We start from the raw sequence: 102,248 nt of genomic DNA on the forward strand, positions 1-102,248 counted from the left end.
CTAATAGTTATTTATGATAAAAGTGCGGAAAGTAGGCAATTCCAACGAGTGGGAGAACTTGAAACACGAGCGAAGCGAGTGTTAGCCTTGGAGTTGAGGAATTTCTACTTTCGACACGTATATCATACAACGTTTTACAATGCATTAAGCGAGGAAAAAAGTCGAGGCAGTGACTACATCATTTATTTGCCACTCTTTTACTACAGTAGCAGGCAGTAGATATACATACCGACATGCACGCCAAACCAAAATCGTTAACGTATACACTTTATTAAACAACTTTCATAACAATCATTCACTCAGAAGATTAGAACAGCTACAGCTACTAATGACAGGTAAAGGAGACTTTGTTTTAGTGTCGTGATTTTTTATGATTAATTATTAGCCCTTGTTGCTTGACATTTTCCACACTTATATGGCTAGTCTTATCTCCTGCACGCTCCTATAATGCTAAATATCAGTGCAACCCGTGAATAAATGTGTATTAGTTAATTATCATCAAGTATATGTATTATGTATCTAATCTACCAGCTATTAACAAAAAGTTACAGTAAATCTGTCATTTTTTAGCTTTGGAAACTGTAAATAATCAAAATTGGTTCACTAATTCTAATTGATAAAGCAAATAAATAAGAATAAGACATACCGGTAGATGTTATAATATCCATGTGTGTAGAAGTAGATTTTCTATCAATTTAAGATGTTTATTAACTTAGTTATGTTATTAATTAGTTCACGTATTTTGGTCAGCGTTGAGTTTGTCACTGACAATATGTACTGTGTGAAGGACGTAAGGGGCGTAAAGTCAGATATCCTATATCCTATCCTATCCTACTAATATTATAAATGTGAAAGTTTGTGGAAAAACCCTGAAAACTGTTTTTAGCTGTTAGTATTACCTACTTGCATGCCAAATTTGGAGTCTCTTATATTTATAATAACGGAGTTAGGGCCACTTTTAAGCGAAAATATAAATCCCGTTTATTCCCTATCCCGTGGAATTTTGACAAAACTTGAAATATTTTTGTTAGCTGTTAGTATTACCTACTTGCATGCCAAATGTAAAGTCTCTAATAATATAGTAACTGAAAGAGGGTCATTTATTGGAAGTAAAAATACAAATCCCATTTATTCACTATCCCGTGGGAATTTCGAAAAATCCGGAAACTGTTTTTAGCTGTTAGTATTACCTACTTGCATGCCAAATGTGCAGTTTCTAATAATTATATTCACAGAAATAAGGCCACTTTGAAGTGAAAATATAAATCCCATTTATTTCCTATCACGTGGGAATTTAGAAAAATCCTTTCTTAGTGGACGTCTACATCTACTAAGGAATATATATTCCAAATTCAAGTTTCTAGGCCCAGCGTTTGGGCTGTGCATTGATCTATAAGTCAGTCAGTCAGTCAGTCAGTTTCTTCTTTTATATATATCGTCGCTCGGCAGGCAAAAGTACTAAAGCGACACTTTGGGCTAAAATGAGTTATGCATATCACCAGAATCAGCGAATTTTTCTGCATCAAACTGTCTAGGTTTCAAAGTGATTGGAGCAAAATTTAACTTTTTTTTGGCGCTTTAGTCTTTCAAAAAACGCTTAAATTTGGGAAGCAAATCACTTAATGCAGCATCACTTTCATTAATTTCATTTTAGTACTGTTACCTTTTTGCCATTTTAAGATTTACTGTCGTTCAGTCTTTTGCCATTTTTCTAGATTACAAATGTTGGACGTTTAGTGTTTTGTGCAAAAAAAAAGAAAATACCTTTGTCACTTTAGTTATTATGCCCTCCTTGAGTTGAAGTTTTATACACCTTTAGTCGTTTGGTTGTATTGATAAGAATTAATTTATAAGAATTTAGCTATTTGTTCTTAAAAACTAAAACATACGTTTGGCATTTTAGCCATTTTAACATATACAAAAGCATACAATTCAAATAGGATTAGCAAAAAAACTTCACGAAATATTATAGATTTGGTGAAATTAGTCATTACCATTGACCTTTATCGTGTATTCAAAAAGCGTTTAGTATATATACGTAGTAAAATATCATTGCAATTCGATGTTTAGTACATATAAACATCGTATTTTCTTAAGATTTATAACTTAATTTATAAATTATAATGAGTATTATTCCTTAAAACTTAAAGTTCTTTTTATGTTCCCAAAGGATAAAAGAAAATAGTATGTATGTCTGTACTCTTTATTTTACAAAAGAAAAGAAACACAACACAATTGACAAACTTTGAGATACTTGTGCAAAGGCGGACTTATCCCCTTTAAGGGATCTCTACCAGTCAACCTCAATAGTAAATCTACTTCAAAATTCAAAAATTATAATTTGATCGCTGCGGTTCTTTTTGCATCAAATGAAGATGATGTTCGGCCCTATTTGAAATTTAGAGTAAGAAGTTTTAATTTGTTTTTATTAATGTTACATAAATAGCTTAAGTTAAGTCCAGTAGGCCCCCTCGAGTTGTCCCTGGCGCAAAGGTAGCCATCAAACTGGCTGCTTTACCACGTTGAATGGCGATAGACAATCTTTGCACCAGGGTACGAACCCGCGCGGGCGTGAGACCCCCTTCCCGTAATTCGACGTCCCACTTCCCGAATGTAAACAATAGCCGAATAATTCTCCCGTTTTTTGACCGCAAAATCCACCGCGGATTGCCGCGGAGTGTTCAGCTGAGGTGCAAGGCGGCGAAAGTACTGACGCACGTAACGTCCGACAGCAAACACTTCCCGTTCTGCCATGGCACTAAAGTTAAGCCATCTGGCCTTTTGCTGTCGGTTCGACAGAGGACCGGAGGCTCCAGAACGCAGAGGATGTTGGCGGACATTAAAGCCCTCTTCAGTATGTCAAAGAGAGCGTAGCGGCGCGGAAATTTTCCTGAACACCGACGAGAACTCAACGCGTGAAATGGCCAGGGTGCGTACCGGTGGCTAGGTATAACAACTTTAGATATATTATTCTACTCTCTATCTACACATTATACTACTAAATACTTAATATTTAAAGCATAATATTGTGAAATTATGTGTTATTTGTTATACCGACCATCTTAAGTCCTGATGGCCATTTGCTTCCACCATGGAGCCGCAGATGCATTTATGAGGCACACAAACATCGCAGCCCAGGCGGAGAGCTACTGCCACCCACAATGAGCCGTTGTCCAGAAGTATTACCAAATGAGGAGCAAGCAAAGCCCATAACCACGCTCCCGCTTTGATTTTTGATACCGACTTCAGCCTGGCTAAATCCACTCTAGTGGCACACCCACCCACAAGTGCCAGAGCGTCTCTAGCCCCCCACGACATCCCAAACTCGTTATATCAGCGGAGCCCGAGGCAGCGACGCTATTAGTGCACCATGCACAGACGGAATGGTAACCCCATCTTCATTAGAATTTTTAATTTTAAGAGACAAGGCCACTATAATAACTCCATGTACTGATGTGAGGAAGACTGGCAAACCCACATTCTCCACACGCCGCAAACTGAGACCAAACTTGAACATTGGACTTGGTTGAAATTAGTAGTGACGGGCAGGCTTCCTCCAGGTCGCATTCTGTCCTTAAGACTATCGAGTCCAAAGTATATGAGGCCGGTGTGTGGGGGGCCGTTCGCGTGTTAATGTCAGATGACTCGGTAGCACCTCCGGGTCTTGAGACGCTTGTGTTCTTGCGTACGAAGCATCCTCCCGCGTCCTGCACGTTAACTTTCCCTCGAGAGCCGGATCGGTCCATTCAAGCCTTGCCGGTAAACTTGGAGGATGTGGTGCGAGCACTAGGGTCATTCCATAATGGGTCAGCCGTGAGCTTAGACGGAATTCGACCAGCTCATTTTCAGCTGGGTTTTGGCACACTGACGGGGTGTGAGGTCGCGATCCACAACACGCACTTTCGTCACGGAACCCGGAAATCCTGACTGTGTCGTCTTGAAGTAGGATCTCAAGAACGCGTTCAATACTGGCGAGAGGGATGTTCTTTTAGGTGAGGTGAAAAAATACATTCCCACCCTGTACCTTTTTTACACCAGGTCTATCATTCTCCTTCTAACCTTGTCTACGGCGATTTTTACCCTCTTGTGTTCTTCTATTTTCCAAGAGGCCATTTCTAGTGCACTAGAGACCAGGAAGCGTCTATTTTGCTCGCCCAGGAACGTTTGAAGAGTATTAATACCCATCTCATCTTGACTCTGTTACGAATGTGTTTCGCAGTTCCAAAAATAACCAATTTTTTGGAAACCACTCCAGTGGTTGTTTTCGGGTAAAACTTCTTCTTTTGACGTCACATTTGAGAGATACAAAGGAGACTGTATTGAACGTGTCCCTTGCGGATGAGCAATGAGTCCAAGCGTCCTTGCCCATATGTAACGGTGGCCTCGGTTTGCGGCGTGCGGCGGATGTGGGCTTGCCAGCGTTCCTCGGATCGGCACATGGAGTTGGAGGCCTTATCTCTTAAATTTTTAAATCTCATAAAGGTTACCATTTCGTATGTGGATGATGCACTGGCGAATGAGACTGGCGTCACTGCACGGGGCTCCGCAGATACAATGAGTTTGGGATGACGAGGGGGCTAGGGACGCTCTGGCACGGCCTATGAGTGTAACCACTGGGGTGGGTTTGGCCAGGCTGAAGTCGGCATCAAAAGTCAAAGCGCGAACGTCGTTATAGGCTTTGCCTGTTCCTTATTTGGGAACACCCTTGGACAACGACTCATTGCGGGTGGCAGTAGGTAGCTCTCCAACTGTTTTTGTTTGTATGCCTCATAAATGCAGCTGCGGCTCCATGGTGGAACCGAATGGCCATCAGGGTGTGTTATGACCAGTATAACAACTTTAGATATAATATCACATACATTATACCATCAATCAGGCCTACGCGTCTGTTCCAGACGAATTTTGGTGTGTTGCCTGTGCACAACGTCTTTGGTGGCTGACTAGACCGATGCGAGAGCGACATGTTCGTCCACATCTCTGACAAGAGAAGTCTGCGTATGTTGGTGCAGAACGGCCTTGGTTTCGTTTCTGTCTCTTGTCAGCAAGCAAGTGCATTGAGCCAGGCAAGCCTTCATCACAATACTTGCGGCCCTCCAACACACGTCTGCGCCAATCAGTGCATTTTTCCGCCAACTTTTCTCAGTCTAGGTGGTCAATTTTGAAGACGGCCATGTCTCACTTAGCGCAGTCCTTAAATCTCAGCAAAGGTCTCAGGACGTTTTATTTGATTATACCATAGTACTGTTAGTGGCTGTTTCACCATCCATTGATTAGCGTGAACCGCCGGTTAAATGTGATGCCGTCGCTGTCTATTCCTACAAAACAAATAGAGACGGCATCACACCTAACCGCCAGTTAACACTAATCAATGGATGGTGAAACAGCCCCTTAGTATATTATTAGTTTGGTATATTACAAGTCCATGATATCGGATAGTTAGATCATGAGAATATAACAAATGTTGTTGTACCAATAGTGCATTATATTTCTTAATCGTTATATAGACCAATAATATATCTAAAGTTGCTATAGCAACCATGACGCTTCAGTTTGTTACTCGGGTTTCTTACTTATTAGGTACTAATAAGTACTATAATGTTGAATGAATTAATGAATGACTTATTTGTATAAAATAGAAAAAAAATGTTCTGAAACTTTTGTTGAAATGCTAATTAAAGTTATTATCGACAAAATAAATTAAGGTATTTTACGTATTATTTCATCCTTAAACCTAAGCGTATGCTTTGTATATACACCAAAAATACTAGGACATGATAATAATAAAAATACCTCAAAAAATAATAGTGAAAAAAAAAACCTTTTGTGCATTTAGTTAGAAATTAGATGGTGTCTTTTTGATTAATAACCTTATAACATTAACAAAAGTCTAGTGTTAGTAACAGTTAACGTTAAGTTATTGAAATTTTAGCATAGATGATTAATATTTATTATTATTAATGAATATTATTTATATAATTTCTGTTCAGTAGGTACTTTGGAATATATTTTCCCTTGCGATTTGGTAAATCAGCATTACGCACAGTTTGATAAGAAAAAAAATGTGTGTAGTTAGTAAAAACATACTAAATTTATTGAGACGTAAAATCACATTAGTAAATTTGAAATATGACGTTTGAGGTAAATTTTTACGTTTAGTCTTTTTGCCTGATTGCATTTGCTCGATGACTCGGGGACAACTTACTAAAGCGACACTTATCTCCTAAACCAGTGGATTTTGCTATGAATTATTAAGACCTTATTATGGTCTATTAAATTATGTGTCATATATTCCTGGAAATTTCAAAATTGGTTGTCTGGTTCAAAAGTTATGATTTTTTTTCGTAAAAAAAAAACTTTAAATCGCTCTCCTGTAAAGTTGACGAAGTGTCGCTTTAGTACTTTTGCCTGCCGAGCGACGATATAAAGATATAGATTTTACATCTCAATTTTCAAGCGCCTTAGAAATTTATACGTTTTGATTAAAATTTTAGACAATAATAATAATAGGGCTAGGTTTTCAAATGTGAGTACTAAAGTCACTAGATATTATATTTTTGAAGACTATATTACAGTAAACTGAACTTAATTTTCCTGATATGTCTGGCATTTTAAGGTTATTATTTGTAAACAAAAATGGCGTTATTATCAGTAACTCTTAATCATTCCGATATCTCTATTGCATCGATAGTATGTATATAGCAGCGATTTTAAACACTTAAAATGATTATTAACACCTTTCAATGGAGTTTAGTTCTGTATGAGTTAAAAAAGACGTATCAAAACCTAATTTCCAACTTTTAGCTTCAAGTATAATCATGCTAAACAGCTTTTGGTCACATAATACTAGGGCCTCTTACATATGAAACATCTTAAACGGGCTTAAAGAGTAAGTAACGTTCACACAAACGTTCTTAAAGAACTTGAAGCTCTTAAAGGGCTGTACCTTCAATTTCTTTTATAGCACCTTAAACGCTAAAACAGCTACACAGTGTTTCAACGGGGTACCTTAACTCCGTTATATCGCTCTCTTATTGGGAGTTATTAGAACTACCATTATAACCTTTGTGTAGCTTTAGGATTGACCTACGGCTTAGTTAACACTATGGGCGACATTTAACACTTGAAGGTAAACATAACACTCATACAGAGCGACAGCGTTAAGACGCGTTAGTAGGTACTTAGACACTCCAAAAGAGCACTCAGTGATAAAATCACCCTAAAGCGGCAACTACAATCTATAACGTGATAACTTATAGCACCACTTTACAGCTTCGAGCTATTATATTTTTCTAATTTCTATTGAATCACTTTACTATCGTCAGTTGACGTATTTAATTAGCTCCATAGTGTCACCAAAAACTATTACTACTATTTGCTCTATATTTATCGCCAAATTGTTTGTTGGGTACGATATCGTCGACAAAACAAAGTTTAGTGATGTTTTCGCTGTTGACATTGATGATTAGCCCTTTCTATTCCAGAAGCATAAAGGCGTCTTCCAAAGTGGCAGTAAACAATTTCCGAGATATATGATTGACATCTCCCTGTTTATTCTAACGACTCTTTTCGGATTTGCTTTCGAGCTCTGTTCTTGGGGGCTACTAGGAAATTCGAAAATCGAAGTTCGTATCGGACCGTCCCTCTCACTCTCATAATAAATAATATAAGCATCAGCGGGACGGCAAGATACGAAATTCAAATTTTGCACTACGTAGTATAGGGCTACGGAATCGCTGGAGAGACTCAAGCGCCGCTCATGTTTTGACCGAATTAAAAGCTTTTCTCATCGTCCACGGTGCTAAGGTAGCGGAAGGTTATCCTCTTCCATCCTCTGTATGACTTGCCGCTATGTATGCATTCTTCTTGAAGAACAACACCACCACGCTCTAGTTCCGTGCGTTTGGCGTTGTACCTTCAAGCAAGACGGACTTGAAGAGCCTCTAATAGTTATTTATGATAAAAGTGCGGAAAGTAGGCAATTCCCAACGAGTGGCGGAGAACTTGAAACACGAGCGAAGCGAGTGTTTTGAGCCGTCACGAGTTGGGAATTTCCTACTTTCGACACGTATATCATACAACGTTTTACAATGCATTAAGCGAGGAAAAAAGTCGAGGCAGTGACTACATCATTTATTTGCCACTCCTTTTACTACAGTAGCAGGCAGTAGATATACATACCGACATGCACGCCAAACCAAAATCGTTAACGTATACACTTTATTAAACCAACTTTCATAACAATCATTCACTCAGAAGATTAGAACAGCTACAGCTACTAATGACAGGTAAAGGAGACTTTGTTTTAGTGTCGTGATTTTTTATGATTAATTATTAGCCCTTGTTGCTTGACATTTTCCACACTTATATTGGCTAGTCCTTATCTCCTGCACGCTCCTATAATGCTAAATATCAGTGCAACCCGTGAATAAATCCGTGTATTAGTTAATTATCATCAAGTATATGTATTATGTATCTAATCTACCAGCTATTAACAAAAAGTTACCGTAAATCTGTCATTTTTTAGCTTTGGAACTGTAAATAAATCAAAATTGGTTCACTAATTCTAATTGATAAAAGCAAATAAATAAGAATAAGACATACCGGTAGATGTTATAATATCCATGCGTGTAGAAGTAGATTATCAATTTACGATGTTTATTAACTTAGGTATGTATATTATAGTTCACGTATTTTGTTCAGCGTTGAGTTTGTCACTGACAATATGTACTTCGTGAAGGACGTAAGGCGGCGTAAAGTCAGATATCCTATATCCTATCCTATCCTACTAATATTATAAATGTGAAAGTTTGTGAGTGAGTGAGTGAGTGAGTATGTTTGTTACTTCTTCACGCTGAAACGGCTGGACGGATTTGGATGAAATTTAGCGAAAAGTTAGTTTATAACCTGGATTAAAACATAGGATACTTTTTATCCCGATATTCCCACGGAATAGGGATAAAATCTCGAAATAATAACCGCTGGGCTTAGAGTCTTGAAATTTGGTAACGAGGTAGTTGGACGTCTGGAATAACACATAAGCGACTAATTGACCCGATATTCCCACGGGATACCTAGGGATAAAATCTCGAAATAACAACCACTGGGCCTAGAGCCATGAAATTTAGTATGTAGGTAGCTGGACCTATGGAATAACACATAGGCTATTTTTTATTCCGATATTCCTACGGGATAGGGATAAAATCTCTAAATAATAACCGCTAAGCTTAGAGTCATGAAATTTGGTATGTAGGTAGCTGGATGTCTAGAAAAATACATAGACGATTTTTTGACACGATATTCCCACGGGATACCTAGGGATAAAATGTCGAAATAACAACCGCTGGGCTTAGAGGCATGAAATTTGGTATGTAGGTAGCCGGACGTCTGTAATAACACATACGCTACTTTTTATCCCGATATTCCCACGGGAAAGTTTTGTAACTAAGGGACCCCATACATCCCTGTACTATTATTATTATTATTTTGTATTTATTTCTTTAATTGTATACTGTAGTTTTTAAGTATTTTATTTTGAAAAAATGACTTACTGCCAAGTTTCTTGCGGCGCATTCTTCTTGGCAATGATGGTCTTTCCGAAAGCGCTGGTAGTTTAAAAATAACGTGTAAAGGTGCCTATTTACTGAATGAATGAATTTGAATTTTAAATTTGAATTTGGATTGGGATTTTTTTTTAATTTTAGCACTGGGTTTTAGGGTATTGAATTTTGTACAGAGATTCACAACACAACGTCAATGAAGACCACGATATAAATTTTGAAAATTTCCAGGGGAATTTTGTAAAATCCCGAAAATTTGAATTGCAACTACCAGACCGAAAAGTTTACGCGTGCGAAGCCGCGGGTAAAAGCTAGTATATATATATATATATATATATAAATAAAAATGAATAGTAAAATGTGTTGCTGTCGGGAACGACTGGTCCGATTTCGCTAATTCTTTTTTTATTGTGTTCATTACTGTCAGGAAAAGGTTTTTATGGGAAAAAATACAGAAACAACGGGGGCGAAGCCGCGGGCAACAGCTAGTTTATAATATTGGTAGGATTATTGATATATTTATTTGTGTAAGGAGTATCGGTGTTAAAAATCGATATTTCAATGCATTTTTCATATATTCCTGTTTCGGTAAAAAACCGGTTTTAGGTTTTTTTTACCGGTAATTAATCGGTCCATTAAACAGGCCATTTAATCGGTTAACCGGTTTGCATTCCCTAATGCTAACCGAACTGACGCGACAGGGGCGATCGTGGGTTCGCGGGAAGGCGAGCTGGGAAGCGGGCGGGATTCGGCATTCCAACAAGGTGCAAACTTAGCTTGGTTGGAATATACGTGTCTGTTGTTTATTTTCTTAGGTAAGACTAGTTCCGCGTCAACGGGAAAAAAGTGTCCCGAACGCGTAGAGACCCTTTCGACAAGTTAATGAAAGGCAAAGTGTAGGTACATCCGGCGGATGCTATCTCTGTCCGTGTCATGGGATGCAAACAGAGATAGCCCCCGCTAGATGCAAAGTTCTTATTGTGCATTGATGGGATCTAAATCTAAATACTGGGCTATGGTGGTGGTCCTCATTTTTTTATTTTTCTTTAGCCGTTTTCCAAATTTCAGTGTCATTTTTTGGCACAGTTTCGCTGGCAGGTCAGCATGAGAGCTTTTATAGGCCAAGAAAAGTTGATCTTCCTCTTGACGCCATTACCACAACCATTACAGTATGAACTCACTTTAATAACACTCACTACATCAATATGCTTCTACGTAACACGCTAACGAATACTGAAGAAAACAAAATATAGGTACAGTCGAAGAGAGGTCAAGGAAATCTTTTTGAATACCAAAAAGAACAACCTGTTGGTGGCCGAGTTGTTCCAACTTACTTGAGGCGTCCCTAATTTTATTTTTAAATCCTCTTGTACAAATTTCCACGCATATATTGTACGCATATATTTGTCATGATTTATGTGTATATATATATATATATATATATATATATATATACTATATATATATATTATATTATATATAATATATAGTTTTTTCTTTTCCCGCAATAATTACGCGTTCGGTTACGTGGGTGCACACTCACCGGGGTTCAGCTGAAAACCAGCGCTGCAGTTCTGGTTACAGGGCTACGGCATATGCTGAGCTGAGTCCTTTTGGCATCACACTACAGCACAATATCTCTTATTTTCCTCTCTTCTCCTATTTATGTTTTTACTGTGTTTTTGTTGTGATGTAGTGTGTTTTTCTTGTCAATAAATGTTGTGAGTTTGAGTTTCAGTTTGAATACCCTTAAAACATAAATTAAAAGGGTTGCCAACTTGGGAGAGCAAAATAAAATTAACGCACAATACAGTCGAGAGATTCCCGTAAAACATAATGTTATATACCTCTTTGGGCATGACTGACAAGTCTGACGTTTGACATGTAATTTTGATTTCCATTCCATTGAAATACATGATTTGATGTGTATCTAAGCAATGTTTTAATGAATATATTACAAATTGGCGACGATGGACGAACTCACACGACTACACAGAACACGTGCATCGGTACGCGGCCAGTTGACGAAGCTGGAAAACCAACTTACACAAATTGACGGAAATTTCACCGAATACGAAGCCAACATAAGGCTCGCAAACCTAGAAAACTATGAAAAGAAATTCGATCAGGTACAGTCAGACATCGAATGTCAAAACGAAACGGAATTCGAAGCTGAAATCGAACAGAGGTACAGTACACAAGAACAAATTTTACAACTGAAACTGAAACTTCAAGCTCTACGCCCCGCGCCGCCCGCCGCGGCGCCGTCGACGCTGTGCGCCACTCCGCGCAGCGAGGGCGCGCCCGACGCGACCGCCGCAACCTCAAGCTCACCCACTTAACTTTCAACCTTTTCAAGAAAAAGAAACATTTAAAATTTTTGTAAATCGGTTAGAAATGTACATACAACTACATAATTACAACGACCTGCGTACAAAAACTCTGATGCTGTTATCTTCTTTACCACCGGAACTACTTCAGAAGGCCTACGACCTCTGTTCACCTTCAGACCCACGCGATCTAGAGTACGAGGTACTTAGCAAAACTTTAACAGAGTATTTAGACCCCAAACCGAGTATTTGGGCGTGCCAGCATAAATTTATATCACGAATGCAAGAAGTTGATGAATCTGTAATGACATACACATCAGAACTGAAGCGCTTAGCACAAGATTGTGAATTTACATGCGACAACTGCAAGAAATCTATCTGCAACAACTTTTTAACATTACAGTTTATCCGAGGACTACGCGACAGTGACATAAAAACAAAGATTTTAGAGAAGCAAACCGTAACAAATTTTGTCGACCTAGTTCGTACCGCAACTGCAATAGAACTAGCAAAATCGGATAGCGAATTCATAACCCAACCATCCAAAAGCAACTATCAAGTAAATACCCGTTACAAGAATCGAACGACGAACAATAAGGCACCTCTATTTAGACGAGATTTACGAGGCAAATGCTTTCGTTGCGGAAGCACCGATCACCGCGCAAACGACTGCAAATGCATCAACGACGTCTGCAACAAATGTCAACGTAAAGGACACGTGGCACGAGTTTGTTTACAATCAGTGAAGACTAACTACCAAATTGAAACAGATAATTCACCAACGTTACAAGAAACGTACACACACGACACCGTCGATGATGATACACCATGGAACACCAATATTATCCGATCCAATAATACGGATAAATATATGATTAACGTATACATTGACGGTAAAAGCTCGCAAATGGAGGTGGACACAGGGGCTGCGCTGTCATCAATGTCATTCGAAGACTTCAAGAAAATTCAGTCGAGACAGAAAATATTCAAAACCGATGTCACAATGCGAACTTACACGGGAGAAATTATTAAACCTCTTGGTGTTGCTTATGTCACCTGTAAATACAAGAACCAAACATTTAACGGTAAGCTGTACATAATCAAACAAAACGTAGACCCTATTTTTGGTCGAGCGTGGATACGTTCAATAAAGCTAAACCTGGCAGAAATCAACATGGTCAAAGAGAACATGCTTCCTCAACTCGATGATCTTTTGGAAGAGTACGCGTGCGTATTTAACGGCACATTAGGCTGCATTCCTGACTACAGAGGCCACATCGCCTTAAAGGATAATACGACACCTATCTTCGTCAAGCCGAGGCGAATACCCTACGCACTAAAAGAAAAAGTTGACGAGGAAATTGAACGGCTCTGTCAACAAGGAGTCATTACAAAAGTAGATAACTCGGAGTGGGGCACGCCAGTGGTACCTATTGTTAAACCGAACGGCAGCATCAGACTATGCGCCGACTACAAGGTAACTTTAAACAAGTACATTAAAGATGAACAGTATCCGATACCCATCATCGAAGACATTCTAGCGGAGATGAACGGCGGCGAAGTTTTCTGTACATTAGACATCAGCCAGGCTTACCTACACATGCTTATGGACGAACAAAGCGCCATGATGCAGACACTGAGCACACACAAAGGCACCTACAGAGTCAACCGCCTTATGTTTGGCGTAAAGGTAGCACCCAACTTGTGGCAGAAGTTCATGGACAGATTACTACAGGGCATCACAGGTGTCAAGTGCTTCTTTGATGACGTTATCATACAAGGATCATCTGAAGAACAGTTATTTACTCGACTCAAACTCGTATTGCAAAAATTTAAGGAAAGCAATTTAAAGCTTAACAAAGACAAATGTCACTTCATGCAAAAATGTATCAATTACCTCGGTCATACTATTGATAAGAACGGCCTACACAAAACAAAAGAAAAAGTCAAAGCGATTCTTGACACCAACCGTCCGAACAATATTAATGAATTGCGGACATTTTTAGGTATGGCCAATTACTACAATAAGTTCATACCTAATCTGGCTTCAATCTCGAGTCCATTAAACAATTTATTAAAGAAAAATGAATATTTTGTATGGTCGCTAAATTGCGAAGAGGCTTTCAATAAGATTAAACAAGAACTCTTGAGTGAACGGGTTTTAGTCCATTTTGACCAGATGCTGCAGACGTCAATAGGGACGGGGAACTAGCAGGAATCTTCAGGATTTTAGGGCAGAGGCCTGTTATATACCTCTTTGGGCATGACTGACAAGTCTGACGTTTGACATGTAATTTTGATTTCCATTCCATTGAAATACATGATTTGATGTGTATCTAAGCAATGTTTTAATGAATATATTACACATAACAAAAAGTGTTGCTAAATAGGGATATTTTAATTCAGTTCGTTTATTTAAATAAAAAAACAACGTCACGTAACGCGTTGTCAGAACCAGCAGGGCTAATACGAAACTCGAAACTCGAAGTTCGTGTCGTGCGGTCCCTCTGGCACTTGTTGATGTTTCTTGAAAAAAAAATATGGCTATCCATTCGAGGACAATTTTGCCAGTGTCTAGTAGTTTTTGCCGTTGTACGGTAAAAAAAATCTAGAAAACGAAATATGAGAGGTAATGAATGAATTTGAATTCCCCTCTGACACTTATACTATAGCGAGAGGGACCGCACGACACGAACTTCGAGTTTCGAGTTTCGTAGTAGCCCTGCAGATTCTATGGGCGTGTACCACCGAAATAGTAAGTAGGTACTACAACTTTACGTAGTACTTACTATTTCGATGGCGTGTACACAAAAAACAGAGCCAGCGCCCTTAGTGTAATTTTTCGGTTACAAAATACGTCTCGATCGCGATCGCGTTAAAAACTCAATTTGTATGCAAACACGAACAGCGCCTCTAGCGGAACGTTTGCGATGTTCGTGTTTCCATACAAATTGAGATTTGAACGCGAACGCGATCGAGACGTATTTTGTACCGAAAACTTACACTAGGGGTACACAGTATTTCCATGTCGGTGTTATCCGGGCCGGGAAAGAGTGTCACCCGTTTCAGCACGCCGAGAATGAAATACTGAAATATATTCTAAAAAGTCATATCGTACTGTGAGATAAATATACCGGGTGTGGCCTTGTTGTAATACGAGCAAAAACAACAAACATCAAGCATTTCTTAAAATTGCTTCTTCGAATAAACTTAAGTGTAATAAAAATTAAAAAACGAATTATTTCTAAAAGTCGCTGAACGAATGTTGTTCAGTTTGACGAGTATGATCTATGTTTTAATTATTTGCTCATATTACAGGCCACACCCGGTATTGATACGACCAGCAGGGCTACTACGAAACTCGAAACTCGAAGTTCGTGTCGTGCGGTACCTTTCGCTCTCGTATTAAATAGTATAAGTGTCAGAGGGACCGCACGACAGCACGAACTTCCAGTTTCGAGTTTCGTAGTAGCCCTGCTGTTTTCGTAATGTGTTACATTTTTGTCGTATTTTGCGAGCCATAAATGAGTCAGCTGTTAAATGTATGTACATATTGTATATACCTAGGCAGTTTTGGGTACTGGATTTAAGTTATCTGTGGCCACATTTTCGAGCAGTGACGTGAAAAATAACTTAGATTTACCTAACTGCCATCAATGGGAAAACAAAAGACCTTAATATTTAAATAATTTTGTTTCAGGATACACGAATCGGCCCCCAGTCCACTTTTCTGCGACGTATCCATTCCTATATTTTGTGATGGACGCCAGTATTCACGTAGCACTAATGGCTGGAAAGATGGTAGATCCCCTCAACTCCAGAATATTATAGGTTGTATTTACCATTTAGTGACAACTGTGTTTTATTTATACTACTAGCTTTTGCCCGCGACTTCTTCTGCGTAGATTTCGCTATTTGTGCAATGCAGAATGATTAAACATCGTTCTCATACTAGTTGTCTCAGAGATTTTTACGAACTCACACTATTTTTTTGCAAATTGAAATGTATACCCAAAATAGAAATAGTGTATTTATTTTAAAGAATACAAATTTTCTTTATTTTCTTTGATACATGCTATCGATGTTAGTAAAAACATTTTTTTGTAAATTTTGAAAATTATTTTCATACAAATTTTAAAGTCTCGCGGCGGTTTGGTAACTTAATTTAAAAAAAAATACAACTTCTCTAACCTATAAGAGGATAATTTGTTAACAAGAACGTCATTTGTACTTTATTTTATGATTGAATGAAAATATTTTTCTAGGTACGTACATACATAGGTACTAGCACGATGTCGGTGCCTCAGCACGAGCCAGCAAGAGTGGAACAATAGTCGTCTACCTCACTTACTTACTATGGGTTTCAATCCCTACTGCTGGGTCGTGCTGAGTCACCGACTTCGAGCTAGTACGTACCTAGAAAAATATTTTCGAGGGTTTTGTAGTCGGTTCCATTTTTTGAACTTGAAACTACCGTGAGAGTCATTGTCTTTGTTCAGAGGAACGCAATTTTTTTTTACATGAGTGTACGACAATGCGTAGAAGTGTGCTATAAGTACATGTTTCCTCGCCCCCCGGACAATTTGGCAGAAAAATTTGCAGGTAAAGGTATTAGGTAATCCTCCCACAATTATCGGTTACCGTAATCAGGTTTTAACTCCAAATCTCTGATGAACCAAACCACCTACAATAGTTATTTGTTATGCAAGGCTGGAAAGTGACTGTTTGGCACGAGTGCTCATATTGAAACCTGAGCAAGCGAGGGATTTTAGGATTGAACCACGAGCGAAGCGAGTGGTTCAAAAGAAGAATCCTGAGCGAAGTCGAGGGTTTCAAAGGCACGAGATGCTAAACAACTTTACAGTAGAGCGGAACACACAATTTTTCACCTAACGACAACGAGAAAAATAGTAGGTAGATGAAAGAAAATAAATTGAACACTTATAAATCAGTTTCGGGTTATGCTAGCTAGCTAATGCCAGTGGCTTTTTCTAAATCTCAGAATTTTCGTCCCATGGAAATATGTCAAAATACATTCACTTTCTTGTCTCTATAAAAAGAGGGAATTTCGAAGTCCAACTAAAAGTTCAGCTTTCTAGATCCAGGGTTGGACGTTGATAAGCGATAACCAAGTAGAGTTACTATTTATATTTCATTATGCAAGTGGCTAAACCTAAGTACTCAAAGTTGACCACATATCTATCTACCTATTTGTCGTTATTTTCGTGAATAAAGATGAGAAACTTATGTAATAGAAAAATAAAAATGAAATAAAAAATAGAAATGTTAATAAATGTTATCTATTTTTTTGGTATTAATAAATAACAACAAGAATGAAAACACTAACGCATTTATATTAATGAAATAATTTATGACAAACCACGTTTCAGAAACGTGTCATTGAGCTTTTTTAACCGCCTTCAAAAAAAGAGGAGGTTCTATGTTCCAATGTTTGTATTTTTATTATGTGTTCGCCGATTACTCAGTCAATTGTGGACCGATTTTCAAAATTATTTTTCTATTTGAAAGGGTAAATTTCTGAGATGGTCCCATTACCCATTGTCACCAAATGATGGGATCCTAGGGAAATCGAGGGCTAACTTCAAATTTTATAGGCATACCTATGGCGATTTTGGCATTTTTAGCATTTAGATAAGCATTTACATTCAGAAAGTATCATTTGGTAAACTGGACCTGATGAAGAAGACCGTAGATGACCAATGGAACTCGTCAAAGCTAAGTAATGCTCGCTCGTCATGAGACAAACCGAAACGATCATTATTAATATACCTAGATAAGCGACTAAGAAGGAGCTTAAAGTTAATGATTTTTTCGAACTGATCTGATGCTGAAACCGGAAGGTAGGCAACGGAACTCTGTTATAAAACAACGAAAGTAAGCCGTGTTTGGGCTTCATGGAATTGTTGTGAGATGTACTTTGGCTACGAGTCACTAAAACGTGAGAAATAAAGATTTTTTTTAACAAAAAAGTAAAACCGACTCCAAAAAAAAAAAAAAAAACAAAACATGGAACCGACTACAAAACCCTTGAAAAGATTTTTCTAGGTAGGTACCTACCTACTAGCTCGAAGTCGGTGACTACCTTTGGGTGAGGTAGACGACTACTGTTCCATTCCTGTTGACTCGTGCTGAGCCACCGACTTCGAGCTAGTAGGTACTGTGGGGACTGTAACTTGATAAGAGCTTAGGTAATGGGGGTCTAAGCGCGTGACTTTAAACTCAGATGAAGTAAAAATGGTTATTCTTCAATTATTTAGATTTATTGTTGAACATGGTAGAACTAATCACTAATTTGCATATATAGTTCCAGCCGCTGAGGCTGTCGGGAGCAATCTATGCTACGGCATGTATATCGCTGTCAATCGTTTTAAATTCAAGTTCTAGAAACATACAATATAAAAATACTACCATTATACATAATAAAGACAATCAAGCCTTTTGTAGTAGTGTGTGTGTACATGCCTACTGACTGCAGTGACAATTTGGTGGAGTTCACGAACTGTCTGGGAGCGGTGAGTGCGATAATTGATGAGTTTGGCATAGAATCTGTGTATTTGATGGGTGATTTCAACGCTCATCCAAGTGAACGTTTTTATGCAGAGTTAATGAATCATTGCAACGAACAATCGTGGTGTTGTGTGGACGTAGATAGGCTAGGAATCATGTCAGATACCTATACTTTCTTTAGCGATGCACTTCTATGCAGCCGCTGGCTTGATCATTTTGTACTCACACAGGCTGCGATGCCCTCTGTGCGTAAAAGAAACAAAAAAAAGAAAGAATATTTATTTGCTTAAACATGGTAAGTACAATGTAGGTGGTTATTATAACAATTATAATTGTTTGTTTCACATGTTTAACCGATAGAGGCATGCAAATTATACATAATAATAATGTCAAATTGTTGTTGATTACTGCACTGCGCGCTGTACCTATCTGGAATCTTCTAGATATCTGTATACTTAAAAGTAAAAAATTGGAATTGAAATAAAAAAAATACATAGGTTTTACGGGATGACCGTAAAAGTAAAAATTTGGAATTGAAATAAAAAAATACAAAAAGATTCCAAAAAAAAAAACAATCTTAATTTGATTGCTTAGTAACGATATCTCTTGTCCGGGTGAGCGGTTAGTTCCAATGGAGTGCAGAAAAAAGTTTCTCGATGAGGGCTACGGCATAGATGTCGCTAGCGTCACTGCTTAAGTGGCTAAATAAGAAACAAACAAGCTGAGATATGAGGTGCATAGGGGAAATTCGTGTCGGTACCGTTGACCATCAGTGGTGTAGCGGTATAGCACGCGGTACGGAATACCGAGGACCTGGGTTCGATTCCCAGTGATGGTCTTATTTATCTGGTTTTTCTGTGCATCTATATTTCAGTTCGTATTTTCAATTTGTCTCTTACTCTAAGCCTTGGGTTCGATTTTAGCTGGGTGAATGAAGTAAAATTTTTCCACACATATGAAGCTACCTTAAGAATGTATAACCCAGTCAATGTTAGTAATCCTAGTTTTTGGAAGATAGGCCTGCAAGACGTTCTAGGTCCTATGCCGAAAACCGCTCTCAAACATTTTTTTTGGATTACAAAAGCCCTGTTTATGTCTGCAGAATTTCCCCATATTAAGAGGCCATACTTCAAAACTGACATTACGTAGCCATGGTATGCAAGTAGAGCAGTTTTTTCGCCTGAAACTAATCTCAATTGTTTGAGAGCGTAAACAAATCGTTCCAACTTATTATAGGTTACTTTTATATGCGGCTTCCAGGAACAGTGTTGGTCTAGTGTAATACCCAAAAATTTGGTTTCATTCACCTTGTCAAGGGCAGACCTCTTGAGGAGAGGTTTGACCTTAAAGGAGGCCTAGTAGGTTACTCTTTGAGTAAAACAATAAGACGTTTTAACAATTTTTTAATTAAAAATTGAACACAAAAAATAACAGGCCTAGTATGACAAAATTAAAAGTAACAGTATTACGAGAATCTCAGGTAGTAAGTTCAAGCGATTTTATTGAGAGGTCGGCTCTGATTATTCGGTCTCCCTGGCCTACACTTCCCTGGAGTCGGAGAGAAGAACCCGGAGCGAAGAGGGCTGGCCACAGCAGGGGGGCCTGGTCCAGCTGAGTGGTCGTCGGTGCCGAGGTCAAAAGGGGCCTTAGGGCGGCAGGACGAGCAGCCTGGACAGTGTTCCACGCCGGAACGATCAGGGTCTTGGACGAGCCAGGAAGGATATGCAGAGCTCCGGAAGTTAAGGCCGTCAGGGCTTAGTGTCAGGTTAGGGCGTAAAGGAGCTGCCTGAGCCGTGAGAGTTGTAGCCGAACGGAGCTTTGCAAACTGTAGCCGTACGGAGCTTGTGAAGGTTGAAGCCGTACGGAGCTTGTGAAGGTTGAAGCCGTACGGAGCTGCCCTGTAAATTAGGTGGTGTCAGTTGTGGTCCAGTGCTAGATTGTTTGCCAGTCACTCCTCTGCAGCGATGCACCAACTCTTAGGGTGTGCTGAATTGCAGTGTGTGGCAGAGACAATCATACGGAGTTACAGGCAGGCAAAGGAAAGTGATTCTAGTTTTATATAATTATTTTAAAAAAGCAAAAGAAAAAATAAATAGCCTAAGTGACTGTTAAAATTTGAATACAACGGTTCACTAAATAACCGTTAGAAGATTACATTTGAAATTAAACGTTACTAAGCTGAGTTTGAATTTATTTTAACACCGGTAAGCATCCGTTGCATAAAAGTAATAAGCATTAACATAGTTTCTGAGTATTATAACAACGGATGAGAGAAATTAACAAGTGTTAAAATATTAGGTATAACAAATGTTTGAAATAAAAGATTCCCTGGCCAGGGAAAGCCTTCAGTTCAATTACACAAAGTTAAATTATAAAGAAAATAATTATATTAAAATACACAGAAAAACACAAGAGTTAAATATCGGAGAACTTACCAAGTCTTGGGCGTATGGAGCTTTCGAGGGAGCTGTTTAGTGTAGTGTGAGCTGTTGAATGTGTGTTTTACAGCTGTGCTTCAGCTTTTAAGGGCGAGAATATTACAGTTAAAATTCCCCCGGTCACAGCTGATCGTCAACATCCCCCTTGGCTGGCAAAAACGGTCAAGGGTGAGTTGGTTATAGCTATATTTAGTCATACAAACTCTTGTAGTAAATGAGTGTAATAAAATACTTACTTTTATAAAATAAATAAGTAAATAATAAATACATATTAAATACATATTATTACGTAAATAAATGAGTCAAGGGAAAACTACGGTGGCGACCTCTAAAGTTCGTCCGCCATTCTGCTCAGAGATCCCTTATTGAGGAAAGCGCCATCTAGCTTACACTGAGCTAACTAAGATGTCAGCGATCGCCTGTATGCATCGTGAAAACCTGTTCAAGTATATGATGTTGACATAACAACTTGGGTCCAAAATGCATAAATTGGACCTTGGGGTCCAATTTATGCATTTTGTGGTTTAAAAATTTAATATAACACGTCTTCGTTACATTTGTTCGTAATTTTATTTATTTAGCCATGCGTTTATAGACTCTATGGTATCGTTTATTTTATGCTCATATGAAAGTGTCTTATCATTATTTGGTATAATGACGGCTATGTCATCAGCAAACAGCGACATAGGGTATGATGTCTCTTTTGGAAGGGCCCAGTACGCTCCCTTGTGGGACTCCACATTTGTTATGTCTAAAACCTGAACGATAAGTTAAGTTTTCATTATTTTTCCCTATTCTGTCAACATCCACACACTGTAGGCGATTTCTCAAGAAGCTCTCTATCCACTGCAGAGCATTTCCTCTGATGCCATATTTCTCACATTTACGGAGAAGTATGTTATGGTTAACAAAATAGAACGCCTTTGACAAATCGAAAAACGTTCCTACTACCGTGTTCTTTTTATCAATAGATTGTGTTATGCTTTGTATGAGTGAGAAGGCGGCTTGTGTAGTGGATTTTTGCTTCTGAAATCCACATTGCTCTCTTGCGATAATTTTATGTTTTTCTACGAAATGCAAGTCTCTGGTAAGAAAGGCCTTTTCAAAAACTTTTGAGAAAACCGGTACTAAAGTTATTGGACGAAAATTATGGAGGTCCTGTTTATTTCGCTTTTTAAAAAAAGGTTTTACGAGTGAACGTTTTAAACGGTCTGGAAATGTGCTACTATTTAATACCTAACTTAAAATAATTAGTACCTCGATAGACAATAAAAAAACGAGTATGAAAGTGCCGCTTTTTTTTTACACAGTTCGAGCCAACAACTAATTTATCTCTTAATAAGTATTTACTACCTTTTTAGTACCCTAACATATAATTAATTCAATTTTTTTTAGCATAGCAAAAAAGTTTTTTTGCCACGAAATTTAATTTGCTTAATTTTGTGAGAGTCACTATGGCGGGTGCATCTATACAAATATAAAAAACAATTATACTAAAAAAATGTACTCAAAATGTACTATTTAGTACCTACTTTAAAAAAAATGTACCCCTCTGTACATGAAGTTACTCGTATTACAATGTAAAGGTACACCCGCCATCCTGCCTGACTGGCAGGGCGGGCGGCGGGTGTATGCTAATTTACTATGAACCTATTGATTATTGACAAATGTTATTACAAAAAAAAAAGTACTAAATTTGTACTTTAGTATGCCGTTAAATTTTGAGCAATCAGATTTATGGTTTCTAAGTTATACACATGTATTGTTTTTCTGCTTAATTTGTAGTTAGAAATAAGTTTAAGGTACGCTTACACCTATACATTTTAAGTAAAAAAAATATACCTACACGTGTATTACTCGGAAACCATAAATCTGATTGCTCACATTTTAACGGCATATAATAAAGTACAAATTTAGTAAATTTTTTGGAGAATACTGGATCCGGTAGCTAAAGTTTTTGTGCCGAAGCTCAGAAAGACCGAAGTCAAAGAAACAAAAGAAAATTTAGAAACTACACGCATTTTATCAATAATAGAAACGTACGATAAGAAACAAGCTTAAGGTACAGTCAACTACAAAGAGATGTATCCATGTTAATCTTTCAAAGTGTTGTAACTTTTCGCATGTCATAATTAATTACCCATGGTAAGTGACATTTCTAGTAGCAACAAAACCTTACATTATCATCGACTCGTTTAAAATGTAACAATACGGTATTTGACAACTTCTGATTTTGCCATATCTTAATATTATTATGAAAATATAGATAAACAGATAGTGTTTAGCGAAGAGAAAATTTAAATTGGTTGAAAATTGGATTAATAGTAATTTTTTGAAAAATCTATATTCCTGTCTCTTTCTCAAACGCTTTTCTCTATGCAGCAAGTATGCCGTGTGACGTCACATGCCAGTATGTCTTTCTCTGTCTAATCTTGAATTTCAATCCTTTATAACTTTGTTATTTGTAAAGAACTTTGGCATCGTCGCCTAGGCCATTTGAACAGAAGGAGTATGAAGCTGTTGAAAAAAGGTATAGCAACTGGAATGTCATATAATAGTAGTGGCTTTCGTAATTGTATTTATTTTATTGAGGGAAAAAAACTACATTGCCTTTCTTAAAGAAATCTGAAAGTAGGGCCAGTGAACTTCGAGGCTTGGTGCATAGAGATCTATGTGGTCCGATGCTGTGTGCATCGTTTGGTGGATCAAAATATTTTTTGATATTTATTGATGATTTTTCTAGGAAGACGTTTGTCTTAAATGTAAAAATGAAGTTTTTGATTATTTTAAAGAATTTAAAGCCTTCGTTGAAAACCTGACCAACAAAAGGATCAAAATACTTCGTAGTGACAATGGTGGTGAATATGTTAATTCAAATTTTCTGAACTTTCTGAAGACACATAGGATTCAACACCAGACTACGGTTCGCGGAGAGAGGAAACCGCACGGCCATGGAGAAAGCACGGCACGCTGCATGCTTCAAGATGCTGGTCTGAAGAGTTTTGGGCAGAAGCTGTTAATACAGCTGTCTACCTCAAGAACCGCTCGCCCAATAGAGCAGTGATGGGGTGTACTCCTGAGAAACTCTGGTCAGATACACGGGAAAATGTATCTCATTTACGTATTTTTGGTTGTCAAGCTTATGCTTTTCAGCAAAAACGAGATAAATTAGATCCGAAAGCTAAGAAGTACATATTTGTGGGATACTGTGATCAAACAAAAGGTTACAGATTGATGGATCCAGCATGTCCAACCAAATGTTTCAAAGCAAGAAACGTGACGTTTTTAGAAAATGTTTTTTAGAACGGCGAAAATAATGTTCCTGGGTTACATTGTACTGTACACATAAATTGACGTGTAACAATGTTGAAAGTCGTGTTGAGAATTTTAATAATTCTGTCCAATTGGAAGCATCTAATGTGAGCTCTGATACGTCTGACTTTATTGAAATCCCTACAAACGCTCAGAGAATTAGTACAATCACAGTAGATGATTCTGTAAGCGAGAGTAGCAATACTCCAGATGATCTTGCCGATTTAACTTACTCCCCAGGTGATTGATTCCACGTTAGAAAACTACTCTGTAATCTCGACTGACGAGTATGAGGAAGCTGCAGAGGAGTCCTGTTTAGTTCACAATTTGCGTAGTGAAGAAAAGGATCCTGAAACTGTGCAGGAGGCATTGACTGGTGCTGAAGCTGAGAACTGGAAAGCTGCGATGGAAGATGAGTATAAATCTTTCATAAACAATAAATGCTGGACCTTGACCGACAGAAGAAACGAGCAAAGACCGGTAAAATGTACTTAAGTGGATTTTCAAGAGGAAACTCGGTCTTGACGGTGAAATACTAAGATGCAATGCTCGCTTAATCGCAAAGGGATATACGCAAAAATATGGTGTAGATTACCAAGAGACGTTTTCCCCGGTAGTCAGGTACTCTACGATCCGTACATTATTGGCGCTAGCAGCGGAATTCGATATGGACATCGAACATTTAGATGTTAAAACAGCCTTTTTAAATGGAGACCTACGAGAAACCGTTTACATGGAACAGTCAGAAGGCTTTAAAATAAAAGGAAAAGAAGATAAAGTATATAAACTGAACAAGGCAGTATACGGTCTGAAACAGCTTCAAAATCTTGGTATGAAAAGATAAATGGCGTATTAATTAATGTTCTGAAGTTTAAGCATGTACATTCTGAACCTTGTGTGTATGTAAAATCGAGTAACAATTCATTGATGATCATCGTCCTGTATGTAGATAATATAATTTTTTTCTCATCAGCTGGATGTCAAAAGTCGGAAATTAAAGAAAAACTTAATAGAGTTTGAAATAAAAGATTTAGGGCCAGCCCCGGCCAGCTAGTCATATCCTTGGCATGAGACTTCAGAGACAAGATGAGAAAATCAAGTTAGACCAATCCAATTACATCAAGAAGGTAATTGACAGGTTTAATATGTCACATTGCAAACCTGCTCGAACACCGATGGAAACTGGTGTAAAACTTGTGAGGTCTACGCAAGGAAAATGTACTAAAGACTATCGTGGCTTAATAGGCAGTTTGATGTACATTGCGGTATGTACGCGGCCTGACACCGCTCACGCTGTAAGCTCGCTGAGCCAGTTCAACGAGGCTTAGGACGAGTCACACTGGAAGGCAGCAAAAAGGATACTTCGTTACCTTAAAGGCACGATTGATTTTTGCTTAACTTTCCAAAAGACTGGGTTTACTATCAACGCATATGCGGATGCTGATTGGGCGGCGAACGAGACCGATCGTCGTTCTTACACGGGTTTTGTTTTTAAAATAGGAAGCTCTGTAGTCTCTTGGGAGAGCAGAAAACAGAAGACTGTTGCTCTTTCGAGCACTGAGGCGGAATACATGGCGCTGTCTGACGCGTGTAAGGAGGCCCTGTTTCTACGGCAATTCTTATTTCTATTTATAATGATAGTCAATCTGCACAGAAGTTGTGTTCAAATGCAATGTTCCACAGCAGAACTAAACACATCGATGTACGACATCACTTTATACGAGAAATCGTAAATAAGGGTACAGTAGTCATAAGCTCTGTCTACTGATCAGATGGTGGCTGACTTGTTAACTAAACCACTGACCAAAGATAAACATGACAAGTTTACATGTCAATTGTTTATTACTTAGTTAATAGTAGGGGAGCCCACGATGCTATATCGGGATTTACTCGAGCGTCATAGAGACCTATTGGGTTGCGAAGCTTAGATTATAAAAAGAAAAAAATGTCATATAATATATACCTTTTCATCGGTGGGAGGAGTTGTTATAGATTTTCAAAAATGTAAAAAAAACTGTTGCATGGACATACTCGAGCGCGTCAGATATTGATATCATCCATGTCCTACGTATTTTTAAAAATGTACGTATGTTATAATCTGATTGCTTCCATGATGGGGGTGGTCGTACGTAAGGGTTGAAAATGAAAAAAAAAAATTAATCGAGCGCGTCAGATTTTCTAAGGGGATGTTAAGAGATCCTAAAAAAAGGCTCTTATATAATAATCTGACGATTTGGATGTGACGCAAATTCGTGGCCATTATTAGAATGTGCATAAAAAATTCGATCTTATCTAGGTATATTCATCATGATCGTTTATAGACGGGCGAGCATTACTTAGCTTTGATGAGTTCCATTGGTCATCACGGTCTTCTTCATCAGGTATAGGTAACCAAATTTTGTTAGGGCAAAACTTTGTTAGGGCTGTCGAGGGGCATGCTTTAGACATATTAGCTATTAATGAAACTTGGCTCCGACCTGGTGACGAAGCTCTGGCCCCAGTACTTCCTAAATATCGTCTTCGTCATGCCCCTCGATCAGCAACAGTAAGATCTGGCCGTGGCGGTGGAGTGGGTTTTTATATTAGGAGTAATCTTAAGGTAAGAGTTCTCACTCACCCTCCGAGTGCCGTTGAACAGATGTGGCTGTCACTTTCTGTGAATGGTAAGCGTCTACTTATTGGTACCGCATACCGCCCCCCCTGGCAGGACACTGATGTATTTTTGGACTCAATCACTGAATCATTGTCTTCTTTTATGAAATTCGATAATGTTATTCTTCTAGGGGATTTTAATATAAATCTTCTTAACGGTAGTGAGTCGAGAACTCTAAAATTTAAAGATTTTATACAGTATACTAATCTGAACCAAATTGTGAATCAGCCAACGCATTATACTGATCATAGTCAAACATTGATTGATGTAATCTGTACTGATGCTCCTGTTCGTAATGTCAGTGTGTGTAGTGTTTCTGGGTGCGGGCATGCCTTGGTTAGGGTTGAACTTAATTTAAAAAATGATAAATATTGCCCCCGTTATGTAACTTTCCGTCCTCTAAAAGATATAGACAGGAATGATTTTGACGCTTCCTTGGAGTCGATGGATTGGAGGCTTGTGATTGATCAGCCTAACGTCAATGATATGGTTAGTCTATTTAATGCTTTCATTCTTTATCTCTTTGACATTTATGCTCCGGAGAAAACGGTTCTATTAAGGAATGCGCCAGTACCCTGGTTGACTGATAACATCAAGTTCATGATGGGTTTAAGGGACCGAGCCTTGGCAAGATATCGTTCCCTTAGATCAGATTCTCACCGCCTTTATTATAAAGAACTTAAAAATCTGGTGTCTTCATCGATGTCGAATGAAAAAAGGGCATATTTCGATAAAAACATTAACTCCAAAATAAAAAATCCGAAATCCTTGTGGAAAAACCTTAAATCAACTATTCTCCCTAGTAAGAATAACACTTGCGAACTTCCTTCCAGTATTGGTAACGCAGACCAGTTGAACCGCCATATTCTTGACGTACCAGGGCCTGGTAATGTAACAATTTCTCAATTGACATGGTTCGAATATAATCGTTTCTGTTCTGCTCAGGTTGAACCGTTTTGCCTTAAGCCTGTGGACGTTGTGGAAGTGGCCAGAATTATTTTGCAGATTAAGTCAAAGGCCAAAGGGATCGATGGCATAAGCATGGATATGCTTCTTCTTACTCTGCCAACTACACTTGAGATTGTTACAGCAATCATCAACAGATCCATCTTAGAATCGTGTTTCCCCGAAACATGGAAAATTGCTATGGTTAAACCAATTCCCAAGACAGGCAATCCATGTGACATGAGGGATCTCAGACCTATAAGCATACTGCCATGTCTTTCTAAGATTTTGGAAAAAATAGTTTATACCCAGTTATATAAATACTTGGAAAGCAATGACATCTTGCCGCAGCTGCAATCCGGTTTTCGTAAGGGACGCGGCACTGCCACAGCTCTTTTGGATGTCGTTGATAATCTCCTTGCAGAGCAGGACAAGGGTATGGGATCTTTTCTTACTCTTTTAGATTTTTCACGCGCGTTTGACTGCATTAACGTTGATCTGCTCCTATCCAAATTATCTTTCTATGGCCTCGATAGGGCATCTGTGGCTTGGTTTTGTAGTTATCTCCGCGGTCGTTCTCAGCTGGTAACAATTCATCGGGGTGATGGTGCCTGTCAGTTGTCTGAACGTTTGGCCGTAAAGCGTGGTGTTCCGCAAGGATCCATATTGGGTCCGTTGCTATTTATTATTTACAGCGCTGATATATAAACCTCCTTACTAGTGCTGGCCTAAATTATTGTCGATGCCTTTTATGTCTACTGTCAAGTTGTCATATGTATCTTTCTCAATATCGTATGTCGGATTCAAGCTAATTAAAACCAAATATCTATTGGTTTGTCTTTTACTATGCTACAATTTAATTAGCTTAAAATATGCCCGACTCAGATACGAAACTCTGCCCCAATATGGCAAGGTACTTACGACCCGAGAAGTTTGATGTGGATCCCACCGCGACTGAAGCGGACCTAAAGTGGACCCATTGGAAATACACCTTTAACAATTTCATACTCGAAGAGATCCCTGACGGTACCGATTCTTTGAAGCTTAAACTTTTAATGAATCATTTGTCAGCACACATCTTTCCACACGTTCGTGATTCTTCCACCTATGACGATGCCCTGAAAGTACTCGATAAAATGTACCTCAAGCCAAAAACATAATACTGGCTCGCCACTTACTGGCTACGCGTAAGCAGAAGGCTGACGAATCTATTTCCGATTACGGGAGATCACTTAAACTCCTGGCCCATGATTGTAACTTCGAAGCTGTCACTGCTACAACGCATGAAGATGAAGCTATAAGAGGTGCTTTTATTTCGGGAATAATGTCACTAAGAATCCGGGAAAGATTGCTTCAAGAACGTTCTCTCACTTTAGACCAAGCTCTCGATCAAGCTCTCACCTTAGAGACAGCAGAAAGAGACTCCCGGGCAATGACCAGCGGGGCAAACGATGTAAACCTAAACGCCCTGCCAGGAGCATCGCTATCAAAACGCACAACTAGAAACTCCCAAAATCTCCGAAGAGCTTCGGAAGAGCCAACTAAATGGCGTTGTTTCTATTGCGGGGGAAATACGTCACACCGAAGACTAAAATGTCCGGCTTTCAACGCCCAGTGCCAGCTTTGCTCTAGAAAAGGTCATTTTGCTAATGTATGCAGATCTATAAATGCTACCAATAACGCCGTTGCCGCTGAAGAATCTGCTGTGGACTCTGATGATTCTGAAGTGGCTGCTAATGCCATCTCAGCTGCCTCTCCATCGTCCCTATCAAAAGCCACTATACCCGTAACTCTGAACAACTATCACGCCGACGCTTTAATCGATACGGGTAGTTCGGTAAGCTTTATAGATGAGAAAATAGCGCGACTAATGCAGCTGAAACAGAAGCCTCACAAGCAGACTATCACGCTAGCATCTCAAAATAACGTATCTTTCGTAAGAAGTGTTTGTTTTGCAACTGTCACCATGAACAAATACTCGCACAAACATCGACCACTTCTCGTCGTCAGCAATCTTTGTGCCGATGTTATCATAGGCCATGACATACTTAAAGAACACTCTAGTCTCCAATTCAACTTTGGCGGACCCAAAGAACCTCTAATCTGCAATGTGATGCAAGCTTCGGTGCCTCCCGCCTCCATATTCACTAACCTATCTCCAAACATTAAACCAATCGCCGTGAAATCCAGACATTATAGCGAGCAAGACGAAAAATTCATCACCGAAGAAATCTCAAAACTGTTGGAAGATGGTGTGATAGAACCAAGCGTCTCTCCCTGGCGTGCGCAGGTCTTGGTAGCAGGAGGAGGGGCACATCGGAAAAGACTCGTAATCGACTACTCCTTGACTATAAACAAGTTTACAGAATTGGACGCATACCCCTTACCTCATATCGAAACAATCGTGTCTAAAGTTGCAAAATATAATGTTTTCAGTCAGATAGACTTGAAGAGCGCGTACCATCAGGTGCCAATTAAAAATAGCGAGAAACCGTACACGGCATTTGAAGCTGCGGGGAAACTCTATCAATTCACGAGAATCCCCTTTGGGGTTACTAACGGAGTTGCAGCATTCCAGCGTACGCTCGAATTCATTATAGAAAAAGAAAAATTAAAAGGGACATTTACTTACCTCGACGATGTCACTGTATGCGGAAAAGATAAAAGCGATCATGATCAGAATCTACTTAATTTTCAAGCTGCTGCAAAAAGTATAACCTAACATTAAATGATCAAAAATGTAAATTTTGTCAGAATACCGTAAGTTTGCTGGGCTATACTATTAAGAATAACACGATCGAGCCGGACAAAGAACGACTCCAACCGCTCCTTCAGCTACCAGTACCAACCAACACTGCTGAACTGAAACGAGCTCTAGGCTGTTTGCCCACTATGCGAAATGGGTGAAGGACTTTTCGAGTAAACTACAGCCTTTGACAAATGTAAGCAGCTTTCCGTTAACTGAAAGTGCTGTTGCCCAGTTTGAGCAATTAAAATCAGACATTAGTAAAGCTTCACTGGTAGCGATTGACGGAGATGAAATGCTGACCGTAGAAACTGACGCGTCAGAGTATGCGATAGCTGCTACACTTTCTCAAAAAGGTCGACCTGTCGCATAGGACACTATCGAATGCTGAACGTAAACACCCATCGGTCGAGAAAGAAGCATATGCCATTGTGAAAGCCTAAGAAAATGGCGCCATTTTCTGATGGAAAACATTTTATGTTATTAACTGACCAACAATCTGTGTGTTATATGTTCAATCAAAACCACTGAAGCAAAATACAAAATGAAAAATACAACACTAGCGTCTTGAGCTCTCCAGTTTTAAATATGATATCATCTATCGACCCGGCTCCCAAAATACTGCTGCAGATGCGCTATCTAGAGTTTGCGCACTAATGAATGATAACAAATTGTATGAGTTACATGCTCTACTATGTCACCCTGGTATAACGAGGATGTACCATTGGGTACGCTCAAAGAACCTACCTTACTCCATAGATGATATAAAGACTATGACGATCTCTTGTAGAGTGTGTGCTGAATTAAAACCCCGCTTCTTGGCGACAAAAGGACAGCTAATAAAAGCACTGGCCCCCTTTGAAAGGCTGAATATGGATTTTAAAGGACCCTTCCTTCAAATTCGGGAAATAAGTATTTACTCACCATAATTGACGAGTACAGCCGATTCCCATGGGCTTATCCTTGTAAAGACATGACGTCTGCGACAATCATCAAATGTTTACGAGACCTTTTTAGTACATTTGGGCAACCGCTGTACGTCCATAGCGACAGAGGGAGCTCATTTATGTCTGAGGAACTGAAAACTTTTTTAAGAGCTAACGGAATTGCCTCTTCTCGAACTACTCCTTACAATCCACGGGTAATGGCCAAGTAGAACGTTTAAATGGAACTTTATGGCGTGCAGTACAACTCAGTTTACGTTCCAACAACATGGCAGTAGAATACTGGGAACGAGTTTTGAAAAACGCCCTCCACTCTATCCGTTCGCTCATCTGCACGTCCATCAATGCTACTCCTCACGAGAGACTGTTTAATTACCCGCGGAGGTCGCCTAATGGAGAATCTATGCCTACATGGCTAGTGCCAGGACCAGTTCTCGTAAAGAACAATGTTCGCTCGAAAAACGATCCCTTAGTGGAGGAAGCTGAACTCTTGGACTATAACCCACACTATTCGATAATTCGAAGGTCGAATGGCACGGAGAGCACAGTGTCCAATAGACTTTTAGCCCCACTTCCGAATGATTCTCGCTCTTCGATCGACCTTCAAGAAGAATCATTTGAAGATGCTTCCGATTCTTTGGTAAATCCGGATAGCCCTGTTTCAGATCAACCTCAACACCTAAGTCTTCCGACTAATGCAAATGAATCAAGACAAGAAACATCTGTCCTTGAAAGACCCAAGAGGAATCGACGGCTACCTTCTCGCCTACATGACTTTCTGGTAGGAGATGAAAACATAGACGGGGAGAATGATATATAAACCTCCTTACTAGTGCTGGCCTAAATTATTGTCGATGCCTTTTATGTCTACTGTCAAGTTGTCATATGTATCTTTCTCAATATCGTATGTCGGATTCAAGCTAATTAAAACCAAATATCTATTGGTTTGTCTTTTACTATGCTACATATATGCTACATTGCGAACTGCATTTCAACCTGCTCTTACCATTTATATGCTGATGACCTACAGCTTTACGTTTCCTTTCAGCCTAGTGATACATTAAATGCCTCTGCTGCCTTAAATGCGGATCTAAGCAACATAATGAAATGGTCAACGGATAATTGTTTTGTACTTAACCCTGCAAAGTCTAAGTTTATGGTGATTGGCACTAGGAAGAGGATCAGTGAGATTAATTCGCATTTAACGGGTTTTTCAAAAGTGTTTTTGTCAACACTAGCACTTCCTCTACATCTTACACCTCCGATAATGTAAAACGTGTCGTTAGTCGGGATAATTTATCCTTTATCAATATATCATGTGACATCGTTTTAAAAGCCTTAAAGGCCCTGGATAAGTCCAAGGGGGCGGGTTGCGATGGTGTCCCTCCAATTTTCATACATTCTTGTGCGGAGTCCCTTGCATTTCCACTTACCATCCTTTTCCGCCTGTCATTAAAGAAGTGTACCTACTTTTCCTTCGATTTGGAAAAAAGCCTATATTATACCAGTTCATAAAAAAGGTTCAAAGACTATGATCGATAACCATCGTCCAATTTCAATCCTAAATACGATGGGAAAAGTGTTTGAGCAGATAGTTTTTAATATTATTTACCCTGTTGTACGTCTTGGCATTACGGATAATCAGCATGGTTTCTTTAGAGGACGATCTACAGTTTCTAACTTGGCAGGTTTCACTAATTATGTATTGAATGAAATGGAGGGTGGAGGGCAGGTTGACGTGATTTATACGGACTTTGAAAAGGCATTTGACAGGGTGGATCACGGCATCCTGCTCATGATACTTGAGATGCTAGGAATCCATGGTGATCTACTAAGATGGGTCAAATCCTACCTTACCAATCGTTGTCAGGCAGTTGTTCTCGGCGGATTTAGATCTGACTATATCAATATTCCATCTGGCGTCCCTCAGGGCTCGCATCTCGGTCCTCTTTTTTTCAATGCGTATATACATGATATAAATACACATATAATCCATGCGCGTCACTTGTTATACGCAGATGACAAGAAAGTATATATGAGAATTAAGTCCTTAAGTGACTGCGAGCTTATGCAGAAGGATCTTGATAGTCTATTTGAATATTACACATGTAACAGGATCACTCTCAGTATTAATAAATGTCAGTGTATCAGTTTTACTCGTAGTCCTACTTCTATTAAATTTTCTTACAACTTTAATGGTGTTATTGTGGAGAGAACCGAATACCGATGTTGTCCGTGACTTGGGGGTTATGCTTGATTGTAAAATGTCTTTAGAGACCACGTAGATCACATTGTAAACAGATCTTTCCGAAATCTAGGATTCGTACTAAGAACTTGCAAACCTTTCCAAAGCTTATTGAGTTTAAAAATAGTCTATTATGCATATGTAAGATGTATTCTTGAATATGCCTCCCAATATGGTCACCTTACTATGCTATACATAAGAACCGCATTGAACGAATCCAAAAGAAATTATTAGCCTATTTAAATCATAAATTTAAAATACCTCATACAACTTATTCTAATACCTGCCGCCATTACGGTCTCCTTACCCTTGAAGAGCGTCGTAAAGTGGCTGACATGACCTTGCTTTTCGATATTATTCGTGGTTCCATAGACAGCCCTGAATTACTGTCCGCTATTTACTTGCACACCCCTAAGCGCCGCACGAGACACACTACCCTGTTCCATCAACCCTTTCATTCCACTAACTATGGTTCAAATTCCGTACTATCCCGCATCCCCCGTCTGTACAACCGTGAATTCAGTACTACTGATCCTTTTTTGGGATCCAAAAATAAATTTAAATCAGATGTTCTTTCGGTCTTTTTAACTTAAAACTAACAGTTACAACACCTAGTGTGGGCACTGTGAGCTGGTTGTTGTTGTTGCGTTCAGAGCTTACCTATTGTAATTTCTATTTCTTTCTTCTTTCTATTTAATTTTTTTCATACATATGTATGTAAATTTACTCCAACTTTGTTTTGACTGTCCTGCTGATTATTGGTAGCATTACTGCATAGTCGACCAGGAAATTCCTTTACCACCCTGCGGTTCAATGTCCTTTGTAGCGTTTAAACGTCAAAGCCTATCTTCACTCACAAGTCAATATGAGAGTCACCCGTATTGGTGGAGCACTTTCTTGGTTGACTGTACTTACTAGTGGTTTATATATATATATATATATATATATATATATCAAAATGTTCTTATGTGAGTTGGGAGTATTTATGTATTGATTTTATGACCTTGAAGAACAAAAGGTACTAAATGAGGCAACTTAACAATACTAATATAAATTATTAGTAGAATAAATAAGACTATAAGCATTATACATTATGGATGGAAATTTTCTAAATAACCACCCCACTCATGTACGCTTGTTAAACTCATGTTATCTTTCTTTTTTAGTCTTTCTGACATTAGGCACTCTTGCAGTAAACAGATAGTTATAATTATAATACACAATTTCTTATAATACTTTAGAGATTGTTCATGAGCATTGTGTTTGGTGTATGGGACCCAGATTTTTAATGTTAAATTCTTTCTCTAATGTTTGCAATAGCTTGACTTTACATAAGCTATCTTTTTGATAAAACAAATAAAAATCATCAACATACAATGCTACGATAACAAAATCATTTTTTGACCTTATGTAGTACACACAAGGTTCACTTTTACTCTGAACCAAACCATTGTTACACAGAACATTGTGAATTTTTAAATTCCACATGCGACTAGATTGCTTCAGTCCATATATACTTTTTTGAAGTAAACATACCTTACTATGGTCTACATTATAACCTTTAGGTTGTTCCATATAAATGGTCTCTTCTAAATTTCCATTCAGAAATGCTGTAGTTACATCAATGTGATCTATATTTAAATCTAGTTCATTTGCCAAACTAAATAATATCCTCATGGTAGAGTGGCGTACGACAGGCGAGAATGTATCATTGTAATCAATCCCCTCCTGCTGCGTAAAGCCCCTCGCGACGAGTCGTGCTTTATGACATATAAAATTACCAGAGGCATCATTTTTAATTTTATATACCCACTTACTTTTTACCACATTGACGTTCTTAGGTCTGTCTACCAGTTTCCAAACCTTGTTCTTCATTAGCGAGTCGTATTCCTGCGTCATAGCAGCTCGCCAGTCATCAGCATCAGCGCTGGATACGGCCTCTTCATACGTAGTTGGCTCGAACGCACGACCATTCGCCATCAAAGATAAATCGTAATCGGCATACCTCTTGGGTAGAGCAGAACGCGTACTACGCACTGGACGCTCTGTAGAGGTCGAAGGTCGGGCTTCCGCCTCTGCCGTCACTTCCCCTCCAGCAGACGTGGTGCTGCCCGGTGAGCACTCTTTCACTCCCGCAGAACCATCAGATAGAGAGCCACTCTCACTTGCAGAGCAATACTCTTCATCAGCTCCATCTGAAAAATTTAATGAGTAATTATGATCACGTTTAATACTCTCTAAAATGTTGCTACTATCATTTACAACTCCTATATCAGTACTATCATTCCTGCTAATAGACTCGATGCTACTCTCATTTACATCACTAGGACTACTACTTTCGTTCCTATCACTAATTCCTATGCTACTCTCATTCACATACCTAGGACTACTCGTTTCGTTCCTACAAATTCCTATGCTACTCTCATTCACATACCTAGGACTACTCCTATTGTTTCTGCAAATTCCTATGCTACTCTCATTCACATCACTGACAATAGTACTCTCATTCCTACTGCTGGAACCAATGCTATTCTCATTAACATCACCTGACAATGACACATTGCAATTGTCCTCATTATTTATAAATCCATAAATAAAATCCAAATTAAAATTATTGCAATTATCATTATTATTCTGTCGAAAATTATAAAACCTTTTTTCTAAAAATTCTACATCTCTTGACAATACAACTTTTCTCGGGTCTAAACAGTCAGCCAACCTATAACCTTTACTTGTGTCTGAATAACCCACAAACACGTATGGTTTTGACTTTGCATCTAATTTACCACGTTTAACATCTGGTACCTTAACATATGCCATACAACCAAAGACCCGGAGTTGACCAAGGTCCACTCTAGACCCAGTCCATACCTCCTCCGGAATACGTCCACCTAATGCCACTGTTGGAGATCTATTCTTCAAATATATGGCGGCCATCACAGCCTCACCCCAAAAACGGCGGTCCAGTCCCGACTGCTGCAGCATGCACCGGACTTTATTCATTAAAGTGCGGTTGAGCCTCTCCGATACGGAATTCTGTTGTGGACAATATGGCACTGTTGTTTGATGCACTATACCCTTTCTTTTCATGAAATGAGAAAGTTGTTTGTTGCAACTGGTGTGAACATTTCCACTATGATGACATAGATTTTAAAACTTAATGGATAACTGTTATTGGCCTTTTGTGATGTAACCATGTTGTATGTTCCTTGTATTACATTTATGGCTGTTGTTATCCTGAATATAAATAAATAAAATAAATAAATCACTGTTTCAGACAGCCCTATTGAGCAGGTGGAGTCGGCTCGTAATCTCGGACTTGAGTTCGATAATCGCTTGCGCTTTGAGAAGCATTTGGTCGAAGTTGCAAAAAATTGTTTCTTTCGATTAAAAGTACTGTATCAAATTAGGCCCTTCTTGTCTGAAGAGCTGCGTGTAAAATTATGCGAAGCTCTTATTCTGTCTAAACTAAATTATGGAGATGTAGTATATGGTCCTTGTTTGTTAATTAGATCCGAAAAAATTGTGCAACGTGTCCAGAATGCCTGCGCAAGGTTCTGTTATAATGTACCGCCACGAGCCCACATTACGCCTTTTCTTAATAATGGGAATTTGCTAAATATGGCTGCTCGTAGAAAGCTTCACCTTGCCTGTCTTCTTTTTGATGTAGTGCACAGGGAGGTGCCGTTTTATTTGTTTAAGAAGCTTAAATGGTCTCAAGAGTTATAGGAATAACCAGGCTAGGTTCTGTAGCTGTGTACTTGTATGTCCACGTCTTCATTCTGCGGCCTTCCGTGGTAGTTTTCGCTATCAGGCAACTAAGTGTTGGAACAATTTGCCACCGCCCATTAGAGCTGTGTAGTCTACATTTTCTTTTAGAAAACGTTTAAAAGCGCATTTATTGTCTATTCAGCAAAATATGCCGTAGCGAAACAAAGTGGGCTGTGTAAATGGGTGAAACTTTGTTCTGTTTGTCTGTTGTGGTAAATGCATGATGATGTTTGTATCTGTTTTTTTTTTAGTTGTGTTTCTGTCATGTAATTGTCACCGGTTTTAAACTTATTTCAAATAATATGTTTAAATTCTATATTCCGATCCCTTTCTGTCCCGCATTGTTGATAAGTGTTTTAGGTTAAGTTTAGATTTAATAACCCTTAAGATTCCCTTTTTGTGTCCATTCTGCTCTTTTCGCTTTTGTTTTGTTTGTTTTTGGTATGTATTAATGTGACCAAATAAATATATTTTCTTTCTTTCTTTCAAATGATACTTTCTAATGTAAATGCTTATTTTAATGCTAAAAATGCCAAAATCGCCATAGGTGTGTCTTTAAAATTTGAGGTTTGCCCTCGATTTCCCTAGGATCCCATCATCAGATCTTGACCTGGTGACTATGGGACCACCTCAGAAGAGTACCCTTTCGAATAAAAAAAGAAATTTGAAAATCGGTCCACAATTGACTGAGTAATCGGCAAACATACATAAAAAAATACTAACATTGGCACATAGAACCTCCTCCTTTTTTGTAGTCGGTTAAAAAGTCGCCAGATTAGTCGCTAAACCATTTTTGTCGTCAAAACCTTTTTTGGTCGCTTACACTTAAGCAAAAGTCGCTAGTTCTAGCGACAAAGTCGCTAAATTGGCAACACTCGGTAGCATAGCAAATATTACCGATATGTTACTTCGGTATCTTTATAATAATGTGAATTGGGTAACGTTAACGAGCCTTACAATGTAAAGTAAATTTACCGTTAAAAATAACGTTAACTAGGTATTTTTATGATTTTACCGTTATTTAACGTTACTTATAGTGTGAATTTGGTAACGTTAACAAGCCCTGGTCATGGCAACAGAAACCAGAGTGGGGACGGAGTGAGAGAGTAATAGATAGAGAAAGAGTGAGAGAGGAATAGAAACGCGGAGAGGGGAATATAGGCATCACGTAGCTGCACGCAATAAACTTTATCGATGGATGTTTGTTATTTCGACTTGTGGAAACCGTCAGATTATATATTTTTCGTAATACGGTATTTGACTATTGTGTAGGTATATGTTGTATAAATTAAAACTACACAATGCCTGTTATCGAATAGAAAAACAATTTTTAAGCTACCTTTACAAATAACAAAGTTATAAAGGTTTGAAATTCAAGATTAGACAGAGAAAGACATACTGGCATGTGACGTCACGCCAGTACAGCCATACTTGCTGCATAGAGAAAAGCGTTTGAGAAAGAGACAGGTATATAGATTTTTCAAAAAATCACTAAATCCAATTTTTAACCGATTTAAAAAATTTCTTCGCTTATCACTATCTGTTTATCTATATTTTCATAATAATATTAAGATATAGCAAAATCAGGAATTGCCAAATACCGTATTCTTGAATTATTACCTTCAAAATAAAAAAAAAAATTAGCCACGCTCGAGAATGTCGAGATGACGTTTTTTTTTACAACTTTCTAGCCCTACCCCTTCTTTACGTCACTCTCAAATTGTCAGATTAGTAGAATATACACGTTTTAGTATGTAACTAACTCGTCCTACCTTAATCTGACGCGCTCGGAAATTTCAGATGATGAATTTTTTTTTACTAATCTGATCCTTTATACTTGACGTGCGGCCATGTATATGGGGCTCATAGTTGGTGGAAGGACTTAACCGGGTACAAGGTATCCCCCTGTATATTAATCTGTCGCGCTTTAGTAAATCCCGCAATCCCCTCTTGGGCTCCCCTACTATAATAAGCTCTCAGCTGATCAGATGGTGCCTGACTTGTTAACTAAACCACTGACCAAAGATAAACATGACAAGTTTGCATGTCAATTGTTTATTACTTAGTTAATTGTTTTGTTTATTTGATAGTGATTTGTAGTGTTTAGTTATATATGCAAGAGGGTTTGATGATTTATAATATAGTTTTAAACTAGTTTAAGGGCCAGTGTTGGAACTTTTTGGTGTTATGTAAACCCAGTTATAAAGCTTTGTTTCTTCTAGTTGTGACAAAGTCACTCATTATTCTTTTGCTTTTCGCGTAGCACGTTATTTTTGAATACATTTTCTTTTCTTCAGTTTAAAGCTTGTTTTACCTAAAACTATTCAATATCTATCAGTTAGCAAAAAAAGCTTGTGTTACAAATGTTTTTTTTAACACAAACTGACAATTAAAATCTCTGATGAATACATACATATAGATACTATTCTGTGATGTCTCAAATTTCCTGAAAAACATCGTAATGAAACAACATGAAGGTTTTAAATTTTTATTTCTACATTACACGTGTTACTTTGCCCTCTTGGATTTGATCTTCCTGAGATAAAACTCCAACTCCTTCCCTTCCAAAACATATCCGTCGGCACGCCCGCATTGGCCTGGACGGCTTGCAACACATGCTGTAAAAAAAATATCACACGTAATTGTCTTGAAGATAGAACAACGTTGTTCCGGGAACACAATTAAAAATCAGAGTAACTATGACAAGTGCATCATTTAACTACTAGACTGCTACCAAAACGGTGACGGCCTTCGAAGTAGTTTCAAAACTTCTCGATTTCATCATCTAAATTGTTTTGTTTTTTTTTATTATCTCAATCCTGTTTGTTAACCTGTAACGCATTCACTGCCATTCTCTTTGGTGGACATTCGTTAAGTGCCGCACTTAGTTGTGTTCCAGTTTAACCAACTATTCCCAGTTCCACCAAGGCCACATCGTCACTACTTAAAAAAAAACACGTATCTCAAAGTAGATAATTTTTCTGAGTGGACCTTATGAACATTACGTCAAGGTTCAATTTTGTTGTCAGATAAGAGTTTTTTTTCAAAGTAGTGGCGAAATATGAATGAATACTTGAAAGTTCATGTGTTAGCTCCTTTAACTCCTTTCGACGCATAGTACCAAATTCGCAATGTGCAAACATACTCATATGTCCAATTCCGCAAAACCCCAATTTCGTAAAGTACCAAGTTTGTGAAGTGACCAACTCGCAAAACACCAACTACGTTAGTTACCAAATCTGTAATTCGCATAGTACCAACTTTGCTAGTTACCAAAACTGTAACACGCGGAATACCAACTTCGCTAGTTACCTACCAAAAAACGAAGGCACGGGTTAAGTTGACCACCTCCTATTTATAGGCCCTCGTATCCCCAAGTAAACAGTAAAAATTTTCATAGTTTAGCAACTCATATTTTCACAAACACATTTAGGTACGCGTTATCAGTGCCCGTAGTATAAGTTTTAGGTCACAAAATAAGTCTCGATCGCGTTCGCGTTAAAATCTCAATTTGTATGGAAACATGAACATTGCAAACGTTCCGCTAGAGGCGCTGTTCGTGTTTCCATATAAATTGAGATTTTAACGCGAACGAGACTTATTTTGTAACCAAATACTTACACTAAAGGTACAGTGTCATTTGTCTTCTTTGGTTGCTCCGCTCGTGGGTTGTCAATTGGGTCGCTGACAAGTATCTAGAAGTGATGATACAACTGCAAGAAGCAGTGTAAGAATATAATAAATAATAAATATTGGGGGACAATTCACACAGATCAACCTAGTCCCAAATTAAGCAAAGCTTGTACTATGGGTAATAGGCGACGATATACTTACTTATATAGATAGATACATACTTAAATACACAGAAAAGTCCATAACTCAGAAAAAATATTCGTGTTCGTCACACAAATATTTGCATTTACCAGGATTCGAACCCGGGACCTCGTGCTTCATAGGCAGGGTCACTACCCACTAGGCTACGGAGGCCGTTAATATGCTCTAATTTTGTCTTGCTGTCATCCACTTCTATGCCGCAAGCGTGGAAGTTATTCTCAGCACATCAGATAGTCTCCATACCGTCAATACTGAGGTCCAGTTAAGGTCAGCATACTGTCAATACAAGAGTCCAGGTAAGTCTGATTTTTCGTGTCGACGTTGGATTCTAATTACGCCACCCCAGAGTTGAATGAATAATATACCCACTCATAGGTCAGATCTATACATACTTTTTCAAACTATCCTCTACCTCTACCGCAACATATGTGGCACTATGCGTATCGGCACTAAGCGTTTTTGGTATTGTGAAAATTTGGTGCTTTGCGTGTATAAAAATAACATGCCCCGAATCGCCAAATGGCGCATTGCGAATTTGGCACTATGCGTATTGGCACTAAGCGTATTTGGTATTGTGAGAATTTGGTGCTTTGCGTGTATAAAAATAACATTCCGCGAAACTCCAAATGGCACATTGCGAATTTGGTACTATGCGTCGAAAGGCTCTAGCTGTGTATCGACTTTGCGCGGCAAAGCATCTAACACTGGCTCGGGCGGTAGCCGCGCACTAAGAATACCGTGCCGCCGCGCGTGGCAAATTGAACATAAAATAACAGAGTTGCCTCTGTCGAACAATGCTCGAGCGGCAGCCGCGAGCCTCTGCTGCCTTATTAAGTATTTTTTTACAATTGCAGCAAATGCTGGCTGCCATAGGGTTCTATCTACCGAGTTCACACGTACGAGTTTGTAAAGCTCTAGTTTCGACATTGGTGTGTTCCCATTAGAACAAGGTAATATATTCTAAAAAAAGGGTGAGAGATTTTTTTTAATTAAACGTAGTAATTATAATTCTTTTTTGTTAAACCTATTGATTGTAATCAAATTATCAAATTTTTGAATGATGATGATCAAATTTTGTTTATAAAGAAGTCAAATACTTTTACCACAATATACGTAACAAACAGTAGACAGACTCGGCCGTATTCTTGAAATTTATACCTACGGCTGCACGGAGCGCTAGGGTTGGCGACTACACCTATAAGAATAATAGTTTGCGTACTTAGGTATATTACTAAAACTGTTTTATTCAACGACATATTTTACTATAAGTATTTGTCCATTCAATTCCTAAAAGGGTCGGCAACGCACCTGTGATTCACCTCGTGTTGCGGGTGTCCATGGGCGACGGCGATCGCTCTCCATCAGGTGACCCGTCTGCTCGTTTTGCTCCCTCGTTATATTAAAAAAAAAACCCCTATTTTTCGTCGGGGGTTAAAAATGAGCATACAAAAGCTACCCACATGCTTAGCCCAACTCCCCATAAATTTTGAATTACCTATGTATGTCATTTATACCGAAGAGACAAACAAGAAAACGAAAAAACAATCGAAGTTTTTAAACTTGTGAATTAGTTCAAATTCATAAATTCGTTCGGCTTTATATTTTGATACAAGATTTAATTTGTAAATAGCAATTTGCATATTTTTTTAATGTAATTTTCTATAAATAGACACATCAAAATGGTTTACATTTTATTGAGTAGGAATAGACTAGCACCTAATAGGTATTAATTTTACCTTTCAGCATCAGCAGGAAGTTGAAAAAATTACAGTGTTGGTTTTATCAGTGTTGAATTTAGGCACCCGTAAACACTGCAGTATGTACGTTGTCGTGACGCCGCCATTATCAAAGAAAATATTATAGTACCTTATAGTACTAAGCGTTAGCCACGTTACGTAATCGAAAGAGCATAAGTACTCCGGCGGACCGGACTGCGCGGCGCGCGGTGTGGCACTGCCACTGCGTAGTTTTGCCTCTCGAAGTTTACTTAGCGGCCGTGTAAATGACGCTTGGCTGTGTGCGTGCGGCGATTCGGGCGCTAGTATGAAGCCGAATTACTGCTTAGTTGTGTGTTGTGCTTTTACTGTAAATCATCCATCATAATAAAATTATGCATGAACCAACATGAAAGTTTATTCCGAGTTGAAGGCTCTGGAGTCGTTTAACGAATTCAAATGATTTTGTATCATTATATACTTAAGTCAGGTTGAGTATTTTTTTTATTTTTGTGGTTGCTTTAAGCACTATGCCTGGAAAGGGGTTAAACTGAGCAAGTATGGCCGGCCTCGTATAAGTTCGAAAAAAAATTACCGCAGCGAATGAGTTACCCAGTTTATAATGTATTCTCACTCTCACACCAATAACGCGACGCGACACATTTCATTCGAGAATAATAAATATATTACACCTATACTAATTTTGTCGTCATGAAGCCCAAGGTCGGTAAATGAGTGTGATACTGCATGGCATGCAGGAGCGCGCGCACGTCAGGCACACGCGGGGGGAGGGGGGCTAAGCTGGCAATTTTTGAAAAAATATTAGTTTTTCTTTTACAAATACACAATTTTACTCGCAAATGTGATGAAAAACATTGTATGTCGCACGGGCGGTGCTAGAATTACGAACATAAGACTCATTAAAGCCCTCATCAGTCTTCGACTTCGGGCTTCTAATACTCTCGATCGTAATTCCTTGTTTAATGTACTAAAATAGTCCATTGTGTCTTATGGGCGGTAAATAAGGAATTACGAACGAGAGTCTATTAGAAGCCCGAAGTGGAAGACTGAGGGCTTTAATGAGTCGATGTTCGTAATTCTAGTACCGCCCGTGCGACATACAATGTTTTTCATCACATTTGCGAGTATTTTTTTTATTTCTAAAAAAAAAATATAATTGTTCCAAATATTGGCGATACCTTGGGCTGCGCTCTTGGCAGCGCTACCCTCCGCCTCCCGCACCATGCGCCTGACGTGCGTGTGCATGTGGTCCTGCAGCAGCGCGCGCCGCACCATCAGTACGGGCACTGACTCATTTACCGACCTTGGGCTTCATGACAAGAAAATGTGTACGCGCAATGACTCATTTACCGACCACGGGCTTCATGACAAGCACATTAAGGTCGAGGGTTTTATTTGGGGGGTTGCAAGCAAGGTAGCCTGCATGTTACGACCCTGTTTAAGAGCAAGTGTGATGAAAAATCTATGAATGTCTTTTTTCAGTAAAATGTTCCATCTGCAATATTCAAGGTACTTACTTTCCCTCCAAGTAGCATAGCCGTGGGACGCCCTGTATATTAAAACTAGCTTTTGCCCGCGGCTTCGCTCGCGTTAAATTTGGAGTAACATACATTTACTTTCTGCGATCCTTTTTTGTGTTTTGATTAATTTTTCGGAGGATTACATGGAAATACAAATACGGACAGATTTTCTTTTAGAGAGATTGTACTAATTTTGTAATATAAAAATCAACCTACCTAGAGGTACATAATTAATTATGATTCTTACCAGCTTTGAAACCCTGCTTCGCTGATTCAGGGTTGGAATTTTAGAAAACGATAAAGTACTACGCGTTTCTTTTGCCCGCGACTTCATACACTATATAGGATTATATCCCGAGAAATTGTAAAGTTCCCGCGGGACATGAATTACTGTTATTGAAATAATTTTGAAAATCTGCCTCAAAATTTAAACTTATTTTTATTCTGCAGAAAGTTTGCATTTTTTATAAAGTAGTCTAATGTCAATCAGTGATAGTGTATCTATTAATATAATTCAGCTCAATAGTTTCACAGATTACCCCCAACAAACAAAGAAACAAAATTTTCCTATTCCATGGGATTATCTAAAAATCTCTCCCTAGTGCACCTCTGTATTACTTTCGGTCCATCTATGCCAAATTTCACACCGTAGCATGTTGAACGGTTGTGTTGCTCTGAAGATGAGGTGCAAACGGTGCGGTGAAAACGTGTAAAGTGGTGGTGGTGATAGATGGATTTGTGTGATTTGTGTGTGTTCTTACAGTGTGGAGGTGGAGGAACTGCATGAACACACATTGCATGGGCACAAAAGTAGCTATCATTAAGGTCGCGGGTGAGCAAAGCAATTGTGTCAGCTCGTTGAACGTACATGTAAAATTTCGTATCGATGCTATCAGCCCTTGAGGAGTTCCGTCATCAGCAGACGACCCTGTCTGCAGCATCAGGCGGTGTATATCATATAATCGTATTGAAATTTAACAATCATGTAAAATCTTTTGCGTGTGCCATTAACTTTTGAGGAGTTCCCTTCTACGGAGACGATCCTCGCCAGGATTAGCAGGATGTCACTGCTAAATATTTTTTACCAGATTTACATCAGTTTGCCAAATCTCCAGTCCCCAGTTTTATTGGTTTAGCTTATGCGTTTTCTGATTCAGTTGGTATATAAAATGCTCTTTATCGTTTTATCCCGTGGGATATTTGGAAAATCTTTGAAACAGTTTTTACCTATTAGTATTATCTTTATCTACCTTCATGCCAAATTTGAAGTCTCTAATATTTATAATTACCGAGTTAGAGCCACTTTGAAGCGAAAATATAAATCCCATTTTATTCCCTATCCCGTAGGAATTTTGATAAATCCTGAAAATTGTTTTTAGCTGTCAGTATTACCTAATTGTTCGCCAAATTTGAAGTCTCTAATAATTATAGTTACGGAAATAGGGTCATTAATTAAAAGTGAAAATACAAATCCCATTTATTCACTATCCCGTGGGAATTTCGTAAAATCCTGAAAAGTGTTTATAGCTGTTAGTATTACCTTCTTGCATGCCAAATTTGAAGTTTCTAATAATTATACTTACGGAAATAGGGCCATTTCGAAGTGAAAATATAAATGCCATTTATTCCCTATCCCGTGGGAATTTCAATAAATCCTTTCTTAGTGCGCGTCTACACCTATTAATAAACATATATTCCAAATTTCAAGTTTCTAGACCCAGCGGTTTGGGCTGTGCGTTGATCTATAAATCAGTCAGTCAGTCAGTTTCTTCTTTTATATATATAGATGAATTAGCCAGGTCATTATTGATAAAATAAGCAAGAAGTTACCTAGTAGTCTTCCAGTATGGAATTGCTCCTCCAGAGCAGCCTCAACCTTGGATAGGCGCTGTCTAGAAATATACTTCTTGGCCGTCTTCTTGCTGCGCTTCTTATTAATGATGGCATCTTCAGCTTCAGTCTGGATAGAAATAAAATTCTGCATTTAATATTTCTGGATAACAAAAATAAATATGAAAATAGCATGTCAGAACATCTCCAGGCTAATTAATAATAATAAATAGTATTTAAAAGTAGGTACACGACACTCCAATTGTTTATTTTTTTTAATTAATGTATCCGCGTCGGTATGGAGGGCTGTAAGTCACATCGGAGAAGTGTGGCATTACGCTACCACCTAAATCTTTTTTTATCGACTATCGGGAAATACAAGCATTTTTGTGCAACAAATCGTTCGACACTCATTTATCCGACACGTTCGATTAACGCCCACGCGATTGGGCCTCCGGTACCATCATTTTCTTTTTTGACATTCCGTAATTAGAACCCTGAAGAACCGCCATACTACCAAGCTACGCCTCCTCCGAAAAGACGGCCGACCTGCAGATTCTCCATCAGGACATCGTCCCATTGTGCTACTGGATGAGACTGGGAAGGCATTAGAGCGCATATTGGTCTGTCGCATCGCCCAGCACCTCCGTGACACCAGACCAAACCTAAGTAACCGGCAGTTCGGGTTTCGTGAGGGGCGCTCCACAACGGATGCACTGAGCTGTCTAAGGGAGTTAAGTGTTTACGCGTCGAGTAGAGGTGAGGGCGTCGTTGCAGTGTCACTAGACAGACATTGCCAATGCTTTTGGCATCCTCTCTTATACGGTCATTACGGAGGCGCTGAAATACCATAGAATCCCTTATCTGATTCGAATTGTGGAGCACTACAAACTACAACCGATAGGGTAGTATTATGTAAGTTCGGGACGGACAACGCACACGACCGTTGGCGTGTGGTGTTCCACAGGGGTCCGTCCTTGGACCCCTGCTGTGGAACATAGGCTATGACAGAGCTATTAGAGGGTCCCAGATTCCCCGCATGACCACTATTTGTTACGCAGACGACACAATGTTGGCTGTGCGGGGAAAATAACTCGAGAATACTCGAAGGAGGGCTGCGATTGCGACTGAGCACGGTCGGCCGCATCGGGCTTCTCGGGCTGAAGGTGTCCCTCTCCAAAACGGACGCTATTATCTTTGGAGGGCGGAGGTGGCAAGTGCCCGCCGGCACGACAATTATTGTTGCGGGCGAGACGGTCCAGATTAAGGATCACATCACATCAAGTATCTGGGCCTTGTTCTGGACCGCAAGTGGGACTTTAGGGAGCATTTTACACGACTTGCTCCCAGAATATTGGGTGCCGCCTCAGCTCTAGGTCGGCTGCTTCCCAATATAGGTGGGCCCCGCACACCTTGCAGACGCCTATACGCAGGCGTATTGAGGAGTATGGCACTTTATGGGGCGCCGATCTGGGCTGACCGGCTCTCGGAAAAGAATCGGGCCTTACTCCGCCAGCCGCAGTGTGGCAGCCCATAGAATAGTTAGGGCCTATCGAACTGTGTACCAAGCAGCAGCATGCGCTCTCGCCTGCACTCCCCCATGGGAGATGGATGCCCAAGTGTTAGCGGAGAGGTACGTAGTACAGTCAAAAGCCAGAACGACGGGGGAGCGTCTTGATTCCGAGGAGGCAGAGCGAACGCGTCGGCTGGCTACAGATAGGATTCGAGATCGGTGGAAGAGCAAGCTGGAGGACTCCTCCTATGGAACCCGCACCATAAGGGCACTCCTCCCGTTGCTCGACCATTGATTAGAGAGGAACCACGGAGACTTGACATACGGGCTCACGCAGAGAATGATTGGGCATGGTAGTTTCGGTCATTATTTGCAAAAGATAGGGCGAGAACCTAACCCAGGTTGCCATGAGTGCGGCGATCTGGACGATACGGCCCAACACACCTTGGAGGTGTGCAGTCGATGGGCTGTGGAACGCCAAACACTCATAAGCGTCGTGAGGGTAACAAATCTCTCGCTGCGTAGCATCGTCGAAGCAGTGCTTCACAGCGAGAGATCATGGGAGGCAGTAGGCAAGGAGGCTAGAGGAGAAGGAGGAGAACACTGTTATGCTACAAAAGGAGGCCGCGGAGCGTGATCGCGAAGAAGCTGCAGACGCGCATACGAAGAACGGCGTATACGAAGGGGGAGACGGCAAGCGCAGTTTATTGCTGCAAACCGGCTGATCCTCCAGTAGGGCTACCGGGGGTGAGAACCCACATTAACCGGTCGTACACAGCGGGCAGGAGGGCTAATACGTTTATGACCCTTCTCTCTGGCGCGGTTCCCCCAGCGCAAAGGACTGGGGCTTCCGGGGAACGTCTTGGTTGAATATCCGCGATCCCATGGCGCTCCCACGGCAGAGTGAAGAACCGCCCGATTTGTTTTTAGTGGGTATGCTTAGTAAAAAGAGTCCCACATAACTTTCCACTGAAGTATGCATTAAGCATTTTCACATTGCAAAAAAAAAAAGGTAACAAACATCCATCCATCCATCGCCATACCTAAAGAAATGTGCTTATTTTTTATTGTCCTTCTTCCCGCCATATCTCGTGAAATATTGATTTCAGAGAAAAATGTATAGAATCTTTTTAGTAGAAAATCGTATGTAGATTTTTTTATTTTTATTCAACTGGTTGGCAAACGAGCAAGTGACATGGTCGCGGGCAACAGGCTAGTAGGATCAATAAAACTTAATTATTAATAGAGAAAAGGGTATAAAAACAGATGGCAATGATTGCAATCATCAGTAATGCGTGATCATCATAATGTTTCATTCAATCGACACGCAAATCATCACCTTGCAACCATTGGTGATATACATTTTTTACTCTACTCGATATATATTATTTATTATTATTATTAATAGCCTATACTGTTTTACTACTAAGAGATAACCACACGTATCACACACGTAACACGTATATCAAAAATGGTTTACATAACACAAATCTTAATTTCCAAACCACCCACCCTGATAATATGTGTATACATTGGTGCAGGTACCAAATATGAGAAGACCAAAAGTGATGTGTGAATATATAACTTTTATATTCCTTAATAGTCTTTGTGTCAAGAACACTTGGAAAATAATGCATGGAAGGAGTTGGTGGATAACTAGCACATTTCCATGATTTCAACAAAGAACATGTTCAAGACATAGTTAACTTAATGAAACAAGTCCTTGAGCTAATAAATTTTACGGTTTCATTTTTTCTTCAATAAGTCTTAATATATTGGAAAATACATAAGTAAATATGTTGCACTTTGCACCATATCTTTTCATTTCACCAAAATTAACTCAATCATCATCGATCAGGTGAGCGTTATGGTAAGTTGGTATTTCTCGTGTATGTGACGTTTGTATTTCGCGTATATGGTATTTAGCGTGATTGTTTTTTTGCTTAATTTCATGTTGGCTTTATGCGTAGTAGGTATTTTGCGCAGTTGGTATTATGCTGAAGTGGTTTTTTGCGTTTGTGGTGTTATGCGTCGAAAGCTATAAACCACCTTGCAAAAAAATAGGGCACCTATAGTTTTTCAGATTTTTAGGCATTGAAGCTTAGAAACTAAGTTTTCATGCACATAATATACCAAAAACCATAGGTGCCCGTTTCGTTTCATCTATGTAGATGTATGTCGGCTTAATGACTGGTGAATACTCCTATTTAACCTAGTCTAATAACTAGTCTGGATAACCGGGACTTTGGAACAGACATAAACCGGTTCCAATGCCTTACTTAGGCTTGTTTCACACGAACCACAACCATACCACGTGGTCAGGCGCATATTTTGTATTGAAAATGAATAGTATAATTCACACGTACCACATTTTGCCGCCATTATCGACCGCGCGTGTGATACGAACACATCGCAACCACGTCGCGACGGCACAACGCGGCGCACGACGTGGTTCGGTGTCGTGACGTGAAAAAACGGCGCGGAGGTAGCGGAGCGGAGGCAACGGAGCGGAGGCAGTGGAGTGGAGGTAGTGGAGTAAAGCGGAGGCAACAGGGCGGAGCGGAGGCAATGAAGTGGAGAGGAGACAATGGAGCGGAAGCAGCGGAGCGGAGGTAGTGGAATAGAGAGGAGGCAGTGGAGTAAAGCGGAGGCAGCGGTGCGGAGGCAGTGGAGTAAAGCGGACAGCAGAGTACCACGGAGCAGAGGCAGCGGAATGGAGGCAGCGGAGGCTGCGGAGAGGAGGCAGCGGAGACTGCGGAGAGGAGGCAGCGGAGACTGCGGAGAGGAGGCAGCGGAGACTGCGGAGAGGAGCGGAGCGGACGCTGCTGAGCAGAATGGAGCGCAGCGGTGATAACGGAGCGGAGGCATCGGAGTGGAGGCAACGGATGGAGCGGAAAATGCATTGGAGGCAGCGGAGCTGAGGCAGTGAAGTGGAGCGGAGGCAGCCGAGTGGAAGGGACGCTGCTAAGCGGAGCGGAGTTCCGCAGAGCTGATTGATGGTGATGGGGATGATAGTGGTGCTGATTATGATGACTCGTGATGCTGATGATGATTGTCGTGATAATGATGATTGATGATGATGAAAAACAAAACATTTAGTTCATAAAATGTTTTTCAAATAATTCATTATCAATCATCATCATCATCACCACAACCATCATCATCATCACCAATCATCATAATCAGCACCACTATAATCATCAATCGCTCCGCACCCTCCGCTCCACTTCACTGCCTCCGCTCCGCTGCCTACGCTCCATTGTCTCCGCTCCACTCTGTTGCCTCCGCTTTGCTCCACTGCCTCCGCTTAACTCCCCTGCCTCCGCTCCACTCCACACCTTCACTCCGCTGCTTCCGCTCTATTGTCTCCGCTCCACTCTGTTGCCTCCGCTCCACTCTGTTGCCTCCGCTCCGCTGCTCCCGCTCCGCTGCCTCCGCTCCGCCAGCCTCCGCTGCCTCTGCTCCGTGGTACTCCACTCTGCTGTCTCCACTTTACTCCACTGCCTCCGCTCCGCTGCCTCCGCGCCGTTTTACGTTCACGTCACGACGCCGTACATCTCAACGACGCGGCACCGTACGGGTTGTTTCACACGTACTACAACCACACGACAACCACATTTTGTAGGCACTACAACGCAACGCTTGCTAGTGCTGATGAACGCTAAGCTCGTATCGATCGAGTATGTATAAGTTGGCAATGTTACAGTGCTATTTTACATTACAGTGAAGATATTCGTTAAAAACTATGTGTCGTGTTTATGATTGCAAATTTTATCGATTTTATCGTACTATATACGTACTTAATTGTCGGGTTTTACTACGGTACCGTACCTGAAAAGGAAGAAACCACCCGGGAAAGTAACGTTGGTTTATAGGGTTCCGTACTCAAATGGTAAACACGGGACCCTATTACTAAGACCCCACTGTCCGTCTCTCTCTTTGTCTGTCACCAGGCAGTATCTCATCATGGCCTACCAACCCCTACAAGCTATATTGAATACTAAAAAAGAGCACTAGATGGCACTAGTGGCACTACCATTAACATTTGTAAATTATAAAATGTAAATAAGCCGAATTAAGTAGAAACATTGAGATTAAAATAAAGACTAGCTTATTTTATAAACACAACTTTCACATCAACCTTAATACTACTCCCTAATTTGAAAATAAGAAACAAAGCATGTAACGAAAAAAAAAACTGTAAAATTCAAACGGCTGTGAGTTGTATTTCAAACAAGATGGCTACCATTTTCATGCTGTAGTATGAAGTGTCATTTTAACATTTTCTATTCCTATAGAGAGAATTTAGATATTCGCATTTATTCAGTTGCCACAATGAACAGATGACAACACCGCGAGAAAGTCGTTTCCAAACGGCGTGAAAATCCGCAACGTCCTACATGTTTCATCGCAAAGGATTTGAATTTACCCCGAAGTTCCGTTGATTTCATACTGAAAAACTATCTTAGTTCGTTGTCTCTTGAAGAGCAGCCCCGAAGTGGCAGACCTCAAGGAGCAAGAGACCCTAGGCTTGACAAAAAGATAATAAACTGTATTAGGCGAAATCGAAGCATGTCCGTTAGAGATATCGCGAAAAAATACGGCACAAACGCGACTATGGTGCAAAGAGCTAAGAGGAGAGCGGGTATGCAGACGCGTAAGAAAGTCAAGAAAGCTATAGTCGAGGCTGGGAATTTTCAGTTGAATGGAATTTTCACAATAAAACCTACAGCGAAAAAAGTTTTGAAATTTTTAGAATATATTATTTTAAGTAAGAATTCCTTGTTTTCCCTCAAAAATAATTAGACTTTTTTTTAAATGCCATTATACGACTCATAAAGTTATATCTTTAGAAAAATAATTTCTACACAGCAGACTTTTTATCCCATGACTACTTATTATTCATAAAAAATGGTTTTAAGAAATCACACCTAAAAAAGAAAAGGTTTTTTTTTATTAAGAAAATATAATTGTGATGTTTGTATTTTAGTATTGTAAAATTGTAATACACAAGACCATAAATTTTCACCTGGCTGACTTCAGCACTTTTTTTTAAATTAACGTTTGATTATTTTTCACGCCGACGCATTAATTCTACAGTCAAGATTAATTTTATCATAAACTGGCAATTATCGAATCGAGTATAAAAAAATCTCCGATGGATATTAAGAGGAAATCCTGTAATAAAATAAAAACAATAGTGATACATGGCGCGGTGGGCGGGGGGCAACAGCGTGGCGGTAGCGCGGGCAGCGAGCGCAATGAAGCGCTATCAGCGCTAAGCGGCAGCGCGTAGATAGCAAAATAAGTTGGTACGTTTAATAAGTTTAGATAGGTAAGTTAAAGGTAAGTAGGTTATCCAGTTTATCCTACTAGTCCTACTAGTATTATAAATGTGAAAGTTTGTGAGTGAGTAAGTATGTTTGTTACTTCATCACGCTGAAACGGCTGAACGGATTTGGATGAAATTTGGCGAAAAGTTAGTTTATAATCTGGATTAAAACATATAATACTTTTTATCCCGATATTCCCACGAAATAGGGATAAAATCTCGAAAAAACAACCGCTGGGTTAGTCATGAAATTTGGTATGTAGGTAGTTGGACGACTGGAATAGCACTTAGGCAACTTTTTGACCCGATATTCCCACGGGATACCTAGGGATAAAATCTTGAAATAACAACCGCTGGGCTTGGAGCCCTGAAATTTAGTATGTAGGTAGCTTGACCTCTGGAATAACACATAGGCTACTTTATATCCCGATATTCCCACGGGATAGGAATAAAATCTCGAAATAATAACCGCTTGGCTTAGTCATGAAATTTAGTATGTAGGTAGCTGGACGTCTAGAATGACACATAAGTGACTTTTTGACCCGATATTCCCACGGGATACCTAGGGATAAAATCTCAAAATAACAACAGCTGGGCTTAGAGGCATGAAATTTGGTACGTAGGTAGCCGGACGTCTGGAATAACATATACGTTACTTTTTATCCCGATATTCCCACGGGATAGTTTTGTAACTAAGGGACCCCATACATCCCTGTACTATTGTTATTATTATTTTGTTATTCTTTCTTTAATTGTATACTGTAGTTTTTAAGTATTATAACTGTAATTATTTTAGATCTCTGATTACAATTTATGTAAAAAAATTATTTATGTTTAAGCTGTGATTTATCTTGCAATTGACTTTGTCCAGGTATTATATTAATTAGGTAACTTTGTTTAAAAGTTAAGATTTGATTTTATTTGGTTTAAAATTTCATAATTTACCTCTAATTATATCTATTTTCATTAAAAATAAACGTTTTTTATTTTGTTTAACAAAAAAAGTAACTGTTCTGATATAAGAAATTCTTGCAATAACCTTTTCCTTACGATTGGTACAGTAATTTTGAATATTTTGATTCGGCTTCAAAAATGTCGGTTTCGGTTTCGGCCGAAATCAGAAAAAAACCGAATATTCGGTTTCAGTTTCGGCTAAAAATTGTGTTTCGGTCGGACACTAGTTTTTACTTCCGTTCCGTATCGTTCGCGTAATTGTAAACAACTGAGCGAAGAAAGTAAATAGATGAAAGGCCGCCGCCGGCCCGCGCGCACTTGCCGATATATTTCTATCTTCACGCGAGTTGCGCATTCAAGGTCACGCGCTTTTAATTTTTATGTAATAATTTAATTAGCGAATCATTTTATTCCTTTCAGCAAAATTTAGAGATAATTTAAGCTTTGTCGTTTCACATGTAGAAATTTATAGGTAAAATAAGATATTCGATGTACAATTTTATTCTCGGTACAAAAACAATAAAAGAAACGAACATATTTGTTATTAATTAGTTCTGCGTAAGTCACCTTGGTGAAAACTTACAGATACATTCTAAACTACTTGTTTATGTATTCCCAAGTTTTCACTATTTGTATGATATTGTAAGTACTTTTTTTTATAAATACGCTAAAATTTATTTTATGACTGGAAACTCTTATAAAAAACTGGAGAAAGTTTATTTAGAGGATAGTGATCTCTTAATAATTGAAAGTGTACACTAATCCCTACTGTAGGGTTTTTTGTGTTCGAGCAAACCCGTGAAGTTTATTTTCTCCCCTATTTCATAATTCTTCTGGAGGGGTAAGCCAACATTTTTATAAGGGTGTCTAAAACCATCAAAATATTGTTTACAAAAAGAAATCGAGACTGTAAGAATTAATCCAAAATTATTTTTTTACCGACTAGTCTACTAAGGTTACGGAAAAACAGCGTTCAGTAATAAAAACTCGGGACTCGAAAGCTATACGATTTTCTACGCACAAAAAACGCATTCGATAATAGACGATGAAACGTATAACAAAGCTGACTTTTTCACGCTACCCGATCCACAATTATAGACGGCAAGTAAAGAAAAAACTCTTTCTGACTCGGAAACCGCTGTTAGAGTTGGATAATTTGACGAAAAGTTTCTGGTATGGCAGGCAATCTGTGTATGTGGCGACAAAAGCTCAATTTTTGTCCCAAAAGGTACGGTAAACAGAGAAATGTATTTTAAAGAATGCCTGAAAAAGGGACTGCTGCCATTTGTTTAGAAAGTACAACGTTTTTGCACTGTTCTGGCCTGATCTCGCCTCAGCTCACTACGCAAAGGACACCATAAAATTCCTTAAGGATCACAACATTGATTTTGTACCAAAGGAACTAAACCCACCAAACGTCCCGCAGTGCCGTCCAATCGAGCACTACTGGGGTCAAGTCAAAGGCATCTTAAAAAAGACAGGTCAAGTTGCCAAAAACATCGACGACTTCCGTAAGAAGTGGAATGCTGCAGCCGAGAAGGTCAAAAGAAGCTCGGTAAAAGCTGATATGGAAGACGTTAGGAAGAAGCTGCATCGCGAGTACAAAAAGTACAGTAATCAAAATAGAAACTAAATATAATCCTTTTTAATGTTGCTATTTATTTTACTAAAACTATAATATATAGTTTCTTAACTATTAGATTGGATTTTTGAAATTGAATTTGTCAGTTTTATTTCGTTACACCCTTTAAATTGAGAACACGAAAGTATAGGCTACATGTGGCTGTCGGCTGTGGTTAGATTTCAGCTACGAGGCTTTCGTAGTGTTTTGCAATTGTGACGCTAGATGGCGAATAACCGGAATGCGCTTGCTGGGCTCGCCCCGCGCTTGCACACATTCGTCGAAACTATTTGAGAGAGACATGCTATTCTCTTCTAACGACGTAAATAATAAAGAGACATCATGCGTATATCTACTCGTCTAGGCTCAGTTGGTGAGCTTGTTGATTGTTGTCACTGTATCGAATCCTTAGTGTCTCACTAGATGGCAAAAAGTATCGTGTTATTTGTGTTCTCACTGGTGCCATCTAATGGAATATCGAAGGCAAAAAAATAGCCAGTTGAATAGCCAGTACTACGTGGTGTCTCTGTTATATTATCTTCTTTGTGATCTCATGAAACATGACTTCAGTTGAAATTTTCACCGTTTATGTATTTCTGTTGCCGCTATAACAACAAATACTAAAGGGGGCTTACATACGACGATTTCTCATAAAGTTGTCAATTTTAAAATTTTCAGTTGTCCACTTATTAAAAAAAAAACAATATTTCCTGACGCTATTTCACCACAAAAATAAGTAATATTGTTTATATATATACAAAACCTTGTGGTAAAAGTGATAAAAAGTCAGATAATCTTTGTTGTTGGATCCAATAAAAAGTTTTGATGTAGTTACAAAATTTCGATTTTCTCCTCACAAGATTTCGTGAAGTATTCCTAATTTCAAGAAATTTTGGATTTTTTATGTAGTTTATGTTTTATGATCTCGTCCTTAGGGTTAATAATTTCTTGACAAAATTAATTTCTTGTCAATTTCATGCCGAGACAACTTTTTGAGAAATACTCATACAACAAACGTGTTTTTCTTTTTGCCGTTTCTTGCTCGATATTAATAACGGCAACATGTAAACGCTTAAAATATGAACAGAATATTTAGTTGTATATTCACTTTAAAAATAAATATAAATATAAAAAATACCAAACCCGTAAGTACATAACAGCCAAAAGTATAGGCTATCTTCATCGTTTCATAGATTACAGGACGCTATTGTGTTCTAAATTCAAATCCTATCACAGATTATCTACTAGTGTTATCCGTGAATGTTACCTTAGCTACACGAAAAATCCAACAAAAAGCTTAAAAATTAGATGTTAAAAATAAAATAATAACAGTATTATTCTATTCTTAAAATAGATCAAGAGTAAGTAAACTCCAATTCAATAGAATCTGACAATCCTGTAGACACTTCCAGCCTACTAATATAAACACCGGGCTGCCTAAGGCTTTGTGATGTGACTATTATTCTTTTTTGATTCCTTTTAGATGATAATTGCACCAACAGGGACATATATAATCAAGTGTGCCCACGATAGGGTGTCTTAAATATGTAGAAAATTGACAGATTCTATTGAATTGTACTTTAGTACTTAGTGTTCGTATCGATAATTTTGTCGATAGTCATCTAATTATGTCACAACACTATTTTCTAGCACGGCACAAGTTCATTGCAGTCGCAACCTTGAAATAGCCAATTACAGCATGACGGAACGTCTCCCGCACTTCCCACCCTACCGCCTAATTTAGAGAACTATAATAGTAAAAATTTAACTAAAGCGGTATCTTGGTATCTGTGCAACCAATTTTGCATGATACTTGTATCTTTTGAAAGCAAATAAAGAAACTGAATATCTATCACCTGGATAGTCCAAGCGTTACAACCGCTATTGGTATCCTGTCACATTACAAAAACTAGCCACACCAAACTGAAGGTTATTATAAAGTTTACATGCCATACAATAAAAAATTATTACAATAGCGCAAAACGGAGTCACTAGCTAACAAATTACTTTTTATATTTATTTGAAACTAGCTTATGCCCGCGACTTCTTCGGCGCGGACCTAGGTTATCGCGCGGTGGCGCCCTCTATCGGAATAAAAAGTACCCTATGTTGATCCTTGGCGCTTAAGCTATCTCTGTACCAAATTTCATCAAAATTGGTTCAGCGATTTCGACTTGACAGCGTAACAGACAGACAGACAGAGTTACTTTCGCATTTATAATATTATTAGTAGGGATTGTTTTCATAAATCTGCATTTTTTTTAAATCTGAGACTGCAAATCACTGTATTGTATAGAAACCGCCTAAAGGGCAACACGCACAGAGAGCGGGCGCGGGTCGTGCGCGGGTCCGCGACGGGCGTATTTGCATGGCGGTATACGGACGCCTTCACACAGAACGAGGGCGCGGGTCGGGTCGTGCGCGGGCCCGCGCCCGTCGCCCGTCGTCACAATCAGCGCGCGGGCCGAGCGCAGAGTTACCAACTCTCAAAAATATTTACCCCTAAAGCTTAAGTTTAAAACCCCTAAAACTCAATTTTAATGAAAATTTGTACTTTAAAGTTGAATATTTCGCAAACAAATCACTGAATCGAAAAATCGTCTTAGTAACCCTCTAATGGTTTTAATTTAAAAGACCCCACACTATAGGGTTGGATGAGAAAAAATCCCTACTTTACGTCTATGAGACGTACCCAAAAACGTTTTTTTTTTTTTTAATTTTCATTGTACCATTTTGTCGGGATAGTTTTCATATATATCCGTACAACAATACAGCTTTCTAGCATTGATAGTCCCTGAGCAAAGCCGCGGACGGACAGACAGACTGACAGACATGGCGAAACTATAAGGGTTTCCGTTTTTGCCATTTTGGCTACAGAACCCTAAAAACCGTATTCATGCGCAGTAAGTAGTTCATTTTGGCGAGAATAAAATCTAAGTATTTTATTTTTTTAATTAATTGGTACTACAGAAAAATCGGATATTTTTTTCCATTGACTTATTCCTGTCGATAAAAAAAAATCAGCCACTTTTAAAAATTTCATCCATCGCCCATCATTACATAAATTGGATTTAATTAAGTAAGTAAATAAAGTTTGACCTTCGTGCGCAAGCGCGTTTGTCGTTTTCCACATATATCTCGCGGCACTGTATAATTCTGTGTAGAGTTGACAAAAATGTCGTATCTATTATTGGTTCTAGAACTGTTTTGATTTGTACTCCAAAAGTCGCCAGATAAACCATTTTATTCGTCAAAACTTTTTTGCGGTCGCTAAGATTTAAGCAAAAGTCGTCACTTCTAGGGACTAAGTCACTAAACTGGTAACATTGATAGCCGCTGCGGGCCCGCGCCCGCTCTCTGTGTGAATACAACGAACAAGGCAAATTGTTTTCCAAATCCCAATAGGGAGACAACATCAAAATAATCTAACTAAAAGCAGAGCACCCTGTAAGCAACAACATTAACATTCAGGCCGTCTTGATAAGAAGGGACAATCCAGACTATAATATACGATCGAAAAACAAAATACTCACTAGTTTGGCACCCTTCTTTCGGCCCAGCGGTAGCAAGTAATGTGACTCGAACCACTGACGGAAAGGCGTAGCATCCACCACAACAATAGCGTTCTTCACCAGTGTCTTGGTACGCACCAACTCATTATTGGAAGCGTTGTACACCACATCTATGATGCGAGTCTTGCGGGTGGAACCTGCCAACAAAAAATACAGTGAATTACCTAAACTCAACATAGGCAATATAGATTCAGTAATGAAATAAACCAGAACTACAGAACTAGTATTACACATAACAGGAAAAAGCTCTACGATTCTACAGACAATACAATACAATACAATGACTCTTTGGAGAGATTAGATCGTTTCCCCAAACTCGTTAATTCCGCGTAGCAATATTTCCATTCGCATTTTTCCCCACTCGAATTTCATCCCAAGGTATCCCGTGGGAATATCAGGTCAAAAAGTCGCCTATATGTTTGTTATTCCAGACGTCCAACTACCTACATAACAAATTTCATGACTAAGCCCAGCGGTTGTTATTTCGAGATTTTTCCTATCCCGTGGGAATGTCGGGATAGAAAGTATCCTATGTTCTAATCCAGGTTATAAACTAACTTTTCGCCAAATTTCATCCAAATCCGTCCAGCCGTTTCAGCGTGAAGAAGTAACAAACATACTCACCACTCACAAACTTTCACATTTATAATATTAGTAGGAGTAGGATTACCATGGGTGTCCTTACAATATTAGAAGAGTTCACTCGATTTCCTTAGGATCCATCCATCAGATCCTGATTTGGTGCTTATGGGACCTCCTAATTGAAAGCATTCCTAAACTATTTTTTTTTTTCATATCGATTTATAAATGGCTTCTGGAAATAAATACACAAGATTTCTATTTCCCTTATTAATTCCGTAGTTAAGAACAGATTAATGAACACGACATCATTCGCAATCAACAAACGAAATTATAAAACATTCGCAAGCACACTGAATGACAAGAGATATGGGTAAATATGATGCATATCAGTAAATAATAAAAACCAGTCAAGCATAAGTCTCTCTAACAAAAAATAAAACAATAATTTATTCATCATTTGGTTGTTAAAATGCGCGGTATAATCAACATGTTTAACCACGTACACCTAAGCCAGAAGCTGAACAAGTGCAGTAATTGATTACGGGTTGGCTTTGCGGTTTGGAAAGTATAACCGCAGCAACAATGCCGACATTGCCGACCTGCTTGCTTACTGTGCAGCAAACCTTGCAGCGTTGCAGCACAAACCCTTGATGTGCGAGTCCGACGCTAAAATGCTAGTTTTTTTTTCATTTCTCCTATTTGCTTGGAAACCAACTCGCAGCAGTAGTATATACAGACATTGGCCAAAAAAATAAGCATTTATGAATTTTAAATAAATGTTTATACAAATTTAAATTTAATATTTGAAAGGATGTTCACAAAAACAACATTTTTCAAAAAAAATTGGCGAATTTGATTTATTGGTATCATAGTGTTCGTCTAAGGAGCTACAAGTAGTGCAAATGATATTGTCTAAAAATGACATTTATCCAAAACTACATTAATTTTATAGGTAATGATACAGGAGCCGCAGATGGGAGGACTAAAAAAGTCCACATAATTAAGTAAATTAAGCCTGTATATCTTAAGTGTGTCACACACTACGCAGATACGATAATATTTTATCTGCGTATAATAACTTAATGATCTGAAACTATCACACACTACGCAGATACGATAATATTCGAAACGATACATTCAGTCTAAATCCTTCAAACTGAGTAGACTTGTTTTTTGGTGCGGATTGTTTCTACAGGATGTTTTCGTGTCTATCTCTTCTAGATTTACTCGTGTGCAGCGGGGCTATCACATCAACCTGTATCTATCTGCAGATAAAATACTATACCATATTTATATCGGCAGATATTATACACAGATCAATTAATATACGCAGATAATATCTTTGCCATCTTTCGATATATGTCGGTGCCCACAAATACTTCACGATAAAATATAAGTTATCTGCGCTGTGTGTGTTAGCTCATTGAATTGTATAGGGAGCGATATTGACAGATATGCGTTCAGGAACAGATATCATATCGTATCTGCTTAGTGTGTGACACGCTTAAAGAGCGTACAAACATTTCGTCTCAACTCGTCAGTGGCGCGATCTCCTTCCCGCGGCCCGTGTTTCACCCGCACACTACCACGGTTTGCTGTGTGCGTACGATGATTGCCGAAACATTAAACAAATCTTGATCGCTGTACAGTTTCCGCAGTAGTAAAATTAAGAAAAAAAAATTGTTGTGATATTTTTATTTCTTAACAATATAATTTATTTTACTACAAATTTTTTTTCATCACTCTTGCTCGTAAACAGTGTCATAACATGCAGGCTACCTTGGTTGCAACCCTCCAAATAAAACCCTCGACCTTAATGTGCTTGTCATGAAACCCGTGGTCGGTAAATGATTCATTGCGCGTACTGTTCTTGTCATGAAGCCCAAGGTCGGTAAATGAGTCAATGTGCGTATTGATACTGCTGCGCGCGCTCCTGCAGCAGGACTACTACATGGACCACATGCACACGCACGTTGCGGCGCATGCTGCGGGAGGGGGAGGTAGAGGGCGGCGCTACCAAGAGCACAGCCTAAGGTATCGCCAATATTTGGAACAATGAAAGTTTTTCTTTTACAAATATAAAATTTTACTCGCAAATGTGATGAAAAACATTGTATGTCGCACGGGCGGTACTAGAATTACGAACATCGACTCATTAAAGCCCTCAGTCTTCGACTTCGGGCTTCTAATAGACTCTCGTTCGTAATTCCTTATTTACCGCCCTTAAGACACAATGTACTAAACTTATCTTCCCCTGTTAGTATGTTAGTTAATTAGTAGGTATGGATACAATTTTGGAAGCTAAACTTGACTAAATATGCGTTTTCAGATTGAGTTAAAATTTTACATAAGTGTGTAAATCAGATAATAAATAAAATAAATAATAAATATCATGGGACACTTAACACTAATTGACCTAGTCCTAAACTAAGCAAAGCTTGTACTATGGATACTAGGCAACGGATAAACATACTTATATAGATAAATACATACTCAAAAACATATTAAACATCCAAGACCCGAGAACAATCATTTGTGTTATTCACACAAATATCTGCCCCGGCCGGGATTCGAACCCAGGACCTCAAGCTTCGTAGTCAGGTTCTCTAACCACTTAGCCATCCGGTCGTCGACAATGAAGTACTGACAATGAAGATGACAATGAAGTACTATTATGATTTTGATTTATGAAGCTGATCTGATGATGGAGCTGGAAAGTGACCGTAGGAACTCTGTAATAAATCTATATAACCACATCGATCGACTTTGGACTCGTTTGATTTGTCTTGACGAGTACTTTGGCCCTAGATGGTAACAACGGGTAAAAATAGTAAAAAAAGCTGGCAATAAAAATTTAATTTTTCAGTGCGCGCAAAACGTTAAGGGGCAGTTTCACCATCCATTGATTAGCGTTAACCGACGGTTAAATGTGATGCCTTCTCCGTCTATTCGAATAAAACAAATAGAGACGGCATCACACCTAACCACCAGTTAACACTAATCAATGGATGGTGAAGCAGCCCCTTAGTTTCAATGTTTCTCACACATATGACGGTATACTGTGTGAGGGCACGTAGTACTTAGTAAATAACTGAATCTATCATCAAATTTGCTCATACTTTCATCTAATACCTTTAAACGAGCAATTAATTCCGAGATCCCCGAAATATGTATATTATTTCGGCTAGCAGGGATCTCGGAAACAGCTCCAACGGTTTCGATGAAATTTGGTATGTAGGGGTGTTTGGGGGTGAAAAATCGATCTAGCTTGGTCTTATCTTTCGGGAAAAGCTTGTTATCGAGTTGTAGCTCGAGCAAAGCTCGGTCGCCCAGCTACTAATAATATATAAGACATGGCAAATTCAGGAGTTGTCAAATAAGCGTAATTCAATAGCATTGTGAGTCATGAAATTTGGTATGTAGGTAGCCGGACGTCTGGACTGGAATAACACATCGCTACTTTTTATCCCGATATTCCCACGGGATAGTTTTGGAACTAAGGGACCACATACATCCCTGTATTATTATTATTATTATTTTGTATTTTTTTAATTTAATTGTATACTGTCGTTTTTAAGTATTTTATTTGTAAATATTTTATTTTGAACAAATGACTTTCTGCCAAGTTTCTTGCGGCGCATTCTTCTTGGCAATGATGGTCTTTCCGAAAGCGCTGGTAGTTTAAAAAAAGACGTGTAAAAGTGCCCATTAAGGCCTATTAGCTGAATAAATGAAATTTGGATAGGGAAAAATTTTGACTGGGTTTAGAATCTTGAATTTTGTACAGTTATTCACAGCACAACCTCAATGAAGACCACGATATAAATTTTGGAAATTTCCAAGGGAATTTTGTAAAATCCCGAAAATTTCAATTTCAACTACCAGACCGAATAGTTTACGCGTGCGAAGCCGCGGGTAAAAGCTAGTTTTCTATATAGGTATCATAATAATATGCGGGTATCAACTTTTGGAATACTTACTATTTTTTTACAACATAATTTTATTTATCTACACACACATTGTAATAAATAGGTAGCTCTCAGTGTGTTCAAAAACCGCAGATAAAGATCAGATATTGTTTTTGTGCCTTTTAATTGCAGTGATAAATATTAATTGTATAATTACAAGCTTTTATTTAACTTGCCCTGTTTATTTATTAGGCTCAAATCTTGCAAGTGAAATTTGACCTACTTTCAGTAGTCCAATGGACTTAAAATTTAATAAACTTATGTAAATCTGGTAACAATACAGTAATCTGATAGTCACATCCTGGTAGTCCGGCCAGGATCGTCTCCACAGGATGGAACTCTTCAGTGGTTAATGGCATTGACTTTAAATTTGGTACTTACTTTATCAGTACTGTTTTTTTCATCCCAAATGATTTTCGTTTATTGCCCATATCTGAGACTATAAGATTTTTACTGTACAACAAGATTTTATTTACTTTTATATAATAACTCACTATCATACTAACATATATCAATATCAATTATACTGTGCTTGTACTATGGATACTAGGCAACGGATAAACATACTTATGTAGATAAATACATATTTAATACATTTTAAACATCCACAACCCGAGAACAAAACATTCATATTATTCATATTCCGGCCGGGAATCAAACCCGGGACCTCGAGCTTCGTAGTCAGGTTCTCTAACCACTTAGCCATCTGGCTGTCTAACCTTGTCATTTAAGTGATAATCGTATTAGATACTATGAAACACCGTTATCTAACACTCAGTTTGGGGGCAAGTGATGGGGCAGTTTTGATAATCTGAATCAATAAAAAATGAATTTGATCTGATTCATACTTAACACAGCTCTGCTATGGTGATTTTTTAAATTATTATCAAATGAAAGAAAAAAACATTGTGTATCATAATAAATTAACAATATTTATCTGAAATTATTGGAAGTCAAACTTCATACAAATCCATTTTAAAAATACTAGGAATGATTGACAAAAGAAATAATTATTGTCATGCAAACCTATAGATTAAAAAAAAATTAGAAAAAATAAAAATGGTTTTACGATTTTAAAGATCAAATACTAACTATTTATTTCTTCACAAAAGAAGTATTTTATTTTGACAAATAAGTAAATATGAATCAACTAATTATGTGAAGCAACATTACTATTTTTGCTTGCCCCCCCAAACTGAATGTTAGATAACGGGGATTATATAGTATGTATGTATGTACTTATACAAAACATTAATAGGCCCCTGTAAATAACAACTTACAGTGACAATAGTGAGTGGCATTACTTTTGCTTAAGTTATTTGTGCCATCTTTTGTGATTCGACTTCACTAACCATAATAAATCATATCCAAGATCCATCGCTAGAAAACCAGCTTTCAAATAAAAAAAACCGCATTCAAATCGGTCCACCCGTTTAAGAGCTACGGTGCCACAGACAGACACACAGACATACAGACACAGACACACATAGCGGTCAAACTTATATAACACCCCTCTTTTTCGTCGGGGGTTAAAAAAGACAAGACTGCAGAGCACCATGGACAATTACTTTTTCAAAAAAGAAAAGGCCAAAAAAAATTCTACAACAGTTATTACTGTTAAATAAGTTGGTTATGGCTAGTTAAATTACATAATACGGTATTTGACAACTCCTGATTTTGCCATATCTTAATATTATTATGAAAATATAGATATACAGATAGTGTTTAGCAAAGAGAAAATTTAAATCAGTTGAAAATTGGATTTATGGTGATTTTTTGAAAAATCTATATACCTGTCTCTTTCTCAAACGCTTTTCTCTATGCAGCAAGTATGGCGGTACTGGCGTGTGACGTCACTTTGTTATTTGTAAAGGTAGCTTAAAAATTGTTTCTCTATTCGATAACAGGCATTGTGTAGTTTTAATTTATAAAACATATACAAAATAGTCAAATACCGTATTGTTGCAGGAAGCGAGCAATTCCATTGCAGCTGACTGCTGGTACTTACTAAAAACCAACGTGCCCGATTAATAGGAAACTATGTACCATCAGCAAAATAAGTTTTATATCAATTTTTAAAGTCCCTATCAAATAACCAACTTATTTAACATACTGCAGTACCATTTTTTTGTCGTCGTCTTTACTGAAAAAGTAAGTGTCCATGTGGAATTACTTAAATTTAATTTTGGGGTTGCTGGAGAGGTACTTTTTTTTAAGTAGGTGCTATTTCGCTACATAATGGGTACATTAAATTATAAAATCACAAAGCAGACGGTGGGGTTGCATGACGTAAATATCTTATCAAAATTAGGGCCATACATGGTTAATCTGGATCAAAATTACATTTCTATAAAGGTTTCTTCAATATACTATCACATTCATGATGAAGTACTATCATATCAAATAATATGTCGGCAGTCAGGTATTATTAGTACTGGAGGTTATTTTTTTAAACCAAAACTGAAAATATTCGCATTTAAGATTTCTGACAATTGTTGAATTAGCAAAATGAGCAATAGAAAAAAAGTACAGTCAAAACCAATTATAACAACTTCAAAATTTGGTTGTTAAACACGGTTGCACGTTATTACCAGTTTATTTTGGTATACAAGATTGTTGGGACTTTTTTCTTGGTTGTTACATGTGATGTGACATTATAAGTTACTGGTATTGCTAAAACGGTTTTAACTGTACTTAAAGAGTTAATTTGGCAATTCCATTTTGTAATAACACAGATTTTTTACCACTGTTAGGTTCAATTTCAAAATTTATGATTCATGATTAGGATAATGATAATGAATAATGCATCAATCATAAAAGTTAACTTATGAATACAAAATTATCTACTTGGTTCTACTTAGGCACAGCAAAAACTTAGGACTTCTCTGACTTAGTAGTACTTACACTCTGAGCCCCATGAGAAGTTCCCCGTGTCCAAGCGAAGAGCACGGTACTTCACGTTACCACCACGCGAGCGCACCAAGTGGATGCGCTGGGAGCCAAGCTGTAGATAAATTCATTAAAGGGTGATCAGATAATACCAATCAAATGTTAAACACACAGAATAACAAGTTTATATTGCTGTTCGAGAGGTACACTAAATAAATTGCCACATGATTATGAACTCATTTAGAAGAGTTGCTTGTACTATCGCAGTATAATAATAATAATGCCATAACAAATGTTCAATTAACAACGTGGAGTCGCAATAGTAAGGTTATTTGAATGAAAATATCTTACCTTGGTGTTGGCTGCCGGGCGACCCAACTCATATTTCCTCTTCTTGCGAATAGGCGCGCGTTTACCGCCAGTAGCCCTTCGTTTATGCCAATGATCACGACTGATACCTGACGAAAATATATAAAATCAATCAATGTTGTGCAGCCATTTCGACCAACACAGTGTACTTTAACAATAACTACGATTTAAGACTTATTGACAAAAATACTGGCGTTTTTAATTAGTACTAAATAAGACAACCATATTTTGCACTTGATTTAACAGAACAGTAACTAAAAACACAAGATAATTCTGGATTTTTAGAAGTAATTCACGAAACCACTCACCCATCTTTGCTTGATCGCGTGAGAAAGAATATGTAGGATAGGAAGTTTGACAGAGCCAGCTACCGCTGCCTCGACGCTACTTCTCTGTCTGTAGTCTATGGCTAATGTTTATGGCTATCTCCTCAAACCGGTTTTTTTAAGCACTTCAATGTTGGATCACAGAAATAGAAATAATAAATTTTTTTTCTACAGTTCTTATAATATATTGTAACAAATAAGTAATCTTTCGAAGACATTAATTACTCTGTTCAAACCCTAATTCTAGGACCGCAAGGAAGGGCGCCCTCTTTTATATTAAAACTTTCACTTAAGCTTCAATTTTACTTAATCTACAGTAAAACATAATTGAACAAATTCAAACAAAATCACAGTTTTCACATTCACTTAAGAGAGAAACGAAATACGAAGGAACTTGAAGGAATAATAAATCTTTCGATTTCTCTTCAAGAAATAATTCAAGTTAATAAAATAAATGAAAATCTATGACAATACTTCAAAATCGGAATAGTTTTTTTTTATATTTTTTGACTTATTACAAGGCTGGACGTTAGTTTAGAGGAATATAAATTTCCTGAACCTGCACCACCCAAAATTGTGTCGCGTTGTAACGCTTACAGCTGAAATAGTGAAATAAATCAAATCTTGATTTAGTTTTCAGCTTAATTTAATAGTGATATAATGTATGAATACTAAAGCTTAAACCTCTTCTCTTCTTCTCTTCTCTTCCATTTTGGAGAGCTCCGGTCAAGATATTAGGCTCAGAATTCTATACTCCCTCACGGCACTGCCAAAAGTGCAGTGTAATAAACTATTGCGGTCAGGCACTATATGGCATAGATGGATATACGATATCCGAGTAGGAGCGCTTATTACACTACACTATCCAACTTTTAGAAACTCTAATTACGAAATAGGAAGATGTAATTGCAGTTAGAACAGAACGGACCATTGATCAAAACATGCATGCGACTTTAGTACGAAAGATTGTATACAATTTAGGATTCAATTTAGTGTAGTGTGATCACTACCTACCAATTTAGAATCCTAACTGTTCAATGTAGAGTTCCTTAAAACTGGATAATGTATTAAGACTTTTAGCTAAAATTTAAGTTCCAATCTTTCTACTTCCAACATTGTTTACGATCTACCTTTTATCGAGGCGAACGTCTGCAGAGCTACTACGAAACTCGAAACTCGAAGTTCGTATCGTGCGGTCCCTCTGACACTTATACTAGAGCGAGAGGGACCGCACGACACGAACTTCGAGTATCGGGTTTCGTAGTAGCCCTGCAGGTACTGCGCGCGGAGTCCGCGGAGTGTCCAAAAATGGCTTCTGCTGGGCTACTACGAAACTCGAAACTCAATGTTCGTGTCGTGCTGTCCCTCTGACACTTACACTATTTAATACGAGAGCGAGAGGGACCGCACGACACGAACTTAGAATTTCAATTTTCGTAGTAGCCCTGCTGTTTCGGAAGCGGAAGCATTGTGCACAGATAAAGAGGTACCTAATATTTAAACATAATATATCAAGAAACACCCTATCTGTACCATAAGTGATAAAAAAATATTTTAATAAGTCCGTGCGTGATGAGGAGTTTAGGGTATTATTAAAAATATATAAATATTATGATACTAACTAATATATGTTTTATTGTTTGTTTTTGTTTATTCTGTTGAAAATAAAATTTCTTCTATTATCTTTGATACTAACTCAATCTAAAAACATTAAAGATAAAAAAAAATACAACCTAAAACGCATCTGCAATACCCCTGGTGTTGCAGATGTTTATGGGCGGTGGTGATCTCTTACCATCAGGAAACCCACTTGCTAGTTTGCCATGAAGTCGAATAAAAAAAACCTAAAAACTATTGATCAAAACGTGCATCCCACTGTGATACTTTTTCAAGACTGTATCGTCTGAATTCGTCTGTAGACTGTAGTAGCTACCTACGGTATAGATCCGTAGTTTACTAATTTAGGTTCCTAACTGTTCTTAGAAAGAGATTCTTAAAATTGGATAGTGAAATAAGCCCTTATAAATGAGGGCTATCACGTATGAATTCGCCGCTAGAGGCGCTAGTGTAGCGTGAGGTCTCCGAAATGTCAAAACTCAGTTTTTGGGTGAGCTACGCGGGCTTATTTATAATTAGAATAATTTTGCGAATATTTTGCATTACCTGAAATTAATTATGGCAAATATGCGTTACGGGGCAATGAATGTTTGTGTTTTGAGACAGTTTTGTCTTTCGGAAACTTTTGTCTTCCCTTTTTTCCGAACAAAACGGGACTACGCAACACTGTGGTTGCTCGACATTTTTATGGTACGGTTTTAAGGTGTATTTAGTAGATTGATAACCAAGGGTGGAAAGTGACCCATTTCACCTGAGATATTTCTGGCAGTCGAACGAAGTGAGAGCGCCAATAGTTCGAGGGGAAATAGGTAATTTAACCCGATTTAGACACTCTACTTTTCATTTCGACTGTGAGGAAAGTAAAATAGTACAAAAAAATAAGAATAACATTCAATTAAATTTCAGTATTCAGTAAATTGAATTTACTTATATCCAATCTCCAACGGTACCTTTTCGACCTGGCCACTTGTCACGGCCGAGTATAAAAAAAATCGAGTTGGTCACGACCAAGGAGTTTATACCTACCTACAAAACTGTTTTAGAACGCCGAACGAAGAAGTTTGACCTTTATAACTTATATTCCATCTCTTTCTTTCACATTTCACGAATGACATCCATCTCTTTCTTAACCTAACTAAACAAAGAGATGGAATATGTTCGTGACGTAATAAAGATCAAATTTCTTAGTTTTAAACGGATGTTCGGCGTTCAACCTCCAGTGTTGTATATAAACGACGACGTGCATTTAGATGGCCATGCCGAAACGTGAAAAAAGTGTCATTGACGTAACTCAATTCTCTTCGACTCCGTGGCTAATCGAAAAATTAAAAAAAAATACTTTCCACCCAAGAGATGAAAACGTAATTTTCCACCCGGCTATCTACCCATGAAAATTAAACTTTCCGAACAGGAGAGATGAAAAAATATGATTTTAATCTAAACTTTGTTTTCACGCCCGTAATAACAGACTTTGAAAGCAACACTTTAAAACCTCACGCAACAGTGGCGCCATCTAGAAAGACAAAAAACGATAGCCCTCATTGGATAGTGTAATGCTACAGATACACACTTGCCAAGCTTCGGCAACCTCTCAAAAGCACAAGCGTGTAAACGTGTGGCCTGTTTGGAAAGGCTTGTGTGAGCTTGCCCAGCGCTTGCCGCCGATCCGAGCCGGTGTCGGTTTATCAACACAGAACAAAGGAACTTGCAGCAAGCGCTTGCGACGTTTTTACACGTTGGCTGGCTCGGTTGGCTCGTGTTTAGTGTCGCTCAGGAGCTCACGCCGTCACGATGTACGGACGTACATTATATTAAATGGTTCACTAATACGGTAGTACCTAAGGGTAGTACTATACTAATCCATACTAATATTATAAATGCGAAAGTGTGTGTTTGTGTGTATGTTTTTCCGTCTTTCGCGCTGTAACGGAGCGACCGATCGACGTGATTTTTGGTAAAGAGAAAGTTTATGGGCCAGAGAGTGACATAGGCTACTTTTTATCGCGAAAAAATGCACAGTTCCCGAGGGAACAGCGCGCGATAACCGAATTCTACGCGGACGAAGCCTCGTCATGTCAAGCCGCATTCACATTTATGTGTCGTGTTACTTAGAGGGTATATTTTACTATAAGCCTTAGCAAGTGACAGTGTAGAAGATTAAATCAACGTAAATCATACAAAATATTATGTTTCAGCATTCGCCAAATTTATTTGACAAGACACAGCTTTTTATTTACTAAGGTGTCACATCATGTACGTAGAGGTTTCACCTTAACACCTTCTCTTGATGTGTAGACGTAGCTGATATACTAACCCCCTTATTCATAAAACTTAACAAGCCTATGTTAACTAACAAATGCTTTGTCCCTTTCTAACAAATACAAATGTCGAAGTGATAGATAAGGACAAACGAATTTTAGCGGCATTTTAACTAAAATAGGTTTGATTGGCGTTTATGAATAAGGGGGTTACTGTTTAATCCTGGGCCTAGGAAGCGGCTTCGTGAAAATATCTGCCAGCTGTTGTTCACTGCTGATCCTCTTCACGATTATATTTTCATAAGTAACCAATTAACGCACAAAAAACTTGACTTAAAAGAAAAGTATTCTTCTGGCAATGTATCCAAAATCTTGCAGAACAAAATTAACTCAGGTAGTTCTTTCCCTTCGTCCGCTTTTATCAGCTCCTAATTCAGTTTCTGCCATAAATTCTTCGCTTTTGAGATGTGAATTGCCATGTCATCAATGATGTCCATCTTGAGTTGAAACAGTTCCATTTATGCATTGTACAGGCGGTCTTCGTTCACACCGTCGTACAACCAATGTAGTTCATCCCAGACATCTCTTGGATTTGTGAACCGTATTACCTTGTCTAATGCTTCATCGGTAATATTGTTTAATATTGTTTGTAATCAACAGTAAAGCAGTACTTTCTAACTTCAGGTACTCTCCTAAGTTTTTGTTATAAGTAGCCAATGCCGCTGCAGTATCTCCATTTTGTAGTATCTCCATTGCCACCACTTTCCGTTGGCTCCTCAGGTCTACTTAACTTTCCTTGCACTATGTCCATGAGTCCATCCATCCAGTACAGTAACAGTGCAGTCATTCTGTACCTCCACTGAACCCAGTTGGTTCCATCTAACTTCGAGATTTGAATTTTACTCAACTCCATAATTATTTACTTTTTCTTAATACGGCTGAGGACCATAACCACTTAAAGCGTATATATTTTACTATAAGCCCTAGCAAGTGACAGTGTAGAAGATTAAATCAACGTAAATCATACAAAATATTATGCATTTGAGACGCCAGTGTCTAGTAACGGTACATTCTACAAATGACAGCGCGAAAAACTATCAATATATATATTATGTTCCAGCCAAGTTCCAGCATTCGACAAATTTATTTGACAAGACACAGCTTTTCTTGTTTTTTTTTACTAAGGTGTCACATCATGTACGTAGAGGTTTTACCTTAACAGAAACTCGAACTTGGTGTCGGGCGGTCCCTGTGACACATACTATTTAATACGAGAGCGCGAGGGACGGTACGATACGAACTTCGAGTTTCGAGGTCCCTGTTTTTTCCCTGTATTTCGGCACAATACATAGCTAGCTCTACTGATTGCCCACAAAGGCAGCAGCGCTACTACAAAATTGAAAATCGAAGTTCGTATCGTACCGTCCCTCTCACTCTCGTATTAAATAATATAAGCGTCAGCGGGACGGTACGATAAGAACTTCGATATTCGAGTTTCGCAGTAGACGGCAGGGGCCGCAGGGCCCTGCAGGTCGTGCTTTGAGTGCAGCTGGGCTACTACGAAACTCTAAATTCGAAGTTCGTGTCGTGCGATCCCTCTTGCTCTCGTATTAAATATTGTAAGTGTGAAAGAGACTGCACACGAACTTCGAGTTTCGTGTTTCGTAGTAGCCCTACAGCGCTTTACTAGTAGAAGCTCTTTTGACAGTCAGTCTAGTCATAGACAAACTAACAAAAAGACGCGGCTGACGCTTCGCATTCCAAATAAAGCAAGGCTACTACGAAACTCTAAACTCGAAGTTCGTATCATACCGTCCCTCTCGCTCTCGTATTAAACAGTATCAGTGTCAGAGGGATCGCACGACACGAACTTTGAGTTTCGTGTGTCGTAGTAGCCCTGCAGCAAACACCCTACCCGACCAACTGAAGTTGACTGAACTGAACCTCCTGAGCATAGTTCTCTTCGGTGAATTGAATTGAATTTTTATTGGTCAATACATATTAGTTGCACGTTCCGTTCATAAAGGAGATTAAATCCATCAGCCGTGAATTGGGTATATAGGAAACATGTCCACAGACTTTTATATACGGTATTATGTTGGTCATAGGGGAAAGTTTGGACATGAATTCCTTGAGTTTGAGTTTCGACCTGACGGTAAACTCCGTTACGCTAACAATTCCAATTATAAAAACGATACTATGATCCGCAAAGAAGCATATTTACATCCATGTGTAATGGAGGAACTGAAAAGAATTATCGTGGATTCCGAAATTATGCATGAAGACGACCGTTTGTGGCCACAACCGGATCGAGTTGGTAGACAGGTTAGTTAAGTGTCATTCACTCTTTTAAATTGGTATATTTCACATCTTCGTTGTATTTTTGGCTTTTCCTGTTTACCTGTTTCTTGAGTTTGTAAAGATATTAACAGGACATCCTTTGATTTTATGATTTTTAAGGGTTCCGTAAGCAAAATAGCAAAAACGGATCCCTTGGCTTATAGTTACGCCATGTCTGTCTTTGCTTAGAGACTAGCAAAAAGCTGTAATTTTGCACTGATATGTGTAGCAACTATGCCAACAAAATGGCAAAAAAAAATACTTGAAAAAAAAGTTTTTTTAGGGCACCTCCCATAGACTTAGTGGGGGTAATTTTTTTAGCTCGACTAACCCTTGTTGGACTAAAGCAAAGGGGGTCCCGACTATATAGGTTAGGTTAGTGTTAAAGTTATATATGGGACCCCCTTTGCTTTAGGTGGACTTGCAATTTGAATTTGGTACATTGATGCTATGGTTTTGACTAAAGGTTAACCATACTGGTGTTTAAAATCAGAGACGTCTCTAGCCTATGTAGCGCCCATGTGCAACCATTACCCTAGCGCCCCCTCCCCAATGGATAATAAACTCTATTGTTTGGAGATTAAATCTGAAGAAGAAATTAGTCGGTTTTTGATACCATGGTGTGCTGTTGACTCCATTTAGAATTATACAGGCTGTTCTGGTGTTGACCCTAACAAACCAAAACATGCTTGTTAGATCAATTTACCAGAATCGTTATTTCCTAATGGTTTTTTAAACGGAACCCTTATAGTTTCGCCATATCTGTCTGTCTGTCCGTGGCTTTGCTCAGGTTCAATGCTAGAAAACTAATTTTGCACAAATATATATGTAAACTATGCCGACAAAATGATATAATAAAATATAGACGTAAAGTGGGGGTGATTTTTTTCTCATCCAACCTTGAAGTGTGGGGTATCGTTAGATAGGTCTTTTAAACCCATTAGGGGGTTTGCTAAAACGATTTTTTTTTATTTCTGCAAAATATTCAACTATAAAGTGCAAATATTTATTAAAAATCGAGCGTCCCCCCCCCCCTAAAATCTAAACCAGTGGGTGGAAATTTAAAAAAAAAACAGGATTGATGAGTGTATATGCATACACCAGATTTACCAGCGAGTAACATAGGCTCTTTTTTCTCCCGAAAACTTGTAAACTTAAGAAGTTACTAGTAAAATTGAGCCCCCCCCCTCTAAAATCTACTGTTGGATGGGAAAAAATAGTTAGTAGGTACTATATCAAATTTACAAGGAAAATTAAAATGGTTAAGAGTGCTTGAGAATTATTAGTAAGTAGTTTAAGAGTAAATAGCAGCCTAAGGTATAAAATATTACCTAAACTTGGAATATTCCGTATAAAATACGAAATCCTTAGAAAAATATTACTTAATTTTTTCGTAATGGCTACGGAACTCTATTTCGGGCGTGTCCGACACGCTTTTGGCCGGTTTTTTCCCAATAGATATGCTTTTTTACTGAATCTTATTTTCAAAATCACGTTTTTCCCAATTTTAATCGACACAGAAACGTAGGTAGGTTTAGGTTATGTTAAGTTTGCATCGGCCCGAAAGGCCAAAACTACACAAAACACGGAGCTCCATCGTCACTGTGTCTGGGTCGATTTTGATTGGGTTTTCCGCTACTGTGAAAATGAGAAATAACGATTCTGAGAAATTTATCTAACAAACCAATTCAACAAATATAAGAAGAGCTCCAGATGCTATACAAAATGTGGTATGCAAAGCATAGCTCTTTTTATTTTACGTTGGTCATTAAAAGTGCCGCGGCCGGCCAACGTCCGTAGCGAGTGGCGCTCGGCGCCCCCTAGGACCGCTGCGCCCGTGTGTAACGCACACCCTGCACTATAGGTAAAGTTTACCAATTCTACCTGTACGTACAGTCAGCGTCATATAGTACGTAGCAGTCAAGATCACCAAATACTTGGAAACATCCAAATAGTCATTAACATTAACCCAATCAGAGCAATCAAATTGCTCAGGACATCCATCGTGTACAAATAAATCGAAGCACGCACATCACCACTGGTAGCATAGCAGCCATAATATCCAAAAGTATGGGAAACACTCAAAAACTAAGCTTTATTTAAAAGGTTTATGGTTTAATCTCGAGTTAAGTGCAAAATAAATTCACGTCATAAGATTTGACTTTTTGTTTTTGACAATCATCGAAAAGAATACCAACTTGTCACTGATCTTGTCAATGAAAAATAACACTGTGCTTACTACCATTTTTTTTCTACCATTATGATACACTTATTCCCTTCGATCAACGATTAGTACTAGATTACAGGTCCCATACAAAATCTAAGCGAAAAAGTGGCCGTGTTGCTTATACTTATAGCTATATCTGTTTTACCTCCTAAATTAACTTAAAATATACCTTAATTCTAAGCAACAAAGATCCAAATAATTGTATATAATACTTACGACGTTTCGTCACAACTGTCACAAGACGAGCAAAAGTGTTTTATCAAACAAAAGAACCTTCTTAGTTTCAAAAAGATGTCATTCTATTTTGGGAACAGGGCAATAATGGAATCGCAATTACATAAGAGAGATTTTTTTTTATTCGATAGAGATATAACACAAACAAATTTACAATATTGACATGAAATGAAATGTACTTTTAGATAATTAACTAAATTAAGTTAAGTAATTAGTAAATGCATAATTGACAACATTTTAAATTTCTAACACTATGTATGTATATTTCTCTTTATTTTACATAAAATATATAAAATAACTTTTAACAAGAGAAAAAGATGTACCATCAGCCAAATATGTGGTCTACCACCCTAAAGTTGATAATCGTTCATTTGCATGTCATAAAACAATAATGCCAATAGACGTGTCTGTCAACTTGAAAGTTCGACTTTAGCGACATATTCATTTGATAGGAACTTATTCAAAAATTGATAGACCACTTATTTGGCTGATGGTACAAAGGCGAACTTATCCCTTAAAGGGATATCTTCCAGTTAACCTTTGAACGATTGAAAGGACATCAGAAACAAGAGTGGACACTACAATGGAAAGATAAAAGGACCGAAATTTTAATTGAGCGAAACAATAAATGAATACCAACACATAGGATAGGATAAATCCATTATATCCACGTGAAAAGAGGTAGACTCCAATATTTAAATGTGTTTTAGCTAGTAGTCAAAATACCATAAACGGGACTTATCACGCTATTTTTACACTAGTAATATTTACCTCGACGTTTCGGCAACGTTACAGTTGCCATGGTCACGAGTAGACTGAAGTGTGGAGTGTCAGGTCTGCCTAGTAGCGCGAGTTCTTCGAACTACCCGCACTTGATCACTAATAGTACCAGCACTCGTATCACGAACTACCCGCACTTGGTCACTTTTATCAGTCACCCTATCAATAACGCGTAATAAGTCCCGTTTATGGTATTTTGACTATGAGTGAGAATCACGAAAGTTTAAAGTGTTTTAGCTAGGATTGTTAATTGATTAATTTGAATTTATGACCTTTTATTTGAAATCTTAATGTTTTCTTAAATATTATTTTGTTTCTATCTCAACGCCAGTCGCCAATAAAGACAGAAATTATATTAATTTGTAAAGATATTGGACTAGAATAATGTAATGATATAAACTTTTAATGCATGCTAAACTATTACTATTATTATTAAAAGTTCATTTATTTATAATTTATAAGAATATTGTGACACCTCCTTAGAGGTACATGTATGAAACACTACAAACACCAATTACCACCTAAAAACTACATGTAAGCAATTGAATATAAATAAAATAAAATAAAAATAAAACTTACTCATTCTAAAAAGACATAACTCAAACTATACGACACAACAAAAGCAAATTCTATAGACTAATAATTTAAAAAATGAAGTCTTATGACAGATGTCAGATCAGACCAACGCTGTCACTTGTGAATGTCAAAACGATGCGAGAACGACTTTTTTTAAACAATGAGACAATAGAATTTGCTCTATTCTGCCATACAGTGGGAAATCGAGTTTCCAAAAAAAATATGATAGGTGTGAAGTTCCCAATCCGCAATTACCGTGAAATAAATTTAGCTCGTTATATAGCAGTCTTTCAGAGCAGTAACTATACCTGCGAATTAGGAATCGCCGTTTTCTGTAATCTACGTCTTTGGCTATTTCTAATTATGTCAAATTTGTCAAAATGAATCTAACATATAGTCGAATTTTTGTAAGGCCTATAAAGTACTCCTTCTCTTTTTTTTGCGACAGCGACATCCATTCCGCTTAGCAAAAAGGCTCACTAGAAAATCTATCTAAGTATATAATATATTATTTTAAAATGAGAACTACTCCATGAATTTGTTCCAGAACCACCGATTATTGGCAAAATGGTTGGCCAAACAATAAATTATTGATTTTTAAATGTAAACTGCTAATTTTTACGTACTTTAAGTGAAATACTGACTTGTACTTACCTATAGAAGGATATTCCTTCCAAAACCATAGTGCTACGGTGGCTGCTTTCGCAATTTTTAAACGCACATTAAGGTATTTTATCACGTTCTCACGTTGCCTGTGGTTGGCGCGTACTGTCAGAAATAAAGGGCAACACACAGAGAGCGGGCGCGGGTCGTGCGCGGGCCCGCGACGGGCGTATTTGCATGGCGGTATATGGACGCCGTCACACAGAACGCGGGCGCGGGTCGGGCGCGGGACGGGCCGTGGTACTACCTTTTCCTAAATAATCAGTTTCCTGATATTTATACGTGCTTCTCCCAAAAGATACGTTTGTTTTGATATCCGTCACCAAAACAACCGTTCCCAAAACATCCGTTCCCGTCACTACAACCGACTACAAAACTCTTGAAATTATTTTTCTAGGTAGGTACCTACTAGCTCGAAGTCGGTGCCTCAGCACGACCCAGCAGGAGTGGAAAAATAGTCGTCTACCTCACCTACGTACCTACTATCTGTTTCAATCACTCCTGCTGGGTCGTGCTGAGTCACCGACTTCGAGCTAGTAGGTACCTACCTAGAAAAATATTACAAGAGTTTTGTAGTCGGTTCGATGTTTGTTATTTTTTTATTTTTTTGGAGTCTGTTTTACTTTTTTGTTAAAAAATTTCTTTATTTCTTACTTTTTAGTGATTTGTAGCCAAAGTACATCTCACATCAATTCCATTAAGCCCAAACATGGCTTAGTTACGTTGTTTTATAACAGAGTTCCGTTGCCTACCTTCCGGCTTCAGCATCAGATCAAGTCGAAAGAATCATTAACTTAAAGCTTCTTCTTAGTCGCTTATCTTGGTTTAGTAATCATGATCGTTCATTGCGACGCGCGAGCATTACTTAGCTTTGACGAGTTCCATTGGCCAACTACGGTCTTCTTCATCTGGTCCAGTTTACCAAGTGATATTTTCTGAATGTAGGTAAATGCTTGTCTTAATGCTAAAAATGTCAAAATCGCCATAGGTGTGCTTATAAATTTTGAGGTTTGCCCTCGATTTCCCTAGGATCCGATCATCAGATCTTGACTTGGTGACAATGGGACCACCTCAGAAGAATACTCTTTCGAATAAAAAATAATTTTGGAAATCGGTCCACAATTGACTGAGTAATCGGTGAACATGCATAAAGAAAAATACAAACATTGGAACATAGAACCTCCTCCTTTTTGAAGTCGGTTAAAAATGAGGATTTCCGTACGGATTTCGTAAGAATCGGGTCTTTTGGGCATACGGGTGTCATGAGAAACGTATTTTTTGGCAAACGGATGCTATGAAAAGCGGGTGGTCTGACACACTGATTTTATGAGAAACGGGTCTTTTGGCTTTCGGTGATTAAAGGAAACTTATTTGGAACGGATGATTTGAGAAACGGACAGAACGGTCTGAAACCAAAACCATCAGTATCGACTATGGATCATATTGATGGATCGCAGTGTTTATTGCAAGCATAAGTACCATCAACCAAATAAGTGGTCTATCAATTTTTAAACAAGTTCCTATCAAATGAATATGTCGCTAAAGTCGCTTTCAAATTGATAGACACGTCTATTAGCATTATTGTTTTATGACATGTAAACGAGTATCAACTATAGGGAGGTAGACCACATAATTTGGCTGATGGTACGTTAATTTATCGTAGATTATGTTTTCATTGGTTCAAGCTAGGATACTAAAATATGAAAGAAATTTAACTTTAATTGTACTCGAAAATTAAATACACACATTGTATAAATTATTTATTAAAGGCCTCGAATTGTTACAGTTAAAAAAAAAACTTAATTAATATTTTTATTTCAGGAACTGGAGATTGTTATTGGAGAGGAACATATATCTTTCACTACTTCCAAGACGGGGTCATTACTGGACGTTAATCAATCTCGCGACCCTGAGGGTTTACGTGGCTTCTACTACCTTGTACAAGATCTGAAGTGCCTTGTTTTTTCTCTTATTGGTCTTCATTTTAAAATCAAACCTATTTAATATGTGAAATTGTATTAAATAATAAGCACTTGATTTTTTTTTTAATTTCCCTTACTTTTCAAGTAAAGTCAACCAAGGAATTACTTTACTAAAGTACTTATTCAATGAAAAAAAACAATTGTGTAAACAAAGCAATTTTTCACGATTACTCCGTAGTTACTTGCATTTGAACGCCAATCCCGATCATATTCACATCTCAATGAGCTCACCACTGTTTTTAACAATCATTTTATCAATAAATAATCGTGTAAATATGTTTATTTATTCCTCTTAATGGCGGCCATAAGGCTAAATTCAGTCAGTTATTTTATAGAATTAATTGGAAGACGAAAATCCGTTATATTTGTCAAATTGACATGATAATTTTTTCCTCACCGAAGTTGGTCTATAGTCGGTCTAGTCTCTGGAAATTTAGTGCTGTACCAACAAAATTAATTATTTGACTGAACCAACCTTACCTACCGATAATTATGGCTGGCTCTGCAAATTCATTTATTCGTAGATATTAATTATTTGTGTTAAGTTACGCTATTTAATGAAGGTTTAAAGGTTTCTAATCCTATCCTACTATCCTACTTCCTACTATATCCTACTAATCCTACTAATATTATAAATGTGAAAGTTTGTGAGTGAGTGAGTGAATATGTTTGTTACTTCTTCACGCTGAAACGGCTGGACGGATTTTGATGAAATTTGGCGAAAAGTTAGATAACCTGGATTACAACATAGGATACTTTTTACCCCGATATTCCCATGGGATAGGGATAAAATCTTGAAATAACAACAGCTCAGCTTATAGTCATGAAAATTGACCATGATTGTTTTGAATGTAGTCAATGAAAACAACGATTTAATTTTCGGGAATTCCCACGGCAATTTTTAAAAATCCCGGTATTTCAGCTGCTGGACCTAATGATTTACGTGTGCGAAGCCGCGGGTAAACACTAGTTGGACGATAAAATAGTATTTTAGTAGAAATTATGTAGATTTCTATTTACTAGTATCATATTTACTGTGGAGTCCATTGTTGGACCAAAAAATCATTTGAATCACTTCCCTGTGTCTACTCTCATTTCCTTGTCTTATGTAAATTTAAAAATGCCTCTTCTAAATTATATCGAAAATACAAACTGAGACATGGATGCACAGAAAAACCAGAAAAAGAGACCAGCGCTGGGAATCGAACCTAGGTCCTCAGCAATCCGTACTGCGTACCCCTACACCACCGTTGGACAGGAGTCAAGATACAAATTTCTCCTATGCACACATATCTCAGGTTGCCTTTTTCTACTACGCTACTTAAGCAGCAAAAAAATCTAAATTAATCCATATTTTAACTGACCCTTTCAATTCTAAAATACTCCATCATAAACCTTGGGGAAAATATACGTCAAAAAATATAAGTGGATATACATGTTTCACCATTCTAAAAATTCTTCCCTTAAAGGGGTATAAAGGGGAGTGTAAGTTTTGAACATGAAGTGTAAGTTTGTATGGAAGAAACGTTAGGTATATATATTTGAAGATATAATTCTAAAACTTCTTGAAAATGCTATTAAACATTTTAAGTTAAAAGGGACATGGAAACATTTTGAATGACTTGAACAGAACTAAGAGAATACGTGACTCGCCATTTTTAAAAATTAAACTTAGGGATTACATTAAATAATGAAATATGAGTAAATTCAAAATAATTATTTACTGCTGATTGAAGTATCTTAAAGAGCTTTCACATCACTAGAGCCAACGTCAGTCAGTCAGTCAGCCAGTCGTCAGTCAAGTGTCAATGTCAGTCACCACATTTGTTTACACAATTGATTTTTTCCATTGAATAGTACTTTAAATCATATCAGTCAACCCATGTTTACACATTTTAACGAGCCCGAACGCATGAGTTCGTCCAGTACCAAAGTCATTACCAAGCTTTTTAGGGTTCCGTAGCCAACATGGGAAAAACGGAACCCTTATAGTTTCGCCATGTCTGTCTGTCTGTCTGTCCGTCCGCGGCTTTGCTCAGGGACTATCAATCCTAGAAAGCTGTTATTTTCTATGAATATATATGTAAACTATGCCGACAAAACGGTAAATAAAATTAAAAAAAAAAATTTTTTTTAGAGAAGTTAAGTACCTCCCATAGGCGTAAAGTGGGGGTGATTCTTTTTTTCTCATACAACCCTGTGGGTATGTATTATAATATCGAAAAACAAAAGACCGAATTTCACAAGACCTATGGACGGAAGGTCGAATATTAAAACGTCGAATGGATATATGGCCGAAAGTTTGAAATCCCGAAATTAAATTTGGCCGGAAGCCTCAAACCCGAAAACTATAATCCAGAAGATCAAAATACCTACAGCCACAGAATATATAATAGTAGGTACTAACGTACAGAATGGCCACGCTCCGCCCCGCACCCGTTCGAGTTACCACACCCCTCAAGCGCAGATTGCAGGAAAGCAATCCGGTGCGCGACGCGGGTGACCTGTCGTTTTGCCGAGTTTCATTACGCAGATTTTCGTTTCGCAGATAACTATTGGCAGACTTTTCTTTTGGCCGAGCAACGTTTGGTATAAATTCATTACGCCTATTATTCGTTTCGCCGAATAGTCGGTAGGAAGAATAGCGATAAGCAGATTTACGTTTAGCAGATTGTTTGTTTCGTAATTATTTCAGTTAACCGAACAACTGTTCGTCGAGACACGATAAGCAGAGTTATCACATGGCATTCATATTGTTAAGTAGATTTAATGTTCAGTCGATTTTTGTTTGGTAATCTGCGTAGATAAAATCGGCCAAACGACAGGTAGGATTTTACTGAGTTGACAATATATACTAGCTGTTATCAAAAGGTAGTTAGGTGCGACGACGAGCGTGAGCGAGGAGGAGTGTTAGGTAGAATTGGGACCAACAACGCACGAGCCGAGCGAGCGAAGCGAGCGTGCCGCGGTAGCGGCCGGCGAAGTGCCAGAACCGAACTGGTTTGTTTAAACTCCAATATAAAATAAATAGAAATTATGGTCAAAAATACGTTTATTACTTGCGTTATACGTTTGAAACTTGTGAGGGTACATAAAAAAATCATAAAGAATGCGCGGTCAGCACGGCGTGTAAAAATGCAATAAAAGCCATAGTGTAATCCACACATATTCGCGGTATTGAATGCCATTCCCCATGCGAAACGAAAAGATGCGAAAAGTTGATATGCGCACTGAATAATAGTTCAACCGTTACAAAAGCGAAAGGTTGTTCGACCAAATGTGCAAAATGTGTAGTGATTAATAAGCTAAACGAATTTCTGTAAATAGTTGTTCCGCTTACTGACTCATATGCCAAGTAAATAGTCTGCTAGAGGTTGAGTTACGAAACGTTAGTCTGCGAAACAATACATCTGCGTACAAATTCATCGGCGTACCGTTACTCGGCGAAACGTTGTCTGCCAATCAATAATCTGCCTAAAAATAGTCGGCGAATCATTAGGTAACCGGTTGCAAGATTTGGTACGTACAGAGAGTCTTCTAGTTTTATGTTTCTATCATCAACTTCGATCAATCATTCATCTAAGAGTACGCCGAATTCGGCGTACCCGAGCCCGAGGCGAGTCAGTCGCCTTGCAAACTGTGCGTTAGGTGCATGTACCGAATTTTGTTAAATTTTGGTCATAAACCGAAGTAAACTGCCAGTTTTCGCAGTGAAACTGTTTAATAATAATACTACAAGAAATAAGAAGGACACTGGGATCACATACCATCAGTAAATATCGTATAATTTCGAAATAACAAAATAAAATAACATGAACCGTAAACGCCATTCTGTGTTGCCGCGTACACAAGAATCAAATTCCCCGTGGTTGAGATTTTAATAAATTGAATTTTATTGTTATCATCATTAAATGATGATAAATTTCAATAACTTATTTTATTTAAGTATCTAACGTAATTATTATATACACATAACCTAGTTCTATATTATTTAATGTTTATCTTTGTGATATATACACTGAAGGTGTATAAATTGTTACCCGACACTATTTAATTAAGGGGTGAATGTGTCTTACAATTAAAAATGTTTTTCGTCTTCCCAGTCAAAAAGCCCAATCAGCTGATTTACTTAGGTATTACTTGAAACGAAAAAATTTTTATTTCGTATTTCTATCCATTTTCCTGAAATGTTAACTTTTTACCCGACTGTCCGAAAGAGGGTTATGTTTTTCAATAGCATGTATGTAAGTATGTATCTATGCATGTATGTATGTATATTTTGTAAACAATTTTTTTTTTTCGTCTTAATAAACCTGTACATTATATTAGGTTTAACTATAGGTGCAACGTGTTATCTTAAGTACGCAAACTTCTTAGTTGGTGACTCAGTCCATGAATTTTTAGTAATAATTTGTAAATTTTGAATGTCCTTAAATATATATTTTTTTTAATTCCAGAACAATACAGGTCCAACTATAAAAAGGTATATTAGGTACAATAAAATTAAATAAACTAAAACTATAATAAATCTAAAAATGGACCCTGCGGCATGGTACCAAAGATGCTGGCAGCATTTCCCCGCTGGATCGCAAGACTGATGCGTTGAGCGAGGAAACTGCCAGCTCTTCGGTCTCCTGTGGTATCTCTGAGTCTCCTTGATAGATCTTTGAAGAGACTCAGAGCGCCAGGGCCCCACGGACCAAGGGTCTCGACGCCGAAAGGTACAAAATCATATTCGGCACCGAGACCACTGTATTTTCCTGCTTTGGCAGTTTCTGCCATTTCTGCTGCTGCTGCTGCCCTTATTGATGTTCGGTGGAGTTGATTAAAATGATGATTTTTAATTAAAAGTGAGGCCTTATCATTGATATACCTACATCATACCTACCATTTTTTTAAAGAAGAAACCTACGCCTAACCTATACTCAAACATATTAATACATTCACTCTTAATTACTTCTTAATTTCTAAGTATTTTCCAAGATACATTTTGTAACCAGTAACTTAATAGACCACAGAATAATTTATTTTCCCAATAATTCGGGTAACAGTGGAGGAGCTGGCAACACAATTCGTCACGCACACTAGCATCCTTGCAAATTGTCTTACACCGTTCTTACGCACACTAAAATATTGAGTTGCCGCATTCACGAACCTTTTGTTTTTAGGTAGCGCGGTATCTAGTCGAGCGAGCGCGCGAGACCAATCATTCATCTATTAAGGGCGTACTATTTGTTGCCGCATTTGACAAGAACGCCGGCGCTATCTAGTCGAGCAAGCGCAAAGCCAATCATTCATCTAACTGTTCACAATTAATAAACTGAGTTTATTTCATTGACATCTATGTACCTACTAGTTTGCTACTACATAGACTGCATGTTTCTTACATCAAAACGGCGCGCAAAAACAGTTCACACACAGCGCGGTTTTGTGAACTGTTCACTAACTTCACTATAGTCTGTTGAGTCCGTGACAGCGGTTGTGTCAAAGTAATATTGCTATTGATGCGCCGCGCGTTTTTCCAAACAGCCAGTCTAGTGCCGCAACGTAAGGTACATCTATAGATGTCGATGGTTTATTTTTATTAATCTAAAACCACTTTTCAAGTCCTATCAAATAGTTTGGAAATCTATAGAAATTTAAGTCCTTTCGTGTACTATTAAAACCCACAACACAGCACTTATTGTACATGTTTGCTGTTAGTACTGGCTACGCGCCTCTAAATAATATTGTCTATATCTTTTATACCTTTGTTAATGTGTCGCTTTCTTTGTCAATATCATATTTTAACATAAACCGTTGCCATACAAAATCATCTGCTTTTACGTGTAATCACCGATCGAAATATCCTAACAATTGGTAGCAGAGCGTGGTTATCGTGGTTACAACGTGGTTGTGGTGATTACGTTTTCACACGGGGAAAATGTGAAGATCGTTATAAAATAATAAAACAAAAATGTCTTCACAATACCGTATTGAAGCACTGTCAAAGAAAAATTATGACACATGGTGCCTTCATGCCCAAGCCGTATTAATAAAAAACGACTTGTGGGAATATGTGAGCGGCGAAATAACATTGTTGGACAAATCGAAAGAAGAAGAAAATAAACAATTCGCGAAAAAGGACTTACAAGCCCGAGCGGAACTACTTTTGCTGATTTCCCCATCCGAACTGAAACAGATAAAAGGATGCACTTCTTCGAAAGAGGTATGGGATAAATTAAAATCTATTTATAAAAGTACCGGCCCTGCTCGAAAAGCAACATTGCATAAACAATTAGTCCTAAAAAGAATGAATCCGACTGAAGATGTTAGAGATCATTTAAATAACTTTATGGACGTTGTGGATAAACTGGAGGAAATGGATGTAGACATAAATGCAGAACTATTAAGCATTATGATGCTATACAGCCTGCCTTCAAGCTATGAAAATTTTAGAATAGCTATTGAGTCACGAGATAAGTTACCAAATCCACACGACCTAAAAATTAAAATTATTGAAGAGAGCGAAGCGCGAAACCAATGCACGAGTACTGAGGCAACTGAAGCATTATATGCCAAGAACAAAAACAAAAACTCGTACCAAAAATCATTTTGCAAAAACTGCAACAAGAAGGGGCACTCAACTGAAGCCTGCTGGTGTAAGAAAAACTACTCGAAGAAGGAAAAAGAAAATAAATTTCCAAAACGCGAACAGAGTTTTAACATCTGTCTGGCATCAGGAAATGAAGATGACAATAATATGTGGTGTCTAGATAGTGGCTGTACATCACACATGAGTGGTCAGAAAAATTTATTCGAAAATTTAAGCCCTGAAACTACTTTGAGACTAGCTTCGAAAAACACTTCAACAGAAATTCAAGGAAAAGGAAAGATAAAGATTTCATCAAATAACGAAACCTTTAATCTAAATGAAACCTTTGAAAACTCTCTTCTAGTTAAATAAAACTGCATACATACATTAACATGGCATTATTATTTTTCAAGTAAGAATTACAAAATGAACCTCGTCTTTCTTCAACTCCCGCCAAGGGAGCTCTGCCTTGACAGTTCTCTCATGTAGTTAATATAAGCAACTTATTTAAACAAATATTCAATTAATTATTTTTATAATAATATCAACGATGTGTAAATTAAAGAAATATTAAATTAACTTCATAACTTTATTGTGAGAAAAATATTGGAACGTATGAACATAAATTCATGACATACTGGTTTACAAAGGTTACTTAAAACTACTGAGTATTCTATATAATCTAACAGTTCGTCCATCCTGATAAATGTTCACGTCCTCGTGAACTACCGAAATAAAACTTAATTAATTTACCAATAGTTATAAAATCTTCATTAAGTACATAGTTAACTAAAAGTTGCTAACATATACATATAATATTATATTCTTATTGCCTACTTTGCAATATCATGGACTTATGTTATAAATGCACTTTACATTATATCAAATCTATTTCTCAATTTATTCTGTTAATTACTGTACCTAACCTACACATTGTAGTTGCCAATAATAACGTACACTTTGTACTACAATAATCACATGTATTGAACATATATCAAACTTTCTATTAAATTTTATTCGGAACCATGACAATTACACCAAGGAGTTGCACTTTGCATCTCTCCACAAGTCAGGTGCACTTAGCACATTCAATCTGTTTGCATCGACACGCACTTTGCGTATTTGATTTTGGTGCGCACTTTGCGCAAATAAAATGGCACACCTTGTGCTTTTAACTTATTTACAGAAACTTAATATGCACTTTGCATTTTATATAATAATTCAAACAATAAATGTAACAAATAGCTTTTAAACCACAGTTTTTTTTTGTATGTATTGAACTTTCATTCTATTAACTGCTCATTACCGCTGCTCTCATCACTATCAGTGTATTCAGAATTGTTTTTGTTATAGCACAACCAAGGAAATATTTTATCTACAGCATATACCCCTTTATTAACCGACTTCAAAAAAAGGAGGTTATCAATTCGGTTGTATTTTTTTTTTTTTAATGTTTGTTACCTCAGAACTCCGTCATTTATGAACCGATTTCAAAATTTTTTTTTGAGTTCGTCTAGGAATGCTTTCAATTAGGTCCCATAAGCAGCAAATTAGGATCTGATGATCGGATCTTAAGGAAATCGAGGGAACTCTTCAAATATTGTAGGGACACCTATGGTAATTTGGATATATTTAGCAGTAACTCGTGCATTTGCTCTTGCAAATCATAATTTGGTGAAGTGGAACTGAGGATGAAGACCAGATTTGACAAACGGAACTACTACTATCAATAACAAGTATTTCACGGGTTAAATTTAAATTATCATGATTAATATACTTACCTAGATAAGCGACTAAGAAGAAGCTTTAAGTTAATGATTCTTTCGAACTGATCTGATGCTGAAGCCAGAAGGTAGGCGACGGAACTCTGTTATAAAACAACGTAACTAAGTCGTGTTTGGGCTTAATGGAATAGTTGTGAGATGTTCTTTGGCTACGAATCACTAAAAAGTGAGAAATAAAAAAAAAATTAACAAAAAAGTAAAACCGACTCCAAAAAAATAAAAAATAACAAAAAATGGAACCGACTACAAAACCCTTGAAAATATTTTTCTAGGTAAGTAGGTACGTACTAGCTCGAAGTCGGTGACTCAGCACGACCCAGCAGGAGGGATTGAAACCCATAGTATGTAGGTGAAGTAGACGACTATTGTGAATTGTCTCACTCCTGCTGGCTCGTGCTGAGGCACCGACTTCGAGCTAGTACGTACCTACTTACCTAGAAAAATATTTTCAAGGGTTTTGTAGTCGGTTCCATTTTTTGTTATTTTTTTATTTTTTTGGAGTCGGTTTTACTTTTTTGTTAATTTTTTTTTTATATCTAACTGATCCCTTTTTTGTAAGAGGTGTATCAGTAACCTCGTACCTATCGTTATCAAATACGTTTGTAATTCGATATGGCCCTTGCAGTTTAGGTAATAACTTTTTACTTTGACCTGTAACATGAGATGTTCTTTCTACACGAACTAAGTCACCTATTTGAAATTTTGGTGGAGTTTTCCTTTTCTTGTCAAAACTTTCCTTTTGTTTTATTTGTGATTCAAGAATATGTGCGTCGACTTCTGCTCTAATAGCTGATCGATTTTCAGGAGCGTTTGGCTGTTCAAAATCATCGGTGATATCAGGAGATATTTCAGATATCAAGGAACCTTCACGTGCACCAGTTAATTTAAGACCAAACAATATTTCTGATGGAGATTTTCCTGTTCCCTTATTTACAGTATTGTTCAGTCCCCACTGTACCTGAAGTAACTTTTCATCCCAGAGTCTTTCATCACTGCCATGATTTTGAGCAGCCAACGAGTTCAAAATCGTCCGATTGTACCTCTCCACTTGCCCATTGGCACGCGGAGAGGCCACTGCGTTTAAAATGTGTTTCACCCCTACATCATTCATAAAGCTTTTGAATTTGGCACTAGTAAACGAACTACCTCTATCACTTATTAACCTGATGGGTACTCCAAAGATACCGTAATATTCCTGAAGTACTGAGATTGACGTTTTCGTTTTAGTATTTCTTACGGCTTTTAATACTATGAATTTAGAATAAGCGTCTATAATTACTAAAATGTGAGTGTTTTTCTTTTTACTTGTTACAAACGGTCCCACGTGATCGATGTGGATTGTATGGAAGGGTGTTGATACTTTGGTTATTGGATGCATATACCCTTGCTTCTTACCCGCTGGTAATTTATTATGTGCGCACTCAAGGCAAGCATTGACGTACTTTTTGACAAACTTTCGCATGCGAGCAAACCAGTAATGTTGTTTTATTCTTTCAAAAGTTTTCTCAAATCCAAAGTGTCCTATATCGTCATGGTTCTTTTGCAGAATTTGCCATCGACAACCCTTCGGTACAACCCACCTCAACCCTTCATCAGTATTCCTGTAAACGCGATCCCTTTTGACTACGAAGTTTTTACGAACTTCAACAACATCATCATAATCTGAGTTTGATAGAATATCTCTAATCCTCTTAATTTCAGTATCATCTGATTGGACTGTAGCTAACCAATCATTATCAATCATCATAATATCGCGAGCTTCAATAGCTTTTACCACCCCTGCTTCATCCGACAGTGCATTTCGACTAAGGGCATCGGCATGTGCCATGCGCTGTCCGGACCGATACACTATCTCGCAGTCATATTCCTGAATTAAACTCCACCACCTTGCAACTCGAGGTATCATGTCCCGTTTCAAGAAAGTTGCCCTTAAAGAGTTACAATCCGTAACAATCGTAAACTTAGATCCTAGAACATAAGTTCTAAATTTGGTCAAAGAGGCAATTACAGCGAGAGTTTCTAACTCATAAGAAGAGAAATGCGACTCTTCGGGTGATGTTTGCCGACTATAATATGCAATAGGCTTAAATAACCCATCGTCCTGTTTCTGAAGTAGCACACTACCTATGCCTGATTTACTAGCGTCTGTATGAATTTGAGTCTCGGCTTTAGGATTGTACAACGCTAAAACTGGTCTTGATGTGAGAGCGTCCTTCAATTTACAAAATGCGTCATTCTGTTCACTACCCCACAACCACTGACTACCTTTCTTTAGCAACGTTGTTAAAGGTTTGGCAATCTGCGAGAATCCTTTTATGAAGCGGCGAAAAAAACTCGCCAAGCCTAAAAATTGCCTTACGTTATGAACATCTTTAGGGCATGGAAAGTTAAAAACTGCATCTGTTTTTCTCAACCCGGGTCGAATACCTTCTTCTGATACTTGAAATCCCAAGTAATCAACACTGGTATGAAAAAAGTAACATTTTTGCGGTTTGAGTGTCAAGTTTGCAGCTCGTAACTTTTCAAATACAGTTTTTAACCTCTCTATTCCCTGGTCAAATGTAGTTGATGGTATTAATATATCGTCCATGTAAGCCAAAGCCGAATCAAATCTTGTGTTTCCTAATATCATATTAATTGTCCTCTGAAACACCGCTGGAGCGTTCGCTAACCCGAATGGCATTCTGTTGAATTCAAATTGTCCGTCGGGTGTAACGAACGCCGTTTTTAATTTAGCATCCTCTGTAAGCGGTATCTGATAATATCCAGATGCTAAATCCAGTGCACAAAAGAATTTATTTCCAGCTAAACGATCGATTTGATCCTCTATTCGAGGAAGAGGATAATGTTGCTTTACGGTTTTTTTGTTTAGTGCACGATAATCTACGCATAACCTCTTATCACCTGTTTTCTTTTTCACTACAATAATAGGACTGGCATATGGAGAAGTCGAGGGCCGAATGATTTCATATTGAAGTAACTCATCTGTCATGGATTTAACCTCTATACGTTCCATGTGGCTCAGTCTATAAGGACGGTACACAACTGGCTCAGAGTCTGTTAAAGTTATGTTCATCTCCGATACATCCGTCCGCCCTAACTCGGATAAATCTTTGGCAAAACAATCACGATATTCATTCACTAAATCCAGCAACTTATGAACTTGGTTTTTATTAAGGTCCGATCCAATTTTTAATTCATCTATATTTATTGCATTGTTATTTGTTCCAATTTTCCTAATCGAATAATTCAACGGGCTAACATTAAGATTACGGTTTATGTGCGCTCGCAACAAGAGTTCGTTTTTATTAAAATGCACAATCTGATTTCGTGTGTTGAGAATGCTAAGGTAGCCTAATCCATTTTTGATATCAAGGTTCCCTTCTTGAAGCTTAAAATTAAGGCGGCGACCGGTTTCAACGGAAATCATTCCTGTAAAACCATTATCACTACAAACTTTTATGGATGCATCTCCACAAATAGTTAAGTCAGTAGCAGACCTTAGAACCAATTTAGGTGTATCGGTAGAATTTGCATATTTAATAATCAAATCTTTATCCGTTTTATAAAATTCTACACAAGTTTGTTCAGTAGCAGTTTGACCTAGCAATATCTCGTAATCCAAATATTCGTCAGGTACAATAGCAATGTCTACTACTAAACTTACTCCATCTACATGTAAATTTACTGAGCACATTCCTATAGCTTTGATAAAGGATTTGCCAAAGCCACGTAACGTTGGTAAATTATCAAATGTCCAATATTTAGGTTTCTCGACTTTTCGTGCAGCTGTTTCTTGCATTAAAGTACACTGACTACCAAAATCAATATACCCATCTAATTCAACATTGTTGACGGTAACCCTTTTTCTGAACTTTTGATCAGCATTTACAATACTAGTTTGGGTGAGTCATAATGTTTTAACTTCTGTCGACCTATCCTTCCATAAATCTCTAGTACAATTCGGGTCATCGTGTCCAGCCCTCATACATTTTTGACATTTAACTATTGGCTTTTTACAATTTGCTATTACATGCCCACTTTCATGACAGTTAAAACATCTAGTTACCCTGGTTGAGTCAGGTTTCTGAAACTTGCGAGTTGGGTCTGCATTAATAGGTCTCATAGGCCGCTTAATAATCCTATCGTTACGTTCGTGTTTAACATTCCGAAGATATCCTAACAATTTGTCTGCGTCCTCGAATCCTACTGCCTCAGCACCGTACCGAACTGACCTATCTTCTATTCCATATACTATACAGTCAATAGCATCCCTCCCGGTTACACGGCAACGATTTAATGCAACTATCTTGTCGTAGTAATATTCCTCTAGGTCATCGCCAAATTTAGCTTTCCTATTTAACATTTCGGTTAAGAGATGCCCGTAATTTTCATAACTAGGAAAAGCGGTCTTTAGTTTTTCCTGCCAAATTTCCCAGGTGTACAAGATAGAAGGCTGGCCTTCATACCAGCGTTTTGCTGTGCCCATGAGTTTTGGGAGAGCGTAATGTGCAGTTTGCTTACAATCCCAACCGTAAATATCTGCACACTCATTCACTTTATTCAGCCACGAAACTATTGTTTGGTTCTTTTTTTTTGGGTCGAATTCTGGTACTACATTTAAAGTTGAAAATTTTTCTTTAGAGTGTGGTATTGTTACAGTTGACATAGCTTGCAAGGTCTTGTTTAAAGTTTGTAATAGACAGTCATTTATTTTTACTACCGGCTGTTCCTTATTTGTGATTGAAACAGTAGCCTCTGTTTCAGCCCCAATATTCGACACTGTTTTGGTACTTTGATTTAAAGATAAATTATCCTTTTCTTTTTCCGTAATCGAATATTCGGGCTGCACTAGCGGAGTACTTTCTCTTCGGGTCATAAGGGGCGTGCTAACAGGTGTTTTGTTAACAAACGTACTACCCACTTCACTATTTTTTTGTTCCCTTGAACAACCCCGATGACCCGAGGAAGGCCCACTCCTTGAATAGTTCCGGCCACGCGAGTATAAAATTTGCCTCGCGCGCAATAAGCTTCTTTGGCGCGACTTACCACGGTGCTGCCTACTGTGGCGAGATCTTGACCGAAAGCGCTCTGAAGATCGTGAGCGTCTTATTGATGGTAAATGGCTGGAAAAGCGCGATCTAGACCGTCTCGACCTTGTACGGCTTGACCTTTCTTTCGTAGATGTTGATGTCCGTGAAGATCGACGTAGCTGTCTCCGTTGTCCACGTGAATGTCGCCTAGTTGACCGCGACGCCCTCCGCCGCGAGTAGGCCGTCGTCACAGAGGAGCCAGAGGAGCCTCTCGTGTTCGCGCCTCGGCGACAAGGCGAGCGCGACCTCCGGCGTGACTGCTCACGCCGCCTCCGCCGCCGCGACCGCGATCGCGATCGCTCGGTCGCTCGTGACGACTTGCACGGAGCCCGACGCTCAACATTACGCATCTCGTCAAATAAGAAATCTGAAATCAACATCCACTAATTGTATACATTATAAATAAAATTCGATCATATTATTCTAGTTCACTTTTGTTAACGTATAAAAACTTCAAGCAAATTGTGAGATGGTGCGTGAAAACATTAAACACAGATTAGACGTAGTGTACCTACTACTTTAAACTGAAATACATTTCTCAACAAAATAACAACGCGCAATGTAATTCTATTGTTTGCCTCATGTTGAACAAAAACATTTTTTTTTATTGATTACGAAAGTAATGACTTCCCATCGTCTATCATTAAACTATAATCATTATCCTTTTAATTTTAATGACCTGAATATTCTGCATTGGAACAGATAAACGGAAAGAAATCATGTAATTATGTAACGGGTAACTATTTATACCATATTATCATGTACCCTGTTATTGCTTTGTGTAAAAATATAAATATTTCTTTCTACTCTTGTCTGCAATGTTTTATTTATTTACGTTTATACACAATAGTAAATAAATATTCATAATATTACATGAAAAATAATATGGCAGAAAACAAATGAATAGCTCACCTGTACGTTTTTACTTATTTTACCTTTCCTTTAATACACAATACCGTTTGATTGTTTTATTTGGCACGTAGTGATCCCCGCTTCTGAATTTGAAAACTCTCTTCTAGTTAAATAAAACTGCATACATACATTAACATGGCATTATTATTTTTCAAGTAAGAATTACAAAATGAACCTCGTCTTTCTTCAACTCCCGCCAAGGGAGCTCTGCCTTGACAGTTCTCTCATGTAGTTAATATAAGCAACTTATTTAAACAAATATTCAATTAATTATTTTTATAATAATATCAACGATGTGTAAATTAAAGAAATATTAAATTAACTTCATTCCTTTTACATTATTGTCAAAATAACCAGTATTTCATTTATTAACTTTATTGTGAGAAAAATATTGGAACGTATGAACATAAATTCATGACATACTGGTTTACAAAGGTTACTTAAAACTACTGAGTATTCTATATAATCTAACACCTTATACGTTCCTGATATATCTACAAATCTGGTATCCGTTGGGAAGATCACAGATAATGGATATAAAGTTGTGTTCGAAAAGCAAATAGCATCAATAATCGAGGACAATGATGTGATTTTACAAGCTCAGAGAAACAAAAACGGCTTGTACTATTTCGATTTTGATCAAAAGGAGCCAAGAGCAAATTTGGCATCTGAAAATGAAGCAATGATGTGGCATAAGAAGCTAGCTCAACGCCACATCAACGAAAAAGATTTAAGAATGATGACCAATAAAGGATTAATGCGTGGATTGGAACTAAAATAAGTTAAATTTCAAACATGTGAAACCTGCATAAAAGGTAAATTATCAGCTTTGCCATTTACTAGTCATGACATCACATCATCCGAACTGTTAAAAATCATACACACTGATGTATGTGGGCCATTCGAAAACGAATCAATCGCTGGATCAAGATATTATGTATCATTTATTGATGATTACTCAAGATATTGTTGCATATATTTCATAAAGAACAAAAGCGAAGTCATTGAAAAATTCAAAGAATATAAAAACAGAGTGGAAATGTTCACGAAGAAGAAAATTCAAAATTTACAGTCAGATAATGGCGGTGAATATAAGAATAAAGAATTTGATGACTTGTTGAAACAATATGGCATTAAAAGGAGACTGACAGTACCTTACACCCCCCAACAAAACGGTGTAAGCGAGAGAAAAAATAGATCCTTGTTAGATAAAGCCAGATGCTTGATGATTGATCCTAACGTCCCTGCATGCCTATGGGCAGAAGCAATTAATACAGCGAACTTTCTAATAAATAGAAGCCCGGCAAAAGCTCTTAATGGAAGCACTCCATATGAAAAATGGGTGAACAAAACACCATCTGGAAATCATTTTCACATTTTCGGAAGCAAAGCATTTGCATTAAATAAAAGGCGCAAAGGAAAATTCTCACCTAAAGCTACAGAAGGAGTATTCGTGGGATACGCAAAAAATGCAAAAGGTTTTAGAATTTACGTACCAGACAAAAATGAGGTCGTAATAGGCAGAGATGTCAAATTTATTGAGAAAATGTACTATCCAGAAAATAAAGCTGCGAAATATGACGATTTTGAAGATAAACCTGAAACAGAAAAAGAAAATATTATAGAAATGAGAATAAACAACAAACATAACTTACCTTTACAAACTCCAGCTCGTCATACCGTACCATTGAATGAATGTCCTAATGTAACAAGCTCTTCATCCCCACCTGTCGATAACCTAGAAGAAGAAATTATAAATGATAATATCTCGTCAGCTGAGGATGAGTGGGCCGAGAGTGAAGAAAGTCAAAGTCCACCTACAATACCAAGTTCAAGTAGACAAAGACCTCAAAGAGTCAGATATAAGCCAGTTTGGACTAGAGACTACTGTTTACACGACGACAAGGAGGAGAGTATGATTGTATCAGAAAACAATTACTCAAATTTATCAGAAGAAATAAACAATGGAGAAGACTGGCATGACGCTATAAAAGCTGAAATGAAAGCGCATATCAAAAACGAAACATGGAGAATTGTTAAGAGAGAAGGTAATGCAAAACCAATAGATTGCAAATTAATTTTAAAAAAGAAGATTGGTTTAAACAATGAAGAAATAAAGAAAGCAAGACTTGTTGCCCGAGGGTTTTCACAAAGGCCCGGCATTGATTACAACGAGACTTTTGCACCCGTTGCAAAACTTAGCTCCATCAGAACTGTCGTTGGTTTAGCAGTTGAACAGAACCTACAATTAAAACAAATGGATGTCACAACAGCCTATTTAAATGGAGATATTGATGAACATATAATTATGACACTACCTGAAAATGTAGAAGAATATGTGACAGAAATTTTAATTGAGGAAAGCCAACAAGACGACTTGACTGTCTATAATAAAGCAAAACAAATGCTAGAAGACTACAAAAATATAAAAGGCGAAAAAGTCTGTAAACTACAACGATCACTTTATGGCTTAAAACAATCAGGCAGACAGTGGTATTTTGAAACTTGACTCAGAATTGAGATATCTCGATTTTAAACCATCAAAGGCTGATCCATGTGCGTACATACTGGAGAAAGGAGGAGCAAAGATCATAATATCTATATGGGTCGATGATCTACTGATAGCATATTCTTGTCCAAAGAAAATGAAACAAATACAAGACTTGCTAATGACAAAATTTCATTTAAAAGATTTTGGAAGACCTGAAAGAATGCTTGGAATAGACTTCACATACACTAAGTACACAATAAAACTAAGTCAAGAAAAATATGTGGAGGATTCATTAATTAAGTTTAAAATGGAGGGATGTAAGCCCACGACTGCACCCATCGAGCCCGGACTCCACCTACAAATGAATGAAAAGGGTAAAGTGGAGGGACTGCCATATAAAAACTTAATTGGATCGCTTATGTATTTGGCCGTCGCTACAAGGCCTGATATCATGTTCGCAGTGAGCTATTTATCGCAGTTCAATGACTGTTACAACGACGAACATTTTAAATGCGCAAAACGTGTATTAAGATACCTGAAGGGTACTAAGTCCACAGGATTAATTTTTAAAAGGACGAACGAACCATTACACGGAATGGTAGATGCAGATTGGGGCGCATGCAAGCTTGATCGAAAATCCTTCTCAGGATACTGTTTTATTTTTGGAGGAGCCTGCATAAGCTGGACATTTAGGAAACAAAGGAATGTGGCACTTTCCACAGCTGAAGCGGAGTATACTGCTATTACAGAAGCAGCAAAGGAAGCCCTACATCTGTTACCATTATTTAACGATCTTGGAATAAAGATTGAAAAGGTCCTGATTAAAAACGATAATCAAGCAGCAATAAAAATCAGTCACAACCCCGTGGTCACATCTAAATCAAAACACATTGACATGAAAATACATTTCATCAGAGATTGTGTTAAAGATGGAAAAATATGCCTTAGTGATATGATATCGACTCTTTGCTGATTCAAAGAGTCCTTATGCACATCGCTGAACTCTATGTACTTTATATTATTACCACTATGAATTATGTCAAACTGTCAAGCTGTGTCATGTAAAATTTCTAATTGAATAAAGCCTAGCTTTATGTAAAAGGTTTATTTCCGTATTATTACAATTTATTCAATTAGTAAAATGGATAGATTCTTACGACCCGAACGTTTTGATGGTGACCCATCATTAAATACCACCGCGCCTGAGTGGGAACACTGGAAGCGGACCTTCGGAAACTTTTTGACCGCTCGTGAAGCCGCGTCCGCCCCCGCTGCAACGGATGCTGGCGCACCTGCTGCTCCTGCTCGTCTTCTTGACGCCGTCAAGCTACAACTGCTAGTGAACTATGTTTCGCCGCGAGTTTTTGCATACATCAGTGATTGCACAACGTATGCCGATGCCATCGCCATCCTGGATGCCTTGTATGTAAAACCTAAGAATATAATATACGCTAGACATGTACTCGCGACGAGGCGCCAGCAGTCAGGAGAATCTATCGACACATATCTTCAGGCACTCAGACAACTATCTAAAGAATGCCAATTCAATTCCGTGGACGCTGAAACGAATAGAAGTGATAGCATACGTGGAGCTTTTATAGCCGGGATCAATTCATCTAACATTCGTCAGAGACTGTTAGAAAATTTGACGCTGACCTTAGAGCAAGCCTACAATCTAGCGCTATCTATGGAAACAGCTGAAGCTAACTCGGTGCTATTTAATAGCCAATCTCCAATTGTCAACTCTATGTCTCATTCTTCAAAAATCAATGAAACTACCACTCCATCTACTTCTAGATCTCTTGAAACAGTAGCTGCAGCACCTAGATCCACGGAAACAAAATCTTATCGACGCAAGTGCTTTTTCTGTGGCGGCCCTCTTCATGCTCGCAAAACCTGCCCGGCAGTTGATGTTGAATGCCATGCTTGTGGTAAGAAGGGTCATTTTTCGACTGTTTGTCGTAGCAAAGGTCAAAACAGCGCCGCCACCTCAAGTACTGATGATGGCTGTAAGCACTGCACCGCTTGCATAACAGCTGCTTCACCTACTTCACTTCAAAAAGCTATGGCTGAAGCTTACATCAAAGGTGTTCGTGCTGACGCTTTAATTGACACGGGAAGCAGCATAAGTTTCATAAACGAAGAATTCGCAAATCTGCTAAAGCTAAGAAAGCTTAACTGTCAACAAACAGTGACGATGGCTTCACTGTCTTTGACATCACAAGTAAATGGCCTCACCCGCCAAACTATTCGCATAGGGAAGTACTCTTACGAAAATATTGAACTCCTAATCGTAAAGGATTTGTGCGCTGACATGATTATCGGTCACGACATATTGAAACTGCACTCGACCCTGGAGTTTGAATTTGGTGGATCGAAGCAAGCGCTCAAAGTTTGCTCTGTAGCTGAAGCAACCGTACCTGCGGTGCCGTTGTTTCCGAACCTTACTCTAGACTGCAAGCCGATCGCCATAAGATCTCGCAAGTACTCATCTGAAGATCAACAGTTTATCACGTCCGAAGTAGAAAAATTGTTACGAGACGGTATAATCGAAGAGAGCCAATCGCCGTGGAGAGCGCAGGTCTTGATTACTAAGAACGCCAATCACAAGAAAAGAATGGTGATTGATTACTCGCAGACTATTAATCGATATACACAGTTAGACGCTTACCCTCTGCCAAATATAGAAGAAACTGTTACTAAGATCTCTAATTACAATATATTCAGTGCTATCGATCTTCAAAGTGCTTATCACCAAGTGCCGATACTTCCTCAGGAGAAAATCTACACTGCATTCGAAGCTGCAGGAAATCTTTACCAATTTACTAGAATTCCTTTCGGCGTCACAAACGGCGTATCTGCGTTCCAAAGAACTATCGACTGGGTGATCCGGAAAGAAGGATTAACAGGGACGTACGCCTACCTCGACGATATTACCGTTTGCGGTAAAACACAAGAAGATCATGATGCAAATCTCGAAAAGTCTCTCAATGCACTCAATAAGTACGGGCTTACAATAAATAAGGAGAAAAGTAAGTTCAGCCTCAAATCGATCAACATACTGGGATACTCTATTGACAACCACATTATCAAGCCTGATAACAATAGATTGCAACCTCTGCTCGACTTACCTCCGCCCAATGATATTGCATCACTCCGCAGAACTTTGGGAATGTTCGCACATTACTCCAAATGGATACCCAATTTTTCTGAGAGAATTCATGCTCTAGCTCACGCCTCGCAGTTTCCTTTAAGCGAAGAAGCGGTAAAAGCTTTTGAAATCTTGAAATCGATAATCGCCAAGTCTTCCGTAAATACTATTGATAACAACGTGGGTTTCACAGTCGAAACAGATGCCTCTGAACATTCGATCGCGGCTACTCTATCTCAAAACTCTAGGCCAGTTGCTTTCTATTCTAGAACATTAAATCACTGCGAACAAAAACACTCTGCCATAGAAAAAGAGGCCTACGCCATCGTTGAGTCTTTAAAAAAATGGCGACATTTCCTGATCGGAAAATCTTTCAATCTTATTACTGATCAAAGGTCTGTCAGTTTCATGTTCAATGCTAAGCTGCCAAGCAAGATAAAGAATGAGAAAATTCAGAGATGGCGACTTGAACTGGCTCCGTTCAAGTACGACATAATTTACAGGCCTGGGCGAGAAAACCACGTCGCTGATGCACTGTCCAGAGTCTCTGCTAGCATGAGTCTACAATCACGAAGTCTTAAACTAAAGGAGTTGCACAATCATCTCTGTCACCCCGGTGTGACAAGAATGCATCATTGGCTCAAAACTAAAAATCTGGTTTATACGATCGAAGAGATAAGGGCCATGACAAGCAATTGCCGAACTTGCGCAGAGATAAAGCCAAACTTTTTCAGAAATCAAGACCCGCTCCCTGAGCTTATAAAGGCCACTTCACCTTTTGAGCGTCTTAGTATAGATTTTAAGGGCCCGGTCCCAACAAATACCAAGAATCGGTTTATACTTACTGTCATCGACGAATATTCACGTTTTCCATTCGCCTTTCCATGTACTGATGTAAGTGCGAGGACTGTAACTATGCATCTGAATTCGCTTTTCATGATATTTGGTATGCCGGCGTATATACACTCCGACCGGGGATCGTCGTTTATGTCCTCAGAAGTTAAAGAATTTCTTCACTCACGAGGTATCGCTACGAGCCGCACTACCGCCTACAACCCCAAGGGAATGGCCAGGTGGAAAAATTAAATTCAACACTATGGAAAACAGTTCAATTGGCTCTACGGACCCACAATTTGCCGAAGGAAGAGTGGGAGAAAGTCCTTCCATTCGCTCTACATTCCATACGCTCACTGCTGTGTACGGCAATTAATTGTTCACCACACGAGAGGATGTTCCGGCACAGCAGACGCTCTCCTAACGGAACCTCGATGCCTACATGGTTGACTGGAACAGGGCAGGTTCTTCTACGCCGCTGTGACCGAGCCAGCAAATATCAGCCCCTAGTGGAAGAAGTGGATCTGCTAGAAGCAAACGCAGATTATTCATATATTCGGCTCCCTGATGGCCGTGAAACAACCGTGTCAAATAGGCACCTAGCCCCGATTGGAGGTCAGGGAGAAATTATTGCCCAAGAAACAGAACCTGATTCTAATACGCGAGAATCCCCAATAATTACCCAAGATATCAGCCCCGAGCACCAATCTGTGTCCGGAAAAGACAGCTTTACACCTCCTCAAGATGTTGAACAGACACAGTCTGAAGTGGCTCCACTGCCAGAGCCAGAAACGTTGAGGAGACCTGCCAGGGCTCGAAAACCGCCGCACTATCTCAAGGATTACAGCATGAGCGTGTGCTGTTGTGGTAACTGTGGAGGAATCTTCTCAGAGCCGCGGAGAATGATATGATATCGACTCTTTGCTGATTCAAAGAGTCCTTATGCACATCGCTGAACTCTATGTACTTTATATTATTACCACTATGAATTATGTCAAACTGTGAAGTTGTGTCATGTATAATTTCTAATTGAATAAAGCCTAGCTTTATGTAAAAGGTTTATTTCCGTATTATTACACTTAGCCATTTGGGCACAGAAGACATGGTGGCCGACCTTCTAACAAAGGGACTGTCTGGACCAAGGCTGGCTCAGCTGAAAAAGCAATTGGGCTTGCTGCCTTAAGAGTCGCGAGGAGGAGAGTTAGTACTGGCTACGC

The 102,248-nt window shown here is 38.3% G+C and overlaps 4 protein-coding genes and 1 long non-coding RNA gene across 5 annotated transcripts in view; 2 read left to right on the plus strand and 3 right to left on the minus strand.

Moving 5' to 3' along the window:
* The window catches only part of LOC141430718 (uncharacterized), a 54,709-nt gene extending 38,952 nt beyond the window's left edge, over window positions 1-15,757 (plus strand). Inside the window, exon 5 of the mRNA XM_074091594.1 lies at window positions 15,588-15,757. Within this exon, the coding sequence (XP_073947695.1) occupies window positions 15,588-15,718 (131 nt within the window). The 3' untranslated portion in view covers window positions 15,719-15,757. The remainder of the gene's footprint in view (window positions 1-15,587) is intronic.
* Window positions 15,758-19,183: 3,426 nt separating this feature from the next.
* Window positions 19,184-21,079, minus strand: LOC141430784 (uncharacterized). Its single transcript, XR_012451658.1, has 2 exons — window positions 20,851-21,079; window positions 19,184-20,313 (listed from the first exon to the last, which is right to left on the minus strand). It is a non-coding gene; the product is annotated as an uncharacterized lncRNA (long non-coding RNA).
* An 18,864-nt stretch (window positions 21,080-39,943) lies between these two features.
* RpS8 (ribosomal protein S8) lies at window positions 39,944-67,603 on the minus strand. The gene is made up of 6 exons (XM_074091625.1): window positions 67,498-67,603; window positions 67,172-67,278; window positions 66,836-66,935; window positions 59,343-59,518; window positions 46,390-46,519; window positions 39,944-40,087 (listed from the first exon to the last, which is right to left on the minus strand). Exons 1-6 carry the CDS (start codon window positions 67,499-67,501, stop codon window positions 39,978-39,980), a joined length of 627 nt encoding a protein of 208 aa, XP_073947726.1. The 5' UTR covers window positions 67,502-67,603; the 3' UTR covers window positions 39,944-39,977.
* Window positions 67,604-73,358: 5,755 nt separating this feature from the next.
* On the plus strand, window positions 73,359-80,247 carry mago (mago, exon junction complex subunit). The gene is made up of 2 exons (XM_074091212.1): window positions 73,359-73,715; window positions 80,032-80,247. The coding sequence occupies exons 1-2, from the start codon at window positions 73,458-73,460 to the stop codon at window positions 80,212-80,214; spliced, it is 441 nt and encodes a 146-aa protein (XP_073947313.1). The 5' UTR covers window positions 73,359-73,457; the 3' UTR covers window positions 80,215-80,247.
* A 6,902-nt stretch (window positions 80,248-87,149) lies between these two features.
* LOC141430500 (uncharacterized) lies at window positions 87,150-95,234 on the minus strand. Its single transcript, XM_074091224.1, has one exon. It carries the CDS (start codon window positions 94,021-94,023, stop codon window positions 92,461-92,463), a length of 1,563 nt encoding a protein of 520 aa, XP_073947325.1. The 5' UTR covers window positions 94,024-95,234; the 3' UTR covers window positions 87,150-92,460.
* Window positions 95,235-102,248: the final 7,014 nt, after the last annotated feature.

Source organism: Choristoneura fumiferana, chromosome Z (genome assembly GCF_025370935.1).
Source record: "Choristoneura fumiferana chromosome Z, NRCan_CFum_1, whole genome shotgun sequence".
Taxonomy (NCBI): Eukaryota; Metazoa; Arthropoda; class Insecta; order Lepidoptera; family Tortricidae; genus Choristoneura; species Choristoneura fumiferana.

What these genes read in the sequence shown, in the direction of transcription:
- RpS8 (XM_074091625.1), bottom strand. An exon ending in GCCCGGCAGCCAACACCAAG is followed by an intron (nt 66,936 to 67,171) that starts GTAAGATATTTT and finishes ATTTATCTACAG; the next exon opens with CTTGGCTCCCAGCGCATCCA. An exon ending in CTTCTCATGGGGCTCAGAGT is followed by an intron (nt 59,519 to 66,835) that starts GTAAGTACTACT and finishes TTTTGTTGGCAG; the next exon opens with GTTCCACCCGCAAGACTCGC.
- LOC141430500 (XM_074091224.1), bottom strand. Translation starts at nt 94,023, where the DNA reads ATGTTGATTTCAGATTTCTTATTTGACGAGATGCGTAATGTTGAGCGT.
- mago (XM_074091212.1), top strand. Translation starts at nt 73,458, where the DNA reads ATGTCCACAGACTTTTATATACGGTATTATGTTGGTCATAGGGGAAAG. An exon ending in CGGATCGAGTTGGTAGACAG is followed by an intron (nt 73,716 to 80,031) that starts GTTAGTTAAGTG and finishes TTTTTATTTCAG; the next exon opens with GAACTGGAGATTGTTATTGG.